This window comes from Dasypus novemcinctus, unplaced genomic scaffold (genome assembly GCF_030445035.2).
Source record: "Dasypus novemcinctus isolate mDasNov1 unplaced genomic scaffold, mDasNov1.1.hap2 scaffold_151, whole genome shotgun sequence".
Lineage (NCBI taxonomy): Eukaryota > Metazoa > Chordata > Mammalia > Cingulata > Dasypodidae > Dasypus > Dasypus novemcinctus.
Window position 1 is genome coordinate 278,541 of NW_026688155.1, and position 144,179 is coordinate 422,719.

Consider the following 144,179-nt stretch of genomic DNA (forward strand, 5'->3'; position numbering starts at 1 on the left):
ACCAGCATAAATCTACTCTTTTACATTTTTTACTTGTGTGTGTTGTTGTTGTTGTTGTTTTGCCCCATTACACAATGTTTACTGATTATTATTTTAAACCAAAACACAATATTAAGAAAATCCATTAAAATTTTTCTTCCTTAGTTATGTTTATACTATTTGGATTTCATCAGTACCTTAGGACCAAATTGTCTATTTTTTTTTTCTGTAGAAAATCTGCAGGGATTTTTATAGAGGTGTCAATTAATAAATTAACATAACAGACAATTTATAATATTGCATCTTCCATTCCATAAATATGGTCTAGTTCTCCAATTATTTACTTACTTCATAACTCTCCCTGAAACTTTAATCAATGGCCAAAGGACTTAAACAGCTTTCTCCTTGAGGGGTTACTGCTGAAATGATGGCTCATATGGGAGTTACTTATTCTATAGGGGAGAAGTTAAGGAAACAGCCTAGACTTTGAGTCCCCTTTCACTCCCCTACTTAGGCCCAACTGAGACTAGAGAGGTCCGGAGTGGCAGGTCAGAAGTAAGTGACTCTCAAGTTAATTAAGCAATTAACAGTCTAACTTGCCAAGTTGAGGGTCATTTCAGGATCCTCCTGGTTGATGGTTTGCAGTGCTAACCAGAGAGCCACTCCTGGATTTGGCACCTTCCATCCTTCCCTGGCACAAGGCCTTGGCAGGTCCAGGCAGTGAGGCAGCTTTGGACCAGGGGTCCAACCCTCCACACTTGAAGCAGGTTCCTGCCAAAGTGGAGCCTGGATTCTGGTGGCCCCAAGGTAGCAGGGTGCCTTCTACAGTGATAGCTAAAAGGAGAACCTGTCCTGGTGGGCCTGAACCCGTGGGCCCTGGGCCTGCCTCTCCTCATGCTTCTCAGCACTGTGGTCTCAGTTGTTGAAAACTGTAAATGCTGTTTCTAAAAGGAAGTTCATGGAAGTTTGGGGACCCAGGACAAGGTTTTGCAGCTTCCTACAGGTATCTGAGACAGATTGGCCAATAAAGCAATTTCCAAGAGGATCTATTCTTCTCTAGAGTCAACACCTACCAGAGGGCATTTTTTTTCATTGACTCTACCAGCTTTCCCTAAAGTAAGTCTATATTTTTATTCTGCTCCTTAGCAATTTTCCTGAGCTTATTTTGGTTGACTGGTTTGGTAGTGCCCTTCATAATCCCTTTGAGTAGACACAGGGCCACATTGTCTCTGGCCCTCAGATCTGTCTGTCCCCTCCTTCTCTCTTACACAGGAGGTTTACCTGAATTCATCGTCCATACAGAGGCCACACTTGGCTGTCCTCTAATTTGTATTACATCCATGTTATGTGGCAGGGAATAGTAACCTCTTCCTTTTTAGACTATCAGTAGGGAGGTTGTCCCAGTTCCCGAGAAGGCACTCCAATGGGAAGTCTGCTGGATGCTGGAGAAGCCACCCATTATTCTAGGGGAAGATAAATGTATTGGTCAGTCTTAGTGGAGTCTCACTCCTAGACCTGACTGAATGGAAATTGCCCTGTGTCCTAAGGATTGGGAGTCCTACTCGCCACTCCAGTGTTCTGGAGATTGGGTGTCTCTTGTCTCTGGGTATTTCCAGAGCCTTACAGGTCTTAGAAGACATCTGGGTCCTACCAAACTGGACTTCCTCCCTAGGAATAGTACTGGCTAAGGATATTACTTTTGACCTACTTGTGTAGTGGTCTTAGTAAATGGCTGTGAAACAGATCTCATTTTATGGCCACTGCCAGTGACCAAGTTTTGCATTTAAACCAGATGTTAACAAGCACATTAAAAAGCTATAAAATTACTGCTCTGTGGCTTGCAAGCAAACAGCCTTGGGGCCCACAGAGTAATGGGTTAACGGGAATCTCAGGGCCTTCAGGGGTCTGAGGAAGGAGCAACCTCTGGACACTACCAAGGCTGGGAGTCTGGGGTTTTCACTAATAAGACAAAAGAGGGCACAGACAGGCTTTAATTAAAATCCTAGACTCACCAGGTTTATCAGATGTTGGGAGAGTTACCTGTCTCTTTGTCTCCTGGATTGCTCACCAAGTATGGTAGCAGAACACTCTGGGTTCTGGGTTTCAAGGTTCTTGGCTTTATTACAAGAAAGAATTCAGAGATGTGCCAGTTTAACAAAGCCAGTAAAAAGAATTCCTTGAGAAATGAGAGAAAAGAGAAAGTACATACCACAGACAGGGTTTGGGGGTGTTACAAGGTAAGATATGCAACATGGAGACCTGGGGTAGATATTTTTAAGACCTTTCCTCCTTTCCTCTTCCCATATCAAGGAGGGATCTCAGCTCTTTGCTGTTCTAATTGTTTGCCTTTCTACCTTTACTTGTTAGTTTTTAGGGAAACAATAGGGAGGTCTTTCTATTTGGAGTTATCTGGAACTTCTTTTGGGCCAAGAATTTCAAATGGGCCCTCATGACCAAGGTCCTGGCAGGATTTTTGGCTGTAATGGTCATAGCTTTGTTCTCAAGCACCTGCCTTCCCTCAGGGTGTTCCTGGGTGGGATCTATGTTCTGACCAGTAGGGACACTGCTGTTATTGTTTTATTCTGACCAGCTGCCTTCCCCATTTCATATGCTAGTCTGCCTCACTACTCTATTCATTGGTCCATATTTTAATCTTTTGTGCAAGGCTCTTTTTTCAAACTTAAATTGATGTTTATGTGATTCACCAATATTGGGTTTACAGTAGTCTGCTTATTTTAAATTTTTAATAATGTTAAATTTTATAAGCATTTCCAACTTTATCAATTTTCCTTTAATGGGCATCTGTGCCCTATCCATATTTTGGTTACTTAGAAAAAAACTGTTGGAAGTTCTTGTACAAGTTCCTTTGGACATAAGTTTTCAGTCCTGTTTGTTTAATAATGAAGATAATTCACAGCTTCAAAAGATAAGTTTTGTTTAGCTTTATAAGAACCTGCTCATCATTTGCAAAATGGATATAATGGAACAGTACCAAGAAAAATCATGAAAAGTTAGTTTGAGCATAATCATCACTATATTTAGTTGTTAGATGTGTTCGTTTATCTATTTTACAGGTGCAAAATAGAATATACTTTTGGTTTCAATTACCATTTTCTTTCAGAATATATCAAGAAGGACTACACACTAAGCCATTAAAGAAGTTCCAGTGGATTATAAGGATTTCATGTAGCAAAGTGTGTTTTTAGACAACAATAGCATTAAATTAGATATTAACAACAACTGTTTAGCAAAATAAAAACAGTTGATCTGTGAATCAAAATAAATTACCACTATTTTTTTAAATTTGAAATTGAATGAGAGTGAAAGTGATGGAATAGAATTAAAAAGTACATAAAGCAAACTTTAAAATTGTAAATGTTTATACTATAAAGGAAGAATATATAAAAACAAATGACCTAATTTCCAATCCAGGAAACCAGGAAAGAAGAGCAAAGTTATACTAAAAGTAAGTAAAAGGGAAAACTAATAAAGAAAGAAGTAGAAATCAATGATATTCAAATAAAAGAAGCAAATGGAAAAAGTAAAAGCTTTTCTTTCAGTACATCAACCAAATTTATGAGCTCTACCTAGTTAATAAATAATAAGAGAATGAAAAAAGTACCAATATCAGGAAGTAAATAAGTGTTTTTACTAATCTACAGACAGCTAGTCAAACTTTGTTGTTTGACAGATGTTGTCTCCAAAACATATATATTGAGCAGGCAACCAAGAGCACAAAGTAAGAAGCTCTAGCCTACTGCTCTCCCATAGAAACTTATAAAACTATCAAAAACTGGCAGCATCTACTTCCACACTTTTGTATTCCTCGGGAATACAAACAGGGGATGCATTAACTGAGGGAGCACTGAGTAATGCAATTAGCACTTAAAAATGGTAGTAGAAGTTGGTGGTGACCTTCCTGGTCTCCCCTATCCCTCTGTGGCATGCTGTGAAACTTGCCTGTGCTCTCATTGTGGGCCCCTGACCATGTCCCAGAGGGAGGTATTCACCTATATATAGACTGAGGTGCATGTATTCTGGTGCCAGTCTATGGGCCATTCTGAAGTATTGAACTAGGACACTCATTTCTGTCAATCCCTCCAAATACTTGCCCCACAGGCAGAAGCAGCTTGCACAGAGCTAAAGCAGTGTAAACATCAATCAAATTGTAGTTCCACTGAGCAAAATATTCCCCCTAAAAACATCCATTGTGATGGGAGGAATCTATTCCACATAGGTAAGATGGAATGTCTAATTCTCAAAACAGGGGAATTCCTAAGGACACGAGCACATGTCCAAGACAAGATTCAGGCTCAAATGACTGAGAAGGCATCATGGTTTCTCCTCAGGCTGATCCTCTTGATAAGAAGGATAACTTTGAAGGAGACCACCAGCCACCCAGTCAACACAGTGAAAGGTATTTATTTGCATTGATTTGTTTGTTTTGTTTATCTTCTGCCATGGCAGGAAATCTGTATCATATTGCTAGCTGGATACAAACTTAAAGATAAGACAAATCAAAGACTAACTTCCAGAGGTAACTCTTTAAAATATTCAAATGTAGTGTGAAAAAAATGATTATGAGACAAAAAGCAAAACAGGAAATTACAGACCATCCAAAGGATAAAAATAAAATATCAGAGAAAGTCAATGAAAAAATACAAGACATTGTTCATACCAGTCAAGATTTATAAAAATCTTCTTTAAAATTCTAAAATAAAATTTAGAGAAAGAACTAAAGGGCACAAGGAAAATGATGAATAAACAAAATGAAAGACCTAATAAAGAGGCAGATTTTATAATAGGGAAAAAACACAATATTTGAAGGCAAAAGCAACTGCAATAATAAGTTCCCAGAGGCTTTCAAAAGCAGAGAGAGATGGCAGAGTAAAGCATCTGTGAGTCCCAAGACAAGACAATTAAAATGATTCAAACAGACTCAGAAAGAAAAAGCATGACAAAATATGAACAGAACTTAAGACAATTGTGGGATATTATCCTGCTCACCAGTATTCACCTTATAGGGTTCCCTGAATTATAAGAATGCTGGAAAGTGGGCAGAAAGAATATTAAAAGATAAAATGCCAGAAATCTTCCCAATTTTTACAAAAGTCCTGTATATACACATTCAGGACTCCAATGAATCCTAAGCATGATACTCAAAGAAAAGAAGGCCCAGGCACATTGTGTTAAATGCTTGAATGACAAGGACTTGGGAAGAATTCTGAAAAGTCCAAAAGAAATATAATGTTCTATGTACAAGGGATCTCCCATGAAATTAAGTAGTTATTTTACATCAGAATCCATAGATGAAAAGAAGGCAGTGGAAGAAAATATTTAAAGTGTTAAATGAAAACACTTGCCTACCAAATATTTTATATCTGGCTTGAATGTCTTTCAAAAATGGGGGGAGATTATAAAAAGTTACACGAGTTCATCATTATGACACTTGCCATACAAGCAATGCCAAAGGGAGTTCTTAAGATTGAAAGGAAAGGACACTGTACAGTGAACTGAAGTGGTATATATAAATAAATTTTTAAAAAATGTTATAAAGACTATTATGAACAATTGTTTGCCAACATATTTTGTAAACTAGATGAAATGGACAAATTTCTAGAAACACATAAACTACATAAACAAACTCTAAAGGAATAGATGCCCTCAGACAAATAACAGGTAAAGATTAACTCAAGGATCAAAAACCACCCCAAAAAAGTAAACCCAGGACCATAAGGTTTAACTGGTGAAATTAAGAAATGTTCCAAGAAGAATTAGCACCAAATATAATGCAAAAACTTCCAAAAAATAAAGAGGAGGGAAAAGTTCTTTACTTTTCTATGTAGCTATTATCACTCCAATAACAAAGGCAGAGAAAGATAGCAGAATAAGAGAAAATTAAAGGCCAATATCTTGTATTAAAAATGCTTAAAATATCTTTAATGAAATACTATCAAGCTGAATAGAATTGCTTATATGAATTATACACCATGACCAGGTAGGATTTATGCAACATATGTAAGTATCATTCAACTCAAGAAAATACCAACTCAATGTAACATACCATATTAACAAAACAAAGGACTTAAAAAAAAAAACCCTCATGATCATCAGAAAAACCAGGGAAATCAGCAGCAGCAGCAGAAAAACCAGGGAAAACTGGTATTGAAGGAAACTATTACAACATGATAAAATACCTATTTGGAAAATCCACAGCCAATATCATAGTCAATTTTTAAAGACTGAAAGCATTTCCCTTAATATCAGAAAAAGGGAAACAGATATGGCTCAAGCAATTAGGCTCTTGTCTACCATATAAGAGGTCCAGGGTTTGATACCCAGGGCCTCCTGGTGAAGGCAAGATAGCCCACGTGGCGAGCTGGCCCACATGGAAAGCTGACCCACACAGAGTGCTGCCCCATGTGGAGAGCTGACATTACAAGATGATGCAATAAAAAGAGACTCAGAGGGGAGACAATAAGAGACACAACAGACTAGGGAGCTGAGGTGGCACAGGTGAATGATCATCTCTCCCACTCCAGAAGGTCAAAGGATCAGTTCCCAGAGTAGCCTAATGAGAAGACAAGTAGACACAGAAGAACACATAGCAAATGTACACAGAGAGCAGACCATAGAGAGAGGGGGATAAATAAATAAATAATCAGGAAAAAAGCCAAGACTGCCCACTCTCTCCAATGTTATTTAACATTGTCTGGAAGTTCTAGCTGGAACAATTAATCAAGCAAAAGAAATTAAAAGCATCCTAATTTGAAAGGGAAATCATGTAATACATGCTGATAATATGATCCAAAATATAGAATATACTGAAAAATCCACACCAAAATACTAGCATTAATAGACTAATCCAGCAAACTGGAAAGAAACATGACTAAGTAGCTGGGGCCTGCCTTTCAGTCATATGAATATGTTCAAGTGTTTGAAAAGCATTGTCTTGGTGGGTGGAGACCCACACTATCACCAAAAGAATGTTGAATTCCTATTCTGGGGAGCCCTGCTACATTCTCTAATAGAAAGGCAAGAATCCCACAAGTACAAAGGCAGTGCCTAGTGAAGGAAGACAGATCATTACACCAGGCCCTTGATATTGATGGTTGTACTTATTTAAAAAAAAAAAAAAGGTAGGTAAGTACAATCTTTTCTTGTGAAATTGAAACTTAGACTAGTGTCATATGGTGCTTAAGAGTTACCACCTGAAAGTCTCTTTGTTGCTCAAATATGGCCTCACTCTAAGCCAAACTCAGCATGTAAACTCACTACCTTCCTCCAGCATGGAACATGACTTCAGGGAAAGAGCCTCCCAGGCAATGAGGAATTACCAAGAGACAACTAGCAATGCATGTGGAAAAAGACCTCGCTCCAGTAGTGGTACTCCTGAGGGCTGAGACGCACAGGTTCTATGGTCATGACAGATGCCTCTGGAGTTCAGTGCCTTGCCAGTGGGCACTAATTAGGAATTTGTGCTCCTGAGTGTGATTGAGTTGGGTTCAGATGTGACCTCTCTACACATGCCTTTTCTGTCTCTTTTACTGAACCTGTGGTTGGTTCTGGGGTTGATGTATACCCAGGGGACTTGCCTCTCCAGATTGGCCATGTACTAGCTGAGCCCTGAGCCTCAGTAGAGTTGCAAATCCTACTCTCCAGTCCTCTGGACTTACCCAGGTCAGTTAACAGGGAGGTGAGGATTGTCAACCACCACACCAGGGAACTGAGAGAGTCCCTGAAAGCAGGAGAATCCCATCCATCAGCCATGTGGGATCTAAATCCCTTCTTGATTTAGAGGTGGAGTGGACATTACCATCCCAGGGTCCTCAGGATGGAGGAATAAAATATGGATTAGAGTGGACTTACCCCACTCAGCTAACATCGAGTTGAAGAAGGTCAACCACCACACCATGGAGCCTGGAGTGTCTACAACTGAAAGCAGGAGGAGTGCATCCAGTATCCATGTGGAATCTAAGCCACCACTTGACATAGATGTGCAATGGACACAACCAATCCAATGTCCACAGAGAAAATGTGGAATGTGTGTGGGAAGGGTAGCCATGGTGGCTGCTGGGTTTGGGGAATGGGAGGAAGAGATGAGATGTGGAGGCGTTTTTGGGACGAGGAGATGTTCTGGGTGGTGCTTCATGGACAATTACGGGACATTGTGGATCCCCCCAGGGCCCACTGGATGGAACGTGGGAGAGTGTGGGCTATGATGTGGACCATTGACTAGGGGTGCAGTGATACTCAGAGATGTACTTACCAGGTGCAATGGATGTGTCACGATAATGGGAGAGAGTGTTGCTGTGGGGGGAGTGGGGGGTGGGGTTGAATGGGACCTCATATTTTTTAATGTAATTTTTAAAAATAAATAAATAATTTTTAAAAAGTGTGGACTTACTGGTCTTATACTATAGAATTATTGTGACTCTAGCAATGGAAGAAATTGTGTCATTGATGTGGAGACAGTGGCCATGGGAGTTGCTGAAGGCAGGGAGAGGAAAAAGAGGTGTGATATTGGGGCATTTTCAGGACTTGGAGTTGTCCTGAATAATATTGTAGGGACAGATGGAGGACAGGACATTATATATCCTGCCATAACCCACTGAATGGACTGGGAGAGTATAAAGTACAATGTAAACTCTAATCCATGCCATGTAGCAGTGCTCAAAAATATATTCATCAAATGCAGTGAATGTGCCACACTGATGAAAGAGGTTGGTGATGTGGGAAGAGTGGGGGTGGGGTGGGGAGTGGAGTATATGGGAACCTTTTATATTTTTTAATGTAACATTTTGTGTGATTTATGTATCTTTTAAAAAACATTAAAAAAAGGGGAAAGGGGGGAGAAATATTAAATACTGAGATTTTATGGCTAAGAGATTTCAAAGTGAGTCAGGAGGGATTTTCAGATGTTTTACTTATGCACATCTCAGCAGGATCTCATTGCCACAGTAAACAGTGCCTCAAACAGTGGGCTTCCTGAGAGCTCTAGAGATGTCCAGGCACTATAAGCAGGGGAGACAAGCTCTGGAATTTGGCACTCTATCAGTGAGCCTTACTCTAGAATTTATGCTTCACAGTGTAACACAATTCAACTCATTCATAGTTTACCTACACATGGCTCTTCTACCCCTTTTATTTGAACATATAATCAGCATTATACTTATTAGATATGTCCCTGTGTCTGAAATCTTTGGTCCATTCATGTGCCAGTTGAGACCTGAACCTGAGCAGAGTTCCAACATCTACTCTCCAGTTCTTTGGACTCACCCAGGACAACCAAGGAGATGATGATGGACAACACCCATCCCAAGTAATAGAGAGTGTCTGCAACTTCAAGCAAGACAGTTCTATCCATCTACTCTATGGGACCTAAGCTTCCTCTCAATCAGAAACAGAATGGGTATCACCATCCCTAAACCCTCTAGATTGGGGATTGAAAATTGGACTAAAGGGGGGGGTGGACTTGGCCCAGTGGTTAGGGCATCCATCTACCACATGGGAGGTCCATGGTTCAAATCCCGGGCCTCCTTGATGTGTGTGCAGGTGGCCCATGTGTAGTGCTGATGCACGCAAGGAGTGCTGTGCCATGCAGGGGTGTCCCCCACATAGGAGCTTACGCGCAAGGAGTGTGCCCCATAAGGAGAGCCGCTCAGCATGAAAAAAAGTGCAGCCTGCCCAGGAATGGCACCGCACACACAGAGAGCTGACTCAACAAGATGACCCAACAAAAAAGAAACACAGATCCCCGTGCCACTGACGACAACAGAAGCGGACAAAGAAGACGCAGCAAACAGACAGAGAACAGACAACCGGAGTCGGGGGGAGGGGAGAGAAATAAATAAATACATAAATCTTTTTTAAAAAATGGACTAAATAGATGTAATTATTTCATTATAGACTTAGTACTTTTCTAGTAATGGAAGACATTTTATCATTGATATAAACGCAGTGGCTACCAGAATTTCTGAGAGGAGGGAGAGGGATAAATAGGTGAAATATGGGGGAATTTTCAGGACATTGGAATTGTTCTTCATGACATTGTAATAATGGATACAGGCCATTATATATTTTGTCATAGCCTACAAAACTGTTAAAGAGTGTAAACTATAATGTAAATGGTTAGAAGCAATGCTTCAATATGTCTTCATCAATTGTAACAAATGTACAACACTAATGAAGGATGTTGTTATTGTGGGAAAGCAGGGGAGGGGGAGAGGGAGAGGTATATGGGAATCCCCTATATTCTTATGTATCATTTTTATAATCTAAAGCTTCTTTAAAAAATAAAAAATAAAAAAGTTTTGTTTAATACACGAACAACAAAGAATCTGAAGAAGAAATCAAGAAAACTAATTCCTTAGACAACAGCAACTAAGGGAATCAAATATATAAGATTATATCCAAGTAAATAAAGAAATTGTACATGGAAACTTAAAGAATGCTAAAAGAAAAAGAAGTAAACTTAAATAAATGGAAGAAATTCTTTGTTCATGGATTAGAAGGATAAATATTGTTATGATGTCAATTCCATCCCAATATATTTAGAGTCTATGCAACCACAAAGTTAACAGCCTTTTTGGCAGAAATGGAAATGTGAGTCATCAAATTTATATGGAATGCTAAGGAGACCTGAATAATTGAAATTTCTTGAAAAATAAGAAATTTGAAGTTCTCATATTTCCTGATTTTAAACCTTATTACAGTGGTACAGTAATTAAGACTGCATGATGCTGACACAATGACAGACCTAAAGAACGGTGAACTAGAATTTAAGATGCAAACACAAACCCTTATATCTATCATCAGTTGACCTTTGCAAAGTCCATTCAGTGAGGAAAGAATAATCTCCTCTACAAATGGTGCTTGTAGAACAGGATTCCATAAGCAAAAGAATAGAGCTGGACCCCTACCTCACACCATAGCCCACATTCAAATCCAAATAGATCAAAGTCTTAAATATAAGAAATAAAGCTACAAATCTGGAAGGAAATCTAGGGAGTCATTTTCAGGAGCTTGTGTTAGGCAATGGTTTACTAGAATTTACACCCAAAGCACAAGCAATAGGAGGGAAAATAGATTAAATGGGATGTAATCAAATTTTTTAAACTGTGCCTTAACATTCATTCTCATGAAAGTAAAAAGACAAAAGGGATGGGAGAAAATATTGGAAATGACATCCATTAGGTGTTTAATATATAGAATATATTAAGAAATGTTATAAATACAGCAATAAAAAGTAAAACAATCTCATTAAAATGGGCAAAAAAAGTTGTTTAATATGCCAAAAGGTTGCTGATGAAAAGTACCAGAAATGTGTTGGCTTGTAAAAGGGTATTTATTTAGGGTAAGAGCTTACAGTTCCAAGCCAATGAACAGTCCAAATAGAGGCATTGACAGTGATGCTTTCTCATCAAAGTCAGCTACAATTGATCCTTGCATTGCTGTCATTCAGTGAAGCAAGATGTCCATTGATCTCTTTGGAGGTCTCTCCCTTCCCCTCTGGGCTCACCATCTTCTCTTGAGCTGCTCCACGAGCCCAGACTCTTGGGAGATTCATGCTTAAGCAATCCTCTCTGTCAAATTACAGAACCAAATATGCTGGCTTGCTTTTCCTCTCTGTCTGAGGGAGTCTCTATGTTTCCATTTATATCAGACTGAGCAAGGGTACAGAAACTCAGCCTGAGTCATGCCTGACATAGTCCAATTAAAAGCCCTAAATTGTCCTTATCAAGTAATCTAATCCAAGCCTTCTCAAATGAATGTAATGCAATCAAAGAATAGCACAGCCAGAGGAATAGATTAGTTTGCAAATTTCTTTCTCTTTTTGGGATTCATAAAATAATTTCAAACTGCCACATATGTGAATAAACATTTCTCCAAAGAAATATATAAATGACCAATAAACACATGAATAGATGTTCAACGTCATGAGCCATTCAGGATTTGCAAATCCAAACCTGATTAGATAACATTTCATACCTATTAGAATGGCTAATATTAAATAATTAGAAAATAAGTTTTGGAAAGGATATGGAAAAACAGGAACAATGGGCGGAGAGTAAAACTTAGCAACTTCTGTGTGAAACAGTTTGGGATTTCCTCAAAGTACAGGTATACCTTGGAGGTATCATAGTTTTGGGTTTAGAACACTGCATAAAGTGAGTCTTACGAAGTTTTTGGTTTTCTAGTGTATAAAATGATGTGTACACTATACTGTAGTCTATTAAGGGGAAATAACCTTATGTCTAAAACAATTTGCATATGTTAATTTCTTAATTTAAAAACACTTCATTGCTGAAAATATGCTAAACACCACCTGAAACCTTTAGTGAGTCATATTCTTTTTGCAGATGGATGACCTTGCCTTGAAATTGATGGCTGCTGACTGATCACTGTGTTGGTTACTGAAGGTTGAGGTGACTGTGGCAATTTTTTAAAATGACAACAATGAAGTTTACCACACTGATTGTCTTTTCATTTCATGAAAGATTTCTCTGTAGCATGTAGTGCTGTTAGACAGCATTTCACCCCATGTAGAAGTTTCAAAATTTCAAGGAATCTTTTCAAACCCTGCTGCTGCATTATCAACTAAGTTTAAGCAATATCCTAAATCTTTTTTTGCTGTTGTTTCAATAATGTTCACAGCATCTTCACCAGGAGTAGATTCCATATCAATATACCATTTTCTTTGCTCATCCCTAAGAAACAATACCTCATCTATTCAATTTTATTATGAGATTGAAAGAGTTCAGTCAAATCTTTAGGCTCCATCTCTAGCCCTGGTTCTCTTACTATTTCCAACACACCTGCAGTTCCTTCCTCCACTGAAATCTTGAATGCTGCAAAGTCATTCATGAGGTTGGAATCAACTTCTTCCAAACTTCTGTTCATGTTGTATTTTGACTTCTTCCAATGAATCATTAATGTTCTTAATGGTATCTTGAATGTGAATCCTTTCCAGGTTTTCAATTTGCTCATGGATTGGAAGACTAAATAGCTTTAAGATGTCAATTCTACTCAAATTGATACACAGATTCAATGCAATCCTGATAAAAATTCCACCAACATTTTTTAAATTGAATACACAGGGAAGTGGCTATGGCTCAATCAGTTGGGCTCCCATCTACCATATGGGAGGCCCTGGGTTCATGTCCCAGGGCCTCTTTGTGAAAGGCAGGCTCACCCACCGCCCAGCCCACAGCACTGCTGAGAGGCAACTCAGCAAGGTGATGCAAAAAAAAAAAAGGGAGACAAGTGAAAAAAAAAAACCCACAAAAGAGAGCACAGCAAATGGACAGAGAGCAGACAGCAAGCAAGCAATGGAGAAGCAAACTATCATATACAATGGATGCCCAGAAAGATTTAGTATGGATTTCTCCTCAGAACTTGGAGGAGAGAAGACAGTGGTATGATATAATTAGGATATTAAAAGAGAAAAACTGCTAGCTGAGAATTCTTTATCAGGCAAAATTGGCCTTCAAATATGAAGGTGAGTTTAAAATACAAACAAGGGAAAACGGACTTGGCCCAGTGGTTAGGGCATTCGTCTACCACATGGGAGGTCCGCGGTTCAAACCCCGGGCCTCCTTGACTCGTGTGGAGCTGGCCCATGCGCAGTGCTGATGTGCACAAGCAGTGCCCTGCCACGCAGGGGTGTCCCCCATGTAGGGGAGCCCCACGTGCAAGGAGTGCGCCCCATAAGGAGAGCTGGCTAGCACGAAAGAAAGTGCAGCCTGCCCAGGAATGGCGCTGCCCACACTTCCCGTGCCACTGATGACAACAGAAGCGGACAAAGAAACAAGACGCAGCAAATAGACACAGAGAACAGACAACCAGGGGAGGGGGGGAATTAAATAAATAATAAATAAATCTTTAAAAAAATAAATAAAATACAAACAAAACAGAAACTAAGAGAATTCATAAAAGTGATTCCATTTTGTAGGAAATATTAAAGGAAGCCTTACAACTGACAGAAAAAGACAGGAGACAGGGGCTTGGAAGAGATTATAGATGAAAGAATAGCAGAACAGATAACCAAAAGAGAGAAAATACAGACAGAAATAAGACATGACATATGAAAACCAAAGAGTAAAGTGATAGAAGTAAATAATGCATTTACCATAATATCATTGAATGTGAATGGATACAAACTGACAGAATGGATGAAAAAACATGAGCCATCCATGTGCTGCCTACAAGAGACTCACCTTAGATCCAGGATAAAAACTGCCTGAAAGTGAAATCTTTGAAAAAGATACTCCATGCTAACAGTAACCAAAAATGATCATGTCCTCTACACAAGTAATAGAAAAAACTTGCAAACTTTGATGAGTGATTCTGCAGTTCTTTGGGATTTGAGGTTCTTTGACAATAGAAAAGAAGCCACTGCCTCTTGTGGTTTAGAAAAGCCTGAGAGAAGAGAGAGAAGAGGCAGGAGGAGGAGGGGTAGGAGGAGGAACTGGAGGGAGGAGGGGAGAAATGGGACATAAAGAATGGCAGGGAAGGTTCATGTGGTCAGAATGATGTGGGCTATAAGTGGGAGGTTCTTTGTCTCTTCAGAGATAACCTAAACTATCTGTGACTTGTGGGTTTGGGATGATAAAAGATTGCAGTCCCATTGCAAGGACTCCAGTCCCAGGAAACAGTTTAACAATGCAAGGCCTATAAACTTTAAGTATTCAGGGGAAATACAAACCAAATATGCTAAAAGCTTACCTAGAATACCTAAGGTCCATGCTAAAAGCTTACCTAAGATGTGGAAGATATATATGCTAATTCAAGCCTATTGAGAACTGAAACAAAAGGACCATTTGGCCTTTCCTCTATATAAAAAGGACTCAAAAATCTCGTTCCAGGCTCGGGATTGAAACAGAAAGCTCCCAAGTCTGGCTGGCCATCAATAAACCATTTTTCCTTCTCAAAATCATTTCTGAGTCCTGGCCTCTCTATATACAAATAATTGAACCTCTCTCAAATTCTACAACAAGAGAGGACCCTGCAAAGGCACTAATAGAAGAGGGGGTGCTCGCTTCGGCAGCACATATACTAAAATTGGAACGATACAGAGAAGATTAGCATGGCCCCTGCGCAAGGATGACATGCAAATTCGTGAAGCGTTCCATATTTTTGTGCAATGGATGTGTCATGATGATGGGAGAGAGTGTTGCTGTGGGGGGAGTGGGGGGCGGGGGCGGTGGGGTTGAATGGGACCTCATATTTTTCATAATGTAATTTTAAAAAAAATAATAAATAAATAAATAAAAAAAAGAAGAGGGGAAGCTTAAGTGAGCTAGGAGAAAAACCCTCTGACCAGGTTCTGTACTAGAGCAGAAAAGAAAAATGCTTTAATTGGTTCTAGTAATGAAGACTAGCAAGAGACTTGCTCAATTGCAAAATTCCTTTTTCTTCCTAATTGACTCTTGAGTATGTGATGTGGGCTATGGAAGGGAGGGTCTTTGTCTCTTCAGAGATAACCTAACCTATCTGCAGTCCTGCCCTTGGTGACCATGGCAATGACTCCAGTCCCAGGAAACAGTTTAACAATGCAAGGTCTATAAACTTTAAGTATTCAGGGGGAATGCAAACAAAATATGCTAAAAGCTTATCTAGAATGTCTGAAATCCATGCTAAAAACTTACTTAAGCTGTGGAAGATATATATGCTAATTCAAGCCTGAAATAAAAGGACCATTTAACCTTTCTTCTCTGTATAAAAGAAACTTAAAGTTTTCCAGGCCCGGGTTTGCAACAGGAAGTTCCCAAGTCCAGCCAGCCATCAATAAACAATTTTTCCTTCTCAAAATCATTCCTGAGTCCTGGCCTCTCTATACACAAATAATCAAACCTCTCTCAAATTCTACAACATATGTCTGTGTTGATAATACTTTTTTAACTTAATACCCCAGCTTTTAGCCATTTTTAGAACTAGAGAAACCTATTCCTTGAACAGGAACCAGTCAGGATTTTTGTGGCTCCTTTGCAATGTAGGCACACCTTGTCCTTTTGGATGGCATGGAACTCTACCATCAGCAGGTAACAACTCAGAACTGTGCAGGTGAGAGATATAGTAGAAAGAAAGTGTTCCTTTCAAGCACCAAAGAGCATTATAATTATGACAGTTTCTTTTTCCTCCACTTTACATCTGTGTTTGTCAGGTGAAATTAACATAACAAAATTAACAATTTTAACAGTACATTCTGTGTCATTTAGTATGTTCACTATGTTGTGCATCAAATTTATCTAGTTTCAGAACATTTTTATCCACTCCAAAGTAACTGTCATAGACCCAAAGGGAGCTACTCCATCTTCCCCACTCCCCTCAACCCCTCCCAGTCATTAATCATCTTTCTGTCTCTCTGTATTTGCATATTATGGTGAGGGTGGAGTATGGGAACCTCATATTTTTTAATGTAACTTTTTTATGATCAATGTAGCATTAAAAAAAGGGCAATTAAAATTTTTTAAAAATGTTTCCATTTATATGATAGTTTTTGACATTACAGGAATAATCTGGAGTGATTACACAAGTCCTAAAAGATGAATTACTGACAGTTTGCCCCAAGTATTGCTCTAAAATATTCCAAGTGTTGATTCACTTATAACCACAGCATTTCATAGGTCTTAATTTCCCTTGAAGATTTTCCACTTTAAAAATCCTGTGTATAGATGTGTCATGATGATGGGAACGAGTGTTGTTGGGGGGGGAGGGGGGGTGGGGGGGTGGGGTTGAATGGGACCTCACATATATATTTTTAATGTAATATTATTACAAAGTCAATTAAAAAAATCCTGTGTATCTTGAGAAACTACAATTCTGCCCATTTTAACTATTTTTATAATCTTGGGTCCTAGAATCATGATCTGCTAGTTGAAAAGGAGCCAGTAACCATCTGTTTACAATGAGACTCCCCGCTCCCCCCCACGCAGCGCACCTCCTGCTGCCCTTTATTGCCTGCACCCAGAGCTAGTCTTTTGTGATGTAGAAGAATGTTTATCTCACAACAGGGGGGGCCAGCAGCTCTTCCTGGGAGGCGGCCCCATTCCTGGCCAGGGGGATCCAAGGGGCTGCCAGGCCTTAGCCAGGTCTCGGGGGTGGGGAGACGCTCGGCCCAGGAGATCACAGGTAGGGGCCCCGAAGGCGCGTGGGACGGGAAAGCCGAGGGGCGCGAGGGCGCGCGGGTCCGCCTGGCAGGGGCGTGACCGGGCACTCAGCCCCGCCCCCTCAGGCCCCACCCCCTCAGGCCCACCCGGCACGCTGCACGGCGGAGGCCGTTTGAAGCTCCGGGTGTTCGTGGCCGTCGGACGCGCTGACCTGGTGCTCCTGCAGGGCCGAGGCCCCGCGCGCGGGGCTCCGCGTGTGCGGGCGTGTCTGGCCCACAACCCTCAGGCGGAGCGCGCGGCCCCTCCTCAGACGCCCGCCTGCGCCCGGCTCGGAGCCCGGTACTTGTGCGGACCCCACCTGGCGGGCGGGGAGCGCCCGCGGGTCTGTGGGCGCGGCGGGGCGCGGGGCTGCGGGGGCCGCCGGCGGCGTTGAAAAGCGGGCGAGCGGCCGTCCCCGCGCTGCGCTGTGGGAGTGCCCGGCCGCGCGGCTGCCGAAGCTCCTGCTCGCTGGACGGTTGTGCGCGGCTCCCCGGCTGGTCCTGCCCTCTCTGTGCGGTTTGGGGCCAGGAGGTTGGGGGCTGCCTTCGCCGGGCCCTGGGGCAGCAGGGGGCTTGGGGCCTGCTTCAGTCTTTGGCATTTTTCCAGACGCGGATAACTTGTTTATTCTGTGAAAGTTAATTGAATGAAATTACCTAGTTAGAGCTGCAGAGCTATTTACCTTGTACCACCTTCTCTTATCCAAGCCCCGGGTGATAGGCATTTGTATTTTTTTTCCAGTTTTGGCGGCCATGAACTTGCTGTGGGAATCATGGTACAGCAATTTATCTTGGATAGATATCTCGGAGTGGAACTAGCAGCAATGATGTAAGTTTATATTTTTAAGAAACTGACAAAATGTTTCCCAAAGTGGTAGCACCTTTTGGCATTCTCACTAGAAATGTATGAGGGCTCCAGGTTTTCCACATCTTCTTTAACAGTTGGTATTATCTTTCTTGATTTTAGCCATTTTACTATGTCTATATGATAAGTCATAGCAGGTTTTAATTTGTATTTCCCTAGTGATGAAAAGAATTGAATGTTTCTTTTCTGGTGAAAGTGTTATTTACATATTTTCCCAGTGTTAAGTGCTGTTTGTCAATTTTTTTTAAAAAATCATTTTTATTGGTACGTATCAAGGAAGCATACAGTTCATCCAAAGTGCACAGTCATTGGTATTTGGCAGCATCACATAGTTGTGCATTCATCACCTCTATCATTATTAGAGCATTTTCATTGCAATAATAATAAATAAGAAAATCCATCACTTCTCCATCTGTGCCTCCCCTACTCTTCACAACTCCCATATTTGAATATTCTTGCACAAATACTTTTTTCCCCTTTATAAATTGATTTATATTTACATTTTATATAAATGAAATCATACAGTGTGTTATACAATATATTTAATTCATAGTAATGCTGTATTTACTGTATTCGTCCTTTGTGTCTGGTTTCACTCAACATAATGTCCTCCAGGTTCATCCACATTGTCAAATGTTTTATGACTCCGTTTCTTCTTACAGCTGCATTATATTCCATCATGGGAATATACCACTGTTTGTTTATCCATTCCTCAGTTGATGAACAACTGGGTTCTTTCCAGCTTTTGACAGTTGTGAGTAGCACTTCTATGAACATAGGTGTGCAGATGTCTGTTTGTATCACTGCTTTCAGTTCTGGGTGTAGACCCAATAGTGATATTGCTGGGTCACTGGCAAATCTGTATTCAACTTCTTTAGGAACTGCCCAACAGTCCTCCACAGTGGCTGTACCATTCTACATTCCCACCAATAGGGAATAAGTGTTCCTATCTCTCCACATCCTCTCCAATATTTGTAGTTCTCTGACTTAATAGTGTGGCCATTCTGATAGATGTGAAATGATATTTCTTAGTGATGATTGGCATTTCAGTAATTTTTACTCATGTTGGACATTTTTTCATGTGTTTTCTTGCCATTTGTATTTCTTCCTTGGACAAATGTCTATTCATGTCTTTTTCCCATTTTTTAATTGAGTCTTTTTATTATTGAGTGGTAACATTTCTTTATATATTATAGATATTAAACACTTATTGGACATACGATTTCCAAGCATTTCCTTATGCTGAGGCAGCTGCCTTTTCACCCTTTTGACAAAGTCCTGTGAGGTGCACACGTGTTTAATTTTGAGGAGGTCCCATTTATCTGTTTTTTCTTTTGTTTCATGTGCTTTGGTGTAATGTCCAAGAAGCCACCATGTAGCACAAGGTCCTTAAGATGTTTCCCTATATTTTTTTCAGGTAGTTTTATGATCCTTCCTTTTATATTTAGGTCTCTGATCCATTTTGAGTTGATTCTTGTATAGGATGTAAGATAGGGGTCCTATTCCATTCTTTTGGTTATAGCTATCCAGTTCTCCCAGCACCATTTTTTGAAGAGACCTTTTTCCCATTAACATGGACTTGGTAGATGTGTCAAACACTAGTTGGCCATCGAGGGGAGGGTTTATTTCTGGACTCTAAATTCTATTACACTGATCAATGAGTCTTTCTGTATGCCAGCACCATGCTGTTTTTACCTCTGTAGCTTTGTAATATGTTTTAAGATATGGCAGTGAAATTCCCACCATGTTGCCCTTTCTTAGAATGCTTTTGGTTATTTAGGTGCACTTTCCCTTCCAAATGAATTTGGTAATTGCCTTTTCTTTTTTTCTTTTTAAATATTTTTAAAGATTTATTTATTTATTTAATTCCCTCCCTCCCCCGGTTGTCTGTTCTCTGTGTCTGTTTGTGGAGTCTTGTTTCTTTGTCAGCTTCTGTAGTCGTCAGCGGCACGGGAAGTGTGGGCGGCACCATTCCTGGTCCAGCTGCACTTTCTTTTGCACTGGGCGGCTCTCCTTACATGGCGCACTCCTTGTGCGTGGGGCTCCCCTACTGTGCATGGGCCAGCTCCACACGGGTCAAGGAGGCGCGGGGTTTGAACCGCGGACCTCCCATGTGGTAGGTGGATGCCCTAACCACTGGGCCAAGTCCGTTTCCCTGCCTTTTCTATTTCTGTAGAGTAGGCTGTTGGAATTTTGACTGGTATTACATTGAGCCTATAAATCAGTTTAGGTTGGATTGACATCTTCACGATATTTAATCTTTCAGTACGTGAACACGGAATGTCATTCCATTTGTTTAGGTCATTTTAAATTTCTTTTACCACTGTTTTGTAGTTTTCTGCATATAGGTCCTGTACTTCTTTGATTAAGTTGACTCCTACCTATGTGAGTCTTTTTCTTGCTTATTGTAAATGGAATTTTTCCCTGATTTCTCCTCAGATTGTGCAGTACTAGTGTACAAAAAACACTGATTTTTGCATGTTGCTCTTGTATTCTGCCACTTTGCTGAACTCATTTATTAGCTCAGGTAGCTTCGTTGTAGACATTTCAGAATTTTCTAAATATAGGATGATGTCATCTGCTAATAGTGCGAGTTTTACTTCCTCTTTTCTTATTTGTATGCCTTTAATTTTTTTTTTCTTCTCTAATTACTCTAGCTAGAACTTGCAGTACAATGTTGAATAACAGTGATGATAGTGGGCATCCTTGTCTTGTTCCTGATCTTAGATGGAAAGCTTTCAACATTTCCCCACCAAGTACAATGTTGGCTGTGGGTTTTTCACATATGCCTTTTATCATATTGTGGCATTTTCCTTCTACTCATATCTTTTGAAGTGTTTTTTTATCAAGAAAGAATGCTGGATTTTGTCAAATGCCTTTTCTGTGTCTATTGTGATTATCATGTGTTTTTTTCCCTTCAAGTTGTTAATGTGGTGTATTATGTTGATTGATTTTCTTATGTTGAGCTAGCCTTGCCTAGCAGGAATAAATCCCACTTGGTCACGATGTGTAAGTCTTTGATAATGATGCTGCATTCAATTTGTCAACATTTTGTTGAGAATTTTTGTATCTCTATTTCATTAGAGAGATTGGTCTGTAATTTTCTTTCCTTATAGTGTCTTTATCTGGCTTTGGTATTAGGGTGATGTTGGCTTCATAAAAAGAGTTGGGTAATTTTCCCTCCTCTTCATCATTTTGGAAGAATTTAAACTGAATTGGTGTTAATTCTTTTTGAAATACTTGGTAAAATTCATCTCTGAAGTCATCTGGTCCTGAACTTTTCTTTGTTGTGAGGTGTTTGATGATGGATTCAGTCTCTTTAAATGTGATTGGTTTGTTAAGTTCTTGAATTTCTTGTAGTGTCAGTGTAGGTTGTTTGTGCATTTCTAGGAATTTGCCCATTTCTAGGTTGTCTAGATTGTTGGCATACAATTTCTCAGAATATCATCTTTTGATTCTTTTTATTTCTGTGGGGTCAGTCATTACTTCCCTCCTTTCATTTCTGATTTTTTTTTTTTGCCTCCTTTTTCTCCTTTGTTAATCTTGCTAGCAATTTGTCAATTTTACTGATCTTCTCAAAGAACCAGCTTTTGGTTTTGATTTTCTCTTTGTTGTTGTTGTTCTCAATTTCATTTATTTCTGCTCTAATCTTTATTATTTATTTCCTTCTGCTTGCTTTGAGGATTGGTTTGCTGTTCTTTTTCTGATTTCTGTAGGTGTTCAGTTAAGTCTGAGTTTAGCTCTTCTTTTTTAATATAGGTGTTTAGCACCATAAATTGCCCTCTCAAGACTGACTTTGCTGTATCCCATAAGCTTTGGTAATTTGTGTTCTCATTTTCATTTATCTCAATACATTTCCTGATTTCACTTGGAATTTCTTTTTTGATCCACTGATCATTTAAGAGTATGTTGTTTAGAGTCCACACAGTTGTGAAGTTGCCTTTTTCTTGTCTATTATTGATTTCCAGTTTTATTCCATTATGATCTAGGAAGGTGCTTTGTATAATTTCAGTCTTTTCACATTTATTGAGACCTGCATTGTGCCCTGCATGTGGTGTATCCTGGTGAAGGATTCATCGGCATGTGTGAAGAATGTATAACCTGCTGCGTTTGGATGCAGCATTCTGTGTGTCTTTTAGGTCTAACTCATTTATTATTCTTTAAGTTCTCTTTTTCCTTGTTGATCTTCTGTCCAGTTGTTCTGTCTCATGATGTGAGTGGTGTATTAGAGTCTCCAGTGATTATTGTAGAGATGCCTGTTTCTCCCTTTGGTTTGGTCAGAGTTTGTCTTGCGGTCACCCCTCGGGCTGAAGTGTGGTTTGCTGGCCTGGCAGGGGAGCGGCCGCGGTAGGCCTAATTCCGCTGCCCCCATAATAGGGTGGTTGGTCGGGCCCACCGCCACCCCTGAAGGAAGCTCGGCATGGGCGCAGAGTGCCCTCGGGTCTCCCCTTCTCGGCAGCCATGCTTCCGCGGCCGCCCCTCCTCCCAGATGGCGCCACCCGATGCCTTGTGGGGTGGCACCCTTCTTCTTCCTTCTCCCTGCGCAGGCGCAGGGCAGAAAATTCCAGTCTGCCCTTTTCCCCTCCCCCAACAGCAGCAACAGCCAGGCGTAGGCAGAAAAATCCAGCCCGCCCTTTTCCCTTCCCCCGACAGCAGCAACAGCCACGCGTGGGCGGGAAACTCAAGTCTGCCCTCCACCCCAGCAACAGCAGCCACCAATCCCTAAACCCTGCCCCTTCCCCCAGCAACTTCCCCCGTCCAGTACCGCCCACTGACCTTTTGCCGGCAACCAATCAGAACAGGGCGTGGCTTCGACCAATCAGCCTTCCCCAGCCCCTATAAAACTGTTGCCTCTCCCTCAGTAAAGGGGACTTGCGTGTTTACCTTGTCTCCGCGGTAGTTCTTCTGCCGTGCGCCCTCCAGTCCTGAGAGCCCCCGACAAGGGCCTGGCCTCCCTTGTCCCCAGTTCGTCGCCTGCTTCTCCGGGCGACCCCTTCGTCGCCTGCTTCTCCGGGCGACCCCTTCGTCGCCTGCTTCTCCGGGCGACCCCTTCGTCGCCGGCTTCGCCGGGCGACCCCGTCAGCCAAACCGCGCAACCCCTTGTGAGACCGATCCCTCGTCTGCTGCCGGACCGACCCCTCGTCCCAAGCGGGACCGACCCCTCGTCCCAAGCGGGACCGACCCCTCGTCCAGAGCTGGACCGACCCCTCGTCCGCAGCCAGACCCCACCTCTACCGACCGAGCAAACCGTCGCAGCTGGCGCCCAATGTGGGGCAAGGCAACTCCACCACAGCCTCACTCCATAACCTGGCGGCCCCCCCCCCTTCTCACCTTGGGACTTCTCTCGTGCAACATTGCTGCTACCTGAGCCTTGGCTACCTCATACGATCCACGGCGGTCTGGGAGAATCGCTGGATGGCTTTCTCCTTCCATGTCGGGGGCTTATACCGACCCGCTATGATTAAGAGGAGCCTTGGATTTCTCTGGAGTGCGCGCTTGCACGTCTGAAGTAATCCTACCACAGCCCTACGCCTTCCTCTCTTCTCACCTTGGGACTTCTCTCGTGCAACATTGCTGCTACCTGAGCCTTGGCTACCTCATACGATCCACGGTGGTCTGGGAGAATCGCTGGATGGCTTTCTCCTTCCATGTCGGGGGCTTATACCGACCCGCTATGATTAAGAGGAGCCTTGGATTTCTCGGGAGCACGTGCTTGCACGTCTGAAGTAACCCTACCATAGCCCTACGCTCTCCTCTCTTCTCACCCCTATCTTTTCGCTCTGCATTGCTGCTCCTGAACCTTGGTGACCTCATATGATCCACGGCGGTCTGGGAGAATCGCTGGATGGCTTTCTCCTTCCATGTCGGGGGCTTATACCGACCCGCTATGATTAAGAGGTGCCAATAAAACTCTCAGGAGCGCATGCCTGAGCACCTCCACCCCTGCCTTCACCTCTGCCTCCTCCCCTCCGTGCTTGCTCCCCTTTGCCTTGCTCCACTGCTCGTCGTTCCGCCCTCCCCTCGTCGGGGCCTTCTCTTGGCCCACGACCACCGTCGGAGCCCCACCGGCTCCGACCCCTCGTCTCACCACGCACCTCGGCTCCCATCGCCGCGCTCTCAAGGTAAGGGCCCCTTTTCTTATCGGCTCCAAAAGGCCATTAGCAATGGGTAACATCCTATCTGCTAAGCAAGCCCCACAAGTTCGGGCCCTCGCCGGTCTCCTAGACACTCACCGGTGTAAGATCTCTTTGAAACAGCTCCAAGTATATTGGGACCTTCTTCTCCCCTTTAATCCGTGGCTTACCACGTGTCAGCTTTGGGACCCGGACACCTATACTTGCCTTATAGATAGGGTCACTTTTGCTGTGGAGCAGGAAGGTAAAAGATTCCCTCCTGGCTTATTACAGGCAACATGAAGTCCAGAAGAAATCTTGAAGGGTATAATCTATGATATGCTATATAAAAAAGGATTTAAAAGCAGCTATACCAAGAAAGTAAGAATTATGAGTCAACTGTAAATAAATTATATATTTCTGTTAATGTGTTGTAATTGTTCTGTGTTTGCTATCTGTTCGTTCAATGTCAACGTATATTGTGATACCTCCGGATGGTAAATATAAATTACTAGAAATCTTTAAAAGAGCTCTATTCAAATGGCCAAAGATTAAATAAGCGCTTATATTAATACTTAAGTTTTTTATATTAATACATAAGTTTAAATGTTAATAAGATATCTACAATTTAAAAAAAAATTGTAAGTCTTAATTAACAAAATTAACTGTACGTCTTCATAAAAAGTTGTTCTTGCCTAGATTAAAATGAATAACTTATTTTTCTTCACAGGATAATATAAAGAATGTAAAACTTATATGAATATTAAAAAGGTTAAAAGTTTGTAAAAGTGCTAACGGAAATGTAATAAGTTTTGCAAAAAGACGTATTTTGTCCTAAAGTAAGATGGCTAATTTTTCATAAACTCTTGAAATTTAATTTGCATGCGGCAAGTGTAAAAGGTATTGTGATAACTTCATGTAAGGGAATGTGTTCTGTAAAGATAAAATTTATCTTCAATAGCTTACATTAAGGTATTAAATGGCTAATTCCAAAAGGTCATTCTTAAACATATATATATAAAACTGAATTGATGATAATAATAATAAAAGGTAATTTTATAACAGGAAAGATTAACAGCAACCAAGCTCCCCTGCCAACTTGCTTTTAGGAAACGGTTTCTAATATTGCATGCTACTAAGTATTTAAAGAAAAGTTATTCTTAAGGAAACAGAGGATGATTTTGTCTTTGCAGCCATTGTCTACTTAGCAACACCCCTCGCTATCGGCCTAGCCACTGTTGTGCCGGACGATTGAAACCTTAAACAAAGACTCCTCCTCACTGTCATCTTCCTATCTATCGTTACTATATTTACTGCCCTCATTCTCCTTCGTTTATAAAGCAGTCTCCTACAAACCACAAAGCTTCTGTCTTAAACATACCATTCTCAACCCTATCCTCTAAATGATCTTCTCACTTCCCCCACAGCCTTTAATACTCTATTTCTTCCTCATAACCTTTGCTTTCTTGATAATATTTTCCACCATCTGTCTAGCCGCTACCACCCCAGAAGATTGTAACCACGGCCCCCCATGCCGCCATCGCTCTCAAGCAGCTCCAGCCCTGCTAAACGGCCCGCAACCCGCTTTCCCCAGCCCGCGGCCTGCTTTCTAGCATCCAATAACGCTTCTGCTCTTGCCTCCCCATACTTCTGCGGAGCTTCCTCCTGTCTCGACCTCACTCCTCTTCTCAGCCATCCAAAGTGTCCTTTCTCGTCCCCCGCCCCCCTCCTTTTTTCACTTGAACCCCTACTGCGTTGCAGATTGGGCCGCCCCATGTCGGCCCGCCCCATTAACATCGGCCTCTCTGGTGCCTGTGAAGACTTTGGCCTTCTTATTGTCCTCGCCTACGTCTCCACCACTCCCGACGCTGCCGCCACCACCATCGCTGGTGCCCTGACGCGACTTGTCCTCACCACTGCGATCCTCCAGACCATCACACAGTCTGCCTCTACTGCTCTTCGCCACCAAGAAGAGATCAACTACCTGTAACGCGCTGTCATTCGGGACTTTTAACAGCAGATAGACCTTATAGCCGCCGAGATCAACAAGAATTGGACATTGGCCACCCTTGCTTACAATGGCAAGATACCGCCCCCCAAATTGTACATTTGTATCCCCATGATACTCACCTCCCTCTTCAGCCCGCTTCCCTCATTGCTTACTGCCTCTTGGGCCTCGGCTACTTGTTGCTGCTGCCATCCTGGCCCTTATTTGAAAAGAAGGGGGAAATGCGGTCACCCCTCGGGCTGAAGTGTGGTTTGCTGGCCTGGCAGGGGAGCGGCCGCGGTAGGCCTAATTCCGCTGCCCCCATAATAGGGTGGTTGGTCGGGCCCACCGCCACCCCTGAAGGAAGCTCGGCATGGGCGCAGAGTGCCCTCGGGTCTCCCCTTCTCGGCAGCCATGCTTCCGCGGCCGCCCCTCCTCCCAGATGGCGCCACCCGATGCCTTGTGGGGTGGCACCCTTCTTCTTCCTTCTCCCTGCGCAGGCGCAGGGCAGAAAATTCCAGTCTGCCCTTTTCCCCTCCCCCAACAGCAGCAACAGCCAGGCGTAGGCGGAAAAATCCAGCCCACCCTTTTCCCTTCCCCCGACAGCAGCAACAGCCACGCGTGGGCGGGAAACTCAAGTCTGCCCTCCACCCCAGCAACAGCAGCCACCAATCCCTAAACCCTGCCCCTTCCCCCAGCAACTTCCCCCGTCCAGTACCGCCCACTGACCTTTTGCCGGCAACCAATCAGAACAGGGCGTGGCTTCGACCAATCAGCCTTCCCCAGCCCCTATAAAACTGTTGCCTCTCCCTCAGTAAAGGGGACTTGCGTGTTTACCTTGTCTCCGCGGTAGTTCTTCTGCCGTGCGCCCTCCAGTCCTGAGAGCCCCCGACAAGGGCCTGGCCTCCCTTGTCCCCAGTTCGTCGCCTGCTTCTCCGGGCGACCCCTTCGTCGCCTGCTTCTCCGGGTGACCCCTTCGTCGCCTGCTTCTCCGGGCGACCCCTTCGTCGCTGGCTTCGCCGGGCGACCCCGTCAGCCAAACCGCGCAACCCCTTGTGAGACCGATCCCTCGTCTGCTGCCGGACCGACCCCTCGTCCCAAGTGGGACCGACCCCTCGTCCCAAGCGGGACCGACCCCTCGTCCAGAGCTGGACCGACCCCTCGTCCGCAGCCAGACCCCACCTCTACCGACCGAGCAAACCGTCGCATTGTCTTATGTATTTTGGGGCACCCTGGTTAGATGCATAAATATATCTTCCTGGAGGGTTGTCCTTTTTATTAATATGTAATGGCCTTCTCTGTCTCATAACTTCTTTTCATTTAAAGTTTGTTTTGTCCAATAATAGTATAGTGATCCCTGCTCTTTTTTGGTTTCTATTTGCATGGAGTATCTTTTTCCAACCTTTTACTTTCAGCCAGTTTGTATCCATGAGTCTAAGGTGGGTCTCTTGTAAGCAGCGTGTGGATGGCTCTTGTGTTTATTATCCATTCTGTCAATCTATATCTTTTGTTTGGTGCATTTAGTCCATTCACAATCAATGATACCACTGTAAATGCATTATTTCCAACATTTTATTTTTGGTTTTCATGTTGATATCATATTTTGGTCTTTTTACTCTTGGTTATCCTTTCTGCTATTCTTTTTCCTCTACTCTGCTCCAGGCCTCTCTCTTCTGTTTTTTTCTTTCAGGCTCTATGGCTTCCTTATTATTTCCTTCAATTTGGATTCTTTTTAAAAAACTCTCCTAGTTTCTGTTTGTGGATATTTTATACTCACCTACATATTTGGAGGACAGTTTTGCTGGGTGCAGAATTCTTGGCTGGCAATTTTTCTCTTTCAGTCTCCTAATTGCATCATACCACTGTCTTCTTACTGCAATGGTTTCTGATGATAAATCCGCACTATTACTGGGCATCCCTTGTATGTGATGATTTGCTTCCCTTATTGCTCTCAGAATTTTCTCTTTATCTTTGACATTTGACATTCTGAATAATATATGCTTTGGAGTATGTCTATTGGGGTTTATTCAGATTAGGATAAGGTGGGCTTTTGGACATGCAGGGTCATTCCTTTTGTAAGCATTGGGAAATTTTAACTATTACCTTAAATACTCTTTCTAATCCTTTTCCCTTCTCTTCTCCTTCTGGAACTCCCATGACATGTATGTTGTGTTTTCTCTTGTCATTCATCTCCCTGAGGCTCTGCTCAATTTTTTTCCCATTTTTTTTCCTCCCTCTGTTCTTTTCTCTCTTCAATTTCAGCTGTTTTCTGTCTTTGGTATCACTTATTCTTTCTTTTATCCTTTCAAGTCTGCTTGAAATTGTTGTAAACCTTTAATGTTGTTTTTTATTTCACCTATTGCATCTTTCATTCCCATGAGCTCTGTTGCTTTTCTCTTCCACATTTCAAGTTCTCTTAGTGCTTGCTGAACATCTTCTTGAATGACATTCATCTCTTCAACCATATTGTCTTTTAACTCATGAATTTAATTTTTAAAGTTGGTGTGCACCTTGTTAATTAGTTCTCTCAAATCCTGCATCTCTTCTGGGACTTTGATATATTCCTTTTCCTGGGCTATGCCTTCCATTTTCTTATTCTGGCTCATAAATTTTTGCTGATGTCTAGGCACCTGATTAGTATGTGGTTTACTCAGATGCTTAATTTCTTTGTCTTTTGTTGGGATTTAGTGGCAGGAGTCTGTTGCTCTTTGATTCTTGATTCAACCTGGATCATTAGGCTTGTCCTTGTTAGTTACTCAAAAGTGTGCTCTGCACCCAGTAATGTTTTGCAGACCTACTTCTCCTAGGGCCTTGGGAGGCAAGCTATAAAGGTCAGAAAATGCCTTATTTATTTTTAATTTTCTCATATGTACTACCAAATTCTGCCAGCAGATGACACTCTTTGGCAGCCCTCAGTTCGATGCCTGTTTAATGTGTTTTTACTGTAACACAGCCTGGATCAATGTGAGAAGATCCTGCCTGGAGCCTATGAGCCTTGTAATTTGGACTTTCTTATAAAAAGTCTCTAGCCTTCTCTGGCAGCACCCTCCCATTTCCTGGGTAAGAAATAATTCTACTTCCTTCTGCATCTTCAACAATCAGTTCCTGTTCATCGAGGAGATTGAGAGGGTCAGATTTCTTTACTCCCTTGCAGCCTCCTAAGGCAAAAATGGCAAGGCCTCCCTGGCCTGGAAGGGCCCATGGGACACAACAGACTGAATTTTTGGGTCCAAAGCTGAGTCAGCCTTAGATTATGTCCCTCTCTCTCCTGTTTCCTGGGAAGGTACATCCTCAACAATCAATCCCGGCTATAAGAGAGGGAGATTGAGAATGTTGGATTTCTCCACTTATGTTTAGTAGCCCAAGGTAGACAACAGTGTGGTCCCAGTCAACCTGGAAAAGCTGGTGGGACACAGCAGACCAGAATTGTGGGTAAGAAGCTGTCAGCCTTAGGCTGTGTCCCTCTCTTTCACCTTTCCCAGGATGGTAGATCCCTGGATACCCCTTTGTAGTCAGCTCAGAGGCCTTTGTATCCTTTTTTAAATTTAATTTTTAAAGATACTTAGATTACATAAATTGTTACATTGAAAAATATAAGACATTCCCATATGTCCCACTCCCTATACCTCCCACTGTTCCCAACATTAACAACTTCTAGGATTAGTGTGCTATATTCATTACAATTGATGAACAGATTTTGAAGCATTGCAACTAAGCATGGATTATAGTTTACATTGTAGTTTACACTATCTTGCATTCAATTCTGTAGGTTATGGCAGAATATATAATGGCCTGAGTATTAATCAGTCAAAGGTGTACTGATGTAAAATGCCAGAAATTGGTTGTTTTTTTTTATAAAGGGTATTTATTTGGGGTAGGAGCTTACAGATACCAGATCATAAAGCATAAGTTACTTCCCGCACCAAAGTCTGTTTTCACATGTTGGAGCAAGAGGCTGCCTACTTCTGCGAGGGTTCAGGCTTCCTGGGTTTCCTCCCTTCTGCGGTCTTGCTTCTCTGTGAGTTCAGTGTTCCTTGCTTCCTAGGACTCCCACTTCAGCATCAAATTCCAACATAAAAACTCCTACATTAAGAACCTTTAACTCTGTCCTTTGCCATGCCTTTTTTCCACCCACCAAAGGGTTGGGACTCAATGCCCTTCTGGCACAAGTGATTAACATAATTACCTAATCAAGTAAACCTATAAATCCAATATAATCTCATATGCCCAGAGGAAAAGATCAGTTTACAAACATAATCCAATACTTCTTTTTGGAATTCATCAATAATACCAGACTGCTACAGCCTGTATCTCTCATTGCAATGTCAGGTCTATTCCAAGTCCTGAAAATGCCCCCATATTATACCTCTTTTTCCCTCTCCATGACTTCAGCACCTCCAGTGGCCATTGTCTCCACATCGGTGATAGATTTTCCATTGATATAACCACAGTAAGTCTATAGTGGAATACCAGTAAGTCCACACTCCTGAGGATTCTGGATGGTGATGCCTACTCTACCAGAGAGGGGACTTTGATCCCCTTTGGCTGGTAAATGGGACCTTCTTCCTTGCAGTTGTAGACTTTCTCAGTTCCTTGGTGTGGTGGTTGTCCATCCTCACCTCCTTGTTAGTTGACCTAGGTGAGTCCAATGAACTGGAGAGTAGGTGTTACAACTCCACTGATCTTCAGGGCCCAACTGGCACAGGAACATTTCAGAGATTCAAGTCTTTTGGATGTACACCTACCAATTCCAGCATCAACTATAGTTTCAAATAAAAGAGAAGAGGCATGTGTAGAGAAGTCACATTTGAATCCAACTCTGTCACACTCAGGAGCACAAACTCCAAAGTAGGACCCAATGGTCAGGCTTCAATCTCCAGAGCTATCTGCCCTGACCATATAAGCTGGGTGTCTCTGGATCCCTCAGATGTCCCACTATTTGTGGTAGTATCTGCTTTGGCAGCCTATGAGATCCTGTGCAGACTTTTATAAGGATAACTCTCTGATGGCCTCCTGGCTTACTTTGAAGTCTGTTAGCCGTATAAACTCATGTATCTTTACCTTTTCCCCCTTTAGTTCTGTGTCTTTTTCCAGTTGCATCATCAGCTGGTGCTTGGTAGTAATCCCTCAGTGTCAGGGAGGCTCATTCCTGGGAGTCATGTCCCACATTGGGGGGGAAGGTAATGCATTTATATGCTGAGTTTGACTTAGGGAGAGGCCACATTTGAGTAACATGGAGGCTCTCAGGAAGTAACTCTTTGGTACCCTGCATCACTATGCTAACTTGCAAATTTAAGAGCAAAAAGTGCATAAGCATAGTCATCAATCTCAAGGGTATATCAGTGGACCATCCTTTTTCACTAGTCATTGCTCCTTGGAGGATTGTTGCTATGGCGTTAGAGAATGTGGCAGAGCTCCCAAGGATAGGAATTCAGTATTCTTTCAGTTGTGTGAATCTCTACCCACTGTGGCAATGCCCCATGAACATTTGAACATATTTATATACCTTGTATATATCCCCACATGAACTTCCTTCCATGTATCTATCCCCCATCATGGACTCCCCACACCAATGATCCTCCCCTATCATAGCTGTAACCCTTCTGTGATCTAAAAGTTCTTCAAAGATGAAGCTAAGAATATTTTCAAATTTGCTTAATAGGAAAATGAATAACAAAAGACTTAAACATAAGAAAAAATACATGATAATTTAAGAAAACTAAAACTAAAATAAGGTTAAAAAGGGGTATTTAAAAAATGAAAAATAGTAAAAAAAATTGTTTTTTAAGTTTTGCCGTTCATCACTGTAATATATGTTGTACTGTATGTACAGTTGCATTTTCTTTCATTACTTCCCCAGTATTTTTTTTCATTTTGTCTTCAAATAAGTTTTAGGTCATAGTGAAGTCACATACAGAATAGAGGAGACTCTCATATACCCAACATCCTCCCCTTTTTCCCTTTCTTTGTTAATAATCTTTTTACATGTGAATGGTATATATGTTACAACTGATGTACAAGTATTAAAACATAGCTTCAAACTATGGTCAGTGGTTTCTATTATGGTTTACATTTTATACCATACACTTTTATAAATTTCTGATGAAATTTAACATGGCCTGTATCCATCATTGCAAGATCATGCAGAATTCTTCCTTTGCCCCCTAAATACTCTTCTGTTGATCCCATTCTTCCTCTCTCTCCCCTCAGGACCCACTGTGACCACCAGGCTTCACTCCTTGAAGAACAAAATTTGTAGATATTTGCAACAGTGCTGCTGGCTTGACAGAGTAGTCTGTCCTCCCCTGTTAGGAACCACCCATACTCTCCAGAAACACCCTCCCCTGTGTTTGAGAACATATCAAGACTTCCCTGTATGGGAGCTTAATTCCTTTGCACTCATTATGTGGTTCTCCCTCCACTGATACAACACACTATGACAAAATCATCACTTGCACCTTCTTTAGAAGAGTGCCCCAGGTGTGTCCTCTCCCAAATGTATTTTCATCCAACACCCTAAACCAGTAGCCCTTCCTTGTCATATTGCCAAAACAATTTTCTCAGCATTATAGTTTCAACCACATACCTGCCAATCCCCAATGTTCACCTGCTACCTCCCCCCTCAACCCTTTCCCCATTTCCATAGACTGTCCAACCCATCCTCCCTACCCTAGACCCATCAAGCTTGCACCACCCAACTCAGTAGTATCCTTACACCCCTGTCATATCCCTTCACTGCACAACTACTCATACCTTATCATACATTGCACCCCTGTGGGCATTGGCTTACAACCTTCTCCCTTTCTATTTCCTATAAACCTATCTTCCAGACTCTAGCTCCCTGTGTTGGCTCAATTAGCTTAATTCTTATCAAAGAGGTCATTCAATATTTGTCCTTCAATACCTGGCTTGCTTCATTTAACATAAGGCCCTTCAGATTCATTCATGTTATCCCATGTGTTGTACTGTATTCCTTCTTGCAGTTGGTAGTGTTCCATTGTATGTATCTACTGCATTTTGATTATCCATTCATCTCTTAATGGGCATTTGGGTTGATTCCAGTTTTGGCAATAGTGAATAATGGTGCTATGAACATTGTTGTGCATAATCGGTTTTTGTCCTTGTTTTCAGTTCTGGATATATACCCAGCAGTGGAATTGATGGGTCATATGGCAGAACTATAGTTAGTTTTTTGAGGAAACCCCAAACTGTCATCCACAATGGCTGGGCCATTCTACATTCCCACCAGCAGTGGATGAAGGTGTCCATTACTCCACATCCTCTCCAACACCTTAGTCCTCTGGTTTTTTTAATGTCCACCAGTCTAATGGAAGTAAGATGGTATCTTGTTGTAGTTTTGATATGCATTTCCCTAATAGCTAGTGATGTTGAGCATGTTTTCATATGCTTTTTAGCCTTTTGTCTTCCTTCTTTGGAGAAGCGTCTGTTCAAATCACTTGTCCATTTTTAAAATGGGTTGTTTGTCTTTTTATTTTGAGATATTTCTTTACATATGCTGGATATTAGGCTCCTATCAGATATTTGGTGTTTCCAAATATTTTCTACCATTGCTGAGGCTGTCTTTTCACTTTCTTCACAAACTCTTTTCAGGTGCAAAAGGTTTTAATTTTGAGGAGGTCCCATTTATCTGTTTTTTTTTTCTTTTGCTTCTCATGCTTTGGGTTTGAAGTTCATGAAGATATTTGCTATTACAAGGTCCTATAGAAGCTTCCCTACTTATCTTCCAAGGTCTTTATGGTCTTGGTTCTTATAATTAGATCTTTGATCCATCTTTAGTTTTCATATAAGGTGTGAGATGGTGTTCCTCTAATTCTTTGGTTATTTATGTCCAGTCTCCAAGCACCATTTATTGAAGAGGCCATTCTCTCCCAGCTGAGTGGAGTTGGTAGCCTTGTTGAACATCAAATGACTGTATATGCGATGATCTATATCAGAACTCTCAGTTCAGTTCCATTGGCTAGTATGTCTATTCTTGTGACAGTACCATGCAGTTTTGACCACTCTAGCTCTGTAGTATGCTTTAAAGTCAGGTAGTGTGATTGCTCCAATTTCATTTTACTTTTTCAATATGTCTTTGAATACTTGGGGACTCTTGCCCTTCCAAATAAGTTTCATAGTCTTTCCAAGTCATTAAAAAATGCTGTGTTGATTTTTATTGGGATTGCATTAAATTTGTAGATTAGTTTGGGTAGGATAGATATCTAATGATATTTAGTCTTCTTATCCATGAGCAGGGAATATTCTTCCATTTATTTAAGTCTTCTTTGATTTCCTATAACAGTGCTTTGTAGTTTTCTGTGTATAAGTCATATACTTTTTCAGTTAAACTGTTCCTAGGTATTTGTTTTTTTTTAGTTTCTATTGTAAATGGTATTTTTTTCTTGATTTCCTCATCAGATTGCTCATTATTGGTATGCAAGAATGCTACTGATTTTTTTTGCATTGTTCTTATATCCTGTGACTTTACTGAACTCATAAGTTCTAGAAGTTTTGTTTCTGAGGGCATTCTATGTATAGGATCATGTTGTCTGTAAATAAACTTGTACTTCTTCCTTTCCAATTTTGAGACTTTTTACATCTTTTTCTGGCTGCAGTGCTCATGCAAGCACTTCGAGCACAATGTTACACAGGAGCGGTGACAGTGGGCATCCTTGTCTTGTGTCTGGTCTTAGAGCAAAAGCTCTTAGGATTTCACCATTTTATATGATTTAGCTGTTGGTTTTTCATATATACCTTATGTTATGTTGAGGAAGTTTCCTTCTATTCCTGTCTTTTGGAGTGTTTTAATCAGGAAAGGGTGTGTTTTGTCAAATGCTTTTACTGCATCTGTAGAGATTATCATGTGTTTCTATTTCTTTGATCTCTTTATGAGGTGTATTTTATTGATTGATTTTCTTATGTTTAACACTCTTTGCATACCCAGGATTCAATTCACTTAGTCATGGTGTGTAATTTGCTTGATGTGTTGTTGAATATGATTAGCAAGTATTTTGTTGAGGATTTTAGCATCTAGGTTCATTAGATTGGCCTATAATTTTCCTTTCTTGTAGCATCTTTGGGTTTGGTTTTAGGTTAATGTTCACATCATAGAATGAGTTAAGCAATGTTCCTTCTACTTTGGTTTTTTGGAAGAGTTTGAGCAGGATTGGTGTTAGTTCTTGTGAAACAGGTCTGGGCTCTTGGTTCGGAGGTTTTTGTTGACTGTATCTGCTTACTTCTGATTGGTCTGTTGAGTTCATCTTTCTTCTTTCAGCAATGTAGGCTGCTTGTGTGTTTCTAGGAATTTGCCCATTCTAAATTATTCTTGTTGGCATACAGTTTATCTAAGTATCCTCTTATGATAAACTTGATTTCTGTGGGGTCAGTGGTGGTATCCCTTTCCTCATTCCTTATTTTTTGTATTTGCATCTTCTTCTTTTTTTCCTTGTTAGTGTAGCTAAGGGTTTATCAATTTTATTGATCTCCAAGAACCAGCTTTTGGTTTTATTTTTTTCTAGTCTTCTTATTTTAAATTTAATTTAGTTCTGCACTAATCTTTGTTATTTCCTTCTTTCTACTTCCTTTGGGGTTAGTTGTTCTTCTGGTTCCTCCAGATGTGCAGTTAAGTCTTTGATTTTAGCACTTTCTTCTTTTTTTTTTTTTTTAAAGATTTATTTATTTATTTAAATTCCCCCCCCTCCCCTGGTTGTCTGTTCTTGGTGTCTATTTGCTGCGTCTTGTTTCTTTGTCCGCTTCTGTTGTTGTCAGCGGCAAGGGAAGTGTGGGCGGCACCATTCCTGGGCAGGCTGCACTTTCTTTTCACGCTGGGCTTTCCTCACGGGCGCACTCCTTGCGCGTGGGGCTCCCCCACGCGGGGGACACCCTTGCGTGGCACGGCACTCCTTGCGTGCATCAGCACTGCACATGGCCAGTTCCACACGGGTCAAGGAGGCCCGGAGTTTGAACCGCGGACCTCCCATATGGTAGACGGACGCCCTAACCACTGGGCCAAAGTCCGTTTCCCCTTCTTCTTTTTTAATATCAGCATTTATAGCTGTGAGTTTTCCTCTCAGTACAGTTTTTGCTGCATCCCAGAGGTTATGCTATGTTGTTGTGTTGGTTTTTTATTCATTTCAAGGTAGTTACTGATTTCTTTGCAATTTTCTCCTTGACCCACTGTTTGTCTAAGAGTGTACTGTTTAACTTCCATATCTTTGTGCCTAATCTGCTTCTCAGCCCCTTGCTGATTTCCAGCTTCTGTCCATTTTAGTCACATAAATTACTTCGTGTGATTTCAGTCTTTCTGAATTCATTGAGAGGTGTTCTGTTCCCTAGCATGTGGTCTGTTCTTGAGAATGATCCATGTGCACTCAAGAATAATATATATCCCACCGTATTTGAGTGTAATGTTATGTATATGTCTATTAGGTCCAGATCCTCTAATGTATTATTCAGGGTCTTTGCTTCTTTATTGATTCTCATTGAGATGTTCTGCCTAATGGTGATATTGGTGTAATAAAGTCCCCCAGAGTAATTGTAGAGGCATGCATTTTCCCACTTAGTTTTTTTCCTTGTTTGCCTATGTATTTTGAGGTGCCCTGTTTCAGTGCATAAGTGTTCATGATTGTTCTTTTTTTTTTCTTAAAGATTTATTTATTTATTTTTATTTCTCTCCCCTTCCCCCCCGCCCCACGCCGGTTGTCTGTTCTCTGTGTCTATTTTGCTGCATCTTTTTTGTCCGCTTCTGTTGTTGTCAGTGACATGGGAATCTGTGTTTCTTTTTGTTGCCTCATCTTGTGTCAGCTCTCTATGTGTGCAGTGCATTCTTGGGCAGGCTGCACTTCCTTTCGCACTGGGTGGCTCTCCTTATGGGGTGCACTCCTTGCATGTGGGGCTCCCCTACGCAGGGGACACCTCTGTGTGTCACAGCACTCCTTGGCACATCAGCACTGCCTGTGGGCCAGCTCCACACAGGTCAAGGAAGCCCGGGGTTTGAATCATTCTTTTTCAAAAGAGATGAGCAGTACCCACTTCCATCAACACCATTTTCAAGATTAGTAAATCTACAAATTTTTAATCTGCTCAGTGAGTGAAAGGAAAACATGAGAATGATATTTCCCCAAGTAGAGAATATCAATAAAGGGCTAGAAAGTATAAATTTAGTGGAAATAGAAATTCTGGAGTTGAAAAGTAGAATGATATGAGAACTCTAGAGGTGGTCAACAACAGGTGTTTCCCTGACTAAAGAACTAAACAACTCCCTCAGCAGCCTGTAGTGTGCACCTTCCTATTTCAGTCCTTCCTCTCCCAGATCATGTGCACTCCAAGAGCAGTGAGACCTTCTAATTTTCTTATTAATTTTACTGGTCACTAGTGATGTTGAGTCAATTTTCAGACCCTTGCTCATGCTTAACTCACTGCAGATCCTGAGATTTAGGGTATAAAGAGTAGGGGACTTGGTCAATTATTGTGTTTTCAGAGACCTCTACTTCCTTCTGAGAACCAAAAACTTCACCCAGCCTGAATGAAAATATGGCAATGGAGACACAGCTCTGTACTCAAAGATATTCCACATCCTGGCCTCTGTATCCCTATGAAATTTACAGGAAAATATTGCCCTCCATTAACAGGGAGAATTAGGACTCAAATTTCTGTGAACCCCAATATCCCTCAGAGAATCCCACATATTCCTACCCAAGTCAACCAGATCTCAATGAAAGCCCTCCTCATGTTGTTTAAATTAGTCTATCCCAGTCTCACAAGGAAGAAATGTGATTGTTTTCTCTATTAAAGACACTAATTGAAGTCATTTAAATTTGAGAATCGGTTTTTCCATTTCTGTAAACAAAAATGGCAGCTGGGATTTTTATAACTATTATATTGAATCTGTAGCTCCCTGTGTTAAGTATTGATATTAGAATAATATAATCTTATAATCTTTGAACAATGGATGTCTTGCCATATGTTACGTCTTCTTTAGTTTCATTCAGTTTGTTTGCTAGTGTTCATGTGTTTCATCCTTTCATTAAATTCATTCTTAGCTATTTTATTTGTTAGCGGCTGATTGAGTGGACTTATTTTTTGTTGTGCTGTATAAACAAAACTGACTTTTGTGCGTTTCTCTCATACTCTGCATGTTTGCTTTATGCCTTTATTGTTGCATTAGTATTGTTGTGGCTTCTTTGGAATTATGTATTTAAAGGGGTATGTCATCTATAGGGATAGCTTTCCTTCTTCCATTGCAGTATGGATGACTTTATTTCTTTTTCTTACCCAATTGCTCTGGCTAGAACTTATAGTACAATGCTGAAAGTCAGTGATGAAAGTGAGTTAACTTTATCTTGTTCATGAACTCTTGGGAAAGAGTTTCAGTATTTCACTCTTGAGTGTGATGTTAGCTGTGGATTTTTTAAATGCAGCTGTGAACAGAGTAGAATGACTTCCACAAATGACCATCCATGTAGTGAGCAGCAGAAAGTCCCCAGATTATAGGCATCCTGTGAGTGCATTTTTGAAATCCTGGAATGTGAGTTAATTGTTGGATACCTACATTTTTATGATTTTGAAGAACTTAATTCTTGCTAATGTCCATATGTTCAACGTTTAATAATAAGATCATGATAGACTATGCCTGAAATATGTTGATGTGTTCTTAAATTTTAAAAATTCAATAAACCCTATTAAATGAATTTTTCTTTCTAGAGGTTATTTATAAAACAGTACTTTAACTAGAGTAAGAACAAGTATTAACCAGAATCCTTGAGGACCATGTGTGTGCCTGGTGATAGGTATAAAGCCATATGGTTGTAATATTGTAGTCCAGATAGAAATGACCCTGAACCTATTGGATTATGAACCTTTTGAATATATATAGACTTTCATAGATCATTGATTTTGAAAATCTGTAGACATGTATAGAGAATGACTAAATTTTGGCAACATGGAAATATTTCTCCAGAGAGGAGTACATGTAAAAGGAACATTCAGTGGTCAGATGGAGAAAGAAAATAGACCAAAAAAAAGGTGTGGGAGAGGTAATGAATTGAGTGAAGACCCTTTTGGAAGAGTGGTGGAAGTACAGAATCTGAAAATATCAGGAAGAAAGCATCCGTACTTTAAAACATTTCATAAAACATGTAGAAAAGAAACAGATTTGTGTTGTTGGAAAGCTATTTTCAGTCTCAATTCTGTCTATAAAATTTTTTTAATCGTATGGAAACCAAGAGAAAAAAACACTGTTATTTTCAAGTATCAAAGTAATATAGGGAGAAAAGGAGTAAGTGCAGAGTAATCCACAACAAAGGAATGAAAGCTCTTTGTCATGATCTATATTATGTACGGAAATATGCTTTCTGAAAAGTAGATAACAGGCATTAAGAAAATGAAATACATGATAAGATATAAATTTTAAAAACTCAAAAAGTGAATGAGAAGAAATAAGAAAAATGGAAATACAGTTCAAAATTGAAGTATAATCTCTAAGAAATAGGGTGACAAGATAATGCTTAAGTAGATAAAGTGAAGAGATGAAAGGGCTGAAATATTAAATGGAGAATGTTCAAGATTAAAGAAAAACACTAAGAAGTTGAGGAATGGTTCCGATGATCCACTAGCTGAACCCTGGGTGCCTGAAGCAGGAAGTGAGTGGGGCCATCCCCAGTCCAGAGGCCTTGGGTGGGGCCTGCACATGGGCAGTGCTGGAAGCTGCCCCGGCCCTCCCTCCCATGATGCTCAGCTCCAGGCTGCAGGCCTTGGCAGGTGGTGTCCAGGCTCCTTCAGCCCGGCCTTTGGTGATGGCTGTGGCTGCTCAGGTGCTAGGCAGCCTTGAGCTCTGTACCCTGGGGATGTTTGCAGGAGGTGTTAGTCCTGTGCACTGGGGAGGGTGCAGACCTATGCTGAGTTTCTTATCCTTTAATACTGGACCTCCTGCTGCTGGAGCCAGAGGTGGTGCATTTGTCTTCGTGGACCTGGGGGACTCCAGATCACTGATTTGTCAATTAAAGTAAGTCCATGAACTGGATTTCCACAGAGCCATTAAATGGATGGATGAGCTCCAGGATGACTGTGTGCTCCCCCTTGTTGAGGGCAGTCCTGGTTTATATCCTTTGTCCTGCCTTTTCATGTCACCCCCTCTCACTGAGTATCCTGATGTGACTTTATGTTACATGGTCATGCTATTAGGTCTATTTTGGACATTTCTTCAAAAAAGGTTGACTTAACTGAATAACATAAGTTAAGAACTTGCAAAATATAGGCTGTACAATGAGACACAGGCATATATACTTGTGCCCGGATGGCCTATCCAGGAAGGATATGTGTGAAATTGGTAAGTGGGTGTCTGGGCAGGGGTAGAACTGTGGGAACAGGAGCTGGATGAGAGGGAGGCTTACCTTTCACTGTGTAGCCTTTTCAACATTTGATTTTTATTAAAAATGAGTTTTTCCTAAAAAATACGTAATAATAAGATTCTGGGAAGAGATCATTACAGGCATTTGACATATGTCCTGTTTTGTAAATTTTCCTTCCAGGAGACCCCTAGTCAGCTGGACAATCCCAGACAATGGGACAAAATTTTGGTTTTATATTCAAGAGAAATATTGGTATGTGGTTTTCCATTCTTTTAATATCTTTTTCTGATTTTGCCATTGGGGTAATGCTGACCTCATTGAGTGAGTTAGGAAATGTTCTCTCTGCTTTGTTTTCTGAAAGAGATTGTGGAGAATTGGTTTCATTTTTCCTTAAATGTTTGGTAGAATTTGCTATTAAACTATCTGAACCAGGTCCTTTGTTTTTTGGAATGTTATTAATTATCAATTCAAATTTTTAATGGTTATAGGGCTATTCTGATGATGAATTTGTTCTTGTGAGTTTTGATAATTGCATCTCTCAGGAATTTTTGAGTCATTACATCTAAGTTATCAAATTATTGGACATAGAGATGTTCATAAGTATTGTTTGATTATTCTTTTTTTTTTTAAGATTTATTTATTTATTTCACTCCCTTCCTCCCCCACCCCAGTTGTCTGTTCTCTGTGTCTATTTGCTGCATCTTCTTTGTTCACTTCTGTTGTTGTCAGCAGCACAGGAATCTGTGTTTCTTTTTGTTGTGTTATCTTGCTGCATCAGCTCTCCGTGTGTGTGGCACCATTCCTAGGCAGGCTGCACTTTCTTTTGTGCTGGGTGGTTCTCCTTACAGGGCACACTCCTTGTGCATGGGGCTCCCCTATGTGGGGGACACCCCTGCATGGGTGGCACTCCTTGCATGCATCAGCACTGCACATGGGCCAGCTGCACATGGGTCAAGGAGGCCTGGGGTTTGAACCGTGGACCTCCCATGTGGTAGGCAGATGCCCTAACCACTGGGCCAAGTCCACCACCCTGATTATCCTTTTAATGTCTGTGGAAGCAGTAGTGATGACCTCTTCCATTCCTGGTATTGGTAATTTTTATCTTCTCTATTTTATGTTTGGTTAGCCTAGCCAGAGGTTTATCAGTTTGATTAAATCTTTTCAAACAACAAACTAAGACTTTAGCTTGGGCATACATCTTCATTTCTATGTGATTAATGTGCAGGAGTGCACTTGCTTGGCCATATGATAAGTATATGTTTAGTTTTATAAGAAACTGCTAACTAGTTTTTAGAATGACTGTACCATTTTACATTCCCTTATGCAATGTATGAGAGATTTTTTTTCTTTATTCTCACCAGCATTTGGTATTGTCACCTTATGTTTCAGTTGTTTTAATAGCATGTAGTTATATATCATAATGGTGTAGTTTGCATTTCTCTAATGGCTAATTATATCCAGCATCTTTTCCTGTACTTATTTCCCATCCATTTATCTACTATGGTGAAATGTTTGTTCATGTACATTGCCCATTTTCTAATAGGATTGTTTCTTTTTTATTTTTTCTTATTTCCCCTCCCCCCTTGCACTTGCTTGCTGTCTGCTCTCTGTGTCCATTCGCTGTGCAATCTTCTGTGTTTGGTTTTTTGGTTTTTGGTTTTTTTTGCTTGTCTTCCTCCTTTGTTGTGTCACCTTGCTGAATCAGCTCTCTGCAGCATGTGCGGGCTGGGCAGCGATCCGCAGCCTGTGGGTGAGCCTGCCTTCACAAGGAGACCCTGGAGATGGGAGCCCAACTGATTGAGCCACAGCCACTTCCCTGGTGTAGGAAAAATAAAAGCACCCAAGAGCACCCTGTGCACAGCCAACAAGGCATAGCTTATCAGTTGCCAACACGCTGTCTCTAAGGCAACCACACAGCTAAACAAAATAACCGCTGACCATGAGGTCAGACAGAATGGCAACCAGGCCCTGTCCAGCTACACCACGTCTTCTTCCTCCTCTCTGAGCCCCTCTGCCTTTGTTTGATCCCCACCAATCAGGCAGTATGGCATGAAAAAGCTCAGCCTACGTGATCAACCTAACCGTCCCCCCTAGCTTACCCCTTTCCTTGTTTGGGCATATATTCACCCCCACCAATCTAATACCACCTAGCCCCCTTCCCTATTGCCCTGAACTATAAATTGCTGTTTCTATGTAATAAAGTTAGACTTGGTCCAGAACCCTCTCTGGAGTGTGCATAGTCTCCGTATCCATCCTCACTCCCCTGGGGCCAACTAGTTTGAGCCCACTGGCCTGAGGGACACCTCAGTCTGGTAAAAAACAGTAGCAGTGTCACTCTGTGACACCCTGGATTGTTTTTTCATGGTTGAATTTTGAGAATTTTGGAAATTCTTTTAATTTATTCTAGATACCTGTGTGTTTTTTTTAATTTTTATTTTCTTGGTATTAAGCCCAGGGGTTGAACCCAGGACCTCATAAGTGGGAAGCCAGTGCTCTACCACTAAGCCACATGGGCTCCCCTAAAAATTTTTTGTTTGCTTGTTTTTTGTTTTTGTTTATTTTAGCAAATACTTGGATCTGAACCCAGAACTTCTCTTGTGGGAAGCAAGTGCTGAACTGCTTGAGCCATAGCCACTCCCAATATTGTAGATACCTATTCCAGATATCAGTTTCAGATAGTCTAGGTATGTGTTCTTTCTTTGTCATAGTTAAGTTTGCAAATATTATTCCCTGTCTGTAGTTTGCCTTTATACTTTCTTTTTTTCAGATCTGTAGTTTTAAAATTTTGGTGAAGAGCCATGTATCATTTTTATTTTTTATGGATTTCATTCAATGCACTCTCTCTTCAGAATCTGTTTCTCTGTTTTCAAATATCAAATAGTTTTGATGATACCCCAGTCTTTCTCTTGCCTAACATCACAACTCCGTTGATACCTCTGCTTAAATGTCACAATTTGTAAAAGCATTTTGTTTTCTTTATTTTTAAAGGAGCTTTAGATGCCATAGATATTCCATCAAAAATATAGTGGAATCCCATATACCCTACTCCCTCCCCCTAACACAGTTTTCCCCATGAACATCATCCTTCATTAGTGTGGTCCATTTGTTTCATGGGATGAGCACATATTGAAGCATTGCTGTTAAGCATGGTCTATAGTTTGCATGATGTTTCACACTTTGCACAGCACATTTTTATATGTTTTGAGAAAATGTAGAATGACTTGTCTCTGTTATTGCAGTATGCAAAATTATTCCAGTGTTTGAAAAATGCCCCATGTTATACCTATTTTTCCCTCTCCCTCCCCTCAGAACCTGTGTCCACTGCCTTTATTTATATCAATGTTACAAGTTCTTACATTATTAGAATAATAATAGTCTACTTTCATGCATAGTTGCATTCCTCCTGTTTGTTCATTCCTCTGCCCTTTGGAGTTGGGATTGTGTCACTTTCTTACCCCACAGTAATCCAGCAACAGCTACTTCAAATATGTGTAAAACCCGACCACCTGGTTTCCCTAACTGCTGCTGCTCTGTCTAATCCACCATATCACTTGCCTGGACTACTGTGGTAGCTCCCTAACTGGTCTGCCTTTGACCTGCTTGCCACTGTGGTCCATTCTTACCTAGCAGCCAGAATGATCCTGTTAAAACCTCAGGCAAGTCTTGGCCCTTGTTTTTCTTTACTGAAACCCCCATGCCTTCCCAGCTTACAGTAAAAAGCAAGAGTATTACACTGGACTACGAGAACCTCCACAATGTGTGCCCCAAATTTTAAAAGCAGTTTTATTGAGATATAGTTACATACCATATAATCTATCCAAAGTGTACTTTAGTATAATTAGGGATGTGTGCATTCCTCACCACAATCAAGTTTAGGACATTTTCATCTCTCCTAGAAGGAAAGCCCTATACTCCTTAGAAGTCACCTCCCAGTCCCTCTGCCATTCCCCAGCCCTACATAACCACTAATTTCATTCCATCTCTATAGACTTATCTTTACATATGTATTAATGAAATCATAGAATATGTGGTACTTTGTGTCTAGTTTCTTTCACTTAGCTTAATGCTTTTTTAAATTACTGCAATTTTTTCAAAATGGGGGAAGTTGTATGTTTACAGAAAATTCATGTAAAAAAAGTGTTCCTGTGTATACCTCTATTGTTAACTCTGCATTAATGTGTCAGCTTTGTGAGGATTGATGAATGAATATAAGATATTACTGATAACTATAATCCTTAGTTTACATTAGGTGTATATTTTCCATCTACCTTCCTATTATTAACAATGTTTAATAATGCCATACATTTGTTGTAATTCATGAAAGAACAATCTTATATTTGTACTATTAACCTCAGTCCATCATCCATAACAGTTTTCACTTCATTAAACAATCCCATCTTTAGGCTTCTAGCTTTCCTTCTACTAATGTACATGATCTTAAACAAATTCTCTCAATCACATAGACAAACATATAATTCACAGTAAGGTCCTGCCATCACCACTATCCATTCCCAAACATTTACAATCAACCTAAACAGAAATTCTGCACAATTTAAATATCAGCTCTCCATTCTCTACCCCCATTCTATCCCTTGGTAACATATTCTAGATTCTAATTCTGTGAGTTTCGTTCTTATCCTTAGTTCATATCAGTGAGATCATACAATATTTGTCCTTTTGTGTCTGGCTTATTTTACCAAACTTAATGTCCTGATGGTTCATCCATGTTGATGCATGTATCAGGACTTCATTCTTTCTTACAGCTGAATAATATTCCATCATATGTATTTACCACATTTTGTTTATCTATTCATCTTCTGGTACTTATTTGACTTCCACCTTTTCTTTATTGTGCTCTGAACACTGGCATACAAATACCTGAGTCCTTGCTTTCAATCCTTTTGGATATATATCCAGAAGTGGGATTGCCAGTTCATATGGTAATTTTAGGTTAATTTTTGAGTTACTGCCAAGCTGTTTTCCACAGCCAGTGCATTATTTTATATTCCTACCAACAGTGTACAAGGTTTCCTATTTATATGCATCCTTACCAGTACTTGCTATTTTCCAATTTTAAAAATAATAGCCTTTTGAATGGGTGTGAAGGATAGCTCATCATGCTTTTGATGTGCCTTTCCCTAATGGCTAGTGGACTTGAGAACATTTTCATATGCTTATTTACCATTTGTATATCTTCTTTATAGAAATGTCTATTTAAATACTTTGCCCATTTTTAATGGGCTTATTTGCCATGCCCACCTCCCTTGGAGCTCATGCAGTGATCAAGCTCTGTCTTCCTTCTCCACTTGTCACTGCCTATTTCCTTGATGTGGAAATAGCCCCTCACCACTTGGATGCTTTCTCCTCCTCTTTCGATCCCCAGCTCCAGTCTTGTCTTTTCTGACTTTGGTAACTTTTTTTTTTTTGAGGTACCAGGACTGGGCATTGAACCTGGGACCTTGTATGTGGGAAGATGGCACTGAACCACTGAGCCACATAGGCTCCTTTGAGTTGGTTTATTCATTTCTTTCCTTGTTTGTTTTTAGGAGGCACCAGGAACCAAACCTTGGACATCCTATGTGAGCAGCAGGTTGAACTTCATCAACTCACAGCATCTTTCTTACCTGCTCTGTTACCACTGACCACTCTTCTTCAAGTTGTATTTGCTGATTCTTTATCTCTTGTTCCCTGGACTATAAGTCACTCCCATAAGGTTTAATTCATCTCTCCTTGCCCTGTCCCTAGCACAGGGTCACCTAAACTGTCACCATGCACTCACTGTTTATTTAATAGAGTATAAAGAGTGGAGACAGTGGCTCTTTCCACCATCTCTATGACGACTCTCCTGGCTGGGGAGGTAGTTTCAGACCATAATATTTGCAGCCCTTGGATGTAGTTGAAGCTCAACCGTGGGTTTTGAGGGAAGCCCAACTTGGATGGAATTGTGACTCTGTGAAGTCATCTCCACAGTGGTTTAGCCTAAAGTCAGACTTCCCTGTACTTACATCCTGACATGTACTTGGTGGGTCACTTCAGGAGAAGTACTTTGAGATCTTTGTACCTATCCCTCATCTGTAAAATGGTGATTTAAAAAAATACCTAATTTTTAGACCTTGTTTTATAATTGAAATCTAATTTTAGCTTGCCTGACTATAAAAATATATTTTTAATGTAATATTATTACAAAGTCAAAAAAAAAAAAAAAGAATACAATGGAAAAAAAATTTATTAAAGTATACCACTCATACATAAGCATACATAAACAATAAATGTATAATAATAGTGAATTTACAAAACAAACATATACAGCATCATACAGGACTCTCATACCTCACCCTACCACCAATACCTTGAACTGTTGTTAAACATTTTTAACTAATGATTAAAGAGCATTGTCACAATATTACTACTAACCAAAGTATTTTCCCCCAACCCACCCTATTATTATCTTTATATCATTTATATGTGATCATTCATAATAAGTATGGTAAAAATTCTGAACTTAGAAAGCAAACATGCATACCATCATGCAGGGGTCCCATATACCACTACCAATACCTTGCATTTTCATGAGATGTTTCTTACAAATTATGAAAGATTTTTGTCAAAATCTTATTGTCCTTATCTTACATTTGGTGTATTTTTCCTGCAACCCACCCTATTATTATTTTTTAAGTATATTTTTATGGCAGAAGTTGTAAACTTACAAAACAATCATGCACATGTACAGAATTCCCAAACAACACCCCTCTATCTGAACATTTGTTACAGACCAGATAATATCATCTGATTGTTACCATGACCATAGTGTACATTTGGCACACGTTTTCCATACTGCCCCATTATCAACACAGTACATCTTTGGCATAGATGCAAGAATATTATATCATCAATGCTAACGAGAGTCCATAGCTCCTTCCAGTTGTATTTTTCCCATGCTTCTCCACATTCCCACCACCTTACAGTAGTGATGTACATTTGCTTTAGCTAACAAAGACACTCTTGCATCTGTACCATCAAACACAATTCTCATCCACTTCTTGGTTTACTATGCTATTCAGTTCCTACATTATTCTTTAGCATTTTGTCAATTGGCATTTCATATCTAGAATGCCATTTTCAGCCACATCCCCATTTATAAACTAGCTTTTACTCACTATATGTTACCATCTACTCTATACATTTCCACACTTTTACAGCAAAACTAATTAAAACTTCTACATACATTAACCATCAGTAGTTCATCTCAGTCCTCCTCTTATCTTCTTTAAGAATCCACCATGTACCACCAAGTCTTGAAGATACTTTCCTACAATTTCTTTAGAAGTTTTATGCTTCTTGTTTTTATTTTTAGGTTTTTGCCCATTTTGAGTTAATTTTTGGATAAGGTGTGAGATAGGGGTCCTATTTCCTTCTTTTGGCTATGGATATCCAGTTCTTTCAGCACTATTTGTTGAATGGACTATTGTGCCTGAGCTGTGTGGGTTTGACAGGCTAGTCAAAATTGGCTTGACCATACCTGTGAGGGTCTATTTCTGAACCATCAAATTGATTCCATTGATCTATGTGTCTGTCTTTATGGCAGTACCATGCTTTTTTTAAACCACTATAGTTAGGAAATATGATTTAAAGTCTGGAGGTGAGAGTTTGCTTTTCCTTTTTAAGATGTTTCTGGCTATTCAGGATCCCTTACCCTTCCAAATAAATTTTATAATTGTGTTTTCAATTAAAAAAAATTCTGGTGGAATTTTCATCAGGCTTGCATTGAATCTGTATATCAATTTGAGTAGAATTGACATCTTAATGATATTTAGTCTTCCAATGCATGAGCATAGAATAGTCTTCCGGTTATTTAGAACTTTAAAAAAATTTTTTTTAACATTGAGTTGCAGTTTTTATGAATACAAGTACCTTACATCATTGGTTAAGTTTACATTATATTGGGCTTCAATTTTCAGGAAGTTTTGGATCACAGAGTGGTTCAACAATGGCAGCGGAGGAATACTGGTATAGGATACTATTGACAGGTGATATATGGCTGACAGGGAGCTATACAGGGCATATGTCCAGGGTGCATGGTAATGTTTGGATATACTCATAGTGGCAACAATTAAAAACTACAGCTGGGGGGGGTACTGGGTTCCTGGCTGGGGGTGCTCTGTCGTGGTCACTAGGGGAGCAGTGGCAGTCCCCCAGGTGCAACGGTAAGGACCAGGAAGAAATGAGGGTCCAACAGTGAGAGCATGACACTAATGACTATGCTTGTGAGCCTATCTGCCTGAAATAAGAACAAGGCCTAGAGCAGCACTGTGCCTGGGAATTTCCTCCTGACAGCCTTCATGTTACTCTAATGTGGCCAGTCTTGAAGCCAAACTCAGCATGTAAATGCAATGCCTTCCCCCCAGCATGGGACATGACACCTGGGGATGAGCCTCCCTGGCACCGAGGGATCACTATCAAGTACCACCTGATGATGCAACTGGAAAATGACCTTGAATTGAAGGTTCAATGTGGATCCAGCAGAATATCTCTATCTACATATAATAACATGACTTTAAAATGCTGTTTGACCTAATGTAAGGGTGAAATGGAAAGGAGAAATGAGTTTATATGGCTATGAGTCTCTAAAGAAGAGTCTGGAGGCTGTCAGAAGGATTGCCCTTATGCACAACTGAGCAGAATCTAAGAGACAGATGAAGTAGATACAACCCCAGGTATTGGTTCCTTTGAGGCCTAATGAGACCCACGGGCTATATGGTCATGGCAGATGGGGTTCACTGCCATGTCAGATGGCCCTTTTTGGAGCTGGTGTTTCTGTGTGATGAAACTGGATTCACATGGAATCTCTTTTCATTAGACTTTCATGCTACTTTACTGGAATTGTAGTTGGTGTTGGGGTTTAAGATATATTTAGGGGATTTGAATCTCTGGACTGACAATATGATAACCAGGCCCTGAGCCTCAACAGACTTCAGCTCCTACAATCTGATTTATTGGACTCACCTCACTCAGCTAAGATGGAGTTGAAGAAGGACAACCACCATGCCATGGCACCTAGAGTGCCTACAACTGAAAGCAGGAGGATTGCATCCAGTATCCATGTGGAATCTGCACCTCCTCTTGACATAGAGATGCCATGGACATAACCAATCCAAGGTCCACAGAGAAAAGGTGGCACTGGAGTGGAGTGGGAAAAGTGGACATGGTGGCTGATATGGGTATGGGGAATAGCAGGAAGAGATGAGATGTGGAGGCGCCTTTGGGACTTAGAGTTGCCCTGGATGGTGCTGCAGGGGCAATCACCAGACATTGTAAATCCTCCCAGGGCTCACTGGATGGAATGTGAGAGAATATGGGCCATAATGTGGACCATTGACCATGAGGTGCAGAGATGCCCAGAGATGTACTTACCAAATTCAATGGATGTATCATGATGATGGGAGTGAGTGTTAGTGGGGGGGGGGGGAGTGGTGGGGTGGGGGTGGTGGGGTTGAATGGGACCTCATATTGTTTTTTTTAATGTAATATTTTTACAAAATCAATAAAAATACACAAAAACTGAAAAAAATTTATTCTTGACTATTTGAATTTTATCTGCCATATTTTATTTTCACCATTCTTTTCCACTTTTACTTTTATTGATATAATCTTCATTTCTAGATTCTCTTCCAGGCCTCTCTCTCCTGTCTTTTCTTGTCAGGGTCTAGTACACCCTTTAGTATCTCCTGAAAATCTTGTCTCTTAGTTAGAAATTCTCTCCGTTTCTCTTTGTGAATATTCTAATCTCACCCTAAGTTTTGAAAGACAGTCTTGCTGGATATAAGATCCTTGGCTGGAAGTTTTTCTCTTGTAGTATCTTAAATATATCAGGCCACTGTCTTATTGCCTTCCTGGTTTCTGAAGAGAAATCAGCCCTTAATCTTATTGGATATCCCTGATATTATGCATTGCTTTTCTCTTGTTGTTTTCAGAATTCTCTTTGTCTTTGGCATCTAATATTCTGGTTAGTATGTGTCTCAGAGTTGATTTATTCGGAGTTTTTTGGATGGGAGTACAGTGTGCTTCTTGGACATGGATATCTATGTCCTTCAATAGGGTTGGGAAATTTTCTACCATTATTTCTTCAAATATTCCTTCTGCTCCTTTTCCCTTCTCTTCTCCTCTGGGTCACCCATGACATGTATGTTTGCACATCTTTTGCTGTCATTTAGTTTCCTGATTCCTTGTTCATTTTTTCCCATTTTTTATCTGTTCTTTTGTATGTTCACTTTCAGAGGCCATTTCTTCCAGCTCATCAATCCTTTCTTCTGCCTTCTCAAATCTGCTATTATATGATTCCAGTATTTTAAAATTTCATTTATTGCACCTTTCATTCTGAGATCTGCTTATTTGCCATGTATGCTTTCAAATTCTTCTTTGTTCTCCTTCAATGTCTTCTTAATATCCTTAATCTCTTTAGCCATCTCAGTGGATTTATTAATGAGATTTGTTTGAACTTCTATAATTAGTTGTCTCAACTCCTTTCTGTGATCTGGTGGGTTATCTTGTTCCTTTAACTGGGTCATATCTTCCTATTTCTTGGTGTGGATTATAATTTTTGTTGGTGTCTTGGCATCGGGAGTAGTAAAGTATTTATTCTGGGTGTAGTTTTTCTCTTTAGTTTATGGCTTTCTGCCCTTTCTCCTTTGCTGGTTGTGTAGTAGGAGCCAAGGATGTCGTTGGTGCTCTAAGCTGTGGAGGCTTAAGCTGCCCTCATTACTCAGGGACTGATGAAGCTTCTTTCAACTTTCTCCTTTGCCAGGGGTAGGGACAGAATCACAGCTGTGTGGAATAATTCAAGACATGCAGGCCTAGACCATAGTTGCCCAGAGAGACTGATGAAGCTTCACACCCCTTTCAATCCTGCCTGGGTCAGGGATGGAGCTGCAGGCGTGGGCAGCAATCTATGCATTGCAGGTCCAAGATGACCATGGTTGCCTTGGTAGACTTCTGATTATTCAGTCTGTGTCAGCTAAAGGTTCCTGCAGTTACATAGGCTGGTGCAGGAACCACTAGGTTCCTCCCTGCCAGAGGTGGGGCTGAAGCCTAGGATAGGACTGCTGCCTGATCTGAATGAAAGAAACTGGTCCCTATGGTCACCATGATTTTTGGTCAGCCTGGCTCCCCCTCCTACTGGGGGCAGAGTTAAAATGGTGACCACCAGCCTGTTTCTGACTTGGACAGGTTCATACTTTAGCTGTTCTTAGGGTTAGACTCTAACAAGCTGAATTTACTAATGAGTAGCTGAAATCAGTGGCCAACCATCTCTTCCTTCCCTGTTTTTGGGAAAATGGAGCTTCCATTTCCAGCCACAGGATAGCTCTTGGGGTGGCTTGTGCTGCTATAGTAGGATATTCAGTGGTGTCTTCAACTTGGCCGGTAATTTCCGAAGAGGCTAATGCAGGTCTCCCAACTTCCTCCCTGCTGAAGATGAGGCTGGGTCTATGCTAGAGCTGCAGTCTGATCTGGATGGAAAGGTGCTGGTCCCTACTAGCACTGGGATTTTTATTCTGTCCTGCTTCCCCTTGATGGCAGCTCCCAGCCTTTTTCTGACTTAGGTTCAAACTTTAGCTGTTCTTAGGATTATATTCTGTAGCCCTCTGAATTTACTTATCCGTAGCTGAAGGTGATGCCCAACTACCTTTTCCCTCCCCATTTTTGGGAAGTGTAGCTTTCAATTTGAGTCATGGAATAGCTCCTGAGGTAGGTTGTGCCACCAGTGGTGGATGGGCCCCGGCCTCTGGGGTGTGATGTGCTCTACTTAAAAGTTTTCTCTGCACATGGGCAGACTCCTCCTTCCATTCGTTCAGGATGTTGCAGGATGCTCTTCTGGTCCCCTGGGGCCCCTAAACAGGTGCTTAGCTAGCTCCAGATAGCTCACGGTGTTTACTAACTGTCCTGTAGCAGGAGCTGACTCTAGGAGCTCCTCACTCTGCCACCATCTTGCTGGTTGTCTGGTCCTATGCTTTTTTTTTTTTTTTTTAAGACAAATTGTCCAAGAATATTTCATATCTTAGGCATATGCATTTCGCTGTTTACAGAGCAGAGGTGAATTTTCATCTCTTGTTCACTCTGGTCCTAGTGCCTTGATGCCAGGCCCACACTCTCTAGGTGAGCTGTGTTTTGTCTAAACCTTAATTAAAAGCAAAAAAATCACCAGCTTCAAAACACTGAGTGTATCACTTGTGTTTTATTGTATGTACAAGTGATGATGCAACCTGTTCCATAGTCAGAGTCCCCTTCCCTGGGCCCACTGTCTTGGGCCCCTACCTGTGTCTCCCCCTCTTCAGGGGAGGAGAAGGGGTCTCTTCACCTTCTGCTCCCCATCTACCATTCCCTTCCCCAGGTCATTTTTACCCTGGGCACCCCATCTATCCTTTCCTTGGATCCACTATATATTGGACTCCAGACCTTAAAGTCCAAACACATTTTTAATATTTATGTGTCAGGCTTCAACTCAGGTTTCATTTATTTTGCTGCTTTCCCCACCCCATTAGCTGGGACATCAGAAACTTAAAGAGTTAAGCCTGGCTTCATCCCTCTCCAATTGTGCGAGTCAATGGCTTCTCTGTAGTTGATTTACAGATCAGAGATATATTATTGAAAAGAAAAAGAATCAGGCTTTATTTATAAAACATCTGGAAGCCTGACGAGGAAGATGGGCAGGGCAGGAGGCACCTGTGGCAGCAGTGGGCTCAGCCAGCTCCATGTCTGGAGCAGACAGGCCGAGGCCTCCTCTCCTGCCTGAGTAATCTGGCTGCTGGGATCCTACTAGATGACAGCCCAAACCCCCAACTTCAGGAACAAACCTGCAGGGAATGCAGAGGAAATGGAAACCTTCATCTTTGGGGCTCCAGCTGGCTCTAGGAGTGAAGAGAACAGGGGTTGATTTGTATGACACATTTAAACTGGGCAACCTCAGATCCAGCCTGTGGACAAGGCTTTTTTTTTTTTTTTTTTAAATTTTATTTATTTCTGCCCCCCTCCACTTTTGCTCTCTGTATCCATTTGTTGTGTGTTCTTCTGTGTCTGCTTGTATTCTCATTAGGCAGCTCTGGGAGCCAATTCTGGGACCTTCCAGAGTGTGAGAGGGTTGATCATTTTCTTGTGCCACCTCAGCTCCCTGATTTGCTTTATCTCTTTTTGTGTCTTCTCTATATCTCTTTTTGTTGCATTGTCTTGCTGCACCAGCTCTCCATGTGGGCCAGCACTCCTGCATGGTGCAGCTCCCCATGTGGGGCAGCACTCCACATGTGCCAGCTTGCCATATGGGCCAATTTGCCTTCACAAGGGGGCCCTGGGCATCAAACCCTGGGCCTCCTGTGTGGTAGATGGGAGCCCAGTTGCTTGAGCCCCATCTGCTTCCTAAGGCTGATTGAGGTTCCACTCCTCACACCAGCATTCTCCTTTTAGACCCTGAGATGGTGGAGCCCCACCTGGAGAGAAGTGAATGGGCTGAGGGCCCAGTTTTGTCTCATGCAAAGCCCTGCCTCATGATGACAGAACCCTGAAGGCAAGGTTTCTCCTGGTGGGTTGCTGGGAATAAAGGTTGGGATGGATGTGCCTGTAAATCCAGTATGGCTCTGAGAAGTGCTGGGCCTCCACCAGAAGAAGTAAGGGGACCCTGCTGGGGCAGGCCCCTGGGTGTCTGGCAGCTAGTAGGGGCATTAATGCCTCCAAACACAGGGTTCCTCTCAGGGGGCCAGCTGCCACAATGGCTATAGGGGTGCTCTGGCTCCAGGGCCCCAGGGTTTCAGGCCCAAGCTTACCCCATAGCAGTTTGTGGTGTGGGGCCCCACTTGTTTCTGCTCTTACACCGAGTGCTTGAATGCTGGAGCACAGATTTGTGACCTCCACTTGGCTCCCAGAGCTCTTACATCCTGCTGAAACCCCCAACCTGGAGCTGGCTGGGGGTGCTGCCAAATGTTGAGCATCACCGCCTCATGTTGGGATTGAAATTGGTCACAGCACAGTGCCTGTTGGTGGCAGCTGCAAAGCCAGAGGCATTGGCTGTGCCAGAGGACAATACAGGGGGGGGGTGGACCCACAGGCCCGCTGGAGCCTGGCATAGGTGCCCAAGGTGGAACTTGTGGGTATCAACCCCCCAAAGCTAACTGGTGCTACTCAGGGGTGTCTGGCCTTGAGGAGAGGTGGGAGCTGCCAGGTTCACAAACTGGAAAGAATGGTCAGTGCTGATGACTCCATGAGGCTGCCCACCATGAACTTAGGGTGAAAGGGGTCTTTACACTTTGGGGTGGGGTTGCAGAACCCAAGTGTGGGTCGGCTGGGGGTGCCTGTGGCTGAGGCAGTGCTGCCACTGGTGTTGTCTAAAGCACCTGATCAGATGGGAAGAAGGCACTGGAACCAGTGGGTGGCCCACAGAGGAGTAGTGGGGGAAGGGATGTGTATTCATCAGGGTGACCCCAAGATTGGAAGATGGTAGGAAACCAAGCCTACAGATATGCTGGTTGACTTGTTGTGGAATTCTTTTTTTTTTTTTTAATTCATTGAAGTATATCACTTATACACAAAATATATAAACAATAAGTGTATAGTAATAGTTGTGAACTTGCAAAACAAACATATATAACATCATACGGGGCTCTCATACTTCACTCTGTCACCAATGCCTAACATTGTTGTGAATCATTTATAACTAATGAATAAAGAGCATCATCAAAATATTACTACTAACCAAAGTATCTTACATTTCGTGTATTTTTCCCCTAACCCACTCTTTTATTTCTTATGATTTATACATTTACAGGCATAAACAGTGTATATAGTAAAAGTTGTGAACTTACAAAACAAACATGCATAACATCATACAGGAGTCCCATACATTAACCCAACACTAACACCTTGCATTGTTATGAGACATTTGTTCAAATTATGAAAGAATATTGTCAAAATCTCACTACTAACTACAGTCCTTATCTTTCATTTGGTATGTTATTCCTCCAACATACCCTATTATTACTTTTTAAATTTTTTTATGACAAAGTTGTAAACTTACAAAACAATCATACACATGTGCAGAATTCCCATATAACAATACACCACACTGTGGTGGCACATTTGTTACAGATTATGTGATGATATCATCAGATTATTACCAGGTCCATAGTTTACATTTGGCACACTTTTTCCAGGCCTCCCCATTATCTAAACAGTACATCCTAGGCATAGATGCATAAATGGTACATTATTACTGTTAACCACAGTCCATAGGTCATTCCAGTTGTATATTTTTCATGCTTCTCCACATTCCCACCACCCTGCAATATGTATATCTGCAGATGTATATCTTCTCTAGTTCACAAAGGACACTCTTGCATCTGTACCATCAACCACAATTCTCATCCACCTCTGGGTTTACTGTGTTATTCATTCCCTAGAATATTCTTTAGCTTTCTGTGAATTGACATGTACATCCCTAGACTACACTTTTCAGCCACATTCCCATTTATACACCAACTGTAACTCACTATAATATATTACCGTCAACTCTATATATTTCCACCCTTTTACAGTAAGGTTAATTAAAACTTCTACATACATTAAACATCAGTAGTCCATCTCAGCCCTGCTCTTATCTCCTTTAAGAATCTACCATCTGCAGCAGTGCTCCAAAATGTGTTCACCCAGTGCGATGAGTGTGCCACAATGATGGGCGAGGTTGTTGGTATGGGAGGAGTGGGGTAGGGGGTGTGGGGAGTACAATTTTTAGTGTAACATTTTTTGTGATGTATGTATCTTCAAAAAATACAATTTACAAAAATGATGGGGTTGGGGCTTGGGGAGTGGATTATATGGGAACCTCTGATGTTTTTTAATGTAACGTTGTTTGTGCTCTATTAACTTTAATTTTAAAAAACTATTAAAAAAAAAAAGAATCCACCACCAACCACCAGGTTTTGAAGATATTTTCCTACATTTTCTTTTAAAAGCCTTATGGTTCTTGATTTTATATTTAAGTTTTTGTTCCATTTTGAGTTAATTTTTTTAAAGATTTATTTATTTATTTACTTACTTATTTTATTACCCCCACCCCAGTTGTCTGTTCCCTGTGTCTATTTGTTGCATCTTGTTTCTTTGTCCACTTCTGTTGTCGTCAGTGGCACGGGAAGTGTGGCGGCGCCATTCCTGGGCAGGCTGCACTCTCTTACACGCTGGGCAGCTCTCCTTATGGGCGCACTCCTTGCTCGTGGGGCTCCCCTACGCAGGGGACACCTCTGCATGGCACAGCACTCCTTGCGCGAATCAGCACTGCGTGTTGGCCAGCTCCACATGGGTCAAGGAGGCCCGGGGTTTGAACTGCGGACCTCCCATGTGGTAGATGGACGCCCTAACCACTGGGCCAAGTCCGTTTCCCTTGAGTTAATTTTTGTATAAGTTGTCAGGTAGGGATACCTTTCCCTTCATTTAACTATGGATATCCAGTTCTCCCAGCACCATTTGTTGAATGGACTGTCTGCCTGACCTGGATGGGTTTGGCAGGCTAGTCAGAAATCTCTTGACCTTAGATGTGAGGGTCTGTTTCTGAAACCATCAATTTAGTTCTATTGGTCTATGAGTCTGTCTTTATGCCAATACCATGCTGTTTTTAACCACTGTAGCTAGGTAATATAGTTTAAAGTCCAGAAGTGAGAGTCCTCCAACTTTGCTTTTCTATTTTAAGATGTTTTTGGCTTTTCAGGACCCCTTACCCTTCCAAATAAATTTCCATTTATTTTTAAAATGCTGGTGGAATTTTTATCAGGAATGCACTGAATCTTTATATCAATTTGAGTGGAATTGACATCTTAGTGACATGTAGTCTTCCAATTAATGAAAATGGAATGTTCTTCCAAATATATAGGTCTTTTTTAAAATTTCTTTTAGCAGTGAGATGTGGTTTTCTGAATACAAGTGCTTTAGAATGTTGGTTAAGTTTATTTGTAAGTGTTGGGGTTTTAGCTGTCATATTTTATTTTTATCACTGTTTTTAGACTTTCAGTTACTTTGACTGATATAATCTTCATTTTTAGACTCTCTTCCAAACCTTTCTTTCCTGTTTTTCCTTTACAGGCTATAACACACCCTAACCTTTCCTGCAGAGCTGGTCTCTATATCTGTGAATATTGTAAACTCACCCTCAATTTTTAAAGACAATCTTGTCAGGTGTAAGATTCTTCTCTGGCAGTTTTTCTCCTGCAGTATCTTAAATATATAATACCACTGTCTTCTTGCCTCCACGGCTTCTGATGAGAAATTGACATTTAATCTTATTGGGTATCCCTTACATATTATGTGTTGCTCTTCTCTTGCTGCTCTCAGAATTCTTTCTTCATCTTTGGCATTTGACATTCTGATTAATATGTATCTGAGTTGGTCTATTTGGATTTATTCAGATGGGAGTATGTCGTGCTTCTTGAATGTGGATATCCATGTCCTTCAATAGGGTTGGTTAATTTTCTACCATTATTTCTTCAAATATTACTTCTGCCTTTTTTCTCTTCTCTTCTGTTCTTCTTCTGGGACACCCATATCACTGTTTGCATATCTCTGGCTATCATTTAGTTCCTTGAGACCTTCAATTTTTTCCATTCTTTTCTTCATCTGTTCTTTTGTCTGTTTTATTTCAAAGGCCATTTCTTCAAGCTCACCAATCCTTCTGTCTCCTGAAATCTGTTATTATATGATTCATGTGTATTTTTAAACTCATTTATTGTTCCTTTCATTCCCATAAGATCTTCTCTTTTTCTATGTATTCTTTCAAATTCTTTTTTGTGTTCATCCAATGTCTTCTTAATATCCTTAATCTTTTTAGCCATCTCATTGAATTTGTTAAGATTTGTTTAAACATCTATGATTAGTTGTCTCAACTCCTTTATGTCATCTGGAGGCCTATTTTGTTCCTTCAACTGGGCTGTGTCTTCCTGTTCCTTGGTGTGGATTGTAGTTTTTTTGTTGGCGTTTCCACATCTGACTTGTTAGAAGGATTTATTCTGGATGCATTCTTTCTCTTTAGTTTAGGGCTTCCTGCCCTTTCTCCCTTGCTGATTGTGCAGTAGGAGCCAAGGATATAGTTGGTGCTGTGAGCTGTGGAGCCTCAGGCTGCCCTCATTTCCCCAGGGACTGTTGAAGCTTCTCCCAACTTTCTCCTTTGGCAGGTGTCGGGACAGATCCATAGCTGTGTGTAATAATCCGAGTTTTGCAGGCCTCAATTGTGGTCACCCAGAGCGACTGATTAAGCCTCAAGTCCTTTTCTCCCCTGCCTAGGGGAGATGGAGCTGCAGGTGTGGGCAATAATCTATGCCGTGCATGTTCAACATGACTGTAGTTGCCCCAGTAGAGTTCCCACTATTCAGTCTCCTCACTGAATGTACCTGCAGTTACCTGGAGAGTGTGGTGCAGGCTCCATCTGCTTGCTCTCTGCTAGAGGTGGGGCTGAAGCCTAGGCTAGGCCTGCAGGCTAATCTAGGTGAAAAAAGCTGGTCTACCAGCACTGTGATTTTCAGGTAGCCCAGCTTCATCTCATGCTGCGGGCAAAGTCAAAATGATATCTACTGGCCTCTTTCTGACTTGGATAGGTGAAAACTTTAGCTGTTTTTAGGGTTGTACTTCAGCCTGCTGAATTTACTAATTAGTAGATGAAATTGGTGGCCAAGCATCTCTTCCTTCCCTGTTTTTGGGAACTAGAGTTTCCAATTCCAGCCACAGAAGAGCTCCTTAGATGGCTTGCACCACCAGTGTAGGATGATAACTGGCATCCATTGTGTGGCCTGTATTTTTCCAGAGAGGCTGGCAAAGTTCCCTCCAAGTTTCTCCATGCTGGAGGCAGGGCTGGGGCTTGGCCTAGAGCTGCAATCTAATTTGGATGGAAATAAGTTGGTCCCTAGCTGCACTGGGATGTTCAGTCCATCTGCCTCCCTTGTGCCTGGGGTTAAGTTAACATGGTGGATACCAAAATCTTCTGACTTGGATAGGTTCAAATTTTAGCCATTCTAAGGATTATACTTTCACCTGCCAAATTTACTAATAAATAGCTGAAGCTTGTGTCCAGTCTTATCTTCCTGCCCATTTTTGGGAAATGGAGCTTCCAATTCCAGCTGTGGAATAGCTCCCAAGGTGGCTTGTGCCTCCAGTGGAGGATGGGCACTGGCCTCCAGGGCATGGTGTGCTCTACTTTTGAATCTTTTCTGCAGATGGGCAGTCTCCTTCCTTCCATTCTTTCAAGGATGTTGCAGGATGCTCTTCTGGCTTCCTGGAGTCCCCAAACAGGTGCTTTAGATAGTGTTGTGTGATTACGAACTGCCCTGTAGCAGGAGCTGACTCTAGGAACTCCTTACTCTGCCACCATCTTGTTAGTTGTCCTTGAATTTTGGATACTTTATATATAGGTCTAAAGTTTCCTTTTACATTTTTGTTGTTTATGTTTCTTTGTTGAGAACTATCTTTTCTTTCATTCCAGTAGGATTTACCTTTCTCATTGAGCAGAGACTGATTTATCAGATAATTCCTTCTGTGGTTCATTTGGGACTGTATTGACTGATTGTTTTTTCCCCTGGAGAATAGATGAGATTTTTCTTGTTCTTTCTACATTATGTTGTATAATTTGGGATGATATCTTGGTGTGTGCTTATTATATAGTTAGAGACTTCTGAAAGATTGTTTTGACTAGTTGGTGCCTTGCTATTCCATATGAATTTGAGGATCTTTTTCCATTCCTAAAAAAGGTTGTGGAGATTTTGATAGTTATTGTATTTAATCTGTAGATCACTTCAGATAGTACTAATATTGTAACAATATTAAATCTAAAAAAAAGGACATATATCTTGTCATTTATTTAGGTCATCATTAATTAAAATTAATTAGGTCAGATTTAATTAAGTGCTTTGGAGTTTTCAGTGTATGGGTCATTCATCTCTTTATTTAAATTCATTATCAGGTATTTTATTCTTTTAGAGTCTATAGTGAATGAAATTTTATAAAAGACAGTTTTTATTTTTTCAAATGTACTTAGGTTACAGAAAATGTTACACAAAAAATATAAAGGATTTCTAAATGCCCCATTCCAAACACCTTCCACCCTTCCCCACATTAACAACTTCTTTCATTAATGTGATACATTCATTGCAATTGATGAACACATTTGGAGCATTGCCATGAAGCATGGATTATAGTTTACATTCTTTATACTCACTCTCACTCAATTCTTTAGGATATATAGTGGCCTGTATTAGTTTTTGCAGTGTCATTAAAGACAGTTCCATGTTCCAAAAATGCCCCCATATTACACCTCTTTTTCCCTTTCTCTGCCTTCAGCACCTCCAGCAGCCACTGTCTCCACATCAATGATATAATTTCTTCCATTGCTGGAATACCAATAAGTCTATGGTAGAATATCAGTAAGTCCACTCTCATCCATATTTTATTCCCCAATCCTAAGGATTCTGGGATGGGGATACCTACTCCACCTCTAATTGAGAGGAGGCTTCAGTCCTATATGGCTGATGGATGGGACTCTCTTGCTTGCAGTTGTAGACTCTCGTTTCCTTGGTATGGTGGTTGTCCATCCTCGCCTCCATCTTCGTTACCCTGGGTGATGCCAATGAACTGCAGAGTAGGTGTTGCAGCTACTGGAGTTGATGTTTAATGCCCATTTCAGATTGTTCTTTCCTGGTATGGAAAAACAAAACTGATATTTTTTAGTGTTTATCTTAAACCCTGTAACTTTTCTGAGTTTATTTCCTCTAGTAGATTTCTTATGGATTCTTTGGGATCTTCAATATGAAGGATCATACCATCTGAGAATACTGGTAGTTTTTGATTTCTGATTTGAATGCCTTTCTCTTTTTTTTTTGCCTAATAACCCTGGCTAGAGCTTCCAGTTTAATTTTGAATAGAAGTGGTAGCAGTGGGCATCCTTGTCTTGTTCTTGACCTTAGGCTTCATTCTTTCATTGCAAGCTTTCATTCTCATGTTGACTGTAATGTTAGCTGTGAGTTTTTTGTATTTACTTGTTATGGTTGTTACCTTTCATTTCTGTTTTTCTGAGTAATTTTATTATGAAATCATGGTAGCTTTCATCAGAAGCCTTCTCTGTGCTATTGAAGTGATCATAGGTTTTTCCCTCCTTTGTTTTAATGTGGTGTTACTATAGTGAGTGATTTTCTTAGGTTGACCCACCACTGCATTCTGGGGATATGTCACCCTTGGCCATGGAGTATAATCCTTATAATATATGTAGTTCAATTGATTTGCCAGTGTTTTGTTGGGAGTTTTTGCGTCTATATTCATATGGAAGTTATTCTTTGTCTTCTTTTGATGTGTCTATCTGGCTTGGGTATTAGAACAATTACTATTGTGCCTTATGGAATGAGTTAGGAAGAATTCCTACCTCTTTAGTTTTTTGGAAGAGTTTGGGAAGGATTGGTGTTAATTCTTGTTTGAATGTTTAGTACAATTCTCCCTGAAGCCATCTGGACTTTGACCTTTCCTTGATGGGAGGTTTTTGATTATTTATTCAATCTCTTTGCTTTCATATGTCTGTTAAGATCTTTTATATCTTCTTGTGTCAGGGAAGGTTATTTTTATGTTTTAGGAATTTGTTCATATCTTCTCGATTATCTAGTTTGTTGACATGAATGTTCATAGTATTCTCTTATAACCCTTTAAATTCTGCCAGGTGAGTGTTAATGTTCCCACTTTCATTCCTTAAATAGTTATTTGCATCTTCTCTCATTTCTCTTTGTTTGTCTGGATAAAGGTTTGTCAATTTTATTAATCTTTTCAAAGAACCAAAGTTTGGTTTCATTGATCCTCTCATTTGTTTTTCTATTCTTTATCTCACTTGTCTCCACTCTAATCTTTATTATTTCCTTCTTCCTACTAATGTTAGGTTTGGTTTTCTCTTCTTTCCTCAACATATGAAATTAGGTTATTGATTTTAATATCATTCTTCCTTAATGTAAGAATTTATAGTTATAAGTTTCCTAGTGAGTACTGTCTTGCTCCTTTCCATATTTTTTTGCACATTTAAAAAAAATTTTTTTTCTCTAAGAATTTTCTGGTTTTCTTTGTAGGTGGATTTCAGAAAATTAGCCCATTAGTTATTTAAAAATGGGTCATATATTTTCCACTTAATTGTATAATTCCAGTTTTCTTTCTATTGATTTTTATATAAATCCATTGGGATAGGAGAGGATTTTTTTATTTCTATCTTTTAATTTTTGTTGTTTTGTGCCTAGCCTGGAAAATGATCCATGGACAGTTTAGAAGAATGAGTATTCTACTGTTGTTGAGTGGTGTTCTATATATATATTAGGTGCAGTTTGTTTTTAATATTGTTCACATCCTCATTTTTCTGTTCTGAAACTCTGATTGGCTCATTCTTTTTTTTAAGATTTATTTAATTTCTTTCCCCTTCCCCTCAGTTGTCTGCTCTCTGTGTCCATTAGCTGTGTGTTCTTTTGTGTCTGCTTGCATTCTTGTCAGGTGGCACTGGGAATTTGTGTCTCTTGGTTGCATCATATTGTTGTGTCAGGTCTCCCTTGTGTGTGGTGGCACTCCTGGGTAGGCTGTGTTTTTCATGTGGGGTGACTCTCCTTGAGGGGTGCACTCCTTGTGCATGGGGCACCCCTACACGGGGGGCACCCATGCATGGCATAGCACTCCTTGCACATGGCAGTACTGTGCATGGGCCAGCTCACCACATGGGCCTCAAGGCCCTGGTTATGGAACCCTGGACTTCCTATATGGTAGGCAGACATTCTATCAGTTAAGGCACATCCACTTCCCTGATTCATTCTCTCTCTTTTTTTTTTTAAGATTTATTTATTTCTCTCCCCTCACCACCACCCCCCGAATGTCTGTTCTGTGTCTATTTGCTGCATCTTCTTTGTCCGTTTCTGTTGTTTTCAGCAGCACAGGAATCTCTGTCTCTTTTGTTGAGTCATCTTGTGCCAGCTCTCCATGTGGACGGCATAATTCTTAGGCAGGCTGCACTTTGTTTTGCACTAGGCGACTCTCCTTATGGGGCACACTCCTTTCGTATGGGGCTCCCCTGCGTGGCACGGCACTCCTTGTGCACATCAGCACTGCACATGGGCCAGCTCCACACAGCTCAAGGAGGCCCGGGGTTTGAACTGCGGACCTCCCATGTGGTAGACAGACACTCTAACCACTGGGCCAAGTCTGCTTCCCCTTGATTCATTCTTGAAAGTGGTGCTTTGAAGTCTCCAACTATTACTGTATAACTGTTTCTTCTTTCAGTTTTGCCAATGTTGTTTCATGTATTTTGTGGCTCTGTGTATATATGTTGTCTATTGCTATACCTTCTGGTGGATTGACCCTTTTCTTAATATATAGTGTCCTCCATTTTCTTTTGTTGTAGTTTTGGACTACAAGGCTATTTTATTCTGCTAGTAGTTTAGCCACCCCTGCTCTCTTCTAGTTACTCTTAGTATGTAACATTTTTTTCTTTTCAAAATTTCCAAACTATTTGTTTCTTTGGATCTAAAGTGAGTCTCTTTAAAATAACATAGGTGTTTGAAGTATTTTTTACAATACATTCTGCCAATATGTGTATTTTGATTGGTGAGTTTAATCTATTTCTTTAGTTTTTAAAACATACTTAGATTACATAAATTATGTACAAAAAACATAGGGGATTTCTGTGTGTCCCCCACCATTACCTCCCCCATTTTCCAACATTAACATCCTCCATCAGTGTGGTACATTCATTACAGTTGATGAACACATTTTGGAGCATTGCCTCTAATCATGAATTATAGTTAACATTGTAATTTATATTCTCTCCCACACAATTTTATAGGTTATGGGAAGATATATAGTGGCCTGTATCTGTCATTGCAATGTCATTCAGGGCAATTCCCAAGTCCCAAGAATGCACCCATTTCACATCTGTTTTTCCCTCTCCTTTTCCTCAGAACCTCTAATGGCCACTGCCTTCACATCAATGATATAAATCTTCCATTGCTAGAATCACAATAAGTCTGTAGTAGGATACCAGTAAGTCTACTTTAGTCCATAGTTCATTCCTCCAGTGCTGAGGATTCTGGGATGGATGCCCATTCCACCTCTAATTGAGAGGGGGTTTTCCTCCCATAGAGCAAGATGCATGAGAATATCTTGCTTACAGTTGTAGACTCTTTATGTTTCTTGGGACCGTTGTTGTGTCATCAACCCATCGTTATTGTGCCATCATTTCCTAGTTAGTTGTACTGGGTGAGTCCAATGAACTGTTGAGATTCAAAGCCCAGCTGCAACATGGACAGTCCAAAGACTGAAGTCTCTTGGATGTACACCTTATAATCTATTTATTTTGAAGCAAGTACTTTGAAAAGCAGGATTCATTTAGGCATTTTAAATTCATTTTTTTATACATCTTATACTTTTTCCCCTCATTTTCTCCATTCCTGCCTTCTTTTGTGTATAGTTTATCTTTTGTAGTGAAACAGTTTTTTTCCCATTCTTATTTCTTTTTCTGTATATTTTTTAGATACTTTATTTGTGGGGTTATGTTGGAGTTTATATTTAACATCACAAATTGATGATAATCCTCTTTGAATTGACTTGAACTTACCTTCAGTTTCAATAGTAATAAGAAACTAAAGGGAAGCAGATTTGGCCCAATGATTAGGGCATCTGCCTACCACATCTGAGGTCCAAGGTTCAAACCTAGGGCCTCCTGACACATGTAGTGAGCTGGCCTACATGCAGTGCTGATGCATGCAAAGAGTGCTGTGCCACGCAGGGGTGTCCCCAGCATAGGGGAACCCCACAGGCAAGGAGTGCATGCCATATGGTAAGCCACCCAGTGTGAAAAAAGTGCAGTCTGCCCAGGAATGGTACCACACACATAGAGAGCTGACTCAGCAAGATGGCACAACAAAAAGAAACACAGATTCCTGTGCTGCTGAAAACAACAGAAGCAGACAAAGAAGAACACACAGCAAACAGACACAGAGAACAGACAACAGGGGGGAGGAAGAGAAATAATTTTAAAAAATAAATCTAAAAAAAAAACAGTAATCAGATGCAGAATGGAAACAACAGGGTACAATAGAGGCAGAGAGAACAAAGACCTATATTTAAGAGTGGGAGAAATATGGAACCAGGAAATACCCAGAATTAAGCTGCCATATTTTTGAGCATTTTACAGAAACTACAGGAGAGACAGCTCTGGTTGGGAAAGCTATTCTGAATCATAATACTGCCTACAAATTCAAGGGGGAAAATCATATAAATTGACCAATAGAAAAAATACTCATGTCAATCAACATACAAAGGTAATAGAGGGCAAAAAAAGGAATAAATGCAGAGTAACAGCATAGAATGAAATGAAAATCCTTCATTTCGGTGTCCTTTATGTTGTAGTTTTTTCAAAAAAATATGGCATAAGGCATTAAGAAAATGAAGGAAGATATGAAAAGACATCAGATAAGAAATAAAAAATGAAGGGGCAGAAATGTGGAAAGAAGATGGAAAAGAAGAAGGAAAAATCACTTCAAAATGTAATGCAAGCTAGAAGAAACACAGGGAATGATAATGCCTTATAAGAAATAGAAATTGATGAAGAGAAAAAATATTCAAGAGAAATAAAAATTTGTTTAAAGATTTGAGAAAAAGTGTCAAAAGCTAATGATAGGTACAGAACAGCCAGTATGTGAATAACTGGAGTACATGAAAAGACAAAACCAAAGCAGAGACCTGAAACAAATTTTAAGATGTCATTTTTGTCTGTAAATAGAAGGAATGCTTTGAAGTTTCTTATTAAAAGTACATACTGAGCACTGAATAAGAATGAATATAATGACAATATATAGTGTAGTAGAATTGATGGGCTTTGCAGAAAAAGAAAAATCATTTGTGTGTTTAGCACAATAGATAGAAAATTAGATCCTCATCAAGGTTTTTGAAGACAGTGCATTGTGTCAGAAGAAAATGGAGCCATTAATTTTCTACCCAACAAAATTAATTTGCAAGTATAAAAGACAGGAAGTCCAAGTTATACTGTTAGACCCTGGGTAATATTGTTCCCACATTCCCTTCCAGCTGAGTGAACAAAGTTCAGTAAAGGTATGTTTAGAAAAACATTGACCTGAGGACAGATGCTTAACTAAGTATTACATTTACACTTGTTCCACTATGACTAAATGAGGGTTGTATGAGAGAGAGTGTCTTTGGTGAAAGCTACTAGGGAGACAGACATAGGATAATTCAGGAAGTTCTAACTCTCTTTAGGGTGCTTGATAAATATTAAGAAAACTTGTAGGAGATAAATAATGTTTAATATAATAATACCTAACATTAAAAGTAAAGTCTCTAAACCTCACTTTAAATCTGTCAAACTAAAAACCAGACTTTCACTAAATCAGCTGATTAGAGAATGGGTATAAGGGGTTGAGTACTGAGGTTTCTCCATTTCATGGAATTATGCCTTTCAGTCTGCAAACACCAGCTCCTCTGAGGCTCTGGCAAAGACCTTCAGTTCATGCATGGTCTTTGTAGCTGTTGATACTAGGATCTGGAACACAAACACAAGTTCTAGAATCTGGAAAGGCACAGATTAATGGAAGAGGAAGCTGTACACAGTGACCCTACATGCACCTACAGTTCTCTTGCCCAAATTAAGGAGCCATTGGATGGATGGCCAAGCAACTAAAGGGCTTTTATGGAAAGTGTTTCTGTCCCCTGGGTAGAAGTTGTCAGGGCATCTTTACCTCCTGTGCCTATTTTTACCAGCTAGTTCCCAGCTCTACTTGCATGTTCACATAAAATGTTAATCACAGTTACCTAGTGTTCCCCTCAGTTTTGCTGAATTTCCTGAAATGCCAAAAAGAAAGTAGAAAAGCAGTGGATTCCATATGCACTTATTTCCCTTCCCCTCTTCTGACCTGCTCCACATTTCCTCTTCTTTCTCTTCAACTCTTCATTCTTCCCAAGTCTCTTCTCTTGAACCAGTGCAGAATGATTTTTGGAACCAGACTTGCTCTGGAACAGTGTTGACAGCTGGGGGAGGGAAGAAAACATTTATGCCTGTTGGAGTGACCCAGCGCAGGAAAACTATGGCCTGAGGAAAGTTCACAGGGAGGGGCATTGGTAGAGTCTGGGGGACAAGGCTGACGTGTCTCACTGGAGCTGTGTGCTCTGAGAGGAGCAGGGAGCCCTGGGCCCTGTGGTCCAGAGACTCTGTGGTGGGCCTGGTTCATTCCAGGAGACCACATCAGCAGGAGTGTGAGAGCCAGTGTGTGGAACAAGCCAGGCAGTAGCCCCTTCACACAAGTCCTCCAGAAAGCCTGCCAGGCCTTGGGAAGTATTGATGGGCAGCTGGACAGCAATCCCTCTCAACTGAGAACAAGTTTAGGTTTTATTCCTAATCCTTGAATTTTGGATCTGGGTGTAGAGTGGAGGCTAGAATTGTGTTCAAGGATATGCATCCCACTGTCCCTCTCCAGGGCACACACTCACACCCCCTCCCCTGTCCCCACATTCACAAGCACACCACTCAGACTTGCACATAGACAGTCCCCAGTGCCTGTACACAGAGTCCATGCCATCTAAGGGAACATTGATGCTTGTAAGACCTAGTTCTTTACCTGGAAACTCTCTTTTCTTTAACCATACCCCAATCCTCATTTCTTCCAGGATGTGGAAACAGAATGACTCTCCAGACAAAGCCAGCAAGAATGCTCTGATTTTCTTATGCAGATATTTCCTCAAACATGAGTGCTTCCAGAATATGTGCTGTTTTTGCTTCTGCTTAGTGTCATTCCCAATTACAGAAAAGAAAACTCCATAGTGGATAAATCTCTCAAGTCTGTTTTGCTTTGTGATTACAAAATTCTTAATCAGTGGACAGAAAAATTTTGCCGAGGTAAAGACCCCAACCACATAGTTTATAATCTGCTGCCTTTTGTGGGTGCCCTTTTAAAGAAGGGGTCAGTTTGAAGAGGACCCCACTCGACACTTTCCTCTCCTAGGAAATTGTATGTATCAAATATATTATACATAATTAGATATCCTTATCTGAAGTCAATGGAAAGAGAAAGAAACAAAAAAGGTAATATTTATATCTTAGACAAAGAATAGTGATCTCACCTCAGCATTAGTTGGGCTACCTCATCTTCTTGGTCTTTGGGAAGTTCCACTATCATTTATTCCTTGGGAGCTTGGATGACACAGAGTATCTGCACACACACTAATGTTTAACCATGAATTACTCAAGTAGTATTCTAGCCTTGGGCAGGAGGGTAGAGTGGAGTTTGTGGATTAACAAGTACAGTATGAGCTGCTGCTGGGCCATCCTTCTTACTGTAAGAAGAATAGCAAAGAAAATAGAAGGAAAGAATTGTAGTTAATGGCAACCTAAAGTAACTTGTAATAATCAGCCTACAAATGGTTCTAAAATTCAATGACAGGTTCCCATGGTGCCTCCCATTTGTTCTGTATCTCACCTAAATTTCCAAAATAGGCAGTATCTTCTTGACATCTTCCAGATCATTTCAATCTCCATGGATCCACAAATGCTGACCCTGCAGATACTGTATGTTCTATAGGAATTTCCCTAATGAGTAATGACTTTGAATATCTTTTCATGTGCTTATTGGTACTTGATATATCCTCTGGAGAATTATCTATTCAAGTCTTTTGCCCATTTTAATTGTTTTTTTTTTCTTTTTGTTGTTGAGTTGTAGGTGTTCTTTTATACATACTGGCTATTTAAACCCATACTAGAAATAATATTTGCAACTTTTCTGTAGATTCTTTACACTTTCTTGATAATATCCTTTGACTGACAAAACTTTTGACTTCTGATGAAGTTCACTTCCATTTTTTTTGTCATTGTTGCATGTATAATTCTGTACCTCAGTTTTTCCACCTGAGGAGGAGGAGAATATATCAACCATGACATTTGCCTATGAATGACAATATATATAAACTATGAGTGTAGATGCTTGGGAAGGTTAATTAAAGGTCCAATGTCTTGCCTGAGATATCACAACTTAATGTGACTCAGAGCTGGATTCACACCTGGGAGCAGAAACTCCAAGGTCAGTGCCCTATCCATGAAACACAGCTGCTTTGCCAATAAATGACCACTTTATTTTAATCCTTTCTTAAATTTAAGTGTCTGTCAGAAATGGTGTAGAGGGTTGTGAGCCAGTGCCCTTATGGGCAAAATTGATGATAAGGTGGAAGGGTGTAGCTTTGCAGTGGCTGGGCATGACAGTGGTGCAGTGAGGCTATTGGGATGGGTGGTGCTGGTCTGTGAGGGGGTAGGGTGGGGGTGGGTTGCACTGTCCATGGAACTGGGGCGAGGGTTGGGGGAGGGAACAGATGAGCTCTGGGGATTAGTTGTGTAGTGAATGGGCGTGACAGTGGTGCAGTGAGGCTGTTGGGTTGGGTGGTGCTGGTTTGTGAGGGGTTGGGGAGGGGAAGGTGGGTTGGACTGTACAGGGAACTGTGGGGAGGATTGGGGAGGGAGTAGGTGAACATTGGGGATTTGTAGGTATGTGGTTGAAATGACAACATTGAGAATGTTATTTTGGCAAATATGGAAGGGAGAGTTAGGTTTAGGGTTTTGGATGTGGGGAGCATGCAGGACATGGTACACATGAGGCTGGCTTCTGGGGAATGTGTGAGTGTTCATCCCATCATAGTATGTGTTATCAGAGGGTGGAGACCCAAATAATGAGAGGGAAGTTGTGGTCTCCTGGGGAGTCAGTCCTGCTGTGTTCTCAGAGTGGAAGGAGTCTCTTGAGTTCATAGGCAGTGCCTTAAATGGGAGGACAGGCCAGTGTATGGAGCCCTCAGTGGTGTTGTAAGTAGCTATGAATCTTGTTCTTAACGAATGAAGCATGATGCTTGCCCAGGTCCCAAGGGGAGGTGAGAGAGAAACAAAATAGGTGGAACTTGGGGCACTTTTGGGGTGATGGAATTGTTCCACATGGTCTTACAGTGATGGATGCAGGCCTTGTTAAATGTCATCAAAATTTATAAAAGTGTAGGGTCCAAATTATAAACCATAATGTAAATCATTGACCACGGTTAGTAGCAATGCTTCAATATTTGTACATCAGTTGTAACAAATGTACCATCCACATGTAAAATGTTATTGATAGGGGAAACAGAAAAAGGGGGAAGATATTGGGTATATGGGAATACCCTATATTCTGTACATGGCTTTTTTAAAATAACCTAAAGCTTCTCTGAAGGTACAATGAAGAAAATAAGACACTGGGGGAATAAACAGAAGAAAATGTCACTGCACATACAAGACAACAGATCTTACAGTGATGAAAGGCACAATGAAAATTTTTAATTTTTAATTTTTTTCAATTTTTTTCAATTTTTTTCAATTTTTTAAATTTTTATTTTTTAACCTATCATTTCATTTTCTTATTGTGTTTGGTTATTTCATTGGCTTCATTTTTTGAATAAATGTTGGATCTAAGAAGTGTTCCAACTGTGGCAGGGGAGGATCATTGGTGTGGGGTGTTGATGATGGGGGATTCATGGGAAGAGGTTCACCTGGGGCATATATGTAAGGCATGTGGTCAGATGTTCATGGGGCATTGTCACAGTGGGTGAAGATTCACACAATAACCAGTACATTAAATTTCCAGTTCTGCCATATTCCTTAATGGGACAGCAAGAATCCCCTGTGTATACAGGCAGTGACTAGTAAAAGAGGATGGACCATTGATGGGCCCTTGATATTGATGACTGTGCTTTTGAACCTTTACTTTTGAAATATAGGCTGCCTAAGAGTTACCGCCTGAGAGCATCCTTGTTGCTCAAGTGTGGCCTCTTAGCCAAATTCAGCATATAAATGGACTATCTTCCCCCTGGCATGGAACATAATGCCCAGGGATGAGGCTCCCATGCACCGAGGGATTACCACCAAGCACCAAGTAGCAATGCAACTGGACATCGATCAAAAGGAGGAAAGAGTAAAGACAAATGAGTTTATATGGTTAAGAGACTTCAAAGTGAGTGGGGAGGTCATTCAAGAGGTTACATTTATGCACATCCTAGCAGGATCTGATTGACTGCCATAGTAAATAATTGCCTCAAATAGCTAGGTTCCTGAGGGCTCTGGAGACAGCCAGACACTACAGGCTGGGTCGACGTTTGAGGAGTTTGGCACCCCGCCATTGGGTCCTACTTTGGAATTTATGCTCCCCAGTGTGACAGAGTTGGACTCAGTTGTGGTTTCCAAACACATGGCTGTTCTGCCCATTGAATTTGAACCTATAGTTAGTAATATAATTGATAGGTTTATGTCCATGAGACTTATAGTTTTGGGCTTTCTATGTGCCAGTTGGCTTCTGAAACTCAAGAGATTTGCAACACCTACTCTCCTGTTCACTGAACTTACCAAGGACATCTGACAAGGAGATGAGAATGGACAACAGCCATTCCAAAGAACAGAGTCTGCAACTACAAGAAGATAGTCCCATCTCCCTGCCCCTTGGGATCTAAGCCTCCTCTCAGAGACAGACTGGGCATCACCATTCCAGAATCCTTGCAATTGGGGAATGAATGATGGACTACAGTAGACTTACTGTTATTCTGTTACAGACTTATTGTGATTCTAGTAGTGGAAGAACTTTTATCATTGATGAGGAAGCAGTGGCCACCAGAGGGGAGGGAGAGGGTATAGGCATAATAAGGGGGCGTTTTCAGGACATTGGAATTGTGCTCAATGATGTTGCAGTGTCAGGTACAGGCCTTTATATATCTTGTCATACTTATAAAATTGTATGGGAGAGAACTTAAACTATAATGTAAAGTATAATCCCCACTTAGTGGCAGTGCTCCAAAAAGTGGTCACCAATTGTAACAAATGTACCACACTAATGAGGGATGTTGTTAATATGGGAAAGTGTGGGAAGGGAAGGGAGTGGGGCATTTGGGAATTGGGAAAGGGAAAGGTTTTCCTGAGCCCTTTCACCTTCCCAGCCCCCTGGGCCTTCTCTTTGCCAGAGCTCTGAGTGAGGGGCTAGGTGTGGCAGATTAAAAGAATCATCTAGGCTGTAGAATTAAAAATCAGTTTGTCCTGTGGTTCCCCAATTTAAACCTTTTAATAGCCTTAAAGTAAAGGTGGTTAATAATCCTGTTATCTCAGAGACAGATAAAGTAGATACAATCCTAGGTATTGTTTCTTTTGAGGGCTACAGAGACCCACAGGTTCTATGGTGATGGCGGATGAAGTTCAGTGCCATCTCAGTTGGCCCTACTTTGGAGTTTGTGTTTGTGTGATGGAGCTGGACTCAGATGTGATCTTTGTCCACAAGTCTCTCCTGTTACTTTTACCAGAGCTGAAGTTGGTGCTGGGGTTTAATGTATACCTAAGGGACCTGAATCTCTGGACTGCCCATGTGATACCCAGGCCCTGAGCCTCAACAGACTTGTAGCTCCTACATTCTGGTTTATTGGACTTACCCCACTCATCTAACATGGAAGTGAAGAAGGTCAGCCACCACACCATGGAGCCAAGAGTGCCTACAACTGAAAGCAGGAGGATTGCATCCAGCATCCATGTGGAATCTAAGCCCCTCTTGATATAGATGTGGAGTGGACACAACCATTCTAAGGTCCACAGGATGGAGGAATAGAGTATGGATTCAAGTGGACTTACTGATATTCTACTCATGAACTATTGTGATTAGTAATTGAAGAAAATGTGGCATTGGTGTGGAGAAAGTGGCCATGGTGGTGGCTGGGAGTAGGGAGTAGGAGGAAGAGATGAGATGTGGGGGCATTTTCAGGACTTGTAGTTGTCCTGGGTGGTGCTGCAGGGACAGTTACTGGATATTGTATGTCCTCCCATGGCCCACTGGGTGGACTGTGGGAGAGTGGCTATGATGTGGACCACTGACCATGAGGTGCAGCAGTGCTCAGAGATGTATTCACCAAATGCAATGAATGCCTCATGATGATAGAGGAGGTTGTTGTTATGGGGGGTATATGGGGACCTCATTTTTTAATGTAACATTAAAAAAATAAAGACAAAATAAATAAATAATCCTATTAATGAATTTCAGGAAGCAAATGAAAAGTCCTTGAAAGCTATGGAAGATCTTTTCTAAATTATAATTAAAACAAATTAAACAATTGTAATATATTCCAGAACCTAGCATTCAGTATGTTTTTAAAATTATTCACAGTTTTAGAGTTTTATTAAAGAAGAGAAGTTTTAAGCCTTATGTAAAGGAGGAAAAAGGACATTCCTGGAATAAACTATAATGATTTCAATTTTATTTAACTTAGGTGTAATCTCCCTACATTTATAGAATGCCAATTAAATAAATTAATATTATATTAAGTCCTTAAGACAATGAAATTGTAAATTCATGTTTAATGGAATTAAGTTAAAAGGAGGAAATGTAGATGTGCCCTCTCTTCAATGACTAAAGTAAACTTCATTGGTTGCTAATTGTAATTTTTTTAAAAAAATTTATTTATTCCCCCCACTTTTTTGTTTTTGCACTTGCATCTTCTTCCCGTGTCTTTTCTTTCTTTTTTTTTTTTTAAGATTTATTTATTTATTTATTTCTCTTCTCTCCCCTGCTCACCCACTGCACCGGTTGTCTGCTCTCTGTCCATTCACTGCGTCATCATCTTTGTCCACTTCTGTTGTCAGCAGCATGACAATCTGTGTTTCTTTTTGTTGTGTCATCTTGCTGTGTCAGCTCTCCATGTGTGTGGTGCCATTCTTGGGCAGGCTGCACTTTCTTTCACACTGGGTGGCTCTCCTTATGGGGTACACTCCTTGCGCGTGGGGCTCCCCTACACGGGGGACACCCCTGTGTGGCACGGCATTCCTTGCCCATATCAGCACTGCGCATGGGCCAGCTCCACATGGGTCAAGGAGGCCCGGAGTTTGAACCGTGGACCTCCCATGTGTTAGACAGATGCCCTAACCACTGGGCCAAGTCTGCCACCCCCATGTCTTTTCTTTAAGAGGCTCTGGGAACCCATCCCAGGACCTCTGATGTGGGAGAGAGGCATTCAGTTTCACACACTGACTAATCTCTCCAGTCTGCTGCATCTCTCAGTGTCTCTCCTCTGTGTCTCACTTTGTTGTGTCACCTTGCTGCACCAGCTGTGTGCAGCATGGGCTGTCAGCTCTCTGCCATGTGGGCTATCAGCTCTCCATGCCAATGGACTTTCAGCTCTCTATGGTGCTCAGGCCAGTTTGCCTTTACCAGGAGGCCCTGGGAATTGAAGCTGGGGCCTCCTATATAGTAGATGGGAGCCCAGTCACTTGAGCTACATATACCTCCCTAATTGTAATTTAATAAGCTTTGTTTTAATGTGAAATATCCATTCCATGTGGTTACAGTAAATTATATGGAGTTTGAAAAAACATCTTTTAAACTGAAGCATTTAAATGACTAATTCCAGGAACCCATTATTAATTAGAAATGTAAATTGATATTAATAATGAAAGGTAACTTGATAGCAGGGAAACCTGTCAGAGGCCACCTCAATCTGCATGTTAAAGTGGTGGTATGGAAAGATAATCTTGATTGCATTGCGAACCCTTAGTTTTCATAAAATACTGGAGAAAGTAGTTTCTCCTATACTGCTAAAGTATAGCAGTTCATTTACATAATTGTGGCAAAAGTAATATTTAATATGTTATGTATTATATTGGAAGTATTTAGAAAATATATAAAGATTGACAATACTGAAGTCTATCTCTTTTAAACTCTCTTGTGCATCCAAACCTGGCTGAAATACCCTGCACGTTGCCTTTCCATTTGAGTTGTTGGCCAAGTTGGTCACTGACCTCTACAAAATAAAGGTATCTACCTGATCTCTGGTTATGCTCCTGAAGTGAATGAAGAGTACATTGCAGCTTCAGACTCCTGCAGCAGTCAGCGACAGATAGATAATGGCCAGATGGACAATGGACATTGCCTCCATGGTGGCTCTGTTTCATAGTGTCAGAGGGCCCTGTGCACCAGGCATGTGAAACACTGGAGCCTTACCTTCTAGCCTCTCTCTAAGATCAACTGTGCAGCAGCATGCTGGCTGTGTGAAGGACTCACCAGGTGGAGCAACAATGATCAGAGTACTGTGAGTAGAACTTAAACACAATTGGCATTATGGCCTGCTCCCATGGAGAGATAATATGTATGGTATTGTAAACCCGGAGCTTAGATCTATTAACTGCAGCTCAAAGAGGAATTTGTGCATTGATTAGTATTAAGTACTTACCTACATACTGATGAATATGATAATATCTCTTCAATTCTAGATCATATGCAGAAGGGTTTTGAGCATGTTAAAAATCTTGATAAACTTAATTCATTTTATAAGTAGGTAAGGAATGTAGCTGTAAGATAAAGGGATGCCTCTCTTAAGTACTATCTTTATTTTCTTTGTCATGTTCTTATCTTGTTGCCTATACTGTTTCTGTGAGTTTATGTCTAGGGCAGTGCCTCTTCTCACCTCTCCTAGCTGTCCTAAACATAACCACTGCTGTAGGAACTGGGATTGAAGTTTATACTGAAACCTAGCAGGTCTACTACAGTCTCTCCCAGGAGTTAACCAGCAGCATAAAAGAATTCAAGGAAGAATGCTGTTTCCATCAACTTTGGGAGGGAGCAGCCTCTGAAGGTGCTTGGCCTTTCTCACTCTTGTGATCTAGTATTTCATGACTACACCCCTTTTTGGGTCTGTTTGCCACCATCCTCTTTATCTCTTTATTGGGACCATGGATTTTCAAAATTTGAATTGTTTATTTCTAATGAATCAATGGCTTATTAATCATGTGGGGATTTCATCCAGTTCCAACCAGGATGTGGACCCATCTTCCCTCAAACACAATAGAATAGTGAGAGAGGTTCATGCCCTGTCAGGCAGGGACTACTGCCCTAACCAGCAGGAAGCAACTTCAGAAGAATGACCTTGACCCCTCAGCACCCCTTTAAGAATAATGGCAAGAACTCTCTGAGGGCGAGTTCAGACAGTTGAGTACAGGGAAATGAGGTGAGCCACAACATGGCCAACAGACTATGTGGCCATGAGACCCTACTGAGTCCTTGATCTTGACTTTCAGGTTCCAGTTGAGACTCTCTCCTGGGCTGAGGGGAGTCACTGCATATTCCAAAGACTACTCAACTTTGGCCCCCACTATTAGTGGGATAACCCAATAGCAGCTTGGGCCCCTCCCATTAGCATTTGTAAGAGGAGGAATAATTAGTAGCTTTGAAGGTGACCACACAAGCCAGAACTCACTTTCTCTGCCTAGAGGAGCCGACACCAATATTAGTGCTTATTTCTATCCTGTCCATTTCTCACAACTTCTCTTCTTTCTCCCATTTCTAAATAAAATATTTTTCCTGGCCTGACTGAAAAAGAAAGAAAGAAAGAAGAGAGGTTCCACAATAGATGTTACAGATGGAGCTGTGAATAGGGTTTAGTGACTTCCACAAATGACAGTCCACTTAGCAGCAGAATGTCCCCAGAGTACAGGAAGCCTGAATGTGCAATTCTGAAATCCCAGAATGTTACCCCATTAGTAGGAGACCAACATTTTCATGGTTTCAATCCACACAATTCCTAATAATGTCCATGTTTTCAAGATGCTCAGTAAGAATCAAGGTGTCTTGTGGCTGGCAGGATTATTATGTGTAAATGGAAAAATTTAAAATATCAGTAAACAAAATTATATCTGTTCTTTCTTGCTAGAGGTTATTTCTAAAATAAAGTGTTTAAATATAGTATGCACAAAAGTTACTGGTGAGTTTTTGGACCATGTGATATACATAAATTACTTTGGCAGATCTTTTATATGCCTGATAATAGGAAAACCAATTGTTGGTAAAATTGTAGGTCCTATTAAAATGGCTCTGAGCCTATATGATTGGGAATCTATAGTAATAGAAATAAAGTTTTAAAAAATTTGAAAAGAACTGCCACCACTAAAACCAAATTAAAAGACTAAATAAAAAGAAAACTGAAATCAAGTGCCTCATGTGAATGATAAGAATCATTGAAAAGGCAGCACTAAAATATAATGAGAAACTAAAATGTAATTGTAAGAATAAAATACTCATAAATATAAGCTTAAGTTCAGAAATAAAATTCATTTGAAGATATGTAATTGAAAACACCTTTAAAGATAATTGATTCTGAAAATATATACGCAGTTAAATGTAGTACCTGGACAAGATGGCAGTTGTTCCCTTCCAAAATAAGAGTTTAAATAAGGAGCAATAATCAGTAATCAGATTGAGGAACAAACTAGAGAAGGACAGGTACAGTGGAGAAAAGGAGTATGAAGACCCATACTTAAGAGGATATGAAAAGATCTTGCTGGGGAAGGGGGGAAAAGGGTTTGATGTTGAATATATGGGAGTCCCCTATATTGTATATGTGACTTTACTGTGATCTAAATTTTTTGAAGACAAAATTAAAAATTAAAAATAAAAGGGTATAGGCACCGAGAAAGGAATGGAAGAGATTGCCTTGCCACTGTACATACAGGGCAACACCTATTACAGTGATGAAAGGCAAAACATCAAAACCAAAGTTTTATGACTTTTTCATTTTTTAGTACCTGTTTATTTTTTACTTTATTTCAGTTTTTCTCAATTAGTATGGATTTTGCTTCTAATCTTGAAACCTATTATTACTATTTCATTTTCTTACTAATCAAATTTGGCAATGTATTAGGCTTCATTTTTGAAGAAGTTTTGAATCACAGTGGGGTTCAACTATTACAGGGGAGGAACAGTGGTGTGGGGTGTCACTGATGGTTGGGAGGGAGTTCTCCAGGGCATGTATATAGGGTATATAAAAATGTTTGGATATTCATTGGGTATTGTCATAGTAGGTAACTCTCCAAACAACAACTGAGGGAGTGCGGAGTTCCTACCTAGGGGAGCTCTGTCACATTCCCCAGTAGAACAGCAACAGTTGCCCTCATGCATGGGCAAAGACCAATGAAGAAGGATGGTCCAATGATGGGCCCTTGGTACTGATGACTATGCTTATAAGCCTCTGCGCTTGAAATTCCAACTAAGCCTAGAGCTGCAGGGTGGGTAAGAGTTACCTCCTGAGAGCCTCCATGTTGCTCAAATGTGGCCTCTCCCTAAGCCAAACACAGCATGTAAATGTGTTACCTTCCCCTCAGTGTGGGACATGACTCCCGGGGATGAGCCTTCCTTGCTCTGAGGAATTACTCCCAAGCAGCAGCTGGTGATGCAAGTAGAAAAAGACCTTAAATGAAAGGGGGAAATGGTAAATACAAATGAGTTTATATGGCTAAAAGACTTCAAAATGAGTTGGGAGGTCATCAGAGGGGTCACACTTAAACACACCTTAGCAGGATCCCAGAGATAGCTAAAGTAGATACAACCCCAGGCAGTGGTGTTTCTGAGGGCTACAGAGGCACACATGTTCTACAGTCATGGCAGTGCTTTGCCAGTGGGCCCTACTTTGGAATTTGTGCTCCTGAGTGCAGTGGAATTGGGTTCAGATGTGACCTCTCTACACATGCCTCTACACATGCCTCTTCTGTCACTTTTACTGAACCTGTGGTTGGTGCTGGGGTTGGTGTATGCTCAGGAAACTTGAATCTCTAGACTAAGTACCAGCTGGGCCTTGAGCCACAAGAGAGTTGCAGTACCTATTCTCTTGTCCGTTTGGCTTACCCAGGTTAGCTAATAGGGTGGTGAGGATGGTCAAACAACATACCAGGGAACTGAGAGTATCTACAACTGCAAGCAGGAGAACTGCATCCATCAGCCATTTGGGATCTAAGCCCCCTCTTGATTTAGAGGTGGAGTGGACATCGCTATCCCAGGGTCCACAGAATGGCAGAATAAAATATGGATTAGAATGGACTTACTTGTATTCTACTATAGAACTGTTGTGACTCTAGCAGTGGAAGACACTGTGTCATTGATGTGGAAACGGTGTACAGGGAAGTTACTGAGCACAGGGAGAGGGAGGAAGTGGTGTGATATGGGGACATTTTCAGGACTTTTGAGTTGTCCTGAATGATATTGCAGGGACAGATGCAGGACATTATATATCCTGCCATAACCCACGAAAAGGACTGGGGGAGAGTGTAATCTCTCTTTATTTATTATTTATTTATTGTAAACTATAATCCAGGAGGTATGGCAGTGCTCCAAGATGTATTTGCCAAATGCAATGAATGTGTCACAATGATGAAAGAGGTTGTTGATGTGGGAGGAGTGGGGTGGGGTGGGGTGTGTGGTAATCAGAACCTCTTTTTAATTTTTAAATTTTTATTTGTTTTTTTTTTTGAAGATACATAGATCACAATAAATGTTACATTAAAATATATAAGTGGCTCCCATGTATGATGGACCATAGATGTGGTGAGAATCATTAGAAAAAAACTTCTGGTTGTAAAGGTGCACAATTCAAAATGAATGGAGTAACTGTGAGGGTTAGGCTAATGTGTCAACATGGCCAGGTAATTGTGCCCAGTTGTTTGGTCAATCAAGCACTGAGCTAATTGTAATATAAGGACATTTATGGACTTTAGTCACCTGTGACTTTACTGCTGATTGCATCTATGTCAATCAGGGAGATTACCATCAGCAATGAGTAATGTTTTATCCAATCAGTTGAATGCCTTAAAAGAAGAAGTGATTCCAGCATTCCAGGAGAGTTTCCCAGCTCATGTTTGGACAATCACTGTCTCCCAGAAACTCATCAAGGACCTTCATTGGACTTTCATCAGAGCCCTTGGTTTGCAGCCTGCCTGTGGAACCTGGACTTGTGCATCCCCATGGTCATGTGAGAGACTCTTATAAAATCTCTTAGTATTGACAGATATCTCCTATTGATTCTGTTTCCCTAGAGAACCCTGACTAATAGAGTAACCATGACTCTCAAAAAGATGCCAAAATATTGAATTGTTAAATAGACTCATAGATATTTGCAATCTAAAATATGGTGTGTGTACTCTCAAATAATAGGATGTTAAGTGAAGGATTATTTCTAGAAACTGGTCAGAATTCTGTTGAAGGAATACATTTTATTCCACTATTTTCAGAAACAGAGAAACACTTTAAGAGAAGATATGTGTCCCAAAGCTCCCAGAGCCCTTTTCCCCACATTTTTATTATGTAGTATATTAAACTCATAAAATGTTCAACTTGAGGCAAGTTCCCTACATCGATTTTCCCATGAAAACTCTTTTAAAGAAGACAATATTCAAGAAACATTCTAATCAATGCTATCCCAATCAATATTTTTTATTTAAGCAAACTATTTTAAAGCTATAATATACTAATTTATGTTAATCTTATTTTTTTTAAATTATTTATGCCATTTCTGTGTTTAGTTTTTATATCTAAGGATGAAACTTTTGAAATGTTCTTTGATCTTATCTGCCACAGTGACTTTAGTTCATAGTACTGTGATTCTTCTTAGATTTAAGTCTTCATGGTCCTACAATAACTATTTTTACCACAATAAAATAGAATGGTAGATCTAGTAACACATAATCTGACTTCTAAACTTTTAAAAATTGTGAATACTTTTAAGTGGATTTATCTTTTACTGAATTTATTTTGCATACTACAAATAGTCCAATTATTTTTGGTCACAGTTGACACTTTCAAGTATCTATAAGCTAGTTGTATGATGATTTTCCATGCTATAAGCTTTTACTCATATATAAATATATCTCTGGCTTTGGATGAAGGTGTGAGTCAGGAGTGTGACCAAAGAAAATTCCTCAAGCAGTTTAAATCACTGCTTGGTATCATTTTGAAATGACTTTGTACGAATCTAGCCTGTAGTCTTGGAACAGTGACCAGAGTTTCATAGGAACAAAAGAGATAAATCTTTTGCCTTTAATAAGTTTTAATAAGGAAATTTCCTTGGACACCAAGTACCTTTTAGTATATAATACTCACTGCTATTATAAATACCTATTTTTATATCAAACCAACACAACAATTTACTAAGAAATAACTTATTTTCTAGTAAATGTTTTAAATACTTAGTTGGGAAAAATGGCTAGATATGAGTCTCTTAAAGTTCTGCATGTATCTTTTTATTTTTACCCAATTAATATTGAATTTTTCTATGTAATTCTTTATGTGTATATCTCAGATGTTCCTGGTTCATTTGGTATCATTAGAGGAGTGATGTGCATTTCATTTTTTATATTTTAGTTTTTACTCATGTTAGACATGTAGTGTCAAGGTACCCAAATCCACATCCATAGGTCATAAAATATTTAAAAATATATAAATTCTTTCCAGTGAATGATATATAGGTCAGTTGTTTATATTTATTTGTAACTCTTCATACAATATTGGTTGAATATTTCAATTTCTATTTATGATTCTTTGCATTTCTGATTATTCAAGAGCATTCATTTTGGTATCTTTTCATCTGAGCCCTGCAAGCACTCATTCAAAAGCAAGCCTCTCACTTGTTTTGAGAAGCACTGGAGAGAAACTTGAACAAAAAGGAAGACATGATTGTAAGTTTGGAATGCTGGGATAGTATTTAGGACCTGGTCCTAAATTTCTTGCATGACTGTGAGCAACTCTCAACCTGTAGGAAAGCCAGACATGTTGCTTTTGCTTGTAAAATATTATATATAATTATATAAGTGTGTGAAATGTAACTAGAGCTGAGTGAGGCAATAGGAGATAGGAAGATAAAGCTAGTGGTTTCTCTCTATACATCAAAAGGATATTGGGAAAGGAGTAATCAGGTTAGTTCTTAAATGGTGTGGGAGGTAGTGACATCACATGGAATCTATAGTCCATCTCTTGCAGTATCCTTGAAGACACCTCCACTTCTAATAGGAGAAATTGGGTTATAAAGGCAGACAGGATGGGGAGCTTCCCTCCTTCTCTGACTTCGTATGTATCCATGAGGCAAGTGTCACCAGTCTGCTGCAGAACAGGCAACAGAGTATGCAGCTAGGGCTGGAGAGCAGAGTGAGCACCTGTCAGTGTGCAGCCTTCTCAGTAGGGATGGGCTGCTGAGAGTTCAGGAATTCTTTCCAGGATTAGAAATGGATAAAACCAGATACAGGTGTTGTTTTGTCCTGTCACTAAGAAACTTTAAAAAGTTTTAACTTGGGTGATGGAACTTCTACACAGATGACAGTTATCAAATTTGGTATCTCGGGAAACGGACTTGGCCCTGTGGTTAGGGCATCCGTCTACCACATGGGTGGTCCACGGTTCAAACCCTGGGCCTCCTTGACCCGTGTGGAGCTCGCCCATGCACAGTGCTGATGTGTGCAAGGAGTGCCATGCCACGCAGGGGTGTCCCCGCATAGGGGAGCCCCACATGCAAGGAGTGTGTCCCGTAAGGAGAGCCGCCCAGTGTGAAAGAAAGTGCAGCCTGCTCAAGAATGGCACTGCCCACACTTCCCATGCCACTGACGACAACAGAAGCTGACAAAGAAACAAGATGCAGCAAATAGACACAGAGAACAGACAACTGGGGGGGGGATTAAATAAATAAATAAACCTTAAAAAAATTTGGTATCTCAAATTTTGGATGGACAACCCCCATCCAAAAAAAAAAGTCTCCTCTCATTCTTAAGCAGAGTGGATGTCATCCCCAATACCTCAAGTCTGAGGGATAAACAAACGTAAGTGAGGAGTGCAACCATGGACTACTCTAGATGTATTGCTATTGTAGTTTTCAGCATGTGTAACAGAAGAACTTGTAAAATCAATTTTAAAAAGTAGTTACCAAATGTCATGAGAGGAGGAGTAGGGAAGAATAGATGGAACATGAAATTGCTTTAAAGCTGAAGCAGTTTTGTTAGTGCAGGTGCAATGTCTCTAAAGGAACTCCCAGATAGCTTTTGACCTGTACCCTGTGGAGTCCGCACTATGTTAGCTGCCTCTTTGCCATTTCCTTCCTGGTGGGAAAATGCTTAGCCCTGGTAGGATGGCATGTGGGTTTGCCAGTCAGCCCCAGGATATGAGTGGGACAGGTTTTGGAATAAGGGCTAGGAAGAAACCTGGGTTAAGCATGCCTTTCATTAACTACTTAGAAAATGAAGCTTACCAGGACCTTTTGACATGTTCAATATCCCTCTGCATATGGTCTAGAACAGAAATGCCTCATTGTAATTGTTAGGCATATAAGTACTGTACTTAATACTAATTAATGCACCAACTAATGCATGTTTCATTTTGAGTGACAATTAATAGATCTAAGCTCCAGATTTGCAATACTATACATGTTATCTCTCCATGGGAGGAGGCTATAGTGCCAATTGTGTTTAAGTTCTATTTACATGTCTCTGGTAATCATTGCTCCACTTGGTATGCCCTTCATACAGCCAGCATGTTGCAGCACCATTGACCCTAGAGAAAAGCTAGGAAGGTAGGCTCCAGTATTCCACCAGCCTGGTGCATAGTGCCCTTCAGCACCATGAAACCGTGCCAGTCTGGAGGCGATATCATTGTATATCTCACCATTTTTTAAAATTGATTTTGTAAAAATATTACATTAAAAAGACAATATGAGGTCCCATTCAACCCCACCACCCCCACCCCACCACTTCCCCCCCAGCAACACTCACTCCCATCATCATGATACATCCATTGGATTTGGTAAGTACATCTCTGGGCATCTCTGCACCTCATGGTCAATGGTCCACATCATGGCCCATACACATTCCATCCAGTGGGCCCTGGGAGGATTTACAATGTCCGGTGATCGCCCCTGCAGCACCATCCAGGGCAACTCTAAGTCCCAAAGGCACCTCTACATGTCATCTCTTCCTGCCATTCCCCATACCCATATCAGCCACCATGTCCACTTTTCCCACTCCACTCCAATGCCACCTTTTCTCTGTGGACCTTGGATTGGTTATGTCCGTGGCATCTCTATGTCAAGAGGAGGCTCAGATTCCACATGGATACTGGATGCAATCCTCCTGCTTTCAGTTGTAGGCACTCTAGGTGCCATGGTGTGGTGGTTGTCCTTCTTCAACTTCATCTTAGCTGAGTGAGGTGAGTCCAATAAATCAGATTGTAGGAGCTGAAGTCTGTTGAGGCTCAGGGCCTGGCTATCATATTGTCAGTCCAGAGATTCAAATCCTCTAAATGTATCTTAAACCCCAACACCAACTACAATTCCAGTAAAGTAGCATGAAAGTCTTATGAAAAGAGATTCCATCTGAGTCCAGTTTCATCATGCAGAAACAACAGCTCCAAAGAAGGGCCATCTGCCATGAAGTGAACCCCATCTGCCATGACCATAGAGCCCGTGGGTCTCTCTAGCCCTCAAAGGAACCAATACCTGGGGTTGTATCTACTTTATCTGTCTCTTAGATTCTGCTCAGTTGTGCATAAGGTCAATCCTGACAGCCTCCAGACTCTTTTTTAGAGACTCGTAACCATATAAACTCATTTCTCCTTTCCATTTCCCCCTTACATTAGGTCAAACAGCATTTTAAAGTCATGTTATTATATGTAGACAGGGATATTCTGCTAGATCCGCATTGAACCTTCAATTCAAGGTCATTTTCCAGTTGCATCATCAGTTGGTACTTGATAGTGATCCCTTAGTGCCAGGGAGGCTCATCCCTGGGTGTCATGTCCCATGCTGGGGGGAAGGCATTGCATTTACATGCTGAGTTTGGCTTCGTATCTCACCATTTTGAGCCATCATTGGCTGCAGCAAGAGTCTGAAACTCTCCCCCACTTTCCTCCATTAAGAAAATCTTTCATTATTGTGGTTCATTGGTTCCAATTGTTGAACACATATTGAAGCATTGCTACTAAGCATGGACTATAGTTTACACTCTGCTCCCCACAACTTTTTAGGTTATGACAAAATGTGTAGAGGGCTGTATTGTCATTGCAGTGTTATGCAGGACAATTCCAATGTCCTGAAAATGCATCCATGTTGAACCTATTCTTCTCTTTCCCTCCCACTCAGAATCTCTGGTGACCACTGCCTTTACAATGATAAAAGTAAGTCCATTGGTAGAATAAAATAGCAATAAGTCTTTAATTGTATACTACTAAGTCTACTTTAGTCCACTGTTCACTCCCAATGTTGAGGATTTGGGAATGGTGATGCCCACTCTTGTTTCTAATTGAGAGGGCATTAGATCCTGTTGGGCAGATGGATGTAACCATCTTGCTTGTAGCTGCACACACTCTCTATTCCTTGGGATGGGTGTCGTCCATCATCACCTCCTCATTAGTTGTACTGGGTGAGTCCAGTGAACTGGTGAGTAGTTGTTTAAGCTCTGCTGAAACTCAGGGCTCAACCAGCACATGAACAGGCCAAAGATTTAAGTCTCTGGGACATATATTTAAAAGTATAATGCTAATTATAGTTTTATACCTTCAAAGAAATGCTTTTAATTCTGAATTAGTAATATTTTATTATGAAATCCTTCTTTTGTTATAGTTGAAGGACCACACTTCTCTCATTCTTTCTAACTAATGTATTTTTGTGGTTGGTTTTTGTTTTTGGTTTTTTTGTTTTTGTTTTTGTTTTTTTTTTTGGATGCTCAGAATGAATTTAGAGGACTTGGAATTTTTCTATTGGAAAAATTGTGGTAGAAGAAATAAATATCCCTTGCCTACAATATTGAGCCTTGATATGATCCAGTAAATCTTTCTACATGCTCTTGTAAGTTGTAGTCATCCATTTATCTATATCTACCTACATAATTTTTTTTTGGTGAAAATATTCCATAGTTCTAATGGACTAAGAGTCAAAACAGTGATTCAAAATCCAGTGTTTCTTGTTACTGTATCACATTGTTTCTCAAAGTGGTTAGAAAATCACAGACTTTCAAAGTCATAAAAAGCCCCTTCCATCACTATGACATAGATTCTTCCTGAATCGTTGCTCTTTCTTCATTTCTGCAGCCCCATTGTTCAGATCCTCTTGGGACCTTATTTCTCCCTCCTTTACACTTCCTTCATATTCTCAGTTTCATATTACAGTTAAGCCTTTTTATTTTTGCTTTTTATCCCCTCCACTCTTTTTCCCTTTGCAGATCTCTTATTTACCCACATTTACTTGTGCTTTTTATACAATTACCCACAAATCTGCAACTTAAGCATTGGTTTTTCATCAATTTGTTTGAATCCAGCATCCACCTTTTTTCTTTGGTAGCTTTTACATGAATGTCCCCTCTTCGGGTCTGATATACTGTGTCTAAAATGTAATTTCTTATCTTTCTGTGAAACCAACTGCCCTTTTGGAACTTATCTTGAAGTCTCTTCTATGATTGAAAACTCATATGTCATCCTTCACCTCATCCCTGCCTTGAAAAATGTAAGCATTTGCTTGTGTTCTGCAAATTCTGTCCTTTTTAAAATTCTTAGTACCACTTCATTGCCCCATGTATTAAGAGGTCTTTATTTTTTGCCTTCAAGATTTTTTTTATTTGAGAGGTTGTAGATTTCCAGAAAGATGCATAAGATGTTCCCATTTCCAGCCCCCATTTTAAACATTTTACATTAGTGTGGTACCTTTGTTACAATCAATGAGTAAATATTATCATTGTACTATTTTTTATAACCTTATTTCAAATCAGAAAAAAATAACAAAAATGCAGCTCAACAAGTTATGGATACATTCCACCTAAAAAGTTCTTTCTCATCTTTATCTCATCTAATTGCAACTTCTAACTCAGTTGTTCCTGTAGTGTTCATAAAGATACAGAGATTAGTTAAATAACATAATTATGCAGTATTAATGAAAAAATAATGAAGAGAAAAAAATGCTTAATCATATTCAGATTTCACAAGACCAAACTCCTTTTTTTCACCCTGAGCATTAATGTAGTATCAACCTTGCTTTTGCTAGAAAATCATTACAATGGTGTTCTTAATTATAGTTCCAAATAATTTATGTTTTTCCATTGTATCAGCACATTCTTAACATGTAGTAGAAGTCCATTCCTCTATCTTATTAACCACAATCTCCTGTCAAAATCATTGTTCTACATTCCCAATATTATCCTCCAGCTGTCCTCCAACTAACGTTAATTTTCCTAGACACTATTTTTGGCCACATTCTCGTTCATAAATCATCAGTTCTTGTTACATTCATTATAATGTGTTGCCATCAAGTTCAAGCATTACCATGTATTTACATTTTACCTGATTAAGCATTCTATACATACCCAGAATCATCTTTCCCTTTCATCCACATTCCATCTCCCACCAAAATTCATTTCATAGTCCCAACTCCATAAGTCTACTCATTGTATTTAGATCATATTAGTGAGGCCATAAAATATTTGCCCTTTTGTGTCTGGTTCTTTTACTCAACCTAATATCTTCAATGTTCCCCCACATTGTCTTTGCTCCCCCAATTGATTTTTTCTTACTTCTGATTAATATTCCACTGTATGAAAATATCAGATTTTGCTTATCAATTCATTGGTTGATGGATACTTAGGTTTTCCCATCTTTTAGCAATTGTGAATAATATAATTGTCCTATTAATTATAGTCCCTAGTTTCCTTTATGGTTCACTGTATTGTGTAGTCTTATGGTTGTTTACTTTTAATTTTTATTCTATCAATGTATGTACCACCCTAAATTTCCCTTTCTATCAACATTTAGATATATAATACAGTGGTGTTAATTATATTCACAATGTTGTGTTACCATCACCACTGTACATTAACAAAAGTAAGTGATCTTTTCACTTTCCATTTCTTCCTTCTTCAGTCTTAACAGTTCTATTCAGTGTGGACCATTTACTCCTCATGACTTTCCTTTTAGCCCAAAATCTTTAGTTAGAAGCTTGATCTATGTTTATTGGATCAAGTCCAAACTCCATTCTCTGGTTTTCAGAACTCCTCAGGCTATTTCCTTTTGTTTTGCAACTTATCATTTCTTCTTTCTTATTATAGGCATTTATGGCTATGAATTTCCCTCTTGGTACACCTTTTGTGGCAAAACCATAGGTTTTGATACATTGTGTTGTTATTTTCATTCTTTCAAGGTAGTTACTAATTTTTTTGTGATTTCCTCCTTGACCCACTGCTTGTCTAAGAATGTGTCATTTAAAATATATAACTTTGTGCCTAATCTGGTTGTCTGCCCTTAACTGATTTCCACCTTCATTCCACTGTGGTCAGGGAAATGATTTTGTATAACTTCAATCTTTCTGAATTCATTGAGAGTTGTTATGTGACCTAGCATGTGGTCTATCCCAGAGAATGATCCATGTGTACATGAGAAGAATGTATATCCCATTGTATTCGGGTGTAATGTTCTGTAATTGTGTATTGGGTCCACATCCACTAATGTATAATTCAAAGTCTTTGTTTCTTTATTGATTCTCTGTCAAGATGTTCTGTCTAATGGTGATAATGGTGTATTAAAATCCCCCACTATAATTGTAAAGGCACCTATTTCTCCATTTAGTTTTTCCATGTATTTTGATGCACCCTGGTTAGATGCCTAAATGTTTATGGCTGTTTGTTGTTCTTGATAGAGTGTCCCTTTTATTAATATATAGTGTCCTTCTTTGTCTCTTACAATACTTTGAATTTCAAGTCTAATTGTCAGATATTTGTAAAGCTATTGCCAGTTTTTTTGGTTATTTGCTTGTAAAATTGTTTTCCAACCATTCACTTTCATCCTCCTTTCATCCCTGGGTCTAAGGTGCATTTCTTGTAGACAGCATATTGAGAGGTCATATTTCCTTATCTATTCTGCCAATCTGTGTATCTTGATGGGTGAATTTAATCCATTAATGTTCAATTTTATTATTGTCAATGAATTACTTACATTATCCATATTTTCTTTGTTTATATATGTAACATATTGTTTTTATTTCTCTTTTTAAAATGAGAAATTATTGCTCTTGCATTCTCCTCCAACTCTCTCTCCTGTTTTTTCCTTTCAACCTGAGGACTCCCTTCAGTATTTCTTGAAAGGCAGGTTTCTTAGTGACCATAATTCTTAATTTCTGTTTATCTGTGAATATTTTGAACTCTCCCTCATTTTTGAATGCCAGTTTTGCTGTTTAAAGTATTTTTGGCTGACAGGTTTTTTCTTGTAGCATGTTAACTATGCCATACTATGGCCTTCTTGCCTCCATGGTTTCAGATGAGAATTTGCACTTAATCTTATTGAGCTTCCCTTGTATGTGATGGATCTCTTTTGTCTTGCTGCTTTAGGTATTTTCTGTCTTTACCATTGGACAATTTGACACATGTATGTCTTAGAGTAGGACTGTTATGATTTATACTAGTTGGGGTGTGCTGCACTTCCTGGACATGTACATCCATCTCCCTCAATAGGTTTGGGAAGTTTTCAGCCATCATTTCCTCCAATACTCCTTCTGTCCCCTTTCCTTTCTCTTCTCTCTCTGGGATGCCTATAATACATATTTTTGAGCATTACATGTTGTCATTCAAATTCCTACATCCCTGCTGGATATTTTTCTTTTTCTTTTTTTATCTATCTGTTCTACTATCTGCTTCATTTCAGATGTACTGTGTCCCACATCATTGATCATTTCTTCTGCTTGTTCAAATCTGATGTGCTTCCATTGTATTTTTGATTTCTTGGGTTGTGTCATTCATCACCATCATATCCGTTATCTATTTAATGTGTATTTAGAATTCCTTCAGTATATTTTCCCAGTGTCCTCTTAATATCCTTAATCTCTTCCTTCCCTTCATTAAGCTGCTCATGATACTTATTTGGACATGTCTGATTGTTGTTCCATGTTCTGCATCTCCTCCTGAATTTTAGTTTGTTCATTTCACTGGGCCATGTCTTCCTGTTTCTTATGATGGCTTGTAATTTTTTGTTGCCATCTAGGCATCTGTTTATTTTGATGGGTTTATTCAGTTGATTATGTTCTCTCTCTACTCTGGGGTTTTATTTTGTTGTTTGTGTGTGTGTTGTAAGGTTTCACTTTGACATTTCATTCTTATTCTCTTTCTTTGCCATTGTCTATGTTCCTTTGAAAAAAATAGGACCAGGAGGAGGAGGGGCAAGATGGTGGCTTAGTGAACTTGCCTTGCGGTCTCTCCTGGGAGAGGAGGCTGGGCACCACTGCCGGTTCTCCGAGGCGGGGCTTTTTCAGGATTTTTGCAGGGCATGAAGTGTCTGGACATCGATTTGGTGGAAAGGTAATGGAGAGGATTGGTCTATAAGATATAATTTGGCTTCTATTGCCCGGAGGTGAGACCGGCAGATGGGTTGCTCACTCCTTGGGGGGGTGGTGGAGCCATGGTATCGGCGCTCTGGCTGCACTTTTGGTGGTTCTGTGGTGCTGGGGAATTTGCGAATCCTGGGCAGGCTGTTGGGAGGTTGAGGGAATGGACGCCTCTGCGAATCGATTTGGGGAGACAGACGGTGTTTTGTGAAGTGGGGGAATTTTTGATTGCGGACACAAATAATAGCGCTTCCACCTGGAGCCCCACCTCCCAGGCCCGGCTGCCAATCTGCAATGGAATTAGATTCTTAGTAATAAAGGGACATAATTGGGAGGTAGTTACAGGGTGCGGTGAGGGAGGGGGACACGTCAGGAAGCCGATTGGGGAATATTTCGCGAAGCTTGGGAATTCCGGTTTTGGAATCCATTTTTGGCATTTCCAACCAGAGCCCAACCCACGTCGGGCTTCAGATCTGCTTCAGTAAATTGGCTGCGGTGTAGAGGCGCCCTCAGCTGGCCGTTTTTTGGAATCACAGGGTGGGAGCTGTCCAAAAGCTGAATTGTCGATTTACCCACTAAAACAAACCCTACTGAGTAAGTGAATTGCAGGGTTCAGACATAATATAGACTTTGCGGATCTGACTTCCCCCATAAGGCTGACACCCAGCTGCGGGGCTCCCTGAGGGCTGTATTACACTCCAGGGCTCCTAGGCTTCCTGTTGACCAGATTTGAGGTTGCCAGGTCTGAATCCCCTAAACTCTGGTGGCCCATACCCGAGACTCATACCTCTTGAGTCTTCAGTAACTCAGACTTTCCACCCCTGAATCCATCACACCCTGAGGTCGATCTGAGATCCTTGAATGCCCTAGCCTTCAACGTTTGCATTTTTTCTTTATCATTTCATTTTGTTTTGTTTTTATTTTCATTTTATCTTATTTTTTACTTTTTTTTAATGTCCTGATTGCTAATATTGCATTATCCCCTAGTCTTTTCTCCCAGTGTATCCCATAAAGACTTTTTTTTATTCAGTTATTTAAGGTTTTTTAAAAATTTTTTTCTACTTATTTTATTTTAACTCAGTTATACAATAAGGGCTGCAGGGAACACCTCACATTTGCTGGGTTTTCTCATCCTCCACTGCCTCATTTCTGTGTGAACTGATTTAGGCTACCAAAACTATCCACTCTCCCCTACATCTTGATATCTGGCATCATCTACTGTCTCTCCTATATTCCACCTCCCACCCCCCTTTCTTTGATCCACAAAGTGTCTAACTCTTAATTTCTAATACCTCTGTTTTGTTTTCTGTCTGTTATCCACTCTTTTTTTTTTTTTTTTTTAATTTTTTTATTTTTTATTGACTTTGTAATAATATTACATTAAAAATATATATGTGAGGTCCCATTCAACCCCACCCCCCCACCCCCCCTCTCCCCCCCCCCCCAACAACACTCGTTCCCATCATCATGACACATCCATTGGATTTGGTAAGTACATCTTTGGGCACCTCTGCACCTCATATACATTGGTTCACATCATGGCCCATACTCTCCTCTATTCCATCATGTAGGCCCTGTGAGGATTTACAATGTCCGGTGATTACCTCTGAAGCACCATCCAGGGCAGCTCCATGTCCCGAAGACGCCTCCACCTCTCATCTCTTCCTGCCTTTCCCCATACCCTTTGTCCATTATGTCCACTTTTCCCAATCCAATGCCACCTCTTCTATGTGGACACTGGATTGGTTGTGTCCATTGCACCTTTATGTCAAGAGGAGGCTCAGATTCCACCTGGATGCTGGATGCAATCCTCCCATTTTCAGTTGTAATCACTCTAGGCTCCATGGTGTGGTGGTTGTCCTTCACCTCCATCTTAGCTGAGTGTGGTAAGTCCAATAAATCAGATTGTAGGTGCTGGAGTCTGTTGAGGCTCAGGATCTGGCTATCACATTGTCAGTCCAGAGATTCAAATCCCCTAAATATATCTTAAACCCCAACATTAACTGCACCTCCAGCACATTAGCATGAAAGTCTTATGAAGGGAGATCCCATCTGAGTCCAGATTCATCACACATAAACACCATTTCCAAAGAGGGGCCATCTGCCCTGGTAGTTAACCCCATCGGCCATGACCATAACTCCCATGGGTCTCTTTAGCCCTCAAAGGAACCAATATCTGGGGGTTGTATCTGCTTTATCTGTCTCTCTTATCTGCTTTATCTGTCTCTCTTGTTATCCACTCTTGAAACTATTACCTTTCTTTTCTCTTTCCCTCTCTCATGAAAACTATAGCTTTTTAGCGCATACCATATTCCTCCCATATTCAGTCATCTACCTCATAATAGGTACTCTACCTACTGCTATAACTCTACACAATTTACACGAATCTAACCTCCATCCTCCCAGATCTCATATTCTTGCTTTGTTAACATATATCACCGATACTACTTTACACTTTTTCCTTGCTTACACAATTGCCTTTCCCCAGCACTAACACTTTCCTCTAAAGTGAACTTAACCAGCAACAAGAAATTAGAATAATAAGAACAAAGTGACAAAGAGAAGATATAACACTTATGCAAAAACAACAGCTAACTAATCTCCAAGAGTAGACAAAGAAGCTAAGGAACTAAATAAACCCGTCAAGATAAAATGATGAGCAGACAGCAACAAAAAACTACAAATCAAACCAGTAATCAGGAAAACATGGCTGAATCCAATCAACAAACTAAAAATCAGGAAGGGGAGCAGAACTTTGCACAAGCAATGAAAGATCTCAGAACATTTATGACTGACAAATTTGATGAAGTAATGAAAGAGGTTAACAACATGAAGACAACACTTGGAGGGGAAATTGCAGACATACACAAAAAGATAACAGATATGATGGGAATGAACACCACAGTTCAAGAAATCAAAATGCACTTGCAGCAAATATCAGCAGACTAGAAGAGGCAGAGCAGAGAATTAGTGACGTGGAAGACAGTACATCAGAAATCAAACAGATAGTGGAAGGGGTCGATAAAAAGATAGAAAAAATCCAGCTAGGACTCAGGGACCTGAACGACAATGCAAAACGCTCAAACATATGTGTTATAGGCATTCCAGAAGGAGAAGAGAAGGGAAAGGGGTCAGAAGGAGTGATGCAGGAAATAATGGCTGAAAACTTCCCAAATCTACTGAAAGAGACAGATGTACATATTCAAGAAGCACAGCGCACTCCACTAGTCATAAACCCCAACAGGCCCATCCCAAGACATATACTTGTCAAATTATCAAATGCTAAAGACAAAGAGAAAATCCTAAATGGAGCAAGAGAAAAGAAAACCATCACATACAAGGGAAGATCCATAAGATTAAGTGCAGATTCCTCATCTGAAACCATGGAGGCAAGAAGGCAGTGGTATGATATAGTCAAGGTACTAAAGGAAAAAATTTTCCAACCAAGAATACTTTATCCAGCTAAACTAGCATTCAAACATGATGGAGAGTTCAAAATATTTGCAGATAAACAGAAACTGAAAGAGTATACCAACAAGAAACCTCCCCTTCAAGAAATTCTAAAGGGAGTTTTGCAGGAAGAAAGGAAAAAACAGGACAGGCAGAGGTGTAGGAGAGTATAAGAGCAACAAAAAAAGACAAAAATAGAAGAAAAAAATACAAAATATGACAAACACAAATACAATCAAAATATGGCTAACACAAACAATTCCTTGAAAGTAAAAACACTGAATGTCAACAGATTAAACTCACCTATCAAAAGATTCAGACTGGGACATTGTATAAGGAAATATGACCCATCCGTATGCTGTCTACAAGAGACACATCTTAGACCCAGAGATGCATGGAGATTGAAAGTGAATGGCTGGAAAACAATCATACAAGCAAACAATAACCAAAAAAAGGCAGGAGTAGCTATATTAATATCAGACAAAATAGACTTTAAATGTGAAACAATTGTGAGAGACAAAGAAGGATACTATATTTTAGTGAAAGGGAAAATCTGTCAAGAAGATCAAACAATCATAAATATTTATGCTCCTAACAAGGGTACCTCCAAATATGTGAGGCAAACACTGGAAAAACTAAGTGAAACAATAGATGCATCTACAATTATAGTGGGGGATTTTAATACACCACTATCAACTCTGGACAGAACATCTCAAAAGAGAATCACTAAAGAAACAAAACATTTGAACAGTATATTAGAGGAGCTGGATCTAATAGACATATATAGAACATTACACCCAAGCACAGCAGGATACACATTTTTCTCAAGCGCACATGGATCATTCTCCAAGATAGACCATATGCTAGACCACAAAGAAAGGCTGAATGAATTCAGAAAGATTGAAATCATACAAAACAATATCTCTGACCACAGTGGAGTCAAGCTGGAAATTTGCAAGGGACAGAGGCCCAGATTTCACACCATGATTTGGAAATTAAACAGCACATTCTTAGAAAAAGAGTGGGTCAAAGAGGAAATCGCAAAAGAAACCAATGACTACCTTGAAACAAATGATAATGATAACAAAACATACCAAAATTTATGGGATGCAGCAAAAGCAGTACTGAGAGGGAAATTTATAGCCATAATCTTATATATCAAAAAAGAAGAAAGAACAAAAATTGAAGAACTAACTGTACATTTCAAGGAATTAGAAAAACAAAAACAAAGTAACCCAACAGGAAGAAGAAGGAAGGAAATAAAGATAAGAGCAGAACTAAATGAAATAGAAAATAAGAAAGCACTTGAAAAGATAAACAAGACCAAGAGCTGGTTTTTTGAGAAGATCAACAAAATTGACAAACCTTTTGCGAGACTAACAGAAAAAAAGAGAGAAGATGCAAATTCACAAAATAAGAAATGAGAAAGATGATATCACCACTGACCCCACAGAAATAAAGAGTATCATAAGAGGATACTTTGAAAAACTATATTCCAACAAAAATGACAATTTAGAGGAAATGGACAAATTCCTAGAAACACATAAGCAGCCTATATTGACAAAAGAAGAAATTGATGATCTTAACAAACCAATCACAAGCAGAGAGATAGAATCAGTCATTAAAAATCTCCCAACTAAGAAGAGCCCAGGGCCAGATGGCTTCACAGGTGAATTCTACAAAACATTCTGGAAAGAACTAACACCAATCCTGCTGAAACTATTCCCAAAAAATTGAAACAGAAGGAACATTGCCGAACTCCTTCTATGATGCTAACATTACTCTAGTACCAAAGCCAAACAAAGACACCACAGGAAAGGAAAATTACAGACCAATTTCACTGATGAACTTAGACGCAAAAATACTTAACAAAATACTTGCTAATCGTATTCAACAACACATTAAATGAATTATACACCATGACCAAGTGGGAGTTATTCCAGGTATGCAAGGATGGTTCAACATAATAAAATCAATCAACATAATACACCATATAAACAGATCGAAGGAAAAAAGTCACATGATTATATCTATAGGTGCAGAAAAAGCATTTGACAAAATACAGCACCCTTTCCTGATAAAAAACACTCCAAAAGATTGGAATACAAGGAAATTTTTTGAACATGATAGAGAGTATATACGAAAAACCTACAGCCAACATTGTTTACAATGGAGAAATCCTAAAATCCTTCCCTCTAATCTCAGGAACAAGACAAGGATGCCCATTGTCTCTGCTCCTACTTAACATTGTCTTAGAAGTACTTGCTCGAGCACTGAGGCAAGAACCAGATATAAAAGGCATTCAAATTGGAAAGGAAGAAGTCAAAATTTCATTATTTGCAGATGACATGATCCTATACATAGAAAACCCTGAGAGATCTACAACAAAGCTTCTAGAACTCATAAATGAGTTTAGTAAAGTCACAGGTTATAACATCAATGTGCAAAAATCAGTAGCATTTCTTTACACCAATAATGAGCAAGATCAGGAGGAAATCAAGAAACAAATACCATTCACAATAGTAAAGAAAAAAATCAAATACTTAGGAATAAATTTAGCTAAAGAGGTAAAAAACTTATACACTGAGAACTATACAAGACTGTTCAAGGAAATCAAAGAAGACCTAAATAAATGGAAGAATATTCCCTGTTCATGGATAGGAAGACTGAATATTATTAAGATGTCTATCCTACCAAAACTGATCTACACATTCAATGCAATCCCAATAAAAATCAACACAGCCTTCTTTAAGGAAGTAGAAAAACTAACTATGAAATTTATTTGGAAAGGAAAGAGGCCCCGAATAGCCAAAGACATATTGAAAAAGAAAAACGAAATTGGAGAAATCACACTACCTGACTTCAAAACATACTACAAAGCTACAGTAGTGAAAACAGCATGGTATTGGCATAAGGAGAGACACACAGACCAATGGAATTGAATTGAAAGCTCTGATATAGAACCTCACATATATAGCCATATAATATTTGATAAAGCCACGAAACCCTCTCAACTGGAAGAGAGTGGCCTATTCAACAAATGGTGCCTGGAGAACTGGATAGCCATATGTAGAAGAATGAAAGAGGATTACCATCTCTCACCTTATACAAAGATCAACTCAAGGTGGATCAAAGGCCTAAATATAAGAGCCAAGACCATAAAAACCTTGGAAAGCAGAGTAGGGAAACATCTACAGGACCTTGTAATAGGAAATGGATTCATGAATATCACACCAAAAGCACGAGCAGCAAAAGAACTAATAGATTAATGGGACTTCCTCAAAATTAAAGCCTTCTGCACCTCAAAGGAGTTTGTCAAGAAAGTAAAAAGGGAGCCCACACAGTGGGAGAAAATATTTGGCAAACATATATCTAATAAGAAACTTATAACTTGCATATATAAAGAACTCCTATATCTTGAAAATAAAAAGATAAACAACCCATTTAAAAAATGGGAAAAAGATTTAAACAGACACTTCTCCAAAGAAGAAATACAAATGGCTAAAAAGCACATGAAAAAATGCTCCAAATCTCTAGCTATCAGGGAAATGCAAATCAAAACTACAATGAGATACCATCTTACTCCCATAAGATTGGCAGCCATGAAAAAAACAGAAGAATACAAATGCTGGAGAGAATGTGAAGAAAGGGGAACACTCATCCACTGCTGGTGGGGATGCAAAAGGATCCAACCATTCTGGAGGACAGTTTGGCAGTTTCTCAAAAAACTAACCATAGATTTGCCATATGACCCAGCAATACCACTGCTGGGTATATAGCCAGCAGAACTGAAAACAAGGACACAAACCGATATATGTACACCAATGTTCATAGCAGCATTGTTCACTATCACCAAAAGTTTGAATCAACCCAAATGCCCTTCAACAGATGAGTGGATCAACAAAATGTGGTATATACACACAATGGAATACTACTCGGCTGTAAGAACAAATACACTATAAACACACGTGATAACATGGATGAATCTTGAGAACCTTATGTTGAATGAAGCAACGCAGGCATTGAAGGACAAACACTACATGACCTCAATGATATGAAATAAGAAAGCTGCCTCAGAGAGCTAGAGACTGAACAATAGGCTTACAGGAAATCGGGGGGTGGAGGAAGGATGTGAGCTGACGTCTGCAGGGGTGGAGTTTATGATGAGCTGGCGGTAAGTATGAGCACAAAGAAGAGATAAAATGGGGGCAAGGGGTTGCCCCTGGGGGGGGGTTGTGGGTTTGAGGGGGGCTGGGGATGGGCGGATGGGTAATCCTGCCCAAAAAGTGGGGGGAGGGAGGGGTAGCAAACGAACATAGGAGAGTGTCAGGTGTTCATGGAGAGTAAAATGCTGAGATAATCATATCAAAATATAATTAAGAGGGTTACCTGTTTAGGATGCTCGGAGGGGATGGTCTGATGCGGGATGGGCTCTTGGGGAATGTCTGAATGCTCATTTTGCCAGAGTGGGTGGTACCATTGGATAGAGACCCAAGTAGTGAGAGTGGGGGTGGACCCACATCCTGGGGAGGACTAATGCCATCAAATAGAGGGAACTGTATCTCTCGAGAGAAAGGGTGGCTCCCAGGGCATTGGGGCAGTTCAGCAAGTTAGGCCCTGAACACTGTTGCAAGTATCTCTGGACGTGGCTCCTTGGGAAACGGAGGTTGGCTGTCACTGTGGGCACCAAGGGGATGGGAAAATGGATGTTAAATGTGTGGAACCAAAGTAAATGTGGGATAAGAGAGGACTTTCACGAGAGTACACAAGGATGGATATAAAACATGTACTATTACACCATAAAATATAGGGAACGACAGACTAATAATGTAAACCATAATGTAAAGCATAGGATAACTAAAAATTTAGAAAACTGTATATCCTAAAGTATGGACCACAATGTAAGCACAGATGTCATCTTGTTTGAAAGCTATTGTCACAGAGTCTCTACATCACTGTAAGTAAATATGATATGAATAAGGTATAAGAATATCGCTGTGGAAGGGTAAAGATTTTATGGTGGATGTGTGGGAGTACTGCATATTGTATATATGAATTACTGTGGTCTAGGGCTCTTGTGAAGAGAAGTTCAATAATTAGGGGGAAAAAAAAGAAAAAGATAGGATGTAGAATTTTTCCAAGTCAACACGTATTCTATATCTAACCTTTAAACCCATCGCTCTAAGCCATTTTACTAGTAAGGGATCCTTACATTATATTGGGCTTCAATTTTCAGGAAGTTTTGGATCACAGAGTGGTTCAACAATGGCAGTGGAGGAATACTGGTATAGGATACTATTGACAGGTGATATATGGCTGACAGGGAGCTATACAGGGCATATGTCCAGGGTGCATGGTAATGTTTGGATATACTCATAGTGGCAACAATTAAAAACTACAGCTGTGGGGGGTACTGGATTCCTGGCAGGGGGTGCTCTGTTGTGGTCACTAGGGGAGCAGTGGCAGTCCCCCAGGTGCAACAATTAGGACCAGGAAGGAGTGAGGGTCCAACAGTGAGAGCATGATACTAATGACTATGCTTGTGAGCATATATGCCTGAAATAAGAACAAGGCCTAGAGCAGCACTGTGCCTGGGAATTTCCTCCTGACAGCCTTTATGTTACTCAAATGTGGCCAGTCTTGAAGCCAAACTCAGCATGTAAATGCAATGCCTTCCCCCCAGCGTGGGACATGACACCCGGGGATGAGCCTCCCTGGCACCGAGGGATCACTATCAAGTACCAACTGATGATGCAACTGGAAAATGACCTTGAATTGAAGGTTCAATGTGGATCTAGCAGAATATCCCTGTCTACGTATAATAACATGACTTTAAAATGCTGTTTGACCTAATGTAAGGGGAAAATGGAAAGGAGAAATGAGTTTATATGGCTACGAGTCTCTAAAAAAGAGTCTGGAGGCTGTCAGAAGGCTTGTCCTTATGCACAACTGAGCAGAATCTAAGAGACAGATGAAGTAGATACAACCCCAGGTATTGGTTCCTTTGAGGGCTAAAGAGACCCACAGGCTCTATGGTCATGGCAGATGGGGTTCACTGCCATGTCAGATGGCCCTTCTTTGGAGCTGTTGTTTCTGTGTGATGAAACTGGATTCAGATGGAATCTCTTTTCATAAGACTTTCACGCTACTTTACTGAAATTGTAGTTGGTGTTGGGGTTTAAGATATATTTAGGGGATTTGAATCTCTGGACTGACAATATGATAGCCAGGCTCTGAGCCTCAACAGACTTCAGCTCCTACAATCTGATTTATTGGACTCACCTCACTCAGCTAAGATGGAGTTGAAGAAGGACAACCACCATGCCATGGAGGCTAGAGTGCCTACAACTGAAAGCAGGAGGATTGCATCCAGTATCCATGTGGAATCTGAGCCTCCTCTTGACATAGAGATGCCATGGACATAACCAATCCAAGGTCCACAGAGAAAAGGTGGCATTGGAGTGTAGTGGGAAAAGTGGACATGGTGGCTGATATGGGTATGGGGAATGGCAGGAAGAGTTGACATGTGGAGGCGCCTTTGGGACTTAGAGTTGCCCTGGATGGTGCTGCAGGGGCAATCACCAGACATTGTAAATCCTCCCAGGGCCCACTGGATGGAATGTGGGAGAGTATGGGCCATGATGTGGACCATTGACCATGAGGTGCAGAGATGCCCAGAGAGGTACTTACCAAATGCAATGGATGTATCATGATGATGGGAGTGAGTGTTGCTGGGGGGGGGAGTGGTGGGATGGGAGTGGTGGGGTTGAATGGGACCTCATATTGTTTTTTTAATGTAATATTTTTACAAAATCAATAAAAAAAGTGAAGAGGAAAGAGATAGGAAGAGGAAAAGAATAATAGCAATAATAATAGTGAAAGGTAAGAGAGGAACCATACAAGACCTAGGAAAATGAGTAATTAACATGAGTAAGAAGTACTGAGGAAAAAGAATTAAAAAGTAGGGTAGAAACAATGAAATGAATAACAGAATAGAGAAAAATATGTAGAAGGAAGTCAAAGGCTGGGATGAGAAGAGAGGAAAAGAATAGGGAAAAGAGAAAAATAAAAAAGAAAACAGGAAAAAGGAGAAATAAAAACAAGAAAAATTGAAGACCAAACAAAAGAATTTGAATGAAAGAACAACAGAAAATAGAAGACAGGAAGATGCAGGAAAGAAAAGAAATAGTGTAGGTTAAAAAAATTCAGTAAACAAAAAAGAAATGGAAACAAAGGAGAAACACAACAAACAAGAAATAATACAGCAGCAACACATTTTAAAAAAAGAAAGAGAGAAAAAGAACAAGAAATAAAAATTAATAGAAAAACAGCCTTCTTTCTTAAACCTCTAAGAATCTTTTCAGGCTGCTCGTGTTCATTTAATCAGCCTGTAGTCTGCCCTCTGCAAGTTTTGAACCAGGTTTTAGTTAATAAAATAAGGAAAAATTTAAAAGGAACTTGAAAAGAGAGAGATCCAAGAAAAGCTAATGTAAAAGGAATGTCTGTAGGATCCCTGTCATGAAGTTTCAGCTGGATGCCTGGTAACCCAGTGGGGTTTCAAACCAGGGACCTCATATATTTAAGGCAGGAATGCTTCCAGCGAGCCAACCTGTCTCCTTTGGGTAGTTAGCCTTTCACAAGGCTGTCTGTCCCCTTTCCCTTGGGCAGGGTTGATTCCTTGCAGTTTAGCCAGAGTCCTGCTGATGAGGCACCTGTCTGTCCCTGCTTCCTCTCTAATCTAATTCCTCTCTTTACCTGGGTGGCTGGGCATGACAGTCTGCCTGAGGAGATCCCCCTCCCTTCTCCCTGTCTGTTTGGCATCCCTTCCAATATTCAAAGGTGAACTCAGCTGGCCAAACTCACTGTCAAGAATCCACTCCCCACACTCCAGGCCCCTCTTCCTACCAGTAAGCTTGGCTCAACCTCGGCTGTTTGCCCAGCCACAGGGGCGAGTATTGCACAGTTTTCCTTTGGCTTTTCTTTCCACTACCCTCCTAGAGGACTCAGAGCGCCTTCCCATTCTCTATATATCCAAAGCAGCTGGCAGGGAGGAAGATGTCTGCTCTCCTCTCAGATGCAATTCACCAGGGGTTTTATCCTTGCTTAATATTTCAGGGGTGGGGGAGGGGAGCCCTTCTCAGCCACTGGGAGGTTTAATAACTCACAATGTGTTGTTTGGCTTCTTCGTCTTTCTGTTGCCCACTTTTCTGGGAGTGGTGAAGCAGTGTCCTGGTCTGCCGTACCCCAAAGCTGTCTTCAAGGTAGCTTTTGGCTCTTTTCCCATTGTTTTAGTGAGAGCTCTGTCTTACCTCCCTAATCCAATGGCCTGTTCCCACAACTCCTCCAAATTAATTTCTTCATACAGCTGCATTATATTCCATTATGTGAATACACCAGTTTATCCATTGGGTTGTTTCCAACTTTTGGCAATTGTAAATAATGCTTCTATGAACACTGGTGTGCAAATATCTGCTTTCAGTTGTTCTGGGTACATACCCAGTAGTGGTATTGCTGGGATACATGGCAAATTTAACTTTAGGAACTGCCAAACAGTCGTCCATAGAGGCCTGTACCATTCTACATTCCCACCAAGAGTAAATAAGTGTCTCAAACTGTCCACATCCTCTCCATTTGTTTTCCTGTCTTTTTAATAGTGGCCATTCTAGTAGGTGTAAAATGATATCTCATATGTAATTTTTATTTTCATTTCCCTAATAGCTAGTGTTGTTGAATATTTTTTCATGTGTGGTTTGTTTGTTTTTTTTCCCATTTATATTCCCTCTTTGGACAAATATTTATTCAAGCTTTTTCCCATTTCTTCATTGCATTGTCTTTTTATTGTTGAGTTATATCATGGATATTAAACCCTTGTCAAATGCTTGAGAGCCAAATATTTTCTCCACTGAGATAGTTGCCTTTCACCCTCTCCACAAAGTCCTGTAAGGTTTAAAAGTAATTTTGAGGAGATCCCATTCATTTTTTCTTTTGTTGTGTGTGCTTCAGGTGCAAGGTCCAAGAAAAAGCACCTACCACAAGGTCTCTAATATGCTGCCCTACATTTTCTTCTAGTAGTTTTATGTTCCTAGCTTTTATATTTAGGCCTTTGATCCATTTTGAGTTGATTCTTGTACAGGGAGTGAGATAGGAGTCCTCTTTCATTCTTCAGGTTATGGATATCCAAGTTTTCCCAGCATCATTTGTTGAAAAGACTGTTTTGTCTCATTAGCATGGCTTTTGTAGGTTTGTTGAAAAACAGTTGGCTGTAGAGGTGAGGGTTTATTTCTGAACTCTCGATCTATTCCACTGATCAATGCCAATACCATGCTGTTTTGAAGACTGTAGCCTTGTAGTAAGTTTCAGTGTCAAGCAGTGAAATTTCTACCATGTGGCTCTTCTTTTTTAGAGTGCTTTTGGCTATTCCCTTCCAAAAGAATTTGGTATTTGCCTTTTCTATTTCTGTAAAAGTAGGTTGTTGGAATTTTGATAGGTATTGCATTGAACCTATAGATCAGGTTGGGTAGGATTGACATCATCACAGTCTTCCAACCCAGGAACATGAAATGTTTTTCTGTTTGTTTAGGTCTTCATTGATTTCTTTATCATTGCTGTGCAGTTTTTCTGCATATATAACTTACTGGGCATACCTTTTATGTGGTTTGCTTCTCCATTGCTGCCCTCAGAAATTTCTCTTAATCTTGGACATTTGACACTCTGAGTAGTATGTGTCTTGGAGTAAGTCTATTCACATCTATTCTTATTGGGGTACCCTGTGCTTCTGACATGTAAGTTCATTTCTTTCATGAGAGTTGGGAAATTTTCAGCTGCCCTAATAAGGAAATTTTCTTATTCCCTCAAATACTCTTTCTGCTCCTTTTCCCTTATATTCTCCTTCTGGAATAGCCATTGCATGTATGTTGTTGCATTTCATGTTATTCAATTTTTTGAGCTCTTGCTCAAATCCTTCCATTCTTTTCTCTCTGTGTTCTTTTGTCTCTCTAATTTCAGCTCTTCTGCCTTCTGAATCACCTATTCTTTCTTCTTTTAAAAAAGATTTAAAGCCTTTACTGACTTTGACCCTGAGTGTGGAGACTGCTGTGCAGCCACTCTCACCTCTGCCTGCACTGGCCCTTTGGGCAATGTACTGTGCCTGCTCCCTGCATGATGACCTGGTGTAGACAACTGTCTTGTGCAGCCTCTCACCCATTTCTTGGGGGAGCTCTGCTAAGACAGTGCCCAGCAGCCAGGCCTGGAGGCATCCAGTCCCTGCCTGCCCATCACATGATGTCCATCTCTCCAGATCAGAAACAGAATCCTGTCTTCACAGACCTGCAGCCCTTGAGGTAAAGAGGTGACAGCTGTTGATGAAGCCGTCCCAGCATTCCCTTCCCACCCTGCCAGCCATGCACTGGGTGTGGACATAGAGGCCCACCAGGACCCCATCCCACTGAGAACCTGCTTCTGCCAGGGCCTGCCCACCCAATATCCTCCAGGCCACACATGTGCTGGGAGGGAGAACTGCTGGGAAGTTGCCCAGATGGTCACAACTGCCACCTGGTCTCCAGTGCTCTGCCCTGCATCACCTTGTGTTATCTTGGGGTGTCTCCTGCTAAATGGCCAGAAAGACCTACACTTACATCAACTCAGTCATCCCTACAGGTGGTGGAAGGCCTGGGAAATTCAAGGCCCCAGTATTGAGGGGGTGGAGCTCCATCAGACCTCACTCGTCCTCCTCCCAGTTGTGTGGCCCTGGAAAGTGACTGGGCCTCTTAGGTCTTCCCAGTCTCCTCATCTTTATAAGTCAGCCAAAGGGGTGCTGATGCCAAGTCCCAGAACTCTGCTGCCTATTCTATGGGGTATTTATTTGGGATAGAGGCTTACAGTCACAAGGCTATAAAGAGTATGTTACTTCTCTCACCAAAGCCTGCTGCTCCCTTTTGGAGCAGGGTGGCTGCTGGTGTCTGTGAGGGCTCAGCCTCCCTCTTCCTCTTCAGGCTCATGGTCCCAGCTTCTGATCACAGCTGGAGGCTGGCATAGGGCTCGCCTCTCTTCCTTGACTCATTTCTATCTGGGCTTAGCTGCTCCGTTCTCTTCAGCTGCTAACTCTCAGGCTCATCTCTTTTCCCAGGCTGCAGGATTCTCTGTGTATCTCCTCCTGTGTGTCTGCTACCTTGTGAAAGTCTGTTTTATCAGCCTGAGGGGGCTATGTGGTTTGATCAGAGCCCTAATCTTAATGTAATCCAATCAGATAGCACAACTTAATCTAATATAATATAATCAAAGGGTTATATAACCAGTAGAAAAGGCCAGTTTACAAACATACTCTATATTTCTTTTTGGAATTTATAAATAATATCAAACTGCCTTCTCACCTGCACCTTGAGGATCTTGTAGCATGTACTCCCTAGGGGGTTTGGCAGAGGTATATGCAATAGTCTCTAAAATTTATGGAATGGTGTCACAGGGACCTAATACATGAGCTTAGAGGTGGAAGAATTACAAGAAAGAAAGGGAGGCAGCAGGAAGTTCAACCAAAGACTGTAGCAGTTCGATATTATTGATGAATTCCAAAAAGAAATATTGGATTATGTTTGTAAACTGATCTTTTCCTCTGGGCATATTAGATTATATTGGATTCATAGATTTCCTTGATTAAGTAATCATGTAAACCTCTTGTGCTTATAGGGTGCCAGTAGATAAAAGACATGGCAAAGGACAGAGTTGAGGACTTTTAATGTAGTTTTGATGTTGGAGTTTGATGCTGAAGCTGGAGCCCTGGGGAGAGAGGCAAGCCTAGAGAGCCTCATCATCTAGAGCTGACCTTGTGGAGCTAACAGAAGAGCTGAGCCCAAGAGGAACCCAGGAATCCTGAACCCTCACAGACTTCAGCAGCCATCTTGCTCCAACATGTGAAAATAGGCTTTGGTGAGGGAAGTAACTTATGCTTTATGGCCTGGTAACTGTAAGCTCCTACCCCAAATAAATACCTGTTATAAAAATCAACCAAGTTCTGTTATTTTGCATCAGCACCCCTTTGACTAACTAATACAGAGACCATGCAAATATTCTCTTCATCAAACTTTCAAATTACCCATTCATTTATTTCTTTTGGTATGGAATCATGAATTCCTGTTATATTCCTATTATATTCAATGGGTTATCATATATTTTGATACTCAAAATGTTTCAGATTGATCAGTGGAATCCACTTCAAACTGTCTTCTATGTCCTCTTGACAGAATTCCTTCATTAATTTATGACAAAACCAAGTCTTCAAGGCTCAAGAAGTACTCTCCCTGCCCCAGCCTGGAACCAGCTATTTTTCAAAAAGGGATGTGTGCTTTTAGTGGAGATTGATATTTAGATACCAAGATCTAGGTGATAGGGATCTCAGTGCTATTGGGTTGTCACTGTTTACAGTTTTCAGTAGACAGAGCTAAGGAATATATGAATATTTATACTGTGTTTGTATATATCTGTATGTATATATGTAAATGGGTAAGTTTACATCTATATTTATTTCTATATCTATATATATTGAAAAACACAAATTCACCTGAAGACCAACTACTTAATCAGCAGGTCCCAGTAAAAACTGATAGCAGGACGCTTGTTCTAAAAGGGCAAAAAATATAAGGCTTTTTTCCTTCTCCACAATATCTCTACTTTTCATGGTACTTACTACGTAATACCATTCTAACTAAAGAAAAATTTAAAATTTAATTACCATGAATTCTACTGTTGCTCTTTATATTGTGCAGTGTCACTTATAAATACAAATACAATTTATCTTGTATGTGGAATCATGAAAATTACTCAATTCTTGGTTCAAAGCTGTATTTCACTGTGCATATATTTAGTTCTTACCAGAATAGTGGAAACCTGAGCAAACCTACCTCAACTCTTTATTTTATTTTATTATTTTTTTAAAGATTTATTTTTATTTATTTCTCCCCACCCCCTTGTTTGCACTTGCTGTGTCTATTTTGTTCTCATCTTCCTTTTTGGAGTCATGGGAACTGAACCCAGTACCTCCCATGTGGGAGGTAGAAATCCAGGGTGTGCAGGGCTGTTTTTCCTGGAGGTTCTAGGGAAAGTCCACTTCTAAGGCCTTTCAAGAGGTTGTTCATTTCTTCTTAATATTCCATCATATGAATATATGACATTTTGTTTATCCATTCTTTGGTTGATGGACACTTGGGTTGTTTCCATCTTTTGGCAATTGCAAATCATGCTGCTATGAATATCGGTGGGCAATTGTCTGTTTGCATCACAGTTTTCAGTTCTTCTGGGTATATTCTTAGTAGAGGAATTGCTGGATCATATGGCAGTTGCATATTTAGCTTCCTAAGGAACTGCCAAACTGTCTTCCACAGAGGCTGCACCATTTTATAATCCCACCAACAATGAAGGCGTGTTCCTATTTCTCCACATCCTCTCCAGCACTTATTGTTTTCTCTCTCTTTTAGTAATGGCCATTCTATGAGGTGTGAGATTGTATCTCATAGTTTTGATTTGCATTTCCCTAATAGCTAGTGATATGGAACATTTTTTTCATGTGCTTTTTTTACATTTGTATTTCCTCTTTCAAGTAATGGCCATTTAAGTCTTTTGTCCATTTTTATATTGGATTCCTTGCTGTTTTATTTTTGAGTTGTAGTGTCTTTTTATATAGCATTGAAATCAAACCCTTAATGGATATTTGGTTTCCAAATATTTTCTGCCATTGAGTGGGCTGCCTTTTCACCTTCTTTTTTTATTTTTAGGTTTTAAAACTTTTTATTTGCATATTTTAAAAATTGTACATTCCAATAATTAAAATCACTTGAACAAAAAAAAAAATGGCACTCTGATTAAATTGCATTTTACAGCCTGTAGGACACCTTGGACCAACTTTTGCTTTTACTCTAGATTTCACTGTCATCCTTCACCAACATGCAAGTTCTTTTCCTTTCCTGCCAGCCAGACAGGCAGGTGGGAGAGGCAGGCGTGGCCTTCCTTGTCAGTAGTTCTCGATTCTTTGATGTGAAAAGGTGCAGCACAGTCATTTAAACTTGACCAACCTCTTTGCATCTTACAAAGTTAATAGCTAAAAGAAGTAAAATAAGAAGGCAATGCTTGTGGAATATACAGTGCATATTGGCGGCACCCGCCTCATTACAATTTGCCTGCTTGCTTCTCCTATTTGATCATTTCTTTGGAAGGCAGTGGATTTTTCTCTTGCATTTCTGTCTTCTTCAATTTCAACTTATCGAATTTCTCAATCTCAGCCATATCAGGTTTGTCAGACATGTTTGCAGAGGAAGCCGAGCGAGCTGCAAGTGAGAAGCTGGTTCACGCAGGGTTTGTCGCCGAGTCCTTTTCACCTTCTTGACAAAGTCTTTGGAAGCACAAATTGTTTTACATTTTGATATGTACACATTTGGCCAATGCTTCCCCCTTTGCTTAATCAGGAAGGGCTAGAAGGAAAGAAACTATTAGTTGCCCTATCTTTCCCTTCCCTTTTTGTTTTTTAAGATTTATTCCTCTCCGCTTTCCCTGCCAACCCCCTCCCCCATTGTCTGCTCTCTGTGTCCATTCTCTGTGTATTCTTCTGTGACCGCTTCTTATCTTTATTAGCAGCACCAGGAATCTATGTTTCTTTTTTTCTTGTATCATCTTGCTGTGTGAGCTCTCCGTGTGCATGGCACCATTCCTGGGCAGGCTGCACTTTCATGCTGGGCGACTCTCCTTATGGGGTGTGCTCCTTGTGCATGGGGCCTCCCCTATGCTGGGGACACCACTCCATGACAGGGTACTCCTTGTGCACGTCTGGATGGGTCAGGGAGGCCCCGGGGTTTGAACTGCGGACCTCCCATGTGGTAGACGGACACCTGTCCATTGGGCCAAGTCCATTTTCTCCCTTCCCTTTTGTCATCATTTTTATTGTAAGAGGTTGACTTACAGGAGGGAGAAAGGATCTGATAGGAATCCTTGGTGGTTTTGTATTTCTTTGAAGGCCAATTTTCTACCTTCTGCTTTGGAAGTATCTCTAGTTTGAAAGAAAAATATGGTCTTTTAGAGCAGAGACTTGCTGAACTTCCGCCCATCTTAGTCATTGTAATTTTGTGCTCATGGGATATTATGAATGCAACATGCTAATGGGGTGGCAAAGAATAATGGCAGACTTGCATAATGTGTGTGTCTCTTTGGCTCCACTACACCGTTGTACTTCACAGACAAAACACAGTGCCTGCCCTATGGAATTTGGACACATGAATAGAAAACCCTGACTGATAAACAGTTGCAGTTAAGTTATCACATCAAACTATTGTTGTTAAATTAGGATGTTGAATTTAAGCCCCTATATCCACAAAACAATCACCTGAAAAATATACAGAGAAAGAATTGACAAGGGACTAAAAATGGTTCACTTCATAAATCAGTATGAAAGTAGGCAATAATGAAAGAATTGAGGTATCAAAAAGATTGAAGACTTGCAAAGCCAAGTGGCATGGCTATATTATATTTCAGAGAAGTTTTTAAGAATGATGTAGGAATTACCATTCTCTCCCATGAGATGTCAGTGCCATGTGCACCTCCCAGACACTACCACCATACTGAGTAAGCGGGAGACAGAGCACAGATTGACTTGGAGAAGAAAAGGTAGAAGACTTGCTTTCTTCATGCACAACTTCACTCACTACTTGTAAAGACAGGAAAAAGGAGGTCTTCCAGTGAGTTTTCTGGCTTGTGGAAGGGAGATAGCTACAACAGAGAACCTGGGTAAAACTGAAAGAAATGAAAATAAGATGAAAGCCATCTTTCCCTCAGCATTATAGATGCCAATAATGTACCTTATTATGCTTTAAGCAACAGAACATTTTCAGAGAGAACCATGCTATCACTTGAGCTGTGGATCACTTTGAGTCAGATCGTGTAGAGTTATAGAAAAATAATTGGATATTTCCAATGTAGATGTTCTGAGCTCTTTCAAAACCAGATATCATTAAGGTTTTCAAACTAGAAATGTAGAAGCCACTGTGGCATTCTAGGTTATAATTTCTGATAAGGAACTAGGAAGAGTTAGAACCCACATAAACCCAAAGTTCTGTGGGATCCCCCATAATTTTCTGAAAAGTTTCGAGATTTACTGAGACCAGAAAGTGAGGAGAAACCCCTGAGGATGACCACAGCCTGGATTGGCCCATTGCTTGGATGACCTCACAAGGAGCCGCTGTGCAGGACCTGCTGCCTCTATATAAGACCCTACAGCTGAGGCTCAGGGTCCACTTACCCAGGAAGCTGTTTTTGATGACCTGTGGACTAGAACTGCTCTTCATTGGTTTATTTTTCATTTGTGGATTCATTTATTTTGTTTCTTATTTTTTCTATTTGCCTTAATTCTTTTTTCCAGATTTTGTTTTCTTTATTCTTTCCTTTTTTAAAAAAAAATATTTTGCTTTTTAATTTTCCCTGTTTGTTGTTTTAATCTTTTCCTTTTTCTTTTACTCCTGTTTTTTATTTTTGTATTTTTTTGTTTTCATTTTTTTCTAGCATTTGATTTTTTTTTAAAATTAGATCAGTTATTCAGTCTTTCCTATTGGAAAGTCTACCTAGAGTAACTGGGTCTCCAGCCCAGCATGAACCCCAGCATGCTGTGGCCTCTCGCAGCCTTGAGGGCTAAGGATGAAACCCACCTCAAGAACTACGATATTGGGGCTTCAATATTCAGGAAGTTCTGGATCCCAGAGTGGTCCAACAATGGCAGTGGAGGAATACTGGTATAGGATACTATTGACAGGGGATATATGGCTGACAGGGAGCTATACAGGGCATATGTCCAGGGTGCATGGTAATGTTTGGATATACTCATAGTGGCAACAATTAAAAACTAAAGCTGGGGGGGTACTGGGTCCCTGGCTGGGGGTGCTGTGCCGTGGTCCCTAGGGGAGCAGCAGCAGTCCCCCAAGTGCAGCAGCAAAGACCGAGAAGGAATGAGGGTCCAACAGTGAGCCCCTGATACTAATGACTATGCTTGTGAGCCTATATGCCTGAAATAAGAACAAGGCCTAGAGTAGCACTGTGCCTGGGAATTTCCTCCTGACAGCCTTTATGTTACTCAAATGTGGCCAGTCTCAAAGCCTAACTCAGCATCTAAATGCAATGCCTTCCCCCCAGCGTGGGACATGACACCCAGGGATGAGCCTCCCTGGCACCAAGGGATCACTATCAAGTACCAACTGATGATGCAACTGGAAAATGACCTTGAATTGAAGGTTCAATGCGGATCTAGCAGAATATCCCTGTCTACATATAATAACATGACTTTAAAATGCTGTTTGACCTAATGTAAGGGGGAAATGGAAAGGAGAAATGAGTTTATATGGCTACGAATCTCTAAAAAAGAGTCTGGAGGCTGTCAGAAGGATTGTCCTTATGCACAACTGAGCAGAATCTAAGAGACAGATGAAGTAGATACAATCCCCAGGTATTGCTTCCTTTGAGGGCTAAAGGGACCCACGGGCTCTATGGTCATGGCAGATAGGGTTCATTGCCATGTCAGATGGCCCTTCTTTGGAGCTGGTGTTTCTGCGTGATGAAACTGGACCCAGAGGGGATCTCTTTTCATAAGACTATCATGCTACTTTACTGGAATTGTAGTTGGTATTGGGGTTTCAAATATATTTAGGGGATTGAATCTTTTTACTGACAATATGATAACCAGGCCCTGAGCCTCAACAGACTCCAGCTCCTACAATCTGATTTATTGGACTCACCTCACTCAGCTAAGATGGAGTTGAAGAAGGACAACCACCACACCATGGAGCCTAGAGTGCCTACAACTGAAAGCAGGAGGATTGCATCCAGTAACCATGTGGATTCTGAGCCTTCTCTTGACATAGAGGTGCAACGGACACAACCAATCCAAGGACCTCAGAGAAAAGGTGGCATTGGAGTGGGAAAAGTGGACATGGTGGCTGATGGGTATGGGGAATGGCAGAAAGAGATGAGATGTGGAGGCGTCTTTGGGACTTGGAGTTGCCCTGGATGGTGCTTCAGGGGCAATCACTGGACATTGTTAATCCTCCCAGGGCTCACTGGATGGAATGGGGGAGAGTGTGGGCCATGATGTGGACCAATGACCATGAGGTGCAGAGATACCCAGAGATGTACTTACCAAATGCAATGGATGTGTCATGATGATGGGAGTGAGTGTTGCTGGGGGGGGAAGGGTGCGGTGGGGGTGGTGGGGTCGAATGGGACCTCATATTTTTTTTAATGTAATATTTTTACAAAATCAATAAAAAAAAAAAAAAAGAACTACCGGTTCCTGAGAACAATAGGCAAGGGTGCCTTTTCTGTCATCAAATTAGCATGGCACGTCCTCACCGGCCATGAGGTAGCCATGAAAATCATACGCAAGAATGACGGCCCCAGCAGCCTCTGTATGCGCTCCAGAGAGGTGAGCGTAATGAAGAGCTTGAGCCATCCCAACATCACCCGGCTCTTTGAAATCATTGACAACACCGAGGAGCTCTACCTCATCATGCAGTACACCTATGGAGGTGATCTCTTTCACTACTTGGTGGCCCATGGCTCTCCATTAGAAGAAGAAGCCTGAGCGAAATTTCACCAAGTCATATCTGCTGTCCAGTACTGTCAACAGAAGTTTATTTCGCACAGAGACTTGAAAGCAGACAACCTCCTTTTGGATGCTGCTGGGAATGTGAAAGTTGCTGATTTCAGCTTGAGTAACACATTTGACATCAACCAAAAGCTGAAAACCCTGTGCGGCACTCCCTGTTATACTGCCCCCAAAATACTTAAGGGGCACATGTATGATGGGCCATCCATGGATGTCTGGAGGCTGGGGGCGATTCTGTACACCATGGTCAGCGGGAAGGTCCCTTTTGTTGCACAGAGCTTCAAGCGCCTGCAGGAGCAGGTGCTCAGCCTGGAGCTCTGCATCCCAGACCGCCTGTCTGCAGACTGTAGGAATCTCCTCAAAAAGTGCCTGACAGTGGATCCCTGTAAGAGATCAAGCCTCCCAGACATAATGACTGACCCATGGGTCAATACAGGCTATGAGCATGCAGAATTGAAGCCGTATGTGGGACCCCTCCCAGCTTGCCAGGACCCCCATCAGATAGCAGCTATGATTACCATGGGCTACAAAGAGGGGGAGATACTGGCATCCTTGAGAGATGGCAAACATGAAATTATGGCCATCTATCTCTTGCTGGCCCACAGCAGATGGGAACAGGGGACCTCCACCAGCGCCCTGCAGACCCAGCCCCCTGCCAGGCCAGAAGTGGGAGAAGCCCACCTCTCTTCCCTCCTACCAGAGCCTGCCCTCTGTCCCAGTTCACCCTGCAGCTCTCCCCTCCTGCAGAGGACCAGCCCTAGCCAGGCCTTCATGGATGAGAGCCAGGAGAGCCAGCACATGCCAGAGACAGGCATGCCTCCAAGATGTCGGCTTCACCCACAGGGCCCCTGGCCCTGCCTCATGTGCACCAGCAGCCCCAGATGGCCTGGGTGAAGCCCAGCCAGGCCGCCAGGCCCTGCCCCAAGGAGCATCATTAGGAGGGTCCTCTGCTTGGCCCTGTGGTCACCGCCTCCTCCCACATCATCTGCAGCGGGGATGGAGGACCTCAAGGAAGCACTTCTGCCCACTGTTGGCATGGGTGAAGCCATCCCTGGGGGAACACCCCAAGTCAGGGGTGAGCAGCAGAACTTGCCCTGCACGGGGAGGCCCGCCTCCCCTCCCACCAACAGCCAGGGCCAGCTGAGCACCTGGAGGCAATTCTGGACTTTCCTGAAGCATCACCTGTGCCTAGGGTGTGCCTGCAAGGAGCAGCACCAGGGGAGGAACAACCAGGTGGACCTTCAGGGAGTCCTGCCCTGGTCATGGGACCCAGAGTGGAGGATGAAGGTCATGAGCTCCCTGGGGCCAAACGAGATAATGGGGGAGATCTGCTGGGTGCTTGATGTACTTGGCTGTGAGTGGGACCTGACGGGGTGCCATGGGCTGCTGTGCATGTGTGGCACGCCAGGCCAGGAGAACCTCCTCCAGTGGAGGATGGAGGTGTGCAGGCTGCCATGGCAGGGGCTCCACAGGGTGCAGGTCAAAAGGGTGTCTGGGAGCTCTGGGGCCTTTAGAGACATTGTGGCCAGACTAATAAAGCTCCTTCAGGTTTAAAGCACTCCCAGGCACCCACTGGGAGACCAGGGAAGGAGGGCAGGCCCTCGCTGCCCAGGTGACCACTGCCCACACCCCAGGGAGAACCCCAGAGGCTGCACTGGTTGTGCCCTGGGCCTACTCCCTTCTCCTGTCCTTCTCCCAGGCTGGTGGTGAGGCCCAGAGGCTACCCCTTGACCCACATCTCCTGGGAGCCCAATAAAGCAGAAACTCCTTAGCTACTGGTAATGTTCTGCATGCCATGGAGGTGCTGGGATCCTCCTCAGTGGACCCCCACTGTGAGCCCACCAGGGCCTCTGTACACCCCCATCCTGCCCTATGTACATTCCCCAGCTCCATGTGACACACACCACAGCAGCATGTTTTGGCTGTTGAGGTCCCACTCATGACTGCTGGTGATTGTCTCCTGTATCTCCTCTGTGGGCTCCATGAGGCTCCTGGTCTCCATCCTCCATGGTAAAGTCTACTGAGTGGACCTTGGTTTCTCCCCTTGGTATTTGCTAAGGTTCAATGACCTCCTGGCAAACCTGACCTGCTTTTATCTTCATTTAACCTTGAACAGACCCTTTTGGTGTGTTCTAGCCTGGCTATTGCTAGAACAAGAGGCTGGGGACCCAATGCAGGGGAAATTTTCCTAGGTGCCTTGCTGTGGGAACTGCCCTATGTGGACAGAGCTCTCTTTGACTTAGCTTGGTAAGATGCTTTGTTTTTGGACTACATTTGTGCTACTGCTGTGGGGTGGTGAGGCCACGAGGCCATGCTGAAGTGTTCCTGGTTCTTGGCCTCTCCATTGAGCATCTGTGGGGCCCAGTCCAGAGAGCCTGAGGGGCTGCAGCCAGCTGTGCCTGAGCTGTCTTTGATTCCTGGTCCTGGAGAGTGAGTCTGGGAGATGGCAGCGAAATAAGAAATCTGTTGTGAACCTGAAAGCGAAAAGCACATGGAGATGCTCCCACCTCTGGTGGTGAGAAGCAGAGGCAGTGACCAAAGTGAAAACCATGGGAAGAGTCCAGGCTGCTCTCCCTAGACTTTCTGTGGAGGAACAAGATCATGCACCACACAGAGCCTGAAAGGACAGTGGGGGAGATGAGCAGGTGCTGGACACAGCAGCTGTAGTTGGACCTGAACAACAGTTTCAGCTGCTGGGCACAAGCGCCACGTGTACTGGAGGGCTTAGGGCAGTGGAGGACGGAGGTCTGCAGTGCTGGGCGGGTCTCAGTGGGTCCACCTGCAGAGGAGATCCTCATCCACAAGGCCTTCCAAGCATCAGCTCCTAAGATCCAGGGGCTTCAGCTTCCAAAGGTGAAGGGAACCATCTGGGGGACCAGAGGAGTGGCCTGCAGAGCCTCACTGCCAGGGGGCCACTCGGCCCACCTACAGTGCTGCAGACTGACCTGTGTCCCCTGGGGCCCTGCACCCCTCTCCTGCCTTCTCCATCTTTTCCTCTTTGTAGGAGAGTGGAGTTCATTCTGGAGAAATAAAAAGAATTCAAAAGAGAGCAGAGTCTGTTTATTCAAAGCTTGATCTCTAGTTTGGGAAGGGACCCCAAGGTAGGCAGGAGCAGGGGGAAGCATCACAGTGAGCAGCAAGAAGGCTCGGGGGGGGGGGGCTCCTAATGCCAGTGGTGGGCAGTGAAGGCCACCTGAGGGGCATCTTATGTGACTGGGGAGCTCATTTGGCTTCCCCTGGTAGGTCCTTATTTGGGAGAATACTTGACTTCCATAGGGTGAACACAGGGAGGCTGGGTGTCATTGACAAAATTCCTCCCCTCTGGGGCCTGATGCTTACAGAGGTTTTAGGGTCTCAGTTCTTTCCCTGCCCAGAAATTCCCTCTCCCACCCTGTCCTCTACAGTGGTCCAAGGAAGTAGAGGAGGGGAAGATGCAACAGGGCCCTCTCACAAAACAGGCAGCACAGGGGGCTGCCTCTAAAGGACAATAATATGCATAACAACAAAAAATAAATTCAGAGGTCCCCTTTTTCTCCAGCTCCAAGCAGGAAGTGGACACTGCATCCCTGGGGTCCTGCCCTGGTGACGGGATTCCCTGTTAGCCCTTGCAAAGCCCACTTAGGCTTCTACCCTCTCCTCCCTCCTTCCCCTCAAGCAAACCACCCCATGGCCTGTCCCTCACCTCAGGACCCTGGGACCCATGCCTGGGTATCTGTGCACCTGCCCTGGTGCAGATCTGAACAGGAGGGGCTGGCATCTGCTCTATGATGCAGAGGTGAGGGTGAGGGGTGCTGGTGACCCCCCGTACCAAATGCTGTCCCCTTCCCCAGATAGGCATATTCCTCCCCAAGCTGCTGTCGGGTCCTGTCCTCCAAAGAGCCTGTGCTCCTACCTCCCCCAGCCCTCCAGGTGGAAAGAGGGGCTGACCCAGGCCTGGAGAGAGCAGGGGCTGTGGGCTGCTGGGCCCCCAGTCACCAGGAGGCTGCCCCAGGAGTCCTCTCCCTGGTGAGGGGACACTGAGGCTTCACCCTCCAGGAGAGCCTCTGCCTGACAGCACCCACCTGCTGCTGCTCTTCCCTCAGGGTGCCCTTGCTGTGATCCACGCAGCTCCTGTCACAGTGACTCCCCCCTCCCCACCTCCCTGAGCCATCCATTTGCTTCCTGCCTTCCCTCATGGACAGTGAGGTCCTGCAGTGGCTGAGGAAGAGGCAGGACCATGGGGCTCCAGCCTTCTCCTCAAGGCCATTTTGGGAGCAAGTGTTTATGGGCACTTAGCTGGAGGCAGGCAGTACATCCTGATTCATTTCTCCCCTCTATTGAACCCTTGAGATATTGGGGAAGGGGGCCATACACAACAGTGCTCCCACTCTCATCTGGACTGTGCATTTTTATGAGGGCTTATTTATAAATTTATGGAATCATAATGAGTCCACAACCACCCATCATTTTTCACCTCCCCTGGTCTCATTCCAGGTTCTGAGGATAGTCAAGACCTTGGGAACATGCAGGTAGCCTTGCCAATATTATCCTTCCTCTCCTACTCTCCTGGGCCACCCCTCCTTCCCTTCTACTTTTTGTGATGACCTGAGGGTCCAGAAAGGCACAGCATTACTCAAGAGGTGAGGGTCAGCAGGACCCCAACAAGGTAGACCCTTCCTGTCCAGCTTCCCATACTGCACTAGCTTCTCTGAGCAAATAAACCACAAATCAGAATTTTGTGGGAGGAAAAACCATGGGGAGCATAGAGGGTTTTCACCAGTAACTGACACAATGTGACGTATGTTTTAAGGGGCTCCCTGCTTATAGAAAGTGGTGGGGGACAAAGGCAGAAGGAGGTGGACACTGGGAACATTGCCATACCCAGGGTTGCTTGACTGGCCCCGTGTCACAGAAGCAGCATGGGGCTGCCCATGAGCTGCCAGACTGATGATGCACCTCCAGCAGGGCCCTCTGCCCCCCAGGTCAGGAAGGTCACACACTCTCTTCTTTTCACCCCTTCTCCTCGACTCTGTTTCCAGCTAAGACCAGAAGATAAATTCAGAGAGGAGTCATGCCACAGCCCATAGAGCAACTCCTCTAGTGAGCACCCCCACCCCACCCCACTAAGCACAAGACTCTAGTTGTGCACAACACACCCCTCTCTGGAGACGGACACCATGCCCACCCACCACCACAGCTGCCCTGGGGATCCAGTCTGAATGAAGGGTCCGGGTCCCCAGCTGTCTGACTCATCGATTCTGCTTCCATGGCTGCATCTGATCGTGGAATGCCCCTCACTGGGAGGAGTCCAGGAAGCAGGTGCCTGGCACTTTCAACCCCATTTAGGTGAGGCATTCTCTGCCCACTGTGAGCAACAAAGTTGGGAGATCCCAAACCTGCCTGGCCTTGTAGAGGCTGAGCAGCCGACATGTCACAAGTGCCCAGAGGAGAAGTCTATCAGAGCAGAAGCAGTGAACGTCCTTTGAATATAAAATGAACAGTGTTTCCTTTCATGGCTCTAATCTACACTAACAGAAGGAAGTTCTGAAAGAAAAATAAAAAAGTATTCCGTTCTTTCATTCTGTGAATTAGCCTCCTGAGGGAACTGTGATAAACTATGATTAAAAACTATGATTTAAGAAAGCACTTGTTTAAGAAATACTGTTGGGCAGCAGACTTGGCTCAGTGGTTATGGTGTCCGTCTACCACATGGGAGGTCCATGGTTCAAACTCCAGGCCTTCTTGACCCATGTGGAGCTGGCCCATGCACAGTGCTGATGTGCACAAGGAGTGCCTTGCCACGCAGGGTTGTCCCCCTCATAGGGGAACCCCATGCGGAAGGAGTGCGCCCCATAAGGAGAGCTGCCCAGGGCAAAAGAAAGTGCAGCCTTCCCAGGAATGGTGCTGCACACGTGAGAGCTGACACAACAAGATGATGCAAAAAAAGAAACACAGATTCCCATGCCGCTGACAACAACAGAAGCAGATAAAGATGACGATGCAGCAAATAGACACAGAGAACAGACAACTGGGGCTGGGGGGAAGGGGAGAGAAATAAATCTTTAAAAAAAAAGAAATACTGCTAAAAGCATGATCAAATTTATGATAAACTGTAACCATATATACTTATATGCATACACAGAGAATCATATATACATGTATGCATGTATGTAGGGAGAAAGAATGAGGAAATGAAAGAACCCAAAAAATATCACTTGACATCCTTATTTTATCCAGTTGTACTTTGAGCTGAACTAAGTCTTAGAAATCTCAGGTATTCAAAAAATTTAATTATCTTTTAGGTTACAGTTAGTTTATGATGAGTTTCTATCATTCACCTTTGCATGGAATAAAAAACTATATGAATATGTTTGGCACTTAATATCTGTTGGTTCTATGTTTTGCATTATAGACATAAAAGTACATAAGTGAGGATATGTATATGTACTATAAGAAGGAAATGTCAGATAAAAACAAACGATTTTAGATTCAACTTTATAATCCTCTGTCAAAAGGTAAAAAAAAATCTACATTTCAAAATTCTCCTTAGTTTTGAAGATTTACTTCTACTGTGCATGTGGGGCACAACCATGTTTGACAAAAAGGAGATATACTTCTATTGTATGTGGAAAAATCATTTTTTAAGTTTAGCTAAGGCTGGTTCTATTCATTCCTTGAAAGTACACTTGATTTGACAAAAAAATTAATGTTACTTGCAAAAGAAAGATCTTAAAAGTTAAGCAAATTTAATTTTTATGTTTTTAAAGATTTTATTTCTCCCTACCCCCTCATTGTTTGCACTTGCCACATGCTGTTTTTAGGAGGCACCAGGAACTGAACCCAGGACCGCTGATATGGGAGGGAGATGCATAATCACTTAAGACCCCTGTGTGCCCTGTCCTGTCATGTCTCTCATTATGTTTTTTCTTCACGGTCTCTTGTGTCATCTTGTTGCATCAGGTCGCTGTCCCTGCCCATCATACCAGCTCACTGTCTTCTTTAGGATGCACTGGAAATCAAATCACAGATCTCCCATGTGGTAGGCAGGAGCTTAGTTGCCTTAGCCACATCTCTTCCTTAACTAAATTTAAATACAAGGACAAAAGAATAAGGAAAATTATATATGGGATTACAAAATATTTTATAAGCATAAAATTTAGACTCCACTAGGAATGAGTCCTGTGTTCTTTCCTCAATACACAACACATACACACAATATTATCCTCTAAAGGGTTCTAGAACATTAGATTCAACAGGGTATGAACATTAACGTATGAATTTTATGAAACACTTCCCAATAATCACTGAGAAATGAATATTGACACTTACCTCTGTTTTCTCACATAACTTAAATGATTATAAAGTGATTAATTTAAAGGACCAAACCACAAGGATCAACAGAGAGACAAGGAAAACAGAATAATAAAATAGTGAAAGTAAAGTGTGGACTTAGGACTAGTAACTTGTTGGCAAAAGTAGAGAACCCTAACCTGAGACAGCAATGGCCGAAGGACAGGCCTGCTCATTTATGCTCTGATCCCTGCAGGGCTCGGCACTGCAGATATCAGGGACCCTGTGGTGGAACAGGTGGGGAGAAAGGCAGGTCAGGAGAGGGGGAGTCTGGACAGAATGATCAGCAGCCGGTAGCTCCTGCCCACTGCAGAAGACTGGGGTTTACTTTCCAGAGGTGTGGATTCAGTGATGCCCTGGACTAAGGACCATTCGCCCCTGTGTGCAGTAAGATGCGACTTAAAACAAGGGGCTTTGTGGAAGTCTACCTGTCAGAGAGACTTCTAGTCCTGGGCAGTGCATTGTTTCCAAGAGCTATTCATTAGAAATAATAGTGTGCTGAGCAACCCCGTGAATGTAGGATTTTTCCTTCTGTTGGCTTATTTACCCTACATATGCTTTCTCTAGTTTTTTGTAAACCTATTTAGTAAGAGAGTGATGTCCAGGCATGAGAGTTTGAATTTGGTGACTCCCCCCAAAATTTATGTTTTTTAATTCATTCCTATGGTGGTGAGAACTTTTGATTGCCTTTGATTTGGTTCTCACCCTGAATAAGTCACTTGATCAGTTCATTTTGATGGGACTCCATCAGTGAGGCATGACCCAGGCTTGGTTTCCCCCCTCTTGCTGGGCCTTATGTAAATGGAGACACAGGGAGGAGACTTAGAGAAAGCAAGTCACCATTTTGACCCTGCCATGGGAGAGAGGCCTCAAGGATCACTAGCAGCTGAAGCTGAAGCCTGAAGCCCCCAAGAGGCTGGGCTCATGGAGCAGCTCAAGGCTGAAGAGATGAGCCACATGCCTGATCACCCACAGCCAAGCACTGGGAAATGGTGAGCCTTGAGCAAAGGCAGAGACCAGGCAGAGATCTGCTGTCTTGTCCCTCCACATGGCAGGGCACCAGGGTCACCAGTAGCTGAATTTGGTGAGAAAGCATCTCTGATGGTGCCTTGATTTGGCTATTTCACAACCACAGAACTGTAAGATTTTACCCTAATAAATGGGTTGTAGGGAAACGGACTTGGCCCAGTGGTTAGGGTGTCCATCTACCACATGGGAGGTCCGCAGTTAAAACCCTGGGCCTCCTTGACCCATGTGGAGTTGGCTCATGCACAGTGCTGATGCGCGCAAGGAGTGTCCTGCCACGCAGGGGTGTCCCCCACGTAGGGGAGCCCCACACGCAAGGAGTGCACCAGTAAGGAGAGCTGCCCAGTGCAAAAGAAATTGCAGCCTGCCCAGGAATTGCGCTGCCCACACGTCCCGTGCCGCTGATGACAACAGAAGTGGACAAAGAAACAAGACGCAGCAAACAGACACAGAGAACAGACAACCGGGGGAGGGGGGGAATTAAATAAATAAATAAATAAATAAAGGGTTGTAAAAGCCAAACCCTTTTTGGTACTTTGCTTTGGGAGCTCTATGTCAAACTAAAACACCACATTATTCTGTTTCATTTCTGTTTGAGTTAACTTTTCTACTTTTTAAATGGAAACATGATCTTATGGAGTAGATTCAATATTGAAGGCTTAAGTTTTTAAAAATTAGATTCAAGTCATTTTTCCTTAAGAATTCAATTTTGAATGTATTTAGGCTTTCTGCTTTGTCAAGTGTTGATGAGAGTGTTAACTGTGTGTTTCTCTGTGTGTGTGTGTGTGTATGTACGTGTGTGTGCTTGAGTTTGTAGTTGCAGACTGAATTTATTTTGCCAGCTATGATAGCCATCCTTTATAAACCACTTGAAGGTGATTTTCCTGGAGCACAGAAAGGAGTCATCTCTTTTCCATCTCCCTACCTGAAGAAGGCAGTGAATTGTCTAAATAATCCAGAAAACCAAGTCCTTTTTGAAAGATGGGCATTTGAGTATAGTCTGGGAGATCATATATTTGTATTGAACTAACAAATATATGCGGTGAAATACATAAAACTTTTTGGCACTTCCTGAGAACTAAGATTTCCAAAAAATAAGTCAGTGTTGTAATTTTTATGGAGCTGTATTTTTGCTTTGATTTTGATTAAACAGAAGAAAGAACGGTGGAAAGCAGAGTCCTTTTGTCTCTTGGCTCCAACAAGGGCATTATTTGAGACTGTTCTATGTACAAGTCTAAGAATAAAATGGTACTTTGGATGGACACTCATGGAATCAACTTTAGGTTTGCATTAAATTGGTAGTTTGGTAATGACATGAATGATTGTCTTGTGAGTGTAACTCTTCTCTGTATCTTTTCTTTAGAAATTATCTTTGGGAACAACCGTGTTTTTCTGCAAAGGCTGAAATTTTCCTCCATGATGAAATGAGATAAGGTATGTAGGACATCATGAGAGTGATAAATCACAGTGAAGGGGGACAGGAACTGTGAGGTCCAGCACAGGCAGGCAAGGATGACAGAGCAGGGGGGCCCTTCCTGGGAGGTACATGTCTCCAAGGGTCAGAGGTCGGTCGGAGACGCAGGGGCACCTGGAGGGGAGGGCTGCAGGTGGGGGGAGACTGTGGGAAGATAAAGGTGCAGGGAAAGCAGCTGCCCTGGAGCACAGGGTGGCCGAGGGAGGAGCCTCTGCTCTGCAGTGGGAGGAGCCCTGGCTGCCAGCAGGTGCCTGGGAGCACCTGGGCTGGTCCCCAAAGCCTCTGCTCCCTGGGGTCCTTGCGGTCTTGGGCCACACTGGCCACTGGCAGCACCACAACCACTTTCCTGGCTGCAGAGGACACGGTCCTGGGCTCCTGGTCCTGCACAGAGGCTGGTCCTTGTGACCCGGGTGGTCGTGCAGCCCCTCAGAGCCGCTCGGCTCCTCCAGAAGGGCCCCTGCTCGGCCTCACCCTGCAGCGCCCCCTCGGGGCCTGGAGAGCTCAGTGTGTGTCTTTGGGTTCTGCTGCGCCCTCTGGTGGTGCTGGGTGGAGGCTCCCTCGTGACCTTCACCTTCTCCAAGGGAAGCCAGCAGAGCCCCCTGGGCTCCCAGGGCCCCCTAGCTCCTGGGCCAGGCGAGGGAGGAGGAAGGTGCCTTGGGAGCAGGAGGCTCCAGGCTCCAGGCCTGGTCCCGTGAGGAGCTGAAGAGGACCATGGAGGGTTAGGGTGAGCCCTGAGAGGGCACACTGGGCCCCCTACAAAGTGAAGCTGGATCCCCAAATCCAGTATCCAGGAAATGGAGGTATTTTCCTTGGGTGGAATCAACTCCACAGATGAAAGCAACCAATTACATGTAATTGACTGAAATTGAGTTGTATTAAGTCCTGAAGCCAGGATACAGCATCTGTGGCTTTTTTAACAAAGAAAATATGACACCATTTTATTGCAAACTGGCCAAAAGTTTAAGGTACCCAAACTATGATTTTCTTTGAAGCTACAATTTTGTGGCAGCTCTCAGTACTTTTCCAGAACATGCTGACCCTGGTTTCCATATCACACGCAAGGATCCAGGGCATGACATTTAACAGCTGGATTTCTATTTTCAGCTAACATCCTAAACTCAGGAAAGTGTGGATTTACACATACCACTGTAGTAATACAAAGCTCATTAGAGCTTATTAGAAAGTTTCTTTTATGAATAAACATCAGTGTCAGAATTTGAAGGCTGCTATAGAATATTCAGGAATATATCCTAATACTTTAAATTAGTTACAAATGTCCAAGAAGTCAGAGAAATAAGACCAAAGAATTTGTTGAAGGAGACTTTCTTAGTTTGTGATCCTTTCAAGGTGGAAATGTTAATTGGTAGTGCAGACACTACATAGTTAAAAAGGCTTACCTCTCCTCAGTGAGTTTTAAAGTTTTCTGGGACATCCTGCTGTGCAAGTAAAGTTGCTTTACTCATGCTGGGAATCCAGGGTGACTCCCTTGAGGAAGCAACATATGATTTACTTTATCATTATCACAAATGTGATTGAGGAATTCAGATTAAATAAATGCTTAGGGAAACATCTAAATTACAGATATCAAAGCTCTAATAATAAACATGGTAACCTAAATTTATATTCTCTTCTTTTCTTGGTCCTCCACTTGCTCAATTCATTTGAAACTCTTGGCTTCATTTATTTTAATATTTGCATCCACAATTCCTACATGAACCTGTGTATAGAGCAAAAGACTTCATAAACTCATTTCAGTCATTACATCTGACAATTAATAAAGCCTCCCAATTATAATAGATTTGAAGATTATTTGTTAAAATGCATTAAAGTTATTTTGTATGCCATCTTTTTCTACCTCCTTCAATAAAAAAGCAAGGCATTTCTATTGCCTATCTTTCCAGATAGACTGTGAGCCTCCCAATGACAGAGGCCAGATCTCCAGAACCTTGCAGGGTGTGAGATGTATCCTAAGTGCTCAATAAATGTTGAACAGGCCCAATTTTGAATAATCTGTTTTAATGAGGTGGGAGCAGTTGGTGACTGACCCTTGTTTTTTTAGATAAGCAACATTTTCAGCATAATGAGTGGTTAAAAGCAGGAGTCTTTGAAATCACAAAGCCTGGTTTTGAATCCCAGTTTCTTCATGTAATACTTGTGCATCCTTCAGAAATCACTATATTTCTCTAAATTCCATTTTTCTTGTCTATAGAATAAACTGAGATTACATATGTCTAACACATAGGGGGCATTCCATAAATGGTGGCTAATATTATTACAAGAGACTATACCAATGTTTTGTTTGTTTTTTAATCTGTTTGGGTTTTATCTGTGAAGTTTAATGTAAATAACTGTAGTGGTATACAATACTGCTGAGCATGAAGAAGATAGATAATTGGACCCTTCCCACAAATACCCAAGTCAGAAAGTAAAGAAGTTTTAACTAGTAACCTATTTATTTGTTGAAACTAAACTTTATGAGTTACTACTAATCATTGATAATTGATTGGATAATTATGACCTTATCAGTTCAGAAACTATATTTCCTTCCTTTTCAGTCAGTTTTTTAAATAAATGAAATAGTTTTTATGAATGGTTTTTTGTGGATTTTTAAATTGAAATAAGTTCCTGGTGTATCTTTTACATAGATTGAGATATTCGGTGTATGAGGTTTACTTGAATGGGTGTGTGTGAACACATTACATTTGGGGATTGAACAAATAGGAAATCTAGTCTGTACTTCTAATGTTTCAGCTTCTGTAAATGAATTTCATCATTTTAAATACTTCTCAGTTATGCTCTTTTCCTATATAGTGAAAGATATAGTTGTTAGGCCTCAGAGAAGGGCCTCTTTGGATAAGCAGAGATGACATGAAGAAATCTTTCACATGAGAGCTAGGCAAACCTACATTTATTACATCTGCAGAGGTAAGGAGCCAAGGCCAGTCCAAAGTGACTCAGACACAACTCCCCATGCAGCAGTTTCTCTCTTGCTTCAATGCCTAGTTACTACTTCACATTTTCTTTGATTATGCATCAGTTTTTCTGCTTATGGATGAACACACACAGCTGGTTATATAATTGCATGATTAGCTGTTCAGGAAATCATGCTTGCACATACATTGGGTGGGTGATCAAGAAAGGGGCAGATAACTCCACCCCTGGGTGGGAAATTTACTATGCTAATCAGCAAGTTGAAGTGAGGACAGCCAGGGGCTTCTGTGCAGGCCCAGCCAACTGGTAAAAGCTGGTTTTCCTACTTCATTGCTTCAGTAGGATATTCTTGACCACCAAAAGTGGAATTTGGTAGAAAGAGCGGGTTGCATCTCATTACCTTCTGATTTACATATAATTCTTTACTTTGTATCCTGGCTGTTACAAAATAAAAAGCATAACCTTGCAGAAAATTATCTAACAAGCCTCTCCTGCACCCTGCTTCTGTAAATCAGCCCATGAGAACATGGCCTTGCAGGAGATTATCAAATGAACCACTCCTGCCTGCCCCCCCACTTCTGTAATCTAACAAACCACTCCTGCCTCCGCTTCTGTAAATCAGCCCACAAAAGCATGACCTTGCACCTACCTTCTGCTTCTATAACCCCACTTGCAAAATTCCACCAAGCAATGCATTAGCCAATGAGTGAAAGCCATGCTAGTCCCACATAAAATCCTATATAAACCTATGAAAACTGAAAAACAGGGCTCAGAATTTGGAGATTGACTCTCCTCTGGGCCTGTATGTTATAAATCTGTTCCTCTGCTAATCTGAGTACCACTTGGGTTTTTCTGCCACTCAGAACTCCCAGCTTTACAGCAACATTTGGCTCCATGACTGGGAAACCCAACCATGCTGGCCCTTTGAGCCTCTGGTTTGGGACTGGCAGGCATGGCTGGTGGAGATCTCCACATGAACGAGGCAGCGCCACCTATCCCCTTGATGAGGCATCCTTTGGGGAAAGGATCCCTGTGGGATCCTCTGGCCTAGCCTGACTCCATGGAGGAGTGGATTGAACAACATAAGAAGATGCTGGAAAGGTAAGGCCCCAGGGCTCTGAGTCCCAGTCAGGCCCATCTCCAGATGGAAGTGCAGACAGGTCACCTCCTAAAATCTTGAGATTCAAGATTCCAGGATAGGGCACTCCCTTGGGTGGGACTGTGTAAGCTTTGAGTGATTGAGTGAAAGACTGGGGACTGCGGAAGCCTCTGCTGATCTAGTCTGCAGCCCATGGTCTGTGCTACAGAACCTGAGTGGGTCCCAACCTGCACTCAGTGGCTATATCATACGGCATAATGGATAATCCAGACTCTACATGATGCCTTAGCTAAGGCGAGGCTAAGTTCTCTTGAGAAACATGGACAAGTGGGCATCTGAGTGGCCTTGTGAGGGACACCCCTCCTTTGTTTGACCTGTGACACCAGCTCAGGGATGGGATCATCACAATCTAAACTCACCATCTTAGATGGTATGTTAAAATTTTTCAAAAAGGCCTTTTCCAGGAATTATGGTATGTCCCCCAGAACTCTCCAGATTCTGTGCAAAGTTGAGTGGCCTAAGTTTAGTGTTAATTAGCCCTCAGAGGGAACCCTAGAGGTGGCCAAGGTTCATGCAGTTTGGCAGACAGTCACTGAAGACCCTGGCCACCCCGATCAGTTTCCCTACTTCAATTCCTGGTTAGAAATTGCCCAAACCCTGCTCTCTTAGGAAGGGTCAGAGTAGGGTCCTAGTAACACAAACAGCCAGACTTTGAAAACCTATTATTCTACAAAAATCTCCAGAAGGAAATCCACTATTCCTGCTGTAAAGTACAGCCATTCTGGAATATTTCCCTGCCGTGGAGCCTCCACAGGCAGATCTCCCAGAGACGACTCCACCGTCAGGCTCCCAGGCCTGTCAGCCCTGAGGGGATCCTGAAACCCCTTTGGCAAGGAGACTTCAATCAGTGCAGCCTGTGCTTCAGAAGCCCCCCCAGGAAACACAGGGTCCACCCAGATCAGTGCAGATGGGACTGAACAACCCAGGAGGCCACTCCTGTTTCATCAACCTTTCACAACTGCAGATCTCTTAAACTGGAAGCACCACACCCCTTGACATTTGGAAAAGCCTCAGGCTCTTATCCACCTCATGGAGTCCATTTTCCAAGCCCACCACCCCACTTGGGGTGATTGCCTCCAACGCCTCCTAACCCTGTTCAATATGGAGCAGAGACGCCAGATCCTCATGGAAGCCAGAAACTGGTTGTGAGAACAGGCCCCCACAACTGTCTTGAAACCAGAGGAATGGGACCCAGAAGCAGCACCAAAAGCTCAACCAGTCTGGAACTTTAACATGAATCAGGGACAGGCTGCCCTTCAGTGGTATCAAAAAGCCCTCCTCAGAATGGTACAAGAAGGAGCGAGGCAGCCCACAAACATATCCTAAAAGGCCTCCATCAATCAACAGCCTGAAGAAACTGTGGGAGATCTGCAAAGCCTTTAGGATCTACACTCCCCTTCAACCCAGAAGCCCTGGAAAGCCAGAGAATGGTCAGTGCATCTCTCATCATCCAGGAGGCATCAGGCATCAAATGGAAACTTTGAAAGCTAAATGGGTTCACAGAAATAAACATCTCCCAGCTCCTCAAAGTCTCAAACAGTATTTGTCATTAGGGACAAAATCTCCCTGTTAACAGCAGCCTTAAAAAATCCAGACCCAACCAATCGCAAAAGGCCACCCTGAAAAGGGAGGAATACTTCACCCTGAAACACTCCCACTGCTGCCAGTACTTCTTAATGGGACAGTTACAGCCTGGGGCCCCCTGATTTTCTTGTCTGAACTTAAAAAAAAATCCTTTTTTTCTGCCTGTGGGTGGTTCCCCAGAACCAATCCCTATTTGTTCTTGAATGGGAGAATCCTAAAACTCAACAAAAAAATTCAGTTAACTTGGACTCAACTCCCACAGGGCTTCAAAAACTCCCCCACCCCTTTTCCTGAATCCTGCCACTATCCTGCTGACCAAAAGAACACCTCCTGAACATGACTGTGCAGAAGTAACAAAAAAAGTGTATGCCAGGGGCCCCGACCTCCAGGACAGGCCACTTTCTTGCCCAGATCAAACCCTATTCACAGACAGCAGCAGTTTTCTCAGAGATGGAAATAGGCTCAGATTTGCCAGCAACAAGTTTGGTATCTAAAGTTTGTCATCTCAAAAAAGCACCCGAGGGAAACTGGCTACTCCCGGATGGCTGAGTCTTCATCCCAAAGGGGCTGCCCACACCCTTGTTCAACAATAGCACCAGCTCACCCACCTGGGCAAAGCTGCTTTAAGAGCCCTGCTCAGAAAATATTACTACAGTGCCCGGATGGCCTCGCCCTGCACCACCGTTAGTAGCCAATGCCAAACCTGCGCTAAGAACAACCCCTCCCAATGTCCCCAGGCCCGGTGGGCATCCAGCACACAGGAACTGCCCCTTTTAAAACTTAGCAATGGGCTTTACAGAAATAAAACCAAGTCGAGGGTATAGGTACTCATTAGTAATAATGTGCACCTTCTCGGGATGGGTCAAGGCCTTTCCCACCGCACTAAAAAAGCAAAAATGTAACTAAAGCTTCACTCTGAAAAATAGTTTCACAGCACAGAATACCCTTATCCATAAGTAGCAACAATGGTCTGGCTTTCATAGCAGCCATCATCCAAGAGCTAGAAAATGTTACAAATTAAGTGAAAACTCCATACAGCATATAAGCCCCAGAGCTCAGGGAAAGTAAAACCCTAACTCTCAAAACCACCCTAGCCAAGTTCTGTGAAAAAAAAAAAAAAAGGCCTCCCCTGAGTAAATCTGCTCCCATTAGCACTCCTTAGAGTCAGAAGCTTCCCCAGGTCCTGGGGTTATTCACCTTTTGAAATTCTGTTTAAAGGACCACATCCAATTACTCAAACCTTCAAGGGAAATCTTGGACTCCTAGGAAAAACCGGCCAGGATTCTATCCTCCAGCAGTTAGGAAAAACCCTAGCCCAAATACACAAACCATCCTGTCTCAGGATCCAATCCCATTAAGCCACCCAGTACACCCACACTTTTCTGGAAACCTAGCTTGGTTTACAAAAAAACAAAAAAACAAAAAAACTAGAAAAAGGAGACTTTCCAGCCCACCTGTTGCTTCTTAAAAAGAGAAGGCACTTCAAGAGATGGAAGTTGTTTATTTCTAGTGGCATGGGGCTGAAAATTAATCAAAAACATTTATATATGCATTGGATATTCCAGATTGTGTGTGTGTGTTTTGTGTGGGTTTTAAAAAAATTATTCATTAAGTATTTATTGAGAATAACTTTGTCAGGCATTATTGTTTTGATTTTATATTTGTTAAGCACTGATTATTGTAGTACATTTCAAAGATTTAGGTTTTATACAACCTTAACATTCAAACATGTAGTGGAACACTGATGTCCTGTTTTGCTTTTATCTTGGTTTCTTCTCTCAAGTATTTCTGATCATTAGTTTGATAGCATTTCCAATAGGCATGTATAACATGAATGCATTTCTACCCTTTAAAATGGCTTTGTGATTTTTATATGACTTTGAGATTTCTGGTTTTATAGCTCTTTGTAAAAAATCTCACTGGTTAACATTCAGATTCTAAATATTAGAAAATTTCCAAAATAAAAATGCATCACAAATTATTTATGAATTCTTATATTTGAAGTGAAAGCATTAGTGTAAATCAGAGTTCATCCTATTAAAACCAAATTCCTTTATGCATATTCCATGATGTAGTATGCTCAAAAACTTAACTTGCTTCTGTAAATTAATAACATTCTAGAATAAAATTTAGTAGATGATGTTGTAGAATTTGAGAGAGGTTCAATTATTTGTGTATAGAGAGGCCAGGACTCAGGAATGATTTTGAGAAGGAAAAATGGTTTACTGACAGCTGGCCAGACTCCGGAGCTTTCTGTTTGAATCCCAAGCCCTGAACAAGATTTTCAAATGTCTTTTATACAGAGTGGAAAGGCCAAATGGTCCCTTTCAGTTCTCAATAGGCTTCAATTAGCATATATATCTTCCACATCTTAGGTAAGCTTTTAGCATGGGCTCCAGACATTCTAGATAAGCTTTTAGCATATTTTGTTTCAATTTCCCCTAAATACTTAAAGTTTATAGCCCTTGCATTGCTAAACTGTTTCCTGGGACTGGAGTCCTTGCCATTGTCACTAAGGGCAGGACTGCAGCCTCTTACCGTTCCACACCCACAAGTCAAACAGCTTAGGTTATCTCTGAAGAGACAAAGAGCCTCCCACCCATAGCCCATATCAATGATACCTATGAAAATGATGGCTTTCTCAGAAATTTCTGTTAGGTAGCAAATAAGTTAGATTTAGATATACCAAATGGAAAATTATATTTTGGCATGTGGTAGGAAAATACTGTGTAGTTTGAAATTTTATCATAAACTTTTCATCATCTAATCCTAAAGAGATACTAACTTTTGAAAGTAAAGATGACCCAAAGTGGTGGAATTTATTACAAATAAATGCTTAATAAATTTGCTTACATCTTTTCCCCTCATACCTTTTAGATTAAGTGAAGATATTAGCAAGAGAAGTGTTGTAAACCTTTATCCCATGAAATCAGCAGAAGCTTAGAATTACAAGATTCTGCACTGAAGTTTGTTTACCTTTTAATAACAAAAACAGACTCCTTTTTACATTGAAGCGTTTGTGCTTTAAATTCCCCTGCTATCTTTTTTCTTCCCCTGTTCCTACAGTGGTCAGATTCAGCTGGAGACATTGCCAGGGTGTGAGGTAAGGATGCTCTCAGACTAGCCAGGGCCTGCCACGGAATTCTGGCCACCATGTTCCCTGAAGATTCATGGGTGGAGGTGGTGGGGTCGTTATGGAATGGCCTGTCCTTCTGGTGTCATTTTTCTGTAAGCCTAAAACTTCTTTGAAAATAGTTTATTATTACTTAAAAAAAAGAAAAGAATATATCAAAGAGAAACTACCAGAACTATCTGAGAACAGGGAAAGGGGGTTTTTGGTAGAGTTACATGAAGTAAAATTTAAGTGGCTGTGGAGAAGGCAGTTTTGACATGAAAGTAGGAATGAACCTAGAGGGGCTTAAAAAGATGAACTTACCCTGGTAAGGGAGAGAGTTTGAATGAGGAACACTCTTTATGTCCCTTCTTGTTGAATGGGCTTAGAGTGGCCAATGTTGAGGAGGGATTGTGCACAAGCCAATTTATATACCCTGACGTGTCAGTCCATGTGCAGTCTCACACTGGTAAGTCTCTGTGCTAAAGAAATAGGAGAAAAGGGGACAATAAAAGTCAGAGCCTTGTCTCCGGAGAGTATGGGTTAGTTGTCGAGCAGAGTGACTTGCTTGCAATTGCTTTGGGTATCAGTCATTCCCAGCTCAAGGGTTTACCATGGGAGAGTTAATTGCCCTCATTTTCTGTTAATTGGGGTGAGAATAATAGCTGTTATAAAAATGGAATGAGATGATGCAAGAAGGGTCTTGCAACACAGTGTTGTAGAATTTGAGAGAGGTTCAATTATTTGTGTATAGAGAGGCCAGGACTCAGGAATGATTTTGAGAAGGAAAAATGGTTTATTGATGGCTGGCCGGACTCGGGAGGTTTCTGTTTCAATCCCCAGCCCTGAACAAGATTTTTGAGTCCTTTTTAACAGAGAGGAAAGGCCAAATGGTCCTTTTGTTTCAGTTCTCAATAAGCTTGAATTAGCATATATATCTTCCACATCTTAGGTTAAGCTTTTAGCATGGACCCCAGGCATTCTAGATAAGCTTTTAGCATATTTGGTTTGCATTTCCCCTGAATACTTAAAGTTTATAGACCTTGCATTGTTAAACAGTTTCCTGCTCACCAAGGGCAGGACTGCAGCCTTTTATCATCCCGCACCCACTCTCCATTCCAGACACTGCTGCTGCTGATTCTGCACGGGCACATTTTATTTTTTAAGGACTTTATTTGGAAATCATTCTAAACTTATGAAAGATTGCCTCCCCCCCAAAAAAAAGCCATTTCAAGGAACATTCATATATTCTTTTTTTTTCTATTTTTTTAAAAAGATACTTAGATTATGCAGCTGTCACATAAAAATGTACAGGATTCCCATATGTCCTGCTCCCCACCATCCATTTATTCTTTTACCCACATTTGCCTATTATTAACAAGCACTCCAATTCTACTGCCATTTACTCCATCTCTACTTCCCCCCTCCCTCTCTTCTCTTCCCCTCCCTCCAACTCCCACAACACATACACACAGAGTTCTTTTTCTAAACCATTAGAGTGTGTGCTTCTTACACCATTGCCCTTTACTCCTCACCATTTCAGTGTGGGTTTTTTATTAACAGGCATTTTATCTTAGAGAGCTACCTTTCAATATTAACTTCATACATCTACATTGATAAAATACTTTCATCTTATCTTCCTTCCATAAGGAAGGAAGGTCCTTCATAGCCTTGCCCCCTCCAGTGCTGGATCTAGTCTAGGGATTGGTATTGCATTTGTTGGGGGTGTAGCTACAGCCTCCTTTGATCTGGAACATATTACAAACTTTCTTTAACTTTTGTTGTTGTAGAATTTGAGAGAAGTTCAATTATTTGAGTATAGAGAGGCCAGGACTCAGGAATGATTTTGAGAAGGAAAAATGGTTTATTGACGGCCGGCCAGACTCGGGAACTTCTGTTTGAATCCCGAGCCCCGAACAAGATTTTCAAACGTCTTTTATACAGAGAGGAAAGGCCAAATGGTCCCTTTGTTTCAGTTCTCAATAGGCTTCAATTAGCATATATATCTTCCACATCTTAGGTAAGCTTTTAGCATGGACTCCAGACATTCTAGATAAGCTTTTAGCATATTTACTTTTTGCATTTCCCCTAAATACTTAAAGTTTATAGCCCTTGCATTGTTAAACTGTTTCCTGGGACTGGAGCCTGTTGTCATTGTCCCTAAGGGCAGGACTGCAGCCTCTTACCGTTCCACACCCACAGCCTTCAGTTTAGGTTATCTCTGAAGAGACAAAGAGCCTTCCACCCATAGCCCGCATCATTGTGACCTTGAAATTTTGAAGGACACAGTCCCTGCTCTCCCCCACCCACTTTCCAATAGAATGTTCCTCATTTTACATTCGTCTGAGGTTTCCTGACAATTCATAATTAGATTGGGGTTCTGCACTCTTGGTTGGAAAACTGCCCCAGGGTGCCCCAGCTGGAGGCCTGCCACACCAGTCTACCCCTCCCTGGTGGTAATAATTCCTTCACCTGGCAAAGTTGTAGCCTGATTTCCCCACTGGGTAATTACTGCTTTTTAAATACTCCCTTGCAACTCATCAGTCTATGGGGGGATGTTTCCAGACCAAGGTAGTGTCCTGCTGCAGACATGCTTTTGACCTCACCAGACAGATGTCCACTGATGAGCATGGCATCAGGAGTCCCAGCAGGGCTCAGAGCCTCTAGGGGAAACAGTGTGTCCACTCCATCTCAGTGTACAATTGGAGGATCACCCCAGGATCTCCAGTGTCTCATGCTGAAGTGCAGGTCTTCCTGATGGTGAAACCTGCCATGTATTGAGGCCTTACTGCATCCGGACAGGATGTGAGGTGTTTGACACGTGTCATTGTTACTCCTTTCATTCAGCACATACTTACTGAGTACATACCATGGCACCCAAAGAACTAGCAGTGAACTAAGCCAAGGTCCTCCCCTCAGGAGTTCAGGATCCAGATAAGGTATTAGGGAAAGGTGGGCATTATGAGGCACAGTCTACAGGTGCAGGACCTGGAGCTGCCAGCAGGTCACTTGCTGGCCCATATGACTTAGGTGGTAAATGGCTGGTCCCTGCTTTTCCACTTCATATTGCCTCTGCATGATGTGGACTAGTGTTGATGTCCTAAGCCTTGTCATAGTTAGAAACCTAGTGAGACCCAAATAGACCAATCCTTTTCTGAACAACTAGTCTCAGCCAGGATAGAGAGCATGTGTGTCCATGATGATGCATTTTGCCTCCCACCAGGAATGCAGATGGGGAATGGAAGGAACAGGGGTGGGTATATCCTGGACTAAGTACTGACTGACCCCAGGTCAAGTTTTGCCTTGGTCTGGTCTTCATCCCATCATTTAATCCAAGTAGCTCTATACTTAAGTGCTTTTTGTTGATGCCATGGAGCACTAGTCAATTCCAATAGTTATTAAGAACTTCTACTAAGGTTGGACATCTCAGTGGTTAGGAAAGAATATTTCAGTGTCACATTCTCTTAATATTTGTCCAAGATTGTCTCAATGTTGAACTTCCTCTCATTTTCCCATCAGCAAAAGTGAGCTATTTCTCTGCAGGCAGTTCTAGATTTTCCCAGGGGATTTTTATTCTCTTTATTGATCTCCTCTTTATTTTTCCTGTTATTTGCTTTTCTCCCATTGTTTGACACAAGCATAGACACTTAGGGGCTCCCCTCTGAGTAGGGTCATGCACAGTGGCTGGCACACAGCCAGCAGTCCCTGAGGGCTTATGGAAGGGAGAGAAAGGGGATCCGATGTTAAGGAATGGACTTTGGGAAGGAAAATTTCAATATCCTGCCCATTCAGTAGACAGACCACTGGGTTTTAACTGATTGCTGACGGTACTCCCTCATTTAGGCACAATTTATATTCTATTCTTGTAATGCAGTTCCCTATGCTTATCTAAATTGAAACACATCTGGAACGTTTCCACTTGCCCATAAAGCTTCATGGGATTTTCCCAAAGGTTGACTGTTTGCCATCATTTTATTATGTGGAGAATCCTAGTATCACCCCAAAGAATGATATTTCAGTTCCAAGTAATATATCAATCCTTCAGTCGGTTTGGTCACCACCCCCTCCCCCCTTTGTTTAAGCACCTGCTTGAAATGTCCTTGAACTTTCCCTCTCATAGTCTCAAAAAGAGATATACCTGTGTACCTGACTTCAGGAGATTGGGGGAAACACAAACCCTCTGGAAAAATACCTTGAGTCCATCTCTTATGTATAATGTTTTGTGTTATGTTAATTCAAGGTGTTTTTTCCCATCCTTTTTGGTTGGATGAGGAGTCCTACTGGAGTAAGAAATTCTTATTCCTTGTCTTCCTTCTAGGGCAATTCACCATCTTTGACTAGATGCGTGTTCACGATTTTAAAAAGGGAGGTTGGATTAGCTGGCTCTGGTGGGAAAAGGAAGTCACACAGAGCAGGAAAAAGAAAAAGAAGTTGTGCCTTGGCAAGGATGGTGATAGCGATTATGCAGAACTTAAATATGTTTCTCATTTATGATCTGGTTATTTTCACCTTCTCTCTTTCATCCCATTCGGGAAGAGAGTAAACCTTCCAGGATACTCTTAGGTCAACTAACCAGTATCTCTTGGTAACCTGGAGTGGCTTCAGCCTTGTTTTGGTGTAGAGGACTGGAATATGAAGGCAATAAAGTCGTCATCCTGAGTCTGTCTTAGACACTTTGGTGGTTGAGGATGGTATAAGGAGTTTATGGAGAGAGGAGTAAACTAGGCTGGTGGGGTGGGCTGGGCTTGGATTGGTAACTGGAGGCTGTGTTGAGCACGTGTACAGGAAGCTGCACCATGTATAATGGTGTAGGGCCCAGTTAGATATGGGGAGGTCAAGAGCATGAGGCAGTTTGCCATTGGCAGTGCTTTCTCTGACTTTATACTCATGTTTGATGACTTTCCACAGCAAGTTTGGGTAGCCTTGGCATCCATTCAGGGAGAACTGCAAATGACCTTTCTGTATATAAATAATAGAGAATGAGCTGAAGGGTTAGGGGGAATGACATGAAATAGGAGGGAAAGGTATTGCTTATCATAAGAACCAACCCAGAAGTCAAGTTCCTTCTTGGAAGTTCTAACCAAGCCACTTAACTGAATAGGGAAATTAATGACATTTTCTGCCCTAAAAATATGTTCTAGTTTTGACATAAACCCAAAGCTAGAACATATATATATTTTATTTCTCTCTCCTTCCCCCCCATTTTTTGCTCTCTGTGTCCATTTGCTGTGTGTTCTTCTGCATCTGCTTGCATTATTAAGTGGCACTGGGAAACTGCATCTCTTTTTTGTTGTGTCATCTTTCTGCATCAGCTCTCCATGTGTGTGGCACCACTCCTGGGTGGGCTGTGCTTTTTTCATGTGGGGTGGCTCTTGTGGAGTGCACACCTTGCATGTGGGGCATCCCTATGCAGAGGTGCCCCTGTGTGGCACAGCACTTCTTGTGTGTGGCAGCAGTGCACATGTGCCAGCTCATCACACAGGACAGGGGGCCCTGGGGATTGACCCCTGGACTCTCCATATGGTAGGTGGATGCTCTATCAGTTGAGCCACATCCAATTCCCTATTTTTAAGATTTTTAAGAATAGCATTCCTCAACAGTGAATTCAAGATAAGAATAGAGATTGGCATAAACTTGGTGGCATGTATAAAGATGTTTATATTAGCAATTACCAGCATTTTCATTAGGGTGGATCTACAAGGTTCTTGATTAACATAAAAAAAAAAAGAAGGTAGAGCATAGTAGTGTAACTCAGTGGCTGAGTGCCTGCTTTGCATGTACGAGGTACCAAGTTCAGCCCCTGACATCTAAAAAATAAAATTAAAAAAAGAAGACAGAGCATCATGAAATAAGCTAGTGTTGTGCCCTGCGGGGCCCCTCATCTCCGTGCATCTCTCTCCCCTGGTTTTGCTGGTATGCTACAGGCTCAGGTGCTCCTTGAATAAGAATGGCTCCAGGCCCCAATCTCTACCCCCCAAAATTCAAATATGCATATCTGAAGGACTGCTGACCTTTTTCATCTCCAGGCCTCATACATTTCTCATTCTCTACATGGCTAAAGTGAAGCTATCAAATTCCTTAATTAAAAAACAAACAAACAAACAGGTGTTGTGGTCATATATGTACAGCATAACGTTTCCCATTTTAGCCCCTTTCACGCATACAATTCATTGGCCTTAATCCCATTCACAGTGTGGTGCTCTCAACCCCATCACCACCATCCATTCCCAAAATGTTTTCCTCAACCACCCAGAAACTCTGTACTCACCCCCACCCCACCCCGACCTTGTAGTCTACCTCCTGCCTCTATGAATTTGCACGTACTAGTTATTTCCTATCACCGAGATCCTGCCACGTTTGCCCTTTTGTGCCTGGCTTCTTCTACTCAAAAAGGTTCATCCATGCCATTGCATAAGTCAGAAGTCCATTCCTTCTACAGCTGTGTAGTCTTCCATTGTGTGTAACACATTTTGTTTGTACACTCCTTCTCTTGAAGGACACTTGAGTTGCTTCCACCTTGTGGCTAGTACGAATATTGCTATGCATATCTGCTGGAGGCCCCACTTTCAGGTCCTTGGTGCATATACCTAGGCCATATGGTAATTCTGTGCTTTCTCAGAACAGTCAAACTTTCTACAGTGACTGCACCATTTTACATTCCCACCAACAACGTTCGAGGATGTATTTCTCAACATCCTTTCCAACACCTGTAACTTCCCATTTTTAAAAATAGTAACCACTCAGGTGGGTGTGTCTTGGTATCTCATCGTGGTTTTGATTTGCATTTCCCTAATGGCCAGTCATGTTGAGCATCTTGTCATTTGCTTTTTTGCCATTAGTATATATTCTTTGGAGAAACGTCCATTCACGTCCTGGGCCCGTTTTTTCATGGAGTTGTCCTTCAGTTTTCAGAGTCCCTCTGGAATTGCTCCCAAGTGTCTTCTCTGTGGGTCTCAGAGGTACCAGCACCCACTGAGCCACTCCTCTTGGAAGCCAGAATGTCACCCATGGTCAATTCCAAGCTCTGCACATTTTAACTGAGCTTTTTTTTTTCCTTGAAAACTTTATTTGAACCATGATTGCCAAGGCAAATTGATGTTGAACTGACAGCATGTGATTTGCCCAGGTGATTTTGAGTTCAGGCAAAAGTTTTTATTAACAGCTCCCCATGTGATTCTGTGTATTTGGGAACAGCTGGCTTGGACCCTTTCTAGAAGAGTGTAATTAAAATGGGGTGGGGGCTGCATGTGGAAGAAGCCAATGGCAGCGTGGCTAGTAACCACACAGGTAAACAGACCAAGCTGATGTTGACAGTTACTTTGTACTGGGAGGTCCCTCACCTTAGCTTGTGTTCCAGTTCATATGTACTCCTCTGGGAATACAACTTTCATGGTTTTAGGAAATGTGTGTATGCCTGACTTAAAACACTCATTAGTTAATGTAGTGTAGGAGGAAGAAAGATGCATTCTTACCGCAGCAATTTTACAGTCCAGTGGAATATACCATGCTTTCTTTTTCTTCTTCTTTAAGGTGCAAAACGATCTCACATTGCAGAGTAATGGCAGTCAGTATTCTCCAAATGAGGTGAGTTTCCTGAAGGTTAATGGAACTGGAGGCCTTTAATAAAGCCTGAATTGGAGCATCTTTTACAGCAGGCGTTCTTAACCAGGGGTCTGTGAGCTTGAAGTGAAATTCAAAAATAGATTATTCTTGTGGGGATGTGCTGGAGTAGGCATGAAATATTTATTAACTAATACACAATACAGTGGACTTTTTAAGGGGTCCATGGTTTTCACCTGACTGGCAGAAGGGTCTATGGAACAAAAAGGGTTAAGAACCCCTGTGTTACAGAAAGAGGTCATCTAAGACTGTGTGATTAATGCGTTAACTGAGTGTTGCAGATTCCCTGGGAACTCTACCTCACTTTCATTAGCTATCTTAGCCTTACCTCACCCTAATTGTAATTAAAGATTGTTTATGAGATATAAATATATTTGAAAAACCAAATAGGGGAACTTCTTTATAGACTGTCTGTGTCCTAAACTGAATGAAACCAGCTCAAATCAAACCACCTTTGGCATATCTTGTTATCCATAAAGATTCAGTGTGCTTTTCCTGTAGACATCTATTCAGTGAGTGTTGGTTCCTCATTTCATTGCAGTATGAGAGTCTTCATCTGATATGCCCCATTTTGGATGTGTTGGGGAAGAAAAGGATTGCCAGTTCTCCATGACTAAAATGTTTCTGTAAAGAACAAATAAAAAATTGAGTGAATTCCCCCCCAAACAATATTCTTTTGATTGTACCATTTTTAAAATTGCCATGTGAAGATGCATCTATTATTATATATTTTAGCCAGGCCCTCATCTCACAGCAGCAAATGCAAAAGGCCAGTGGTTTTATAATCATCCTTGAACATAGAGATGCCTGCTGAGTTCTCTTCTGTTTTTTAAACTGCCTTTTCTTCTAACACCACAGGTGAGAGAGGACTCACCTGCAGAATCTCCTACCAGAGAGAGCACCACTCCCTTTGGCCTGAAGCCTCCATCAGGTAAACAGAATGCTCAGACAGTTTCTCTTATTAGCCTTTTAAAGTGATCCATTGTCAGTGTGAACGTCCTTATCGACCCTGTGAGTATAATAAATCCTGACCTCAAAATTAGCCTACCACCTGGGAAGCCCAGACTTCAGAGTTTTGCTTCCAAGTAATCAGCTGATAAATCCATATTTTCAGTCATGGATGGCTTGCACCCTTCCAAATCAGAGTAAAAGTAAAGTGGTGATGGGTATGTGTAGAGTGGAGAAGAAATGATGTTTGGAGTTTTTGATACCCAGGGCTTATCTGTCAGTGATTCCATTGCCCCAAGGGTGCCTGGTGCTCTGCTGAGTCCATGATTAAGGGCTGCCTCTAGGGGAGGAGCTCCTTCTTCCACAGCCTGCACTTGCATCCTGAGCCTGGCATGTTCTAGGTATTTACTCATCTAATAGGATGGTCATTTCAAGATTTCTCTCCATGGCCAGGAATCATTTCTTTTTTAAAAAAGCCTTTCTGGAAAGCATTCTGCTTATAGTACCTCCTTTCTTTTCATTTACTATTAGTATATCACAGAAGTAAAGTATAGCAATGTGCAAAATATTTGATTTTTTTAAAAGAGCTACAGCTAGAAATGTTCTGATTTCTCTGTTTATCTAAAGGTCTGGTGCCATATACCTTCTTTCATGTCCTTCTCTGTTTTCATATTTTTGATTCTTTGGTGTTTGGCATCCACTCACTACAATTGCTTTTAAAAAAAATGATAGATGACTCAGACACTTCTAAGCAAAAACTAGCTCAGATGTTCTTGGGTTTTCCAGTAAAGCATTTTGGCAACAGCCTAAGTTCTACATATGCATATTTTGGGAAAAGGGTAGGGAGGGCACCTGTAGAAAAAGAATGAAGATGATTCTTTTACACAGGGAGCCTTTCATTTCTGAGCAGGCTGGCCAGGTGTAATGGTTTCCCAGCATTTCAGATGGACTGGGAGGCAAAGCCCTTTGACAAGATGCTTGGGCTTGGCAAGGGTTAGTGGTGCTTTAGGGAGAGCAGAATGGTACGTGAAATAAGGCTCAAATGCTGGCCCCTCGCTGGGCCCTTGTTTGGAGCTCTGAGCATATGCCACCCCTGAGCCGTGGGCCCTGGGCTTCCCATCCTCCCAGGCCCAGACCTGTGCTGGGGAAAACGGAGGCCAGTCAGGGCATGGCTCAGCTCTGCCTGCACGGAAAGCACCCAAGGACCCCAGGGAAAAACAGCTTTCTCCTAAGCTTTGCGGTCAGTTCTGCACAATCTTAAAATATTTTTACGTTGAGCAAATCAAGATAAATTTTTTAGGAGGTACCAGGGATGAACCCAGGACCTCGTACATGGGAAGCAGGTGCTCAACCACTGGGTTCCATCTGCTCCCCAATGAGAGCTGGTTATCTCATTTGTTTGTTTTGTTTTTAGGAGGGCTGGGGACCAAACCTGGAATCTCATACATGGGAAGCCACAGCCGCTCCCCAGAACAGTGTTCTTTTGAAAGTGCAGCTTTGCACTTTAGCTGTCAAGTTGTTTTTAGTGACTTTTTAAATTCGTTTTTTGGGCATCCATGGTCACCTTATCAAAGTTAGAGCTTATCCTCCACTTGTACTGTTAAATCATTTCAAATTCTTTGTGGTGGTAAAAAATTTTTTAAATTAATTGTTTATATTTTAGTAGGAGGAAACAAAAGTAATCCCCTCTCCAAGGTTTCTACCTTTTTATAATTTTGACTAGTCAGTGAGGAAATCAGTTTTGAAAGTTCTCTGACTTTGGTTGCTGTATATAATAGTAATTTATCTTCAGGAACATCTGGCACATTTGAACTTTATAAAACAAGCATTACATATTGGGAATTTATTTCCATTTCATTTATTAGTTTAAAAATATTACAGTATGTAATTATCACATTTTCTAGGAAATAATGTATCTAGTAATCTTAATTGAAAATCAGGTGGTTAAAAAAGAAACCCTTTTGATTGAGTAGCTCTGGAAAAAAGTCAAGGAATTTTTATTTTAAAATTAAGTATGTGAATTTATGTGATTTGTGTGTTATAAATAAAAGAAAGCAGGGGGAAACAGACTTGACCCAGTGGTTAGGGCATCCGTCTACCACATGGGAGGTCCGCAGTTCAAACCCCGGGCCTCCTTGACCCCTGTGGAGCTGGCCCATGCGCAGTGCTGATGCGCGCAAGGAGTGCCGTGCCACGCAGGGGTGTCCCCCGTGTAGGGGAGCCCCCCACACAAGGAGTGCACCCCGTAAGGAGAGCCGCCCAGTGCGAAGGAGGGAGCAGCCTGCCGAGGAATGGTGCCGCCCACACTTCCCGTGCTGCTGATGACAACAGAAGCAAAGAAACAAGACCCAGCAAATAGACAAAGAGAACAGACAATGGGGGGGGGGATAATAAATAAATCTTAAAAAAATAAGCAGACTGCTCTGCTCAAATCAGCAAGTTGGAATAAGAACTTAAATTCTTAAAGTCAGTTGATAGTTTTCTTCAAATTCTTTTGCCTTCTGATTTTTTCCCTCAAAGAAAGATACTTGCATGTACCCAAACAGTCATTCTAGAACCATGTCCATTTATTTTACTAGTCCTGCCTTACGATTGAATGAAAAAATTATGTAGTTATTTCCTAAACACATGAAATTGCTATATTGCTATATGGATATTTAATGGGGAAAAAAAGAGGAAAGTGCTTCATTTCATTAATGACCCACTAAAGAGTGCTTGAAATTGACCTCTATTGGCTAATTGGGTTTGTTGTTAAAGAAACCTTTACTAGGGTCCAAAATTGTTCTTATATTGACCAATATTCAAAGATAATATTGAGAAATGTGTCAGAGATTGAGAAAAGAGTTGACTAGATTCAATTATCAATAAAGCATGCCAGTAAGAATTACAGCTGCCTTTAAAAAGAAATTTTACATTGCCTTGGGGGGAAAAATCACAGCTGGTCAATACTGATCCTGTAATCAATGGTTGAGTTTCTAAAGAATAGGTATATCCACACCTCTATTAAGCTTTTCCTGTGCAACCAGATTTTTTGTGACTAATGTTTGCTAAGAGCATTAATTATTTGGAAGGCCTTTGCAAAAAAATTACCTGGTAGGTCTTTTCCTTTTTTTCTGCATGACCTATGGGTACTTTCTTCCTGCTGACATGTTTCATTAGAACTTTAAGTCTTTGGGCTTTCTGTTGAGATGAACGATATTAACAGCATGCAAAGTAAATGACTGATAAGTACTAACGCTCAGTTTTTATCATTCTTTTTATTCCTTGCACCATCTCCCATTCTGTATTGTACTTTTGAAATGAACTCCGTATCAATGAAATCTGCTTCATTTCCATACAACCCTTATGCCATTTGTGACATGCTGCTGCCCCTTTGGTTTGTCGTGGTCCTTGTGCAACACAATGTGGACTGGCTCTCATGCTCTCCTGCAGACCCAACCCTCACTCTTCCTCCTATCTCTTCCAACAAACTTATGCAGGCACAAACATGGGACAGCTCTAGCGACAGTGTTCCATCTGCAGGGGACAGTGACAATGGTAGGTGACTATGTTATCTTTCAGTTTGCTCATTAGTAAGCCAATGACTATACTCGAACATTCCTTTCCGTGAAGCCAAAGATAGAGCATATGCAAGTGCATGCCTGATATAGATATAGTGAGGGAAACAGAGAAGTCAGAAAAGTACATGCCCATTGTTCTCATCATCTTGAATATTTTGAACATTGGGGAGGACTTTAAAATATTTTTTCTCTACCTTTTCTGCTAGGGTTTTTGATGTTTGTTTGCAAAACTTTGGGATGTGTGTATTTGAATTATCTCTGCTTACTCCTGCATCTGAACCAAGTGCTTTTAGCATTTGATCTTTTATTATCTATGCTTACCATATGAGATTTTTAAAGAAACTAAATGGTACCTACACTGACCCCCGAGTGTTGCACTGAAAATGTTATAGAAATTTCTAAAATGAAGAGAATCACTTGCCTTCTCTGCTCCCTTATTTGCATGTTTTGACTCCTGATACCTCCATGAGTGTAAGTGCATCTTGAATAATATTGAACAATATAATTTGGCCTGAGGATCAAATGTATGAATAAAAATTGAGGACACTCAGCCAAGCTTGGTGGTATATCTTTTACTTTTGTGACCATAAATATCTTACCTTGCCTAAGAGAATGAAATAAAATAATTATTTGGATCTACATAGCACATATAACTGGATCTCCATTCTAGTTTAATAGTGGTTCCGATTTTAAACATTTTACTTTAAAATACAAAATGATA

At 41.4% G+C, this 144,179-nt stretch overlaps 1 long non-coding RNA gene and 1 other non-coding gene across 3 annotated transcripts; both read left to right on the top strand.

Moving 5' to 3' along the window:
- Positions 1 to 15,012: 15,012 nt before the first annotated feature.
- LOC131277571 (U6 spliceosomal RNA) lies at positions 15,013 to 15,119 on the top strand. The gene has a single exon (XR_009184719.1). It is a non-coding gene; the product is annotated as a U6 spliceosomal RNA (small nuclear RNA).
- Positions 15,120 to 17,038: 1,919 nt separating this feature from the next.
- Positions 17,039 to 106,058, top strand: LOC131277567 (uncharacterized). Of its 2 annotated transcripts, none has more exons than XR_009184715.1 (3): positions 17,039 to 17,112; positions 17,868 to 17,954; positions 105,773 to 106,058. It is a non-coding gene; the product is annotated as an uncharacterized lncRNA (long non-coding RNA). The 2 variants fall into 2 exon arrangements; XR_009184716.1 differs by lacking the exon at positions 105,773 to 106,058 and adding an exon at positions 45,985 to 46,317.
- The last annotated feature ends 38,121 nt before the right edge of the window (positions 106,059 to 144,179 follow it).